General features: G+C 37.7%; 16 protein-coding genes across 22 annotated transcripts in view; 8 read left to right on the top strand and 8 right to left on the bottom strand.

Annotated features, from left to right (window-relative positions):
• The window catches only part of adka (adenosine kinase a), a 9,566-nt gene extending 8,440 nt beyond the window's left edge, over positions 1-1,126 (top strand). For both annotated transcript variants that reach the window (XM_062431063.1, XM_062431064.1), the window contains exon 11: positions 1-1,126. This exon is cut by the window's left edge and continues 790 nt beyond it. The gene's annotated coding sequence lies outside the window, so the exon portion shown is untranslated.
• Positions 1,127-2,362: 1,236 nt separating this feature from the next.
• Positions 2,363-13,644, bottom strand: LOC133992298 (uncharacterized). The gene is made up of 6 exons (XM_062431017.1): positions 13,469-13,644; positions 13,156-13,379; positions 12,090-12,312; positions 3,014-3,196; positions 2,699-2,922; positions 2,363-2,586 (listed from the first exon to the last, which is right to left on the bottom strand). Exons 1-6 carry the CDS (start codon positions 13,642-13,644, stop codon positions 2,363-2,365), a joined length of 1,254 nt encoding a protein of 417 aa, XP_062287001.1.
• A 32-nt stretch (positions 13,645-13,676) lies between these two features.
• Positions 13,677-14,653, bottom strand: LOC133992337 (dual specificity protein phosphatase 13B-like). Its single transcript, XM_062431062.1, has 4 exons — positions 14,594-14,653; positions 14,355-14,480; positions 13,973-14,208; positions 13,677-13,897 (listed from the first exon to the last, which is right to left on the bottom strand). Exons 2-4 carry the CDS (start codon positions 14,477-14,479, stop codon positions 13,677-13,679), a joined length of 582 nt encoding a protein of 193 aa, XP_062287046.1. The 5' UTR covers position 14,480; positions 14,594-14,653.
• Positions 14,654-16,443: 1,790 nt separating this feature from the next.
• Positions 16,444-17,233, bottom strand: zgc:153981 (dual specificity protein phosphatase family protein). The gene is made up of 3 exons (XM_062430724.1): positions 17,109-17,233; positions 16,746-16,963; positions 16,444-16,655 (listed from the first exon to the last, which is right to left on the bottom strand). Exons 1-3 carry the CDS (start codon positions 17,231-17,233, stop codon positions 16,444-16,446), a joined length of 555 nt encoding a protein of 184 aa, XP_062286708.1.
• A 939-nt stretch (positions 17,234-18,172) lies between these two features.
• LOC133992297 (dual specificity protein phosphatase 13A-like) lies at positions 18,173-19,419 on the bottom strand. The gene is made up of 3 exons (XM_062431015.1): positions 19,193-19,419; positions 18,491-18,705; positions 18,173-18,381 (listed from the first exon to the last, which is right to left on the bottom strand). The coding sequence occupies exons 1-3, from the start codon at positions 19,417-19,419 to the stop codon at positions 18,173-18,175; spliced, it is 651 nt and encodes a 216-aa protein (XP_062286999.1).
• Positions 19,420-20,140: 721 nt separating this feature from the next.
• LOC133992235 (sphingomyelin synthase-related protein 1-like) lies at positions 20,141-28,239 on the top strand. Of its 2 annotated transcripts, none has more exons than XM_062430952.1 (6): positions 20,141-20,216; positions 23,423-24,031; positions 24,936-25,031; positions 25,157-25,274; positions 25,405-25,555; positions 26,211-28,239. In XM_062430952.1, exons 2-6 carry the CDS (start codon positions 23,427-23,429, stop codon positions 26,513-26,515), a joined length of 1,275 nt encoding a protein of 424 aa, XP_062286936.1. In that variant the 5' UTR covers positions 20,141-20,216; positions 23,423-23,426; the 3' UTR covers positions 26,516-28,239. The 2 variants fall into 2 exon arrangements, with proteins under 2 accessions (XP_062286936.1, XP_062286937.1); XM_062430953.1 differs by lacking the exon at positions 20,141-20,216 and adding an exon at positions 20,683-20,703.
• On the top strand, positions 28,057-30,436 carry si:ch73-288o11.4 (beta-microseminoprotein). The gene is made up of 4 exons (XM_062431014.1): positions 28,057-28,062; positions 29,651-29,756; positions 30,072-30,174; positions 30,316-30,436. The coding sequence occupies exons 1-4, from the start codon at positions 28,057-28,059 to the stop codon at positions 30,434-30,436; spliced, it is 336 nt and encodes a 111-aa protein (XP_062286998.1).
• Positions 30,437-33,704: 3,268 nt separating this feature from the next.
• Positions 33,705-35,042, top strand: LOC133992020 (neuropeptide Y receptor type 4-like). Its single transcript, XM_062430667.1, has one exon. It carries the CDS (start codon positions 33,708-33,710, stop codon positions 35,040-35,042), a length of 1,335 nt encoding a protein of 444 aa, XP_062286651.1. The 5' UTR covers positions 33,705-33,707.
• Positions 35,043-37,298: 2,256 nt separating this feature from the next.
• mcph1 (microcephalin 1) lies at positions 37,299-71,454 on the top strand. Its single transcript, XM_062429855.1, has 15 exons — positions 37,299-37,362; positions 39,309-39,370; positions 39,456-39,547; positions 39,665-39,783; positions 39,911-39,995; positions 40,789-40,900; positions 40,988-41,119; positions 41,219-41,299; positions 42,908-44,023; positions 45,082-45,205; positions 48,067-48,096; positions 48,204-48,366; positions 48,460-48,537; positions 70,529-70,766; positions 70,858-71,454. The coding sequence occupies exons 2-15, from the start codon at positions 39,337-39,339 to the stop codon at positions 70,908-70,910; spliced, it is 2,457 nt and encodes an 818-aa protein (XP_062285839.1). The 5' UTR covers positions 37,299-37,362; positions 39,309-39,336; the 3' UTR covers positions 70,911-71,454.
• On the bottom strand, positions 51,214-64,695 carry angpt2a (angiopoietin 2a). Of its 3 annotated transcripts, none has more exons than XM_062429852.1 (9): positions 64,177-64,695; positions 59,474-59,629; positions 58,297-58,418; positions 57,808-58,057; positions 57,167-57,271; positions 56,584-56,685; positions 55,549-55,715; positions 54,111-54,241; positions 51,214-51,494 (listed from the first exon to the last, which is right to left on the bottom strand). In XM_062429852.1, the coding sequence occupies exons 1-9, from the start codon at positions 64,456-64,458 to the stop codon at positions 51,328-51,330; spliced, it is 1,482 nt and encodes a 493-aa protein (XP_062285836.1). In that variant the 5' UTR covers positions 64,459-64,695; the 3' UTR covers positions 51,214-51,327. The 3 variants fall into 3 exon arrangements, with proteins under 3 accessions (XP_062285836.1, XP_062285835.1, XP_062285838.1); XM_062429851.1 differs by having other exon boundaries at positions 57,167-57,294; positions 57,819-58,057; XM_062429854.1 differs by lacking the exon at positions 59,474-59,629 and having other exon boundaries at positions 57,167-57,294; positions 57,819-58,057.
• A 2,003-nt stretch (positions 71,455-73,457) lies between the features above and the next one.
• On the top strand, positions 73,458-86,650 carry agpat5 (1-acylglycerol-3-phosphate O-acyltransferase 5 (lysophosphatidic acid acyltransferase, epsilon)). Its single transcript, XM_062429850.1, has 8 exons — positions 73,458-74,195; positions 75,245-75,314; positions 75,410-75,525; positions 75,647-75,736; positions 77,439-77,529; positions 78,767-78,928; positions 82,865-82,988; positions 83,798-86,650. Exons 1-8 carry the CDS (start codon positions 73,977-73,979, stop codon positions 84,021-84,023), a joined length of 1,098 nt encoding a protein of 365 aa, XP_062285834.1. The 5' UTR covers positions 73,458-73,976; the 3' UTR covers positions 84,024-86,650.
• A 1,255-nt stretch (positions 86,651-87,905) lies between these two features.
• Positions 87,906-91,810, top strand: tmem14a (transmembrane protein 14A). Its single transcript, XM_062430271.1, has 5 exons — positions 87,906-87,981; positions 90,448-90,530; positions 90,621-90,722; positions 90,834-90,921; positions 91,026-91,810. The coding sequence occupies exons 2-5, from the start codon at positions 90,455-90,457 to the stop codon at positions 91,066-91,068; spliced, it is 309 nt and encodes a 102-aa protein (XP_062286255.1). The 5' UTR covers positions 87,906-87,981; positions 90,448-90,454; the 3' UTR covers positions 91,069-91,810.
• A 165-nt stretch (positions 91,811-91,975) lies between these two features.
• gsta.1 (glutathione S-transferase, alpha tandem duplicate 1) lies at positions 91,976-93,663 on the bottom strand. Its single transcript, XM_062430219.1, has 6 exons — positions 93,369-93,663; positions 93,194-93,245; positions 92,856-92,988; positions 92,644-92,779; positions 92,420-92,545; positions 91,976-92,305 (listed from the first exon to the last, which is right to left on the bottom strand). Exons 1-6 carry the CDS (start codon positions 93,453-93,455, stop codon positions 92,168-92,170), a joined length of 672 nt encoding a protein of 223 aa, XP_062286203.1. The 5' UTR covers positions 93,456-93,663; the 3' UTR covers positions 91,976-92,167.
• Positions 93,664-97,234: 3,571 nt separating this feature from the next.
• Positions 97,235-107,453, bottom strand: LOC133991674 (serine/threonine-protein kinase ICK-like). Of its 2 annotated transcripts, none has more exons than XM_062430165.1 (14): positions 107,289-107,453; positions 105,209-105,473; positions 104,897-104,951; positions 103,282-103,403; positions 103,116-103,195; positions 102,860-102,992; positions 102,605-102,776; positions 101,533-101,700; positions 101,060-101,455; positions 100,754-100,962; positions 99,399-99,541; positions 99,025-99,141; positions 98,820-98,927; positions 97,235-98,721 (listed from the first exon to the last, which is right to left on the bottom strand). In XM_062430165.1, exons 2-14 carry the CDS (start codon positions 105,307-105,309, stop codon positions 98,570-98,572), a joined length of 1,956 nt encoding a protein of 651 aa, XP_062286149.1. In that variant the 5' UTR covers positions 105,310-105,473; positions 107,289-107,453; the 3' UTR covers positions 97,235-98,569. The 2 variants fall into 2 exon arrangements, with proteins under 2 accessions (XP_062286149.1, XP_062286150.1); XM_062430166.1 differs by having other exon boundaries at positions 100,754-100,959.
• A 1,498-nt stretch (positions 107,454-108,951) lies between these two features.
• On the top strand, positions 108,952-116,670 carry fbxo9 (F-box protein 9). The gene is made up of 13 exons (XM_062430168.1): positions 108,952-109,135; positions 111,646-111,717; positions 112,171-112,302; positions 112,387-112,444; positions 112,716-112,812; positions 113,362-113,492; positions 113,579-113,693; positions 113,784-113,902; positions 114,403-114,493; positions 114,572-114,667; positions 114,789-114,882; positions 115,997-116,151; positions 116,234-116,670. Exons 1-13 carry the CDS (start codon positions 109,133-109,135, stop codon positions 116,340-116,342), a joined length of 1,272 nt encoding a protein of 423 aa, XP_062286152.1. The 5' UTR covers positions 108,952-109,132; the 3' UTR covers positions 116,343-116,670.
• A 2,374-nt stretch (positions 116,671-119,044) lies between these two features.
• elovl5 (ELOVL fatty acid elongase 5) lies at positions 119,045-137,405 on the bottom strand. Of its 2 annotated transcripts, none has more exons than XM_062430169.1 (8): positions 137,275-137,405; positions 130,666-130,730; positions 130,151-130,338; positions 127,250-127,327; positions 126,475-126,646; positions 125,748-125,872; positions 125,252-125,386; positions 119,045-123,291 (listed from the first exon to the last, which is right to left on the bottom strand). In XM_062430169.1, exons 2-8 carry the CDS (start codon positions 130,721-130,723, stop codon positions 123,163-123,165), a joined length of 885 nt encoding a protein of 294 aa, XP_062286153.1. In that variant the 5' UTR covers positions 130,724-130,730; positions 137,275-137,405; the 3' UTR covers positions 119,045-123,162. The 2 variants fall into 2 exon arrangements, with proteins under 2 accessions (XP_062286153.1, XP_062286154.1); XM_062430170.1 differs by lacking the exon at positions 137,275-137,405 and adding an exon at positions 137,044-137,190.
• Between the last annotated feature and the right edge of the window lie 3,360 nt (positions 137,406-140,765).

Genomic DNA, 140,765 nt, shown 5'->3' with positions numbered 1-140,765 from the left:
TTTATTTGAAACCTTATTTTTAATCTGTTCTGATTTGAGTTGTATGTTTTAATTTAACAGGCCAGTTACACAACTATGTTTTTCCGTTAAGCGCACACTTTATGGCTGGAACGCCAGTCTTATAACCATGAAAGTCTGTTACCGAGTCACTAACTGAGTGATGACGTTAGGTTATGAAGTGATGAAGCCACACCATTGGTCAGCCATCAGTAGTGGAGCTTCATCAGTCGCCTCAGCCGGGTGTCGCCACATGTCAGCACTTCCTGTATCTTTTTTCACATTTTAAGCCTGATAGCGTTACAGCCATACACTGGGTTTTGACTTAGTCTTGTTAAATGTCTCCAGGCCTCTGCCCATCAAGTCCTGTGATCACCATTAACTGTCAACTTCACCATGTCGACGACAGTGTCTGACATCCAACAGTGTGTTTGAGCTGCTTGAAGTAATGAGTGCCTTTTTTCTTTCTCTGTAAATGTTACAAATTTTGAAGACTTGATGAGCAGTGGCCTGTCGGCTTTATGAACCTGTGTTTATCTGTCCTGGGACACTTCCAGAGCTAGACTACTGATGCGTCACTGCCACACATTTCTAAAATGCAGGTACAGTAACTGGTATTGATGGAAATGTGTGATTATATTTTAATGTTCTCTGTCAGAGGATTACAGCAAGGATTATTGCTGACCTTTTCTCTGTTTTGTTCGTACCCCAACACCAGGAATGTCAGCTGTGATATAAATGGACCATGTTGGTTTATGTTACATTAATTTTATTTAAACAATTTCCCCAAATCAGATTTCAAATTATTTTGTGTTAAATCGCGGTCTGCACGTCACTCAATACTTGAATATCACTGTCCTGAATATGGAAATATCCTTCTAATGTCACAATAATGGGCAAGAATTACAGTTTTCCTGAGTTTTACAAGAGCTGTTTTGAGACTTGCAAATCTACCATGATTTGTATTGTCCCTCCATTAAATGGCCTGTTTTTTTTTTGTTTTTTTTTATGATCTGATACACCAAAAAGCCTTACAAGACCTTTTCTTCCTCATCCCAGGATCACTGAAGTTGCCCATCTCTGTGCTAGACCGTGATGTCTAACACTGACAAATAAAACTTAAGAGGTTGATCTCTGTGGTCTCAAGTTATTGATTTTTCTTTTATTCTTCACACCTCAGCGACAGCCTTGGTTGGTGGAATTATTTTTCAGGTTGTCTGTATATCTGTACCATTTTGTCTCAGGATCACCTGGAAGGAATTTCTTCAAAGTAGGTGCAAACACCGACTTGGATTCAATAATGAACTGATTAGAATTCGCAGGTCAGAGGTCACTGTGTTCTCTCTAAACATGTTTTTGACTGAAGATTTCATACGCTTATTGACAAGTTTTATCACAAATGTCTACTGAGACAAAGTGATGACATTTTGTATCTCAAAGGATAGCTTCACTGTGGCATCACTATGTTGTACAAAAACATTTTTCTGGCCATTATTCAGCACCATAACTCAGATTTGAGTTCCAAAGTTGAAGATGTGTGTGAAGCGTCCATGTTTTAGTATTTGTAGCAACATCCATCGCTGAAGCATCGTCTACTGTCATGGTCACAACATGATGTATCAGAATCAGCTTTATTGGCCAAACTTTCAAACACACCATGAAATACACTTCATACCTTTAATTAAGTTCCATCAAAGTCTTGACAACAAAAATGATTAGTCTGGACACTGAATTGTGTATACTGACATATACCTTTTAAAACAGACGTGGGATGATTAACAGTGTGTCATATGTTTGTGTAATCATACCTTGGCAGGTATAGAAACAAAAGTATCATTTTTAAAATTTCATACAAATCCACTGTACAGCTTTCATGTATAATCAGCATGTAAAGAAGAGTAATATCCTGGTGGTCTGAAATTACTGTTTGGTTTTTAGATATAAGACAATGGAGGTTTGGAAATATCAGTGTGTTAAACTGCAGGTTGGTCGATATCACCATTTTTTTCCCCCTACTAATGAATCAGACACAACTTTGCTGCTGGAAACCGAAGCAAAGCTGAGACATTGCTTCATCCGGTCTAGATATGATCAGTTAATTCAGGTCAGTGCCACATTTGAACTGGCTTACTCTCATTCCCTGATCCAGATCTTTTAAAACACACTACTGCACAACACAGAGAAGCAGTACAATGCCAGAGATCACATCCTTCAGTGTCAGATATGGCACATACATGAAAAACATTATAAACATAAATTATACAATAGTTACAAAGAACATTTTTAATAACGCTAACGATACCTGAGATGAATTCAGAGAAAAAAGTAACCTAGTAAGTTATCTAGTCTTCTCTATCTATCTACATTATTGGTCTTGTTTTTGTCTTTTTTGTTGCAGCTTCTCCTCTTGCAGGCTGATGTCCAGAGCTCTGAGCTGTTTGAGGAAGCCGTGATTGGGTAGGACGCAACGGTGCTGTCGTACGTGCTCAATAGCATCCACCACAGTCAAATTGTGCGTCATCATCAGGTATGCCAGGACCAGGGTCGCTGACCTACTCCGACCCATCACACAGTGAACCAGCACCTTATCTAGAGCAAAATGATATAAATTCAGTGGAGACATACAACATTAAAGCATGTAAGAGAGAATGGTTTTGAGTTTTGAGTGTCACACATGCCCCTCCTCTCCTCCAGGACTCACTTTGTTGGTGACTGAGAGCCTCATGGATAAACTTGGCTGCAGGACAGAAGTACTGGGACATGTTGAAGGTGGGTTTGTCATCAGCCTCTACACCGTAGTACTGGATGTTTATGTCAGTGTAGTAATCAGCACCAGTCAGCACATTGTTCCACTTCCCCTCTGCTGCATTCAGAACGTGTGTAATACCCAAATCACTCAGGCCAGGCCGCTCTAGAGCCGTCTTCCTGTTTCACACACACAATATGAAGCTGTCATCATGGATTTTGACACAGCTGGCCGGTTTAAAGGGTGAGTGCCGTGCATGCATCTACTCACTCATCCCCGATGAAGACACCAGGCCAAACTTGGTTGACGTGTGCATATTGAGCCCCAGTGCCAGTCCAGAACAGCTGCTCCAGGTCTAATGTTCCTGGTGTGATGTAATCACTGTCTGGGTCTACCTGAACAGCCGTGTACGGGTTTTTACCTCTGGACTTCACCACACAGGAGGACATGGTTCACGTCTGCTGACCAGGAACCAAAACACACTCAGTGTTATACTTTATAAAGAGACGATGAACATGTTTATCTGATCCAAAGCTGCATAGATTGATGTACAAAGCACCTACACACAAGTGATATAACAAGTGTTACATGCTACCTGCACTGTAACGAATTACTGTGTATTTACGGTGGATTTTCAACAGTATCCTACTGTATTTTATAATAATTGTAAAATACTGTTAAATATTCATCCCTCACATGTAAATTAACAGTTAAATCGGTCAATTAAAAATAACAGTAGATAATTGTATTTGAACAGCATTAAACAGTATTTATAATGAATTGCTGTAAATTTACGGTGGATTACAACAGTATTTTACTGTATTTTATAATAATTGTAAATTACTGTTAAATATTCGTGTTTACATGTAAATTAACAGTTAATGTTCAGTTAACAATAAGAAACTGTCATTTAACAGCATTAAACAGTATTTTCTGTCAAGCAGTGGATACATGTGCTATCATCCCTTCTCAAGTCCAGTCACTATCCATCATCATCTAACTGATGATTGCGGTCTTATGCCTCCATTTTGTTGATAGTGCTTTTTTATTGCTCAAAGTCCTTAAACTATTCATTTTTGAGTGACAAGAACTTGACTTTGGAGAGCACAGCTTTGTCATCATACCAGCCAGAGAAGTCCAAGTGGAGTTCAACAGAGCAGGTAAAGTAAAGTTATGCTTGGTAGTGTCCAGTGTTGTTTTGTCTGCATGATTATTGAACTGTTGACATTTCAGATGTTTTGTTAGGACTGTTTCATTAATTCAGGTTGCTACATATGACTAAAAGAAGCAAGCTCTCTTGCTAGCTTGAACTCACTTAGCTATAGCTTTTGCTGACCTTTATAAAGTTATTTTATATTCAAGTTTGTGTCATTATCCTATCATTTATTAATTTAACTTCATTTAAAAATTCATACAAATACAGGCCAGTCTATTAACAGCACACTAGTTGTCCAGCCTTTCAGTAAATAGTTTTGTTAATAAGATAGGACATCATTTGACTCATTTGAAATGACCAAAAAGGCAGTAAAGGCAGTAATCTCTTAAGATCTCAGTTTGATTCTCTGTGGCGGCTGTCGGCTGTGTGACGTCACGCAGACGACGTTACTTGAAAAAACAGTAGGCGACACGCCAAACGGCTTCACCTGGAGCGAGCTACCTTCAGGTAGCTAGGTCTGCAGCAGATTAGCTAATATACTCTCTTTGGCGGACCAACCGCTGCTGGGTGAGGTAAAACACGTCACCAACTGTGCGCTGTCTTTGAAAAAGTCCCGGGAAAGTCACCACTGATCATACAGTTAGTAATTATACTCGTCGTATTGCTGCAAATTCAAGGGCTCTCACTATTGTGTTACTCCATGCGGCGATAGTGGCTTAACAGGCATTTATTTAAATGAACATCTTAGAGAATACTACATAATTAAAGTTAATCGCTAATTACAATGTTAAGATATAACTAACTTGTGTTAACTTGTGACATTATAGAACTGGCTGTGCAACCACAAACGGGAAGGAACGGGAGGATTGAGGAACTGCGGTCAAGTGAGCCGGCGTTCGTCTTTTCGTGGTCAAGCCAGCCGCACCAAAATTTCAAGTGCGCTCGTATTCTATAATGTATGGCAAATGCACGTAGTTCACTGATACGGAGCGAGTTTTCAAAATAAAACGTCAGTTATTCCAAGGCAGTAAAAACAGACATGCCAATGTGATAGGCCACATTGTCTAGAAGCTATTGATCTAAAATGCTAATTATTTTATTATGAAAAGGCTTGATGCTTTCATACCAATTTTTGACATTTTGCACCTCAAGAGTACGTTTACTCTCACTGACTTAGTATCAAACATGTATCATTTGAGAGAAAGTCAGCTTCAAAGGTCCTTCTTTTGCATTGAAAAACGGCATTATGCTCTATATTTATTCTACTGTAAAATCCCTTTGACTCATAATTTCTGACAAAGGTTCATACACGTGATCTCAGGATCACCCTGACTGTTCACTCACTCAGTATCAAGCATATTTACTGTATCATTTTTGAGAAATTCAGCTTCAAAGTTACTTCTTTTGCATTGAAAAAAGGCCTTATGCTCTATATTTACGCTACTGTAAAATCCCTTTGATCCATAATTTCTGACAAAGGTTAATACACCTGACCCCAGGACCATCCTAACTGTTCACTCACTCAGTATCAAGCATATTTACTGTATCATTTTTGAGAAATTCAGCCTCAAAGTTACTTCTTTTGCATTGGAAAACGGCACTATGAGCAATATTTACTCTACTGTAAAATCCCTTTGATCCATAATTTCTGACAAAGGTTAATACAATTGATCTCAGGACCATCCTGACTGTTCACTCACTCAGTTTCAAATATATTTACTGTATCATTTTTGAGAAATTCTGCCTCAAAAGTCCTTCTTTTGCATTGAAAAAAGGCACTATGTGCAATCATGCCTCATGCTCTATATTTATTCTACTTTAAAATCCATTTGATCCATAATTTCTGACAAAGGTTAATACTATTGACCCAAGGACCATCCTGACTGTTCACTCACTCAGTATCAAGCATATTTACTGTATCATTTTTGAGAAATTCAGCTTCAAAGTTACTTCTTTTGCATTGAAAAAAGGCCTTATGCTCTATATTTACGCTACTGTAAAATCCCTTTGATCCATAATTTCTGAAAAAGGTTAATACTATTGACCCCAGGGCCATCCTAACTGTTCACTCAGTCAGTATCAAGCATATTTACTGTATCATTTTTGAGAAATTCAGCCTCAAAGTTACTTCTTTTGCATTGGAAAAGGGCACTATGTGCAATATTTACTCTACTGTAAAATCCCTTTGATCCATAATTTCTGACAAAGGTTAATACAATTGATCTCAGGACCATCCTGACTGTTCACTCACTCCGTTTCAAATATATTTACTGTATCATTTTTGAGAAATTCTGCCTCAAAGGCCCTTCTTTTGCATTGAAAAAAGGCACTATGTGCAATCATGCCTCATGCTCTATATTTGTTCTACTGTAAAATCCCTTTGATCCATAATTTCTGAAAAAGGTTAATACACTTGACCCCAGGACTATCCTAACTGTTCACTCACTCAGTATCAAGCATATTTACTGTATCATTTTTGAGAAATTCAGCTTCAAAGTTCTTTCTTTTGCATTGGAAAAAGGCCCTATGTGCAATATTTACTCTACTGTAAAATCCCTTTGATCCATAATTTCTGAAAAAGGTTAATACAATTGATCTCAGGACCATCCTGACTGTTCACTCACTCAGTTTCAAATATATTTACTGTATCACTTTTGAGAAATTCACCCTCAAAGTTCCTTTTTTTGCATTGAAAAAGGCACTATGTGAAATATTTACTCTACTGTAAAATCCATTTGATCAAAAATTTCTGACAAAGGTTTATACACTTGACCTAACCCTCACTCCTTTAACCCATATATCACTTACAGTACATGCAATATTGTGTGTATTTCTTTTGATCATTTTGAGTAAATAAAAATCCCCATTTCCCCTGCTAATTTCCGTGTGTTCTCTCTATGCCCTTGTCAGATTGCAAACGTCAGCCAGGTATGCAAGAACTGATTCCATATCAAACACTGTCACTGTAGCTTTGACAATGCTCTTGATGCTTCTAAAATAATTGTGTTCTATTTTTCAAGAATGCCAAATTAAAAGTCAAAACAGAAATTTTGACTGATTGACTAGCTTAGTGAATTTATTTATAGTTACTGTAGATTAAAATTAGTTTTAATTCCCTTCATTTATTTAATGTTTATATTTAATTATGCATTTTTATTATTTCCTGAGTTGGTAACTTTCCACTGTATAAGCGCATGCACGGTGTTATAACAAGAGATTTGCCTTTCCAACGGCCGTCAAACGTGGAGGAATGGCGCTCAAACGAGGGTAAGTTGCCTTCTTTCCTAAGCCTACACTGTAACAAATTACTGTAAAAATACAGTGAATTTCATACAGTAATGTACCGTTTTTCATGAATACAGTTAAATACTGTTAATGGTGATGCCTTTAGGCAATAAAAATACAAACAGTAAGCTACTGACTATCTTGAATATGTTTTTTGTTTAAGTCCGTCCACAACTCATATGAGCAACATGTTGCATCAGGTCCCACCACCTCATTTAGCACAGTCAGCACAGAAAATCATACAATGGGCAAAAACACATCACAAAAATGATACAGTAAATATGCTTGATACTGAGTGAGTGAACAGTCAGGATGGTCCTGAGATCATGTGTATTAACCTTTGTCAGAAATTATGGATCAAATTGATTTTACAGTAGAATAAATATAGAGCATGAGGCATGATTGCACATAGTGCCTTTTTTCAATGCAAAGAAAGGAAATTTGAAGCTGAATTTCTCAAAAATGATACAGTAAATATGCTTGATACTGAGTGAGTGAACAGTCAGGATGGTCCTGAGATCATGTGTATTAACCTTTGTCAGAAATTATGGATCAAATGGATTTTTACAGTAGAATAAATATAGAGCATGAGGCATGATTGCACATAGTGCCTTTTTTCAATGCAAAAGAAGGACTATTGAGGCAGAATTTCTCAAAAATGATACAGTAAATATGCTTGATACTGAGTGAGTGAACAGTCAGGATGGTCCTGAGATCAATTGTATTAACCTTTGTCAGAAATTATGGATCAACGGGATTTTACAGTAGAGTAAATATTGCACATAGTGCCTTTTTCCAATGCAAAAGAAGTAACTTTGAGGCTGAATTTTTCAAAAATGATACAGTAAATATGCTTGATACTGAGTGAGTGAACAGTTAGGATGGCCCTGGGGTCAATAGTATTAACCTTTTTCAGAAATTATGGATCAAAGGGATTTTACAGTAGAGTAAATATTGCACATAGTGCCTTTTTTCAATGCAAAGAAAGGAACTTTGAAGCTGAATTTCTCAAAAATGATACAGTAAATATGCTTGATACTGAGTGAGTGAACAGTTAGGATGGTCCTGGGGCCAGGTGTATTAACCTTTGTCAGAAATTATGGATCAAAGGGATTTTACAGTAGAATAAATATAGAGCATGAGGCCTTTTTTCAATGCAAAAGAAAGAACTTTGAGGCAGAATTTCTCAAAAATGATACAGTAAATATGCTTGATACTGAGTGAGTGAACAGTCAGGATGGTCCTGGGGTCAAGTGTATTAACCTTTGTCAGAAATTATGGATCATTGGGATTTTACAGTAAAGTAAATATTGCACATAGTGCCGTTTTCCAATGCAAAAGAAGGAACTTTGAGGATGAATTCCTCTCAAATGATACATGTTTGATACTAAGTCAGTGAGAGTAAGCGTACTCTTGAGAAAATGTCATCCATTGTCAAAAATTGGTATGAAAGCATCAAGCCTTTTCATAATAAAATAATTAGCATTTTAGATCAATAAATTCTAGACTATGTGGCCTATCACATTGGCATGTCTGTTTTTTATGCCTTGGAATAACCGACGTCTTATTTTGAAAACTCGCTCCGTATCAGCGAACTATGTGCATTTGCCATACATTATGGAATACGAGCGCACTTGAAATGTTGGTGAGGCTGGTTTGACCACGAAAAGACGAACGCCGGCTCACTTGACCGCAGTATTGAGGACCTGCAATCGTCTCTCACCAGATGGAGAAGTAAGGTGTGCCAGTGCCAGTGTGCCAGTGTGTTCCTCCCAGGAGTAACATTAAAATCATACCAAACACATTTTATTAAGTAGTCCATGTAGTAACCTAACCCTCCCTCCAGTAGATTTTTATAGTACGAGTATGTTGTGTTGCTCATTTTTTGTTTTTTTGTTTTACAGGCTCTCGTCATTGGTGACTGAGGATACCAGCCAAACGCTGCAGTCAAGTAGTCTCACTGTTCACTTCCTCTTTCTCCCTCTCTTCTCTTTCTTCGCGTTCACTTTTATTGTTCGCATGCAAAAGCTGGACTGTTCTGTTACACTGTTGTCGATGTTATTTAAATGCAGTATTACACTGTTCTTGACACTATTTTGCCCATGAGTTCAGTAAAGCCTGTCATTAATGATTTTATTGGAGGCAAATGTGGTAATGCAATATAGGCTACCTTGTCATTTTTATAATACAAATGTTCTAAATGTTGTTTTATCTTACAAAGTGCTGTACAAATTAGAACTTAAATAAATTACAGCAGTGTTATGGAATGTATAATCTTTTGTGTTCTTTATCAAGGGATCTCAAACTTATTACTTTAAGTCTCAAGGTCAGAGTTCAGGAATGATTGGCAATAACAAAATGAAATGTAATCAATTCAGTTATGATAATGTCTCTTTATTGAGCCAGCATGCATAGAAACCATATGCCAGACACATCTCAGACAGTTTGGTAACTTTATTTTGCTTCGTCACCATGACTATGAGGTAGCTTGCGGGCTGGGAATTTGATACTACTTATACTTTTTTAAATTGGTATGGTTTTATACGAATTAAATACAAAAATAGCAGATTTTATAGCACACTGGCATATACTGTAAAATTACCATAGCCCACAGTTATCCTACTGTCATGTACTGTAATCCAAAAAACGGTAATATACTGTTAATTAAATCACGGTAGATGCGCTGTAAAATTACCATAACCCAGTTATCCTACCGTCATGTACTGTAATCCAAAAAACGGTATTATACTGTTAAATGAATGACGGTAGATGCGCTGTAAAATAACCGCAACACCCACCGTTATCCTACAGTAATATACTGTAATCCAAAATACAGTAATATACTGTTAAAGTAAATTACAGTTTATGGACTGTAAAATAACAGTAAATTACTGGTGTCCCTGCTGCCAGTAATTTACTGTTATTTTACAGTGAAATTTGTTACAGTGTGTTTATGGAGGATTTATTAACTAATATTAAATACATTAGCTCCTCTACACTCACACATTTATAAGGGTTTTAAGTACAAAAATGAAACAATTTGTACACTATTACCATCAATTACAATCAAATGATTCTTATATACATATTTTAAAGGGGCTTTAAAGGGCAAATTAACATAATTCACAATCAATTAAGAAATACTGTTTTTAGAAGGAAATAGATTTTGATGAAGTAGTTGGTGTAACGTGCATTTCGCCATGCATGTTCTTGCTCTGGGACTTTATTGTTTTGTTGCTGATCAGCTGTGAGATGTAACGACAGCTTTTCTTGGTAAGGAGATGTCACTTCTTTAAAAGCTAAGTTCAGGCAGTAGAGAGAGTTATGGTTAAATGATGCCGTGACATATCGGTACAGTTTTAAACTCCATGTAAATGATAACAGAAGTGGCAAATGAAATAGAAAGTGTGGAATTTATGACACAACAAACTGAGAAAGAGTCTCCATTTATTTCCTCTTTGAAAAGCTATGTAAATATATTTTTCTTCTTATGAAATGTATTGACATATTGATTGACAAATGGCATAATACCAAAACAAGATATGAATTAATCTATTGCAATGTAGTTATGCGTTCATCAATGTTTTTATTGTTATATTTATAAATCTTCACTACATTTCTAATTTGAAGCTATTTATCAATGAAATTACTAATTTATTCATAAAGTATTTGAGTATTCATTCCATTTATTGCTCATTTACCGTATATTTTACACACTTTATACTATACATTATACTTATATAAACACATTTATTAACTAAGGTTTTTATACAGTTTCACTCTTTATTCCTGCTGTATCTGCTGCACCTTCATGGTCATTTTCACGTCAAAGTGCACATCATTCTCAGACTGAGCAGTTTTGAGTAAAACAGTGTTGTAATGTCACATGAGGATGTGCTACAGGTGGACATGAGTGTTCAGGTGTGTCTGATCTGCTCATGATTGTTTGTCTTACAGAATAACAGTTAGGCAAAAACAAATGCTGATTGCTTCCTAAATGTTAATCTGATTTACATTATTGTTCATAATTATAATAAAGTACTATGGTAGAAAAAATAACCTACCTCTTTCTTTTAACTGTTTGGAGTCTGGGATCCGTCACTGAGCCGTACTGCAGACCACAGCTCAGTCTCTCCTCAGCGGACATGTGTGTGCGTGTCTGTGTGTGTGTGTGTGTGTGTGTGTGTGTGTGTGTGTGTGTGTGTGTGTGTGTGTGTGTGTGTGTGTGTGTGTGTGTGTGTGTGTGTGTGTGTGTGTGTGTGTATCATCAGAGACCTACCTCCACAGTGGGCATGAAGGCTATACTACAGATAAGGAACGGTAACTGCTCCCTCAAGCTCTGTTTAAGATGATATTTTTAGGCAGCTGGCACCTGACCTCAACAACGTGACGCACCCACACGCATGCACACACACACACACACACACACAAGCACACACACACACACAAGCACACAGTTGCCTTCCCACAGCCCCTTTAATGTGATCTCAGACCACTAATGCGACAAAGATTACTTTCCTCCAGCTTATATGGTAAAGAAACACACTGAATCATGTGACACAATGCTAATAAAAAAGTAAAGAGAGTTTATTAAGAGTTGAGTTTTGCACCATTGTCATTATAAGAATCTCACTTATGTGCAGACAGGTGTGGGACCAGTTTGCATTTGTCACTGCAGAGTTATTTCTGGAAACTTGAAGCATTCAGTTGTTAGACTTAACTGATTGTTGCTTGACCAGAGATACTCTTACAACTTGAAACCACCTTTAATTAATTTAATTCAGTAATGGATGACTCACTACGAACATTCCTACTTGTAAGATTTAATTATTTTAGATTCAACAGTCTCTTAAACATTGTGTATGTCTAACAAGGGTGAAAAGGCAAGTTCATAGACATCAGGACGTATTGTTGTGGTCATCCTCTGTGATCTCTCCGCTCTTTGGATTCAGACTCAGGTCCAGTTGTCTGAGCTGCTCCAGAAATCCAGAGTTGGGGCAAATGTCTCGGGTCAGACGCACAGCGAGGATGGCCTCCACCAATGACAGGCCCTGGCAGATCATTAAATATGCTAAAACCAGTGCTCCAGAGCGACTGACGCCCATTACACAGTGGACAAACACCTTCCCTGGAAGACAAATCAGTGGCACAGTTCAATATATGCTGTATTTTATCCAGTGATGCAATGAAACACTAGTTTGCTCTTCAGAATCTGGCTAACCTTAACTGGCTAAAAACTCACCGAATTAAGCAAACACTGTGAGTGTTACGGAGGTTTTTGTATGCTAAGTATGTGTGCCTGTGTAACTGTTTATACTGAACTGATAAATGATCATCCTGAGTGCTCTCACATCAGCTTCCACTCAAACTTCTCAAAAATGTAATCCAGGTTTACAGACCGTTTAAATTAAGTGCTAGAATAACGCTCAATTCAGGACAGTGCAAAATCAGTAGAGATTACTTTGTTTGATTCTTAATGCTTTGCATGCACTCTCAGATTATTTGGTACTTATATCTGACATTTCATGAAAACAAAGTTAGCTTTCATTTGAAATAGTTATTTATCTGTTTGTTTTCATTTTTACCCAAAGATATGACAAGTTCAAGTTAACAAACCAAATATTTGACAGATGATGAAAAAAAAATATTAAAAGAGTGCATGAGGTAGCACATAGTGTAATAAGGAAACCGTTTATGTCTTAGAATAAATATGAATGGGGTAACTGAGGAAAAGAATGGAGGATTAAATTGCAAATTAATTGGGCAGCTCTAAATAGATAACATTCAAAAAAGAGAACAAGGCATTTTTGTTATACCATTGTAACTCTGAAACGTGTTTTCAGCTTCTCTCCTGGACATGGCTGTATCACATCAGGCAGCAGCTATGCTAAAAATAACCTGCAATTCAGGTGTTTCAAAAAGTGCATCTATGTTGCTGTTTAAAGTCTGAATCAGTTTGTTGTATTTGCACACTGACCATTTTTCTTCAGAGCACTGTCTATGAACTGAGCAGCAGTGCTGAAGAAAGGTCGAAGGTCAAACTCGGGATGGTCTGCGGCTTCAACACCATGGTACTCCACTTCAAGGTCACTGTAGAACTGCTGACCCGTGTTAATGCGGTGTCGACCTGCTGCGGCATTCACTATGTGAGTTACACCCAGAGACGAGAGCGCGGCTTTGTCTCGTGCCACAGACCTGCAGTAACACCACATATTGCACAAACTGATCTACTGTTATATCCTGTTACATCATTTCAAGCTTCTGGTTGTTTTTTTTCTACTCACTCATCTCCAATGTACAGATTTGGCCAGACTTGATTGACAAGTGCCACTGGCTTCCTGTTGCTCCAGAGAATTTGCCTCAACTCTGTCAGCGACGGTGTCTTCTTCTCCTGGGCTAAGTGATCTCTGCAGCAATAGAAATGTGTGTGTCTGTGTGTATATGTGAGTGTACACTGCATGTTTATGACTTTGTGTGTGTCTGTGTGTGTCTTTACAGCATCTGGGCCTGCAGTCGTCTCCTCCTCTCCCTCTCCAGGCTTTTGTCGAGGCCACGGAGCTGCTGCAGGAAGCCTGGGTTGGGACAGATGTCTCGGTGTGGCCTGACGGCAGCCACAGCCTCCTGCAGCCGCAGACCCTCAACAATCATCAGGAAAGCCAGCACTAACGTCGCAGAGCGGCTCACACCCATCAGGCAGTGGACGAACAGTCGTCCTGGGACAGAAATTTTCAGTTAACTTCTGTACATGATATGCAGCATTAGACACAGTACTGCTATGACTGACTTGCCTCCCATGGCCAGCGCTGCTCTGATATATCGTGCCGTTGGGTAGAAAAAAGGACTAAGGATGAACTCTATTGCATCATCAGCCTCCACCCCATAATAATCCACTGACATGTCTCTGTAGAAGCGTGGGCCGGTGTTGACATAGGGTCCCGTGCCGGGGTTTGGGGGACCGTGAGCAGCATTTACAATGTGAGTGATACCCAGACTGTGGAGAGAGGCCTTGTCACGAGCCGCAACCCTGAAACACAAACGCTCACTTACCACTGAATGAGAGAAGATGCTCATATACTGTAGATGTGTGTGTGTGTGTGTGTGTGTGTGTGTGTGTGTGTGTGTGTGTGTGTGTGTGTGTGTGTGTGTGTGTGTGTGTGCGCATGAACCTACTCGTTGCCTATGTAAAGGTTAGGCCAGACTTGATTGATGTGCCCAGTAGGTCGTCTGTCGGTCAGAAGGAACTCCTGCAGCTCTGACACAGTGGGAGGTTCATATGGTGGGTCCCTAAGAGACATACTGACGCACACATGCACAAATAATAAACCTTTAGCAGGCGTTCACTGTGTATAAAATATGATCCGTAGATTTTGTCACACAAAAAAGACAGAAATTACAGTGAGGAAACTGACCTGAAATGAACCTGTTTTCACTGAATCATATGAACTTATGTCACTTCAAGGCAGTGAAACCTCTTCTCCCTCTGTTTCTCCCACTAGTTTTCCATTACAAACTCTCACATACAAACTGCAGCTTGTTTCCTTTTAATAACTGTAATCATACACTCATTACTGTAAAAACACATTTGATCAATTTTGTCCTCATGCCTTGACTCATTTACCGTATTATGGAAAACCCAACAGCATAATCCTTAACATTAACTCTCTCGCTTACTCTCCATGACGGCAGGCTGTTATGTAACATACCACTGACTGTGTGTGTCTCTGTGCTGCCACCCATGAGTGGACTAGTGCCTGCTGCTGAAATATGATCAAGTGACATGTTTGCTTTAACTGCATTCATCATCTTGAGAAACTCACACTGAATTATTTACTGTAAATAAAATATCTAGGTTACGCTCATTGCATTGCTTGCACTATTTTTCAAGTCTCATTTCTCTATTTTTAATTTGTAATTTATTTTAAACTTTTAAACATTTTTAAAAGTGAATTTACTTATTTTTCATAGTGATCTGGCATAAAAATAGGAGGTGAAATATTGTTTTTATCATCAACTTTAAATATTGTCAAATAAACACTTACAGTATTTATATGTCCCTCGGTTGTCTATGTGGGTATCCATTTAGAAAGCGGACATGATTTCCCTGATCAAACATTTCCTGCTTTGTGCTCATTCATTTTAATGAGAAAGTATGTCCAAACATTTGACTGTTATTTTAAGTTTTTTGAAGAAAAACAAAGCACTTTGTGATAAAAAACTATTCAAAGAAATGTATTGTAAAGTGTAATGTGCATAGTGTATGCACATAAGTATAGAAAATATTATCTGTGAATTATTTTTAATTTCTACGCAACAAAAACATTTCACTGATATTTCATAAAAAGGTATTTAATGGATATTTCAACAAGTCATAAAGTTGTATTTACAAAGACTGGGACATGCCCGACAACGCTGAATCTTTTAATCTACAGACGGAGGACAAATTTAGGAAAAAACAATATAAAGTGTCTTAGGATCGTGTTGAGCCACGACGTGCTGCCAGAACAACTTCAATGCATCTTTGCATTGATTCTACAGTCTCTGAACTCTTCTGGAGGGATGAACACCATTCTTCCAAAAGATATTGCCTCATTTGGTGTTTTGATGATGGTGGTAGAGAGCGCTGTATAACACATCAGTCATCAAAATCTCTCATAGGTGTTAGTTGGTTTGAGAACTGATGTCTGTGCGTATGATTCACATCATTTTCATACTCATCAAACCATTCAGTGACCTCTCGTGCCCTATAAGTGGAGGCATTGTCATCCTGGAAGAAACCATCTTTCATCATAGGATAAAAGTGATCACTCAGAACAACTTTCCATTCATTTGCAGTGACGCTTCCCTCTAAGGGGACAAGTCAACCCAAATCATGACAGCAAAATGCCCCCCACAGCATAATAGAGCCTCTAGATCCCCTCACTGTAGGAGTCAAGCATTCAGACCTGTACTAGTTTTTTTCTTTAATTTGTCACCCGTCTGTAGTTTGAACCTTAAAACAAATCTTAAAGAACTGTATTTCATAATAAATTATCCTTACTGATGTACCCATAAGGTAAAATTGTACATTAAAGGCTGTGAAAGACAACCTTAGAAAAAATATGGAATTAAAATGTCGCCATCAAACTCACACCTGTTTCTACATTGTACACATTCTGATGGCAAACAGTTATATACCAATACTGTGTATACACAGTAGAGTGGGGAGATGAAGAGGTCTGAAGTGACCTCGGCTAATGTAATGAAGGAGCAGAGAGTGATGTCAGAGGAGAGGACACAACCTCCGTTTAAATGTCAGCTGTTCATCAAGCTTGTGGAGGAGTGACAGGAAGTTCCGGTTAGGGTAAATGGCTCTTTTTTGGGCGACATGCCTCAGAGCGTCAGCGAGAGAGAAATGCTGTCGCAACATCAAATATGCCAGCACCAAAGTGGACGATCGACTGACGCCCATGATGCAGTGCACCAGCACTTTACCTGCACAGTAGAAAGGAAACAGTGAAGGAAGTTAAAGTAAAGTTAGACAGCCGATTAAAAAATGTAAAGGTGTGATGTGATATACGTTACCGTCTTTTCTCTTTAAGGCTTTATGTATGAAGTCAGCTGCAGGTTTAAAGTGCTGACTGAGGTCAAAGTGGTCTGAATCTTCTGCTGGTATGCCGCAGTAAACACAGGTGTCCCCATAAAAACTCTGCTCACCGATGCTACCCTGTTTGGAGTGAGCTGCATTCAGGACATGAGTGATGCCAAGCTTACATAATGTCTTTTTATTTTGTGCTACAGCTCTGCAAAACACACAGAAAAAGACAGACATAGGAGAATTGAGAATCATGGAGTCTTATCACGATGCAGGTTCTGTACTTATCAATTTCTCTCTTGTTGAGCTCATAAAGCTGTCGTTCCTCCATGCATCAAACATGAGATACTCACACGTTTCCTATGTACAGGTTGGGCCAGACTTCATTCACTGGTGTGAGCTCCAGTGTGCAGGAATCCAAGATGAGCTCCAGTTTTTTAATGAGCACCAGGTCCTGTCGCTGGTTGCTCCCTGACATTCTCCCTGGACTGCTCCTCCAACAGACCACAACACTGCTACTGCTGTCTGTGTGTCCACTGTCCCCTCATTGCCAGAGCCAGCTCAGTGAGAGACATGAGCAGGTGGTTGTTTGAACGCTCCAAAATTAGCTCTCTCTGTGTTCAGTGTGTTCTCTCTGACTCCATGTAGTTATTTACCATTGCTGATGCATTGATTGTTCTGGTCAGTGATGCAAAAGGTCCTCGGGGAGAAAGACTCTCTCTGTCACAACTGAGGTCACACAGGGAGCAACAAGGGAGGGGAGTTGTTCACTGTATGCCAAAGAGTAAATGGTGCAAATGGTGACAGTCTTGCCTGGTGTAAATGAAGATATTAACCCCTTCATGCATGAATTATGATAACCTCAGTCAGGATTTTTTTCCTAATTTTTTTCATTTCTCTTTAGGCATGAAAAAAAATCTTTCAACTTATTTTTTTCTTTCACCAAATGATATAACATTACATTATAATAACATATTTAAACTGATTTAAAACAAAAAAAAGTGATTGCAGATGAAGTGGCAGTGTATGGGATGACGCACTAGTGTGTGCAACTATGCCATCAAAGTCTATTCATATATAAGACAACAGATTTGGAATAGCTGTCCACTGTAGTGAGCACAATGCATAAAAGGGTTAAAGGAGAGCTTCACAATGTTTCAAGTGTGTCTTAACACACAAGTTAGGTGCTCAAATAAACATTAAAACAAATGTTTCTTGCCATAATCATTCCTCCTGTTTATAATGACCATTACAAGTTGTTTCATAATATACATATAATGTACAGGAGTCCAAAATCCACAGTCCTCCTTCCACACAAAAATGTATTTAAAAGTTAATCAGAAGCTAATATGTGTTCCACTACCACAGGGACTATTCTTCTATGTATTCACTATGTGGGATTGTTCTTTGCTTTATTTTATTTTGGCTCAGTCAACCCTTCGCTCTGCAGTTTTCTGTCTAGACTAATAAGCTGTCGCTGGAAGCCTCTGTTGGGGAAAACCCAGCGTTTCTGTTGCACACAGCGTACAGAGGACAGAAGACTGAGGTGATGATGAATCATCAGGTAGGCTAGGACCAGAGCGGCAGAGCGACTCACGCCCACAGCGCAGTGCACCAACACCTTTCCTGGAGATTATAACACAACAAGACACATACAAGCAGAACAGTTTTTACAATGGAAGTTTGTGGGTAATGAGGCGTCACCTCCTAAAACCTGTTTGGCTGTTTACTGTACCTCCTGATGTCAGAGCCTGGTGAATGAATTCAGCAGCAGGGTAAAAGAAAGGTGAAAGGTCAAATGTCGGCAGGTCATTGGCTGGCACTCCGTAGTATTTCACTGTGGTTCCATAGAAATCATCGTTGCCTTTACAGCAGAGTTTACCGTGTGATGCATTCAACACATGAGTGATGCCCAGCTGCCAGAGCCCAAGCTTGTCATGAGACATAAACCTGGCTCATAAAAAGCAAAAGTAATGAATTAATAACAGCACACACAAATAGTGACATCTGGTTAAGTTGGGCACTTTTGGATCATTTACTGTGTGAGTTTTGATGGCCAATCACTGCAACTATGTTACTGTTGAATGTCTGTTGAAAGTAAACAGTGATTTTGATTGGTTCAATGTCACTATTGTGGGCGTGGTGCCTGACCGAGCTGTGTCTCATGGAAAAATTTATGACAAATTAAATGCTCTGTTGATTGTCATGCAACAATCAAAATAAAATGTATTAAAACTCAATTATTTAATGAATAGTTTTTCATGATACAAAGTGTATACACTTATTAATATTTATAGACATGAAATAGCAGTGGTACTTCATCCTATTTACATGGATTACCTTGCAGCTGGACTTGACACATTAATATAGTCTAAAGCAGGATTTGCCAAAAACTGTCCCACTTCACCTGACCTCATATATAGCACATCATACTCACATGTCTCCCAGGTACAAGTTTGGCCACACCTCATCTCCATGGCGACAGGAGCTTGGAGCTGAGTATAAAAGCTCCTCCAGCTCCTGGAGAGATGGAGTGTCGCTCATACTCCTCGCCCTGTCTGTGCTCTCTGCTGAACATGTTCCCTCTTCTTCCTCTTTTAGGCCGCTGACATTTCTCTGCTCGGAGTCTTGTGTCTCACATTTCACATCTGTCACAGAGCTCATTTTTTAATAAGTTAAAGGTATTTAAACTCTCCTTTTTTACCCCCAAACTAAATGTTCTCTCTCTGTGTTGCCTTTGCTTTGCTGTCTAAAGATGGCTGCAGTATTGTAATGCTCTCACTTCTCTCAGTCTCTGACTGTCAAAAACAGGTGGTGAAATTTGGCAAAGACTCTCAGTCAAACATGCAAATCATGCAAATGTGTTTATGATTACATCGCTGCAAAAGAAAAACAAAACAAAACAAAACAAAAAAAAACTGCCTGTGCTTGTTCTGTCAAATTAAAGCCAAGCAGTTAAAACCAAATATATTTAACATATTTTAGGCTCTAGAGAAATATAACCTGTAAATAAATCCTAGTTTTTCTATATTTGGCCAGCAGATGCCAGTGTGCTTTAGGTAGCAACCCTGCATCAGACCCCCAGCTCTTCTTCACTGGTGTTATTTATTATTGTCTCTTCCTGTTTGTGATCATTTTTTTCCTACCTAGGACGTCTAAATTATGACCCTCCCTACTCTGCCTCTGATTGGCTAAACCTGATATTCTTCACTAACTCTAACCAATCACACTCCTTGTCCTTAAACCTAACCAATCAACCAACGAAGGTAACGAGTACTAGCCAATCAGAGGCAGAGGAGGGTGGGTCATTAACTCGTCATTCTAGGGGGGGAAAAGTAGCTTCCTGTTTGGTGTTGCCTGGTTGTCAGAAGCATGTTGGCGATGAAACACTATTGCGTTTTGAGAGCAAACAGACAGCTCATCTACACCCTCTGACAGCGCACTGATAGCGGGTTTTTTGGGTAAGAGAGGCAATTACTGTTCAGTGTTTATCTTCTTAAAGCAGTTTAAAAAGACTGACTATTCTTCCTATGATCTCTATAGGACTTGTAGTCTAATACAGTGTGTTTATGTAAAGGAAAAATGTGTTAAATGTTAAACTGCCGTCATAAACATTTACAATTCAATGCCACATGATTTATAACTCAGAGCTTATCTCATGCTGAAATGTAGCAGTGTGGACTTACATTGAAGCCCAGTAGTGAACAAACTATGAGTCCTTTGTCAAACTGTTTCTGTCACATACACTGAAGGGCTGTCTCCCTCACAGCTGTGTGTCACTGCTCTGTGTGACTCACTGTAAGCCAGCCAAACAGGCTGACATAGCACTTATGAATCCCCAAGTAAAGCCTCATGCCAGAGAGGCTGCACGATGTTGCCAGTAAAATCTAAAGGGTGGATAAAAATAAGTGATTTCTCTCTGTGTAGGGACTGACAGCAGCCAGCCAGGTGAGTTCATTTAGGTTTTTAGGACACTCAGGACATGTAGGTATTCAGTACTGATCAGCTGGTTTGCTGAATTTGATTTTTTTTTTTTACCATATTTTGTTATTCAGAATGAATCTTATAGTGGCAGCCAGCTACTTTGTGATTCAGAGCTGCAACGATTAGTCAGTCATCACCTATTAAATTAACCAGCATTTTGGTAATCAATTAATTATATTGAGTAATTGTTTAAAGAAGAAAAATATCTTCCAAATGATCTGATTTCTGTGCTGCAAATTTTAATATTTTCTGGTTTCTTTACTCTTGTATGATAGTAAACTGATTACTTTGAGTATGAGTAAGTGCTTGCTGATAGAGGAGTAAGTGCTTGCTGATAGAGGAATGTTTATTCTCTGTTAATTAAATTAAAAAGTGCTTTGAGATTACTTTTGTTGTGCTTTGGCTCTATATACATAAAGATTGATTGAGTGAGTAAGTTGCAGACAGAACAAGACATTTGAGGACTAAATAACTAAGTGATTAATTGAGAAAATAATCGGCAGATTAGTTGATGAAGAAAATAATTGTTAGTTGGAGCCCTGGTGTGTTCTGTATTATTGATGCAGTAAGTCTGAACATTGGGAATCAAAGCTGATATTTCTGAGTCACTATGTTTGTGTCTAATACGAGAACATATAAAGTGAGACTGTTAATCTAAGGCTGGTGCTGTTTATAAGAAAAATTATACGCAATGTGGAAATAAAAAGAGATTATTTAATTTAAGAAAGTTAATAAAAGTATTTGACTAATGCAACCTGTTAAACCATAACAGGACATCTAATCTGTGTGAAGATTATATGATTAAAAGTCCAGTTGAGGTATTGTCTTGTATCACTCAGCAGATTGAATGAATCAGCAGATTCATTCATGATGATAATCATCATTTGCAGCCTTAATTATAAAGTATGTCCCAGAGTCAGCGTATCTCAAGTTTCTGTTGAATCTAATATAATAAATACCTAAAAAAACCCAGCGACATCTCATGCATTACTGGTAGCTGAAACTTGCTTACTGACGTTATTAAACATCTGTATCTTCTGTCCAATCTGTCCAATCAGCTGAACCTAATCAAAGTGTTGATTAGGTTCAGCTGTGAGCAGTAGTACAGTCATGTTGTCTGAGTCTTGCAGACCTTTGGAGCAGCAGTGTAGAACAGTGGTGAGATTATCAGCGGGTCAAAGGGTAGCGACAGAGAAAGAGAAGACAGCAGTGTGTTTCATCAGTATCTGACTCCGTCTGTGGGAGAGGAAGAACCCCGGATGGTGACTCTTCTGTTTTTTTATTATGAAATCTAGTCTATGACACAGAGAGGATAGTTACACTCAGTTTGGTTGGATCCTGTTAGTCTGCTTGGGTTTGGCACACAAACTGCAGGTCTACTTTATGTGGATCAGGGTGTCAGTGTATACTTACACGTAAGCCACTGCTCTACTGTACAGTCACTGACCTGAACTCAGATGATGATGTAATAGCACTAAGTAGCCAGCAGTGTGTAGCGCGAGGTCACATTGAATAAGAGCTCAAAGAAGCTGCCCTTCAGCAAGGGATGGGAGGAAATGAGATTTTATCGGGATAAAAACACTCAAGACAATTTTATCATGGTGTATTTCCATTTTCTGGATAATCATATCCTCATGTGAGTGATTTGAAAAAGCTGTCTAGCTCACTGACATACAGTCCTATTGATTTTCTAATTTATTTTGAATTGCCGTTTACCACGAGGGGGAGCCAGCATCTTTCCAGTCATCCATCATCATGGCTGAAGGCTCTGAATGCTTGGTTATGAGGTTGATGGGTACATTAATTATATTAAGGCATTAATGTATAATTATTTGTATCATGTAGTGTTATTTTAAAACTTTTAAGCATTTTTTGATGATTATCGGGATAATATTGTAAATCACAATTTGGCGAGGATAATCCTTACATAATATTTTCACATCAGGCCTACCTTCAACAGATTGCCTCTAAATTGACCGGTGTCAGTGATTGATTATTTATCATATGATTAGTCATAGTGTAACTTTTCGGCCACATTATGTGTCAGGGACTGTGCTATAGTGCTGAAAAAATAATTAGTCTAAAAATGGATTAATAAATCTTTTTTTTTTTTTTTTTGCCATTGTTTCCCGTGAGTTCTGGAAAACAATGGCAGACAATTTTGCCTATTTTTTGTCAAATTATTGATTAAATGATTCATTGAATGATTGAAAAGATTAAATAAAATCATCATTAGTTGCAGCCAACTGAAGAAATTACACCCGTCCCTTGCAGATGTTTGCTGGAGTGGTTTGTTAAATGGTATACTAGTATACAGTGAGCTAACGGATGAGAGAGAAAGAGTGGGTCTGAGTAGGGACAATATACACAAAACAAATGACAGTGGAGCTCATTTATACAATACAGTACACAGTAAGTGGTTGTGATCAGTAGCCAGCAAAATAAACAGTAGTTTGAGGGCAGTTTTGCATTCCAACAATAGGACCAACGATGACAAAGACAGTAATGAGGGAGGGAGCTCCTTCATAACACTCAATCATCTGTTGTTAAAGAGATTTTACTCAAGGCTTTGGTCACATTCAATAACATCACCTTGTCTCTGGTTGCATCCCCAATTGTGCGCTTGACCATCTATGAAGCCATGCTGTCTGTGACTTAACACAGTATATGTCTGTATCTGCAGTGGCATGGCATCGTCAGAGGACGGTGTGAGCACCTGGAGCTGTAAGAAGGTGGCCCAGTGGCTGCAGGAAGAAGGTTTCGGGGAGTATGTGGAGCTACTGTGCACCCAGCACCGCCTGGACGGCCCCAGCCTGCTGGCTCTGACTGAGGCCGACCTGCGTGGGCCTCCGCTGGGCCTCACTGTGCTGGGTGACATCAAGAGGCTGACCTTAGCCCTACGCCGGCTCCAAAGACAAAATCAGACCCAGCTGGAGGAGTTCGGTCTCCGGCCTGCAGATAGCCTCACTGCTGCAAGGGTGGAGTGGAGCTGTGATGGAGCTGACCGGAGGTATAACGGAGGAGATCGCTTGTGTAATGGGACTGAACTGCGTCTGAGGAATGGGGATAGACCTGGATACGGTTCAGGAGCAGCGTTGTGTCATATGCACTCCAACGGGAGGTGTAGGCAGCACCTGGCTGGGAGATTGGACCCAGAGGTCTGGAAGACGGTCATCAGTTCCATTTATGTGTTGTTTGTGTTTGGATTCACATCTTTCATCATGGTCATCGTACATGAGCGTGTCCCAGACATGAGGACATATCCACCACTGCCTGACATATTTCTGGACAGGTATAAGCTGCATATGTTTGTACGTGAGTGTAGATTTGGGTATGGACGATGGCGACATGCCAACTTTTTCCATACCCATTTTTTCCAATCTGAAACTATCTATCTGCTTTAACTCTACTTAACTCTACTTAATGTTAACAGTAAGAACTCTGCCAGGTTTGTTTGATTTTTTGCAAAAATGCACTATTATGATAAAGAGTATAAGAGCAGGATATGGAGGACACTCTATCTGATGACTCTTGTCAGCAGCAGCACAGAGTCACACAGACAGGTGAGCTGCAGCCTTTCAGATGAGGTCTGACATCATAATGAAAGATCTAGCCATAAGCTCAGGAGTTGAAAGAACAATAATATAAATTGAAGTTTTTGAGATGATTTAACGTTCAAGCATCGCCGCGGCTCTATCATGAAACTCTGAGTTTTGTCGCCAGCATCCAGAAAGGGAAAGAAGAACAAAACCTCAGATTACCTACAGACTTCTTTATATTTATTTTTTTAAAGATTTATTATGACAGTCTATGATATGTTATTTATAAATATCAATTTTGTCCTCAGATTTATTGATAAGTAGTCTATGAATATAGAGAAAGGTCAGGCTCTGTGTTTGTATGTGTGTGAACACATGTGCCTATAAAGGAGAGCAGATAGAGAACAAGAGTGATAGAGAACAAGCACACATACAGTTATTTTGACCATCCCACAGAAAATGTCCCTTTCAAATATAAACTAAACATACACCCTTGGTTCTGGATTGGATCCTAGGAATGTTTTACAGTGACAAACCCCAGTAAACATGTGCTTTAAGATCTCATGTTGAGAAACTATCCAGACTCCATAGTTCATGTACACATTCTCCTTGTATCTAATCTACACTCTGATACAGATGTTTTTATACTCTTTACAGTGTTCCCAGAATCCCTTGGGCTTTTGCAATGGCTGAAGCCTGTGGCCTAATCCTGTGTTACATGTTGCTGTTGATCCTGCTGCTTCACAAACACAGGTAGCCCACAGTTTCAGCTAAAGTTACAAATGATTTTTTATTACTTTGTGAAGCTCCTGGAAAAAAAGTTGTGAATATTTTGTGTACATATTTTCCAGATAAAGCCTCTTTTGTCTTTATTTTAGGTCCATTCTCTTCAGGCGGCTGTGTTCTTTGATTGGAACTGTATTTTTGCTGCGATGTTGCACTATGTTTGTCACCTCGCTCTCTGTGCCAGGGCAGCACCTGAAGTGTGCCAGTAAGGTGGGACGCATTTTTTTTGGTCTGCATTGGTTAATTCTTGCTGTTATTGGCACCTTACAGTTTCTTATTGTTGACTCAGCATTACTGCATGATTTATAGCATGACTGATAACTAGTCGCTTGTTCCCTAGACATATGGTGATACCTTGGAAAAGATACAGAGGGCTTTAGCGATCTGGAGTGGATTTGGGATGACTCTGACTGGCGTCCAAACGTGTGGAGATTACATGTTCAGTGGACACACAGTTGTCATCACAATGCTTAACTTTTTTGTGACTGAATGTGAGTATTCTGCATTTTTATACAGTATGCATATGTGTGAACTTTATGAAAGGATAAGATTGTTCTATATTGTTTGAATTTTTAACAAATCATATGGAAACACCAAAACAAACAGTGTGCTAGTCTTTTTTTCTTCCCTACCTTTCCTGTTCTACTCAATCCAAAGTCCATTTGCTCCCACTGACGGCATTAATATTCAATAACTTGTCATAAATATATATTTTAATTTTTAATGAAGTCTCAGTTTTCACCTTAAACAGCTTAGCACTAGTCTTAAACAAATGTTTCTCAAATAGGAGTAAGTAGTGCATCTTTTGATGACTATTTTCAGCTGTGGATTAATTCAGATTTGGTGCATTAGTGAGTATTTACAGTACAGCAGTAGCAGTGTGTGTGTATATGGGATTGATTTAAAATAAACTACAGTGCCCACATCTGTTGTAATGTGTGAGTGCAACAATGTGTCATTTTGATGTTTTTAATGGTTTTGGAACACCACTGGAGGTAGTTAAAACAGAGGAATTAGCCATGAGACTTTGGATCGACAGATAAAACTTACTTAGTTGGATTGATTTGTTGGTTTTGGTCTTTTTGTGGGATGTATTCATACATTCCTCCTTCAGCTTCAACCTTAAATTATCCATTTTTATTGTAGACACTCCACGAACCTGGCATCTGATTCACACCATCTCCTGGGTGTTGAACCTGTTTGGGATTTTCTTCATCCTGGCGGCTCATGAGCACTACTCCATCGATGTGTTCATCGCCTTCTACATCACTACCCGCCTCTTCCTCTACTACCACACTTTAGCCAACACTCGAGCCTACCAGCATAGCCGCAGGGCGCGCATTTGGTTCCCTATGTTCTCCTTCTTTGAGTGCAATGTGAACGGACCTGTCCCCAATCAGTACAACTGGCCGTTCGATAAACCTGCCTTCATGAAAACTCTGATTGGGTAGAGAGTGTTTTCCAAAGACAACCGCTTCAATGTGCATGGACTGGAATATTGAAGCCTAAAAAAGAAACTTTTTACTTGAGATGCTGCCTTCTATCTCTGAACGGGTGTAAGTTTATTATCTGGGAGTTTTTTTCTCGTTTCAAGAAGTTTTTTTGGCCACTAATCTTGACACCCTGGAAAATATGTTTATTTGCCTTCTTGCTGAGTAAGATGAGAAAATTGATACCTCTCATATCTGTTGATTGATTGATTATGAAGCTACAGTCAGGGGACCTTTTGTGTAGCTTACCATGAAGATCTGAAACAGGGGGAAACTGCTAGCCTGGCTCTAACCAAAGGTAACACAATCCACCCACCAGCACCTCTGAAGCTCACTAATAAACAAGTTATAGCTTATAATCTGGCAGTGTAATGGATCAGGGTGTCGGTCAAAACTCATTTTATGACTGCAGGCAGTCTTTGTTCCTGGGCAAGAAAGAGTCTGGCACATAACTCAGAAACTGTTGTTTTTACACTTCGATTTGTATTTGTCATTATTAAGCTTTAGAGTTTCTAATTGGTGGATTTGTAGTGCTAAGCTAAGGTAACAGGCTACATCACCTTCATGTGTGAAGCACATACATGAGAGTGGTATCAATCTTCTCAAGTAAGAAAAGTGTTCAAAATGTTGAACTATTCTTTTAAATGTATTTACACACTGTCACCTCAAAAAAGTGTGGTTTAATTGAGGACTAAAAGCTGCAGGTACTAATCATTTCCTGGACAGAGGGCTTAAGGAGTTCAGACATGTTTTTGCCTTAAAGTGATCACTTTAATAATTAATGCTTCACTTTGTTGATGGGGAGTTTGGGTTGTCAGTCTCATTCAACATTTATAATAATAAACTATGTAGGCTTCACGCAGCTATGATATAGTTGTCACCTTTTGGGAGTCGTTCATGGTGGCGGGTAAAATGTTGTATTGCTGCAAAAGATTTCACACCTGTTTGGTAACAACTACCAAAAGAGTTTCTTTTGATGTGCAACAGGAAAAATGTTTTTCATTTTCACTTTATGAGCTGAACTCTACAGTTATGTTGTATTTTATAATGTCACAGTTGGGATAGTTTATTTTTTCTACCTGTTAAAAGTTTGGATACACTTTCCTGTTCACCTGAATGAGAAAGTGTGTCCACACTTTTGACTGGAACTGTGCATTCATCACTAAACTCAACCAAATATCTGAAAGTTTATTGTAATGTTCAGTTTTGCCAATCAGCCCATAATGTAAAGTATAATGATTCCTTTGTTCTAATTTGTTGTTTTCTTTTTTACAGGTTAATTATGTCATGAGTACAGAGTGAGTTTTCCTCTGTTGCACAGTACAAAGACTGACTTTTGAATTATCACAGCTGTTGAGAAACAGTTGAATAGCAAAGCTTCAAAAGTTTAAATTGTTTACTATGTCATAGTTGATCCAAACTATAGATTTTTAAAATAATTGTTTACAGTTTATCGCTTTATTTGCAATGCAAGTGATCTATCTCTGCCTTTTGGCTCAACAATGAAGGTTTACAGAGGAGGAAAACAGTTTTTATATTTCTAACTGACTTTTTCCTTGGCTGCTTTTTCACTAACGTATTTCCTTTTTGCATTTGTAAAATAAAGTTGATTTTGAATATAATTTTGAAAAATCAAGCTTCCTTGTGAGTTTGTTAATTTGAGGAACAATATATAGCTTCTATCATGGGTGAAAATGATTCAGAGAGGTGTGACTTGATAAGCTATACCAACATGACCTCCACCTTTTAAGCAAATATCATATAATAGCCACATCCTTGACATAAATTCTGTAAAGAAATGTGGGTGTGCACACCTTAATAAAAAGGCATGATTTAGAGTTCACACACATCAGCCTTCTGGATCAGTCACCTCACATCTCAGGATGGTAAGTATTTCACAGACTTAGATTCATATTCACTGGACTTTTTTAAGATACAAAATGTAATCTAAATGTATATGGATGTAGTCTATATTATACCTTAAACATGTCATTGCTGTTATATTTTTGCCAGTGTGAACATTTGAGTCCATAGTATAGTTTTTTGACATGCTTCAAATTACTGTAAGATTACGTTTTAGGCTGATTTGATACCATTCATCAAATCAATGTTCATAGTAGTTGTAGTAACAACATTGAAATTGAACTTTTAAATGAATGGTTGAAATTAGCCAAAGTAAACCAAAGGCATAAAAGTACTACATTAGTAAATAAGGTCAACGATGAGTCTTCAACATAGTGATTGATATAACACAAATTTAAATACAGCAGATAATGTGACTTTTATGTGGCGTTAAAGACTAATTTTGGCCAATCTTGCTTAATGTAAACTGTATGTAACAAATCTGCTTTCTGCAAATTAAATTAAATAAATCTTATTTTTACATGTGCTGCAGGCAATTTTGTGAATTATACAGATTTTAGTAGTGTTACTATAGTATTGCTTCATTTCAGATGATGACAAATTACGCAAAGATACTGCAATAAAATAGCTGCAATTGTAAAACCTACTGATAATGACGACAGGTTGTTCTTTCTCCATTGGTTTCTGTCTATTTTTACATTATTTAATTTAATTATTTATTCAACGTTTATTTAACCAGGACAATGAGATTGAGAATCTCTTTTTCAAGCAAAGCCTGGCAAAGAAGAAAAACCCACATATTTACAGACAGAAAACACACAAAGGATACAAATTTTAAAAACACAATGAAAAACAAGCATAAGGAAACTCACATTTCCAGGAATCAATACTAGGAAGATTAAACACATTTATATCCTTTGGAATCTGCCTCTAATTCTTTGTTTTTGGTTTGAAATGTGTTTAATGAGATTAATTTGTTGTGTTTCAAGTCGTTCTGCATCATATATATTCAGGGGGACATAAGAGGGTTGGCTGAGGTTTGCTAAGACTTGCTGTTGTTGTCAACAGTATCAGACAACCAAAGCATGAATAAAACCTACCCACTCTCTTTCAATGTTCAATACATTTTAAAAGGATGTGGTGATGAAGTTAGTTTAGAAAAAGTGCTTACAGACAGTATGGCCACTAAGACTATACAACATTCACACAGATGTCTTTTATTCCGTCTTTCAGGCTTCCCTCCGTGTGTTTGTCTATCTACTTGGGGTGGTTGTCCTGTGTGACTCTTCCTGCTTCTTCGAGCAGTTAGAGATCAAAGATCTGAACAACCCTCCAAAAGGTGAGTCGACACAACCACAGCTGGCTGGAGTGTGATACAATAGTAATAGATTCGGTGGGATGGAGACTTTCCTCTGTTGTTTGACAGAAAGTGGACAAATGAGATGTCCTTATCTGTCCAACTGTTCCAGCTGAATGTATCATCCAGATGTTGTGTGTTTACTTAACACAAGCCAGCTGACTTAAAACATATCAAAACCAGACCTATGCACACATCGATACACACACACACAATTAGTAACTGCCACATATTTATCAGAGCGTGATGAGTTGGTCACCAGCCCGTCTGAACTGTGTGTCTATTTCTTTACATTAGGGTGTACGGATAGAGATGGAAAGCAGCATGATTTTGGCTCTGAATGGACGAGAGACTGCGTGGAGTGCTCTTGTACGAAGGACGGATTGAGCTGCTGCACCATGTAAGATTTTAAACATGGTTCGATTTATGATCGTTACAATATTTTTGCTAACTATCCTCCATTCTCAGGGCTTCTAATCTTCATTTTTAAGAAGGCTTTTCCTTACATCTGATGATAATTATCTTTCTTTGTGTCTGTCAGGCTCCCTGATGCAGACACCGTAGACATTCCTGAGGAGTGTGAGCTGGTTGTGAATAAGGAGGCTTGTTCTGCCAAAGTAGTGCAGAAGTCAGACAACACAAAAGAGTGCAACCCTTTGTAGTAGTGCAGAGTGACCCCGACACTCTTACTGAACTTGGAAATAATTCTGCTTTATGTTTCAAGTTTCAGTCTCTGGCACACAGTAAAATCATGTATAATCATTTGTGATGAATCAGTTGTATGTCTTACTTTTAACTTGCAACAATGACAATAAAGGGCAAACATGAAACCCACTCCCCTTCTGATTCTACTTCTTGCCTGCTCTCTGTCTCTTTAACACCACTTATACAGCAGGTGTCATTTTCAGGATGTAATTGAATAAATCCACCACTGTGTGACAGCAGAGCTCGGTACACAGAGGGGCTCTGGCACCCAAAGGGCTCTAACAGCCAAATAATAGTCGTGTTCTCCTCATCGCTGCATCTCACAGACACGTTCTAGTTGTCATGATGCTCAGCTCCTTCTCCAACTCTCATCTCTGTGGATTCACACCTGTTCAGAGAACTATATCTTCTCTCATCTAGGCTTCAATTCATCACGTGAGTGATTTGTGTTTTTGTTTCTGTATTTACACATAATAATGAACCTATTATACACAATAATGATCTTTGCTAAGGAAAGTCAGAATATGATTTCAATTCAGCAGTAATGAGATTAATACTGTGTTGATTATGTTTATTGCTTGTAGTGTATATAGATATGCATGTGTACTGTATGATAATTCCTTTGCAAATGTTTTGGATTTTACCTTCAAACAATAAGTAGCAGACTACAAAAGGCTTTTCTGAGAATACAAATCCAATTTCAGCAGGAGGACTGTGAAAAACAGGAAAAACATGTAATTGGTTTGCATCAAGTTTCAAATACTGTGTAAAATTGAGACAACAACCCATCTCGTGACAATATTTTGTGTAGTAATGACTTGGAAGGTAGCAACCAAGAGCTCTGAAACCCCCAGCACAGAATAATGAGGCTTATTATCCTGTTCCACCACACACAGGAGGCAGAAGGAAAGAGGAATTGTTTCTCAATAGAACCACTGACTAAACATGTATGTGAAAATACTGCTTTGGTGCCTTGGATATGTGTGCATATGAATTCACATTGAGTGATCTGGTGCAAAAGTACAATAAGAGAAAAGAATCAATGTAGTATTAATAAGCATCTTGAAATGTACAATTTATAGAAACAGATATGAACCGGTGACTGCATAAAGGAGGGTAGAGAGGTTTGTCTTCCTATTTGTTTCTCTGTTAAGCACAAATGTGCAATAATTTATATATTTATTGTCTAGTTCATCTAAAAAATAATCAGACAAACAAATATGGATGCAGCCTACTATTCAACTCCACCTGTGAACCTGAAAAAGGATTGTTCAGACCCAAAGAACAGAAATTAAATACTAGTCAAAGTGTTTCAAAACTGGAAAACGTGTAAAGATGAATCAAAAAGATGTGTATGAAATGTAAAATGACTTGATACTGGTTCCAAGAATCTTTGGCAGACTACGAAACGTGAACGTGAAATTGTCGTCCAGTGTGAAAAAAAATGTTTGATCCAAAGGCAATATTTGAGAGAATCATTTGGGACGACGTAGGTTAAAATGTAGTTAAATAAAATATACTGCTGCATGGTACAATTGCTCTGACAATAAATAAAAAAGAGAGAATCAGGGATGATCTGGTCCAAGGAAAATCACATTCAGTCATTTTTTCATTTTCCGTCAGAGAGAAGGACTCTTTGCAGAGATAGAAGAGAAGAATATGATGGACAGAGCGGTGCCAGGTCGCAGTGTTCCTTATGCTGCAGAGATTTTCCTCTGGAGGGGGTGATCAAAATGACATAACTATATGCTGGATGTGCAACGTACGGTGCTACATCACTGTAATATGATGGGTTAAAATTTGCCTATAAGTGGGCCTTTTTTTCGTTTTGTGTTTATTGCGTCTCTGCTCTGTTACAGTTGTTTGTTAGAAAAGGCAAGTGTAACATCACTGGTTACTGGTGACGTTACACTTGCCTTTCCTCCTTAAACACAGGGTGATCAATGCTGTGCGACCCTGCCTGCAGCTCACTCAACACACTGACAGAGTAGGTTAGAAATGATGCATTGTGAAGTGACTGATAGCTAAGTGTGTGTGTGCCGTTAATGGAAAATGACAGGCTCGTTTTCTTTGCGATGCAGGTTTTCACAGCACATGGAAGAGGTTTCAGGGGAGAGAGCTGCAATCCATTTTTAGGATTCTGACAATGTCATGTCCTCTCACTTCGACATACTACATCATTTATTGTGTCCTAAACAGATAGAAGTCAAATCTGTAATTTTACTGTCACTAAGCTATTATTTAGTCTTCAAACCTGAGTTGTGGGAGGAAAACTGACAAGTCTGAAATCTTAACACAGGTCAATTAAAAGAGAAACAGAGTGAATGTCAGACCAAGAAATGAAAGTACTGTGCAACTGCAGTACTGCCTCCAAATGCTGAAACAATAGCAAAGAAACCCTACTGTAACTTATAATCACATTTGGTAACTTATATTCATATCAGTGTTAGCTGTGTAAGAAGTGTAAAGTGTTTCTGATAATCTTCCACAGTATGGAGTTTAGTTAAGGGATCAAAAAAGTCACCAAGTAGATGGTGAGATATTTCACAGCATACATGAAAATCTTGACTTACGGTCGCATTAGAAAGAATGTCGAGAGATCACCAAAGTCTTTAGGATTCATCCTCTGGGCACCATAATATCTGTACCAAATTTCGTGGCAAACCATCAAATAGTTGTTGAGCTATTTGAGTCAGGATCAAAGAGGCGGACAGACCGACATCACCATCCCTGGACCTCCACTGCTGATGTGAAAAAAATGCTTTGTACATTTTAAATGACCTTTTGTATATTATATAATTTTTCCCCATCAATATAAGAAGTGACAGAATACAGTATGTCATTGTCTCGTTGTGATGTATAACATTCATTTTTAATTAAGTGTGTGTTCTGTGGACAATCAAAACAACAATTCTCACATCCCAAGGTGAGACACGTGAATAGAAAAAAATAAAAATACATATTGCATCTTTTCTAGACTTATATAATTTAACTCATTATCAACAGGCCTCCTCCTTCATTGTGTGCTCCTCTTAGACCAACAGTATCACTTCTACACGAACAGCTCCTTTGACCTATACGAGCAACTGCTTTGCAAGTGAATGGTGTTTTCTTCTCTCTCCCTCTGTGCTCCCTCTCTCTTTGTCCCTCTGTCTCAGATGTATGTTTTCAAAGGGCTGGGATGGACAGTTTCATCCTGGGGGTTGGTGACACTCAAGTTCTGGAGAAATGTCCTTGAGTGGCAACACGAGCCAGTCTTCTCCGTCAACAACAGCTCTGCCTCTTTCCTTCAACAGCACCACCTCTCCACCATCCCTGCCGTGGGAGGAGGGACGAAGCAGTCATGAGTCTTTGCAAGAGTTGCCAGGCAATCAGAATCAGCTCCTCTCAGACCTCTCTGTGCTCGGGCATGATGAGCAGTGCCATATGTCACCTGTCCTCACAGCGTTTCTGGTAGTGTGGTACAGTATTACAATGGTGCTGGGGCTGGTGGGGAACATCGGCCTAATCTCCATCATCGCACGTCGCAAAGAAAAAGCCAATGTCACCAGTATTTTCATTTGTAACCTGTCATTCTCTGACATTCTGGTGTGTGTCTTCTGTCTGCCCTTCACTGTCATATACACCCTCATGGACCATTGGGTGTTTGGCTCACTGTTATGTCGGCTGGTGCCGTTCATCCAGTGTGTGTCTGTCACCGTGTCAGTGCTGTCTCTGGTGTTCATCGCTCTGGAAAGACATCAGCTCATCGTAAACCCCTCTGGGTGGAAACCCAGCATTCCTCAAGCCTATGTGGCGGTCGTTGTCATCTGGATTCTGGCGTGCTTCACTTCCTCGCCATTCTTGGCCTTTCAGTCACTCACAAGCGAGCCCTACACCAATGTTCTCCTGTCACAGTCTCCTCTCTATCACCAAGCCTCTCCTCAGGATTATCTCAACACATCTCCATCACAACCTGCCTCCCACACATACAAAAACTCATCTGTGCCTCTATTTTCCTATGTCCCCACCCCTCCCCTTATGGAGGCATGTCTGGAGCACTGGCCATCCCAGCAGCAGAGGCTTGCATATACTACATGGCTCCTGCTGTTCCAGTACTGTGGGCCTCTAACACTTGTTCTGCTCTGTTATGTTAGAGTGTTTGTCCGCCTGCGCCATCGTAAAGAAATGCTGGACCGTGCCAGAACCCCAGAGAGCCAGCACATGACCCACAGCCGCCGAATCAACATCATGCTGGTTGCCCTGATAACAGCATTTGCTCTCTGCTGGCTGCCGCTCACCATATTCAATGTGGTGTCAGACTGGAACCAGGATGCTCTGCCTATCTGCCACCACAACCTGCTGTTCTCCCTATGCCACCTGCTGGCCATGTCCTCCACCTGCATCAACCCCATCATCTATGGCTTCCTCAACTACAATTTCCGGCAGGAGGTCAGAGAGGTTCTCCTGCACTGCCGCTGCCACCCTCTTGAAGAAGAGTGTGAGCGTTTCCCCATGTCTACTGTGCACATGGAAGTGTCCCGCTCCTCAGTGCCTCTCAACTGCAGGAGCAACTCTGTTTGACTGTGATGCTGCATCCCATTGGATACTGGTGTAGTAAAGTGTAGGATGTCACACACAATGTGAAGTTGAAGGACCAACTTCAGCTCTTTTTCTACCTTTAATTCCAGTACAAAAGTTTTGACAGTGGTTGACAGTGAAACATTTTTGTCAGTTTTTTAAATTAAAGTGTGCAGTACAGTGTTGGTTTATCTTACTCTGCAATAACTCCTAATTATATGAAGAGTGTGTTCATGTTAAAATGATAGCCTTTGAAAAGAATGTCTAATTTTAAACTAATATATGTCTATGTTTGGCACCATACAACTATGTTACACATCATCACAAAATATTATTACAAAATATGTTGGAACTATACTTACAATGCAAGCTGTATGTAGTGTTATGAATATAAAAATGGGTGAGAAATTAAAACATTTATCGGAAAAAAACCTTGATAAATGAAAAGAAAGACATAAATGCAGGTGCATGGGGGTGTGACCCAATTGTTTAAAAATATATGAAAATGATGTGAATCATATGGCATGGCCTTCACAGTCACTAGATCTCAACTCCAATAAATGAGAGATTTTGAGGCGACATGTTAGACATTATTTCCAACACCAACATCGAAACAGCAACAGATGGGATATTTTTCAGAAGAATGCCCTTCATCCCTCTTGTAGTTCTGCAAGGATTTTTTCCAATCTCTGCCACGGAGCACTGAAGCTGTTTTTAAAACCTTGTGGTGGACAAACTGTATTACACATCTGTATTTTGTGCAAAGGGTGACACAGATGCATTTTGTGATAAACTAGATTGATGATAAAAATTATGTTCTTCATGAGTAGACTGCTTCTAATGTAAATCTTACATTAACTACTTTTGTATTGATTTGTGTTGTGAAATTGGTGTGTGACTTTCTAAAGTGAAGAAGAAAAACAAGGTGCATTTTGTTTTGTGATTAATGTGACTTGTAGATGAAGCTTGTTATATAAGGGTTTAATAAATTAATGAATAATGTCAATTGTGTTCATGCAAAATGTTTTATGGACATTAAAGTGTGCAAGTCCAGTCTCTTTGCTGCATGGTATACTGATCTCTCTCTCTCCCCTTGTTTCCTGTCTGCCTCTTCGCTGCTCACTGCCCAATAAAGGTAAAAATACTGACAAAAACAAATCCTTAAAAAAGTGTGCTGCCAATCAACAATTTTTGTACAAGATAGTAGTTTTATGTGTTGCTGAAGTTGCCACCAGCTTAGTGTTAAAAGACAAGTTCACAATTTTTCAATTCTGTCTTAAAACACCGGTCAGGTGGCCACATGAACATTGAAAGAAGTTTATCCAGCTGTAATCATTCCTCCTCTTCAAAGGGGTATGGGTAGAAATCCACAGTGTGTCTAAACAGCGATTTTGTGCAAAAATGTATTTAAAACATTTATCTGAAGCGTATATGAGGCTTCAGTTGTCATATCATGTGGACACAAATAGGCCTACAAGTAAAGTTAAAAGACATCTATTTGATTGGACTAATTTGGATGGCTGAAGCTTCATATTATCTTCAGAAAAACATTTAAATACATGTTGACACAGAAAGAGGCTTGTAGATTTTGTCCACATCACTCAGATTTTAAGTGCATTATGAATCTAAGGGCCAGGATGAACAGCTTAGTGTCGAAGGACTGGTTCTCTTTTTTATTTTTTTCCCCAACAGTCAGGTGGCCATATGAACATTGAAAGAGGTTTACCTGACAGTAATCATTCTACATTTAGCAAAAATGTATTTAAAAGTTTATCTGAAGCCTATATGAGACTTCAGCTGTCTAAATTAGTCATATCATGTGGATATCTGCCACATTTACAAGTAAGGTAGGAAGAGATCTGCTTGATTTCACTAATTTGGATATCTGAAGATTCATATTATCTTCAGATAAACTTTTAAGTGCATAATGAATCAATCTTCTAATGGCCAGTATGAACAGGAGAGATGGTTGCAGCAGGAACAACTTATTCCAGTGTGCGTTTGGGCACCCAACCATTGTTTTAATAATTTTGAAGTTTTGTTAGTTTTTAGATATCGTTAATGACACATGGCCTACAGATTACACACCATTATCTCTCTCCGTAACACGCAGAGAGACAGAAAGGTCACTGTTGACTACTTAGGGCTCTTCTTAGGGACCCTACGTTGCTCCCTTTCCCATTGCATCCTGACTAGAAGTGACGTTTGTTATCAATCAGCCAGTGGTTGCCTTCCGTCCCAGAATGCATTGCGTCACAAACTACACGCGCGAACCATGAACAGTGCGCAATTTAAAATCGTTTAAGTTAAACCGCCGTTTAATGTAAGTACACATCTGTCTCCCAAAAGTAATGTCAGATAGCTGTCGTCGTGTTTTGTACAGCTAGTTGTAAAAAAACCCAAAAAACATGTAAAATGCCTGTGTCAGCATATCGGAAGTGGTAACCTTAGACGTAGGCACAACACAAGTTTGTTAGCTTGCTAATTTAGCAGCAAAGAGTAGCTTTACCTAACAGTAAAACAGCAACATCAGCGTCTCTAGCAGCGCAATAGACGATTTTGATTAACATATTCTCAAGTCACTTTAACTTTGTACGTAACACTGTAACCAACGTGGTCTATCAAAGGTTACATAACTGGATTTTTGGTTTGTTAAACTTACTCGGTTCATAATAAATGCTAAACTTAAAGATAAACGCTTTCTGTAATTGGATGTCTAACAAAATACTACACTAAGGTAATGTTAATGTGTTTTGAAAAAGCAGAAGTGACTTAGGCACTGATTTTTTGTTTACTGGTAGATATTCAGCCATTATTTCATTATTTTCTAGTTTGGTTTTAAATTTAATTTGTTTGTCTTTAAGTACAGTGTTATTAAGTCTCAGGTCAGGTTTTTATTGAGGCTGTCAGCTTTCAGATCTGTAGCACATGATGAAACATGTATCTGGTACAGTTTAGATCAGACGTCTGTGTCTCTACTGCTGCTTTAATGATTAGTTGTCGATAAGTGATTAGTTGATTGACATTGGCATTATATTAATCATCCTCAAGCCAAATAGCTTTACAAATGTCGTGTTGATTAAATTATGAATGGTAATAGAAATATCACTATTTTTGGCTGGTCAGGCAATGCCATTTTAAGACATCACTTTGGACTGTGGTAACTTGTGATTGAAATTTGCCATTCTTTTTGACAGTTTTTCAATTCTTAAAATAATAGTCAAGTGCTCAAATTAACATTGAAATAGATTTTTCACACTGTAATTATTCCACATGTTCATACTGACCATTAGAAGATATCCTCATAATGCAGGGAATCTACAAACTTCCCTAAATGCAAAAATGTATTATAGGTTTATCTGAAGCTAATATGAAGCCCCAGTCATCCATATTAGTCAAATCAAGCATAAGTTTTTCTTTTTGATACTGTTCTGCCACAGGGTTCAACAGAAAACACAAAGAGTGAATTGTATTCTTAAAAGACTGTAATGTGGCAAAAATCCACTTGATATGGTTAATTCAGACTGCTGAAGCCTCACATAAGCTTCACACTAGGGCTGGGCAATTAATTAAAAAATAATCAAAACCGACATTTAGAAACTTAAATGGACTTAAACTTGCTCATGTCAATTAATCGTGGTGTTCACTGTTGCCATGACAGTAAAGGTTGCATATCTTTAAGGAATTTGAAAACTTGTCTCCAGTGATCATTTTAACCCAAACCATGATCTTTTCATAGTTATAATCAAGTGGGTTTTGTGCCTAAACTAGACATTAACCACAGCGTCAAACCTTAAAACAATCATTATTTTCACTCCCTAAAGATACTCATGTGCGAAAATATCACAAAATATCGTGTGAGGGCAGTGTAAAATATAAAAACAAAACAAACTGTGAAAATACATAATTGTTCATCAAGGGTGGAGATAATCGTTCATTAATCGTAATCGAGGTTAAAAGTTCAATTAATCGTTTGATTTTTGCCATAATCGCCCAGCCCTACTTCACACCAACTTATAAATGTATTTGTGCACAAAATAACTGTGGACACACTGTGGATTTTGGCCCCCATCTGAAGGAGATCTTCTAAAAGTCAGTATGAGCAGGAGGAATGATTACAGGGAGGAAAACCTCTTTCAGTGTTCATATGGTCACCTGGACTAGGGAGTGATGTCATATCTTATTTATTAAGAAGGGGCCCCAGCATGTGAAATTCCTGTAAAATGTGAATCTTTCATCTCAAGAAGTATCTTCATTGGTTTTGTGTAGGTGAATCTTGGAGCAAAGGAGGCCAGTAATGACCGCAAGCAATGATGGATCAGTTCTTAAAGGTAATGTACAACAGCAGTACAGTTAAGACATCATTTTTAAGGCTTACTGTTTACACCTTGAGTCAATGTTTCAATGTCCTTGCAGATGTCGTTGCCTATGTTGATGTCTGGTCATCTGACAAATCAGCAAATTATTCAAAAGCATTCATTCAGCAGCTACAGGAAATGGGAGCTCAGGTAAAGCCACAGGGCAACTAAACATACATCTTGCATTATACCTTTTACAGCACTGACAGACAGCAAATACTGTAAGTACTGTTTGTACTTAATACAAACTAAATTGTTTTTTTACAGATATCAAAAACATTCAATAAACAAGTCACACATGTCATCTATAACAATGGTCATCAAGCTACATGGAGGAAAGCCAAGAAAAGTAATGTGAAGCTTGTCTCTGTTCTTTGGGTGGGCAGGTAAGAATAAAACTATGTGGTAGCTATGTGCTTTTTTTCACTTAATTTTCTTAAACTTGCTTGTATTGTGTTACTTGACTTAATGTGGCTGTTTTCTTTTCTTTTTTTTTTGTGAAATGATACCCAGATGTTATGATGACAGAGTGCATGTGGATGAGGAGTTGTATCCAGCGTCGAATGATGAAACCAATCCTGTGCTGAAGAACAAAAAAGTGAGTACAATGGGATTTACATGTGATGCTGACGTTGCTGTAACAGTCAACGCTTTCACTATCAAACAAGTCAGTGTCAGACTTCTGTTTGTCAAGCCATGCAGTGTGCTGGTTTTGGGTTGCTGACTGGTCTTAAAGACATAATATGTAACTTTTCTACATTAAAAAGTCTAAAAACGACTAAACCTATGTCATATATTTTGTTGAGTTGTGTACTTACATTATCCCAATGTTCAAACCCAGAGAAATCTGTAATTTTAATTAAGGTAAAAGTACATTTTATTTGGTCATTTGTCAATGTATCGCTCATTTGTGAGGAAACACGATTATTCATGGCTGTTTGATGTACGTTCTGTCATCGATGCTGTCCCCGTAAAGCACAAATGTACGGGTGAATTAAATGACCTGAAAAGATTATTCATTATTATTCATTAGAATGAAATGACATAACATGAATATAACTTTAATGACATGATTTTGCCTTTCTTCTTTTCTTCTTCTGTCTGAGTCATGTCAGATTAATTTACATTGGGGGTGGTGGTATAACAATGAAGACAACTCCCATGATCCCACACTACTTTACAATGTCTTCAATATCTGTCTTTTGTTATAGTTTTGTTTGAGATACATACCATCCGTTTATCCTCCTCCTATTGTAATCTGTAAATGAGGTGTTGGATTGTGTTAATGTCTTTCAACATAATCATTTCTGTAGCAGTTCACTCAGACACGTAACCAAATACTCACCTCTGTTCTATTATTATTTTTCTTCTTTTGTGTTTCATTCATGTAGCATCGTTGCATGCTGCCTAAAGATTATCCAGAGAGGACTCCTGAAAATGACAGGCGCATGAAGAAGAAGCTGGATAAGATGATGAAAGACCTAGCTCCAAAACCACCTCTAGGTAAAATATTGCATACCTTCTGTAAATCTTTTACTTAAAACCCCAGAAAATATTTTGGCATGTTATAAATCATTTTTCTCCCCACAGTCACAGATGTGTCGCCAATCATTATTGATGAAGAGAATGGAATAGTCTACAGCCCCGGGTTGAAGAGGTCGGATTATATGGCACAGCGGTTGAAATACATGAAAAAGAAACGGGAGAACCCCTCACCCACAGGTATGTGTAGCAGGTGGAAAGATGGATGAACTCACAAGGTACTCAAAACATTTCAGTGGTGAAACATCAGCAATTCCTATGTATGTAATTTTCTTTCAGCCTCACAAATGGTGGAGTCCTGCTCACCCCTGGGGCTGAAGCCTTCCCTTGGGATCACACCGACTGTCCTCAAACAATTGTGTAAGAAAATTGCTTATGATCTTCTTGTTATTGATTAATGTGGAAATTGTAGTGTAGTTTAAAAAAAAATCTGTTCAAGCCGCCAAGATCAATTTGTAGTCAAGAGATAAATAAATGAGAAGAGAGCCAGTGTTTGTCAGTGTTTGCTTTATGTTTCTGAATCATTAGAAAATACATTATAAGCATGTTTCCAGAGTCAGTTGAACCCACGGACTGGTTTACATGCACCTGTACAAAACTAACAGCTACATTTTGATTATGGGTTCATTATGAAAGTACAACTGCTGAATACAAATCTAAATTACACGAAAAGTTGTGTATATTTTTTGGGGTGTCTTGGACTCCTGTGACCATTTTGAGTGTTTTACAGGCACCCTACTGTTTAGTGTTTCCCAGAGAATTTTGAGAGAATATGGTGGTGAGATCTCAGTCTGACCCGCTAAGGGGGTCCGAGGGTTATAGTTGATTGATTATACAGATGGAAATAAAGAAGATCTCATATTAAGACTTTGCTTTTTTAATCGTAATCAACCAAAGCAGCATAATGCTGCTGCTGCTGTGTTTGAAACAGCACGCAGGTGTGTCAGATTCAAAAATTTGAGGAGGAGCTGCAGGGTTGGGTGGAGGTGTGTGGGGAAGTTTATTAGTGCTTTTGAACGTAAACACTGAAACAATCAGAAAATAACGTTTTATTGATCTGATTCACCGGCTTTCTTACTGTCACTGCTCCCTCACTTCATTCACTCTTTTCCTCACTCGACCACAAATGCTAATAACAGTGTCCTAGCCACTTACTGACGGAGCAACTCTGTCCCCCATTCAGTGTCCGGACCTTTTATACAGAACAGCGAGGCAGAATAAAGAAGTAATATTCAGAACATACGTCATAAACAGACTCTCTGAGAGCAGAGGAGAGCGACAACAAGAAGTGACAGCAAACAGCAGCAGAGGCTAACATTAGCTGCTCCACTTCTCTGTCTCAGCAGGGTGGAGCCGAGCCTCCGTGCAGCAGACAGACGGCAGAGATAGTGGAAAGTTGTCACAACTTCATTCAGTAATTCAACAAAAAGCTGCTCAAAAGAAGATGACGTCTCGTCCTATATCTCGTTTGCTCAATATACCACTCAGCCCTAAAACAACGTAACGTTTTGGAGTGTACAGATATGTTCAGCTCACTATGAGACTGGCGGCACACATTATACTATGGTGGGCCGCCACAGTCTATATAATTAATGGGAAACATTGGTGTTTTAAAGCTGCCTTGAAAGAATCTGATTACCGGAGAGATACTTGGCTAACATTGCACACTGTTTACTGACTGTGTGTTATTTACTCGTTTTGTAGCCCTCATTTACTCTGAGAGTTCTTTTGAAAAATACTCTGCTTTCTTTGGCTTGCTTTGTGAACATCCTTCTTCATCAGTCTCATTTATTTCGGCTCCCCACAAATTCAGAGTGTGGGTGGCGTAAAGACTGAGATTTGCGAGCAAATGCCTGCCGTTACAATCCAGCTAAACACACTCGGAAACCCAAAACAATGAACAGGAAGTTGAACATTTTTTTTTGTGACTATAGAGCTGCTGATTGTTATCATTTTTCTCCATTGCAGATGACCAGTCGGATGACGATTCTAGTGCTTCTGTTGCTGATCTTGGTTACTCACCAGATAAAGAAGGGAGAACACAACTTCACGTTAAAGACCCCGACCATCTTGAACAGCCCCTTGGAAAGGACTTTGAAAAACCCTGGCTGTCACCCTGCCGTGAAGTGTCACAACAGATATCTCTAAGTCCTTTGAAATGTCCTGACTTCGAGGATACACCGGAAGAGGGGAGTAGACAACAAAAGTCAAGGAGGACCTCAATAAGAATCAAGTCAATAGACAAACACAAAGCTGTAGGTTTATCAGAAAGTCCTCGCCAGGGGAGGAGATCTGATGACGGCAAGGACATTTGCAAAGAAAAAAGGCGATCACAGATAAAATCTTTGAGTCCTGCTGCTAAAAAAAACGAACAGTTGCCTAACAAATCTGAAAAGGGAAAGCGAAGAACTAAATCTGCAAAATCCTTTACAGAGACTAAGACCACTGATTGTCCCGATACTGTGAACTCTTCTGGTCGCCTCTCATCAACAGCCACGTTAGCTGCTGCTGCTGAATTATCAAAAGAAACTACTTCTTCATTACAGAAAGTGGACCAGAAAACAACCAAACGAGCCAGACCATCATTTTCTGCCCTGGTACAATCTCTCACGTTGCCCACTGAATCTCAAAATGTCGCTTCAGTTTCCACTGATACAGATGATAATGTGTTTGAGGACTATTTCTCTCCAGCTAACCACCACAAGAAATCACAAAGGCCTCTTTTGCGTAATCTATCTTTGGAGAGCGACTTTCAGGTTCCTTTTGAGTTGGACTCTGTCCCAAAGAAAAGAAAACAAAGAAGAAGTGAAAGCACTGGATTAGAAACTATGAAAAAGAGGAAACTAGAGGAAAGTCAAAGTGACACTGAGCCTAAAAGTCATCCCCAACAGGATGATAAAAAATCTCTGATCAAAGGCAGAAGACAAAGTTTATTACCGTTTAGAAGCACCAGTGAAACAACTACTGAGCAACAAAAACAGAGAAAATCATCCTCTGTGCAACAAGCAAAGATAACAGAGGATAACACGGCACTGAAGCTGCAGACAAACTCTGATGTTGATGACCTTTCTCACACGTTGGAAAGTGAGTAGTAAGGGAACCAAAGCTTAATAAGGATGAGCCAGATTGTCAGATTTTATATAACGTCCTCTTAATTATGAACTGAACAACTGAGCAAAATGCAGTATTACTAAATGTTTTTAAACTCTCAAACTATATCTGTAATCCCTGGGTCATGTATGTGATTTCAAAAGGTTTTTTTCTTCAGGTGAATTTTTGGATGTCGTACTTTAAAGGGAAGAATAAAGAAATGGTACTAACATAAAAGAATAAGGAGTTTTTTTATATGAATATTCTTATAATATACCATATGTGTATTTGTTTCTCTTTTAAAGACATAATTTGTACCATACCTCAGGTGTATTCACATATTTTGCATCATTTCAGAGTTAGAGATGTGTTCTCTCCGAGTCTTTTTGGGTTTCTTTTGGTTTTCTCTTGTGATTCAAAGACACACAAGTAAAGTAAACTGGGAGCTCTGTATTTGTTTGTCTGTCAATATGTGGTCGACTCCAGCAACCACCCAACACACACTCAACCCAAAGACCCTGAACAGGAGAAGTACTGCAATTTGGAATATTGATTAATGTAAATATAGACAGAAAATCAGCATTTAATGTATTAACAGGTCATAATGTAAAATCAAAACCTGTCTCAGTTCTGTTAAGAAACATTTACTAGCTGAAACACATCTTGATCTATCAGAAAACATTAATAACTTAGGTTTAGTGTAAGACCTCATTTTCCTTTGAAGCCATTTAGATTATTGCATTTCATGACATTTAAATAATGTATCTTTAACATTAATAGAAAGGGTGCTCGAACGAATATTTGAATATACGTCTACATCTTAGTTAAAAGAATTACTCTTGTTAGTCATCTAGTCGTTAGGTGGTATGTCAAGCACTTTAAAAATGGGAGTTTAATATTGCAGTTTGATGCAGGGATGAATGAAACCGAAATATACAAACATGAATGCACACAACAAAAACAGTGCCTGCTGTGTGATTGCTTGACTGACACAACCCCCCCTCCTCCTCCTGTACACTGTTATCAGTTGTTTTCCTTTTTTGCAAATGTAGGTAGAGGAAATGAACGTACAGATGCAGCTGGTTTAGCAGAGATCCCCTCTGAAGACGAGGAGAATCACAATAAGCAAGTCGGCTTGGATCTTCAAAAAATGATCAACAAGACAAAGGTAACAAGGCAGCATGATTTGTTTCTGTACAATTATTCCACTCTACTGTGATTTGGGATTTCACTGTGAGTGTTAATGATGATTGAATTTTTTGATTGCTTCGTATTTTCTGTACAACAAATTAGAAAAACTATTCCTAAAAGTGCACGTTGATGGTAGATGTAGTACAATGTTACTAAGGAAAAACCTGTAAAAACCCTCCACTGGGAATCTTACTCATTAATGAAAGATAAAGCTCTGTTATGAAATGTCATGTTCATTGCTGTATTTTGACTAAAATGCATGTACTTAACTTTAACAGTGTTTTACTTTTCTCTTTTCTACTACAAAAATCCAGAAAACCTATTAGATTGTAAAAACAAAACAAAAGTGTTAAGTTTGATTCCTTTCTGTGTGTCCTTTAAACCTTCTTCCGTTTTTCTATGGCAGCTGCATTGAAGATATGACAAAATCCTTTCACCGCCCCCTCCACTTTTTTTTTCTCTTTATGATAAAGGAGGGTTAGGAAGTAAACTAACCATCAGTAGCACATTGCTGCTGGTGTGAGTAATTCCTTTTTCAGTATTTCCTCTGTAAGGTCATACACCTCCATGTCTGTAGGCGTTTGACGCATCCAGCCAAGAGGCTCTGTCTGGTCCTGAGGGTTTCCTGTGTTTTGCCTCTGTGATGGTAGCATATAACTTCCTCGCCTGTGAAATGCACCTGGACTCTGTTTTCGTTACGCTGGTAACCTCAATAAGCCGTAGCTGAAAAAAGCCAAACATTACGTCATATCCCCCGGAGAACTGTTTAAAGTTGACTTTATTGTAACCTGATTACAGGAAGGTTGCAGTTATTGCTCTGGGTTCTGTGAAGATCATGATAACAGATGAATGTTCAAATCAATTTTAGGGAGTATTGATAAACAGTCATCCATGATAATGACTGGGATGTCACACCTGCAGGGATCACCCATCTTTGAAAGTGCAGATTGATATAAAAATGATAAGTTTCATGTTACTCCAGCTGTGATATAAACAGTGCCAAACAAATTGCGATTGTGTAAGAAAGTTAAGGACTGTTAGATTTAAATGAAAAGTAATCCTGAAATGTGATCAGAATACACAATAATTATAAGTATTAATTGCATTATTATTCATACAATTTTGTTTGTTTTAAGTGTGTTACAAAAAGCTCAATGATGAATCTAGAGGAGCCTCCTGGTTGCCCAGTTTGTCTGAGATGTGTGTATAAACCAAAGAACATTGCTGCATTTCAGCGTTGTCACATCATCCATCTATTTCTCTCATGGCTCCTCTTTTTTTTTTTTTTTTTTTTTTACTATTGACTGAAAGTAAATGTCTTTTAAAAATCTTTTAATCTACATTTAATCTCTTCTGTCCACTGCATTATGATTTCTTTAACATTAAAACTTTTGAAAATGTTCACAAATTCACTTTCGATGTAAGATTATTTGAAAAGTTAAAGTCAGACCTTTCTGTGGCCGTGTTCACAAAGCCTTTTGTCTGATATTCAAGTTGCTGTTTATGTAAACCGCTCTTCAGTCGTGAGAAGCGCTTCAATCTATTATTTCTATGGTCCATGCTCCCTTTTACAATTGGCTCTCACAAAGTCAATTGACCTCAATTTATGCAGAGACCCATCTGGCCTCTCTTTGATTTTCTGAATAGCGTCATTTTCAGTGTGTGCAGAGTAGCAGCCATTAAGGAGACCCAGCCATCAAGGAGACCCAGTCACATGATAAAGAATTTCTTTCATTCCCAGGGAGTAATTCTGTTCATAGGCAGTGCTGCAGTTCATGCCGGCTTTTTGTGTTATGTGTATCACGTTCTTCAAGGCCTGCTTTCATTTGCTTTCACCTGAACATATTCCCTGCATAAGATAAGACTCCACTGAGGAATCTTCAGAGTAACTACTCATACTTGGAGTTGTTTGACTAATTTTAAACAGACAGCTATACTTGTCACCTGTAGTGTTAACAGATTATCCTCCCGTGGATCATTAGCAAACTGGAATATGTAGAATAATCATTTTTTCTCAGAGAAACATTTATCAGGATATGTGGAGCAACAGTTATGGGGTAACAGTAACTAACTCATTGGCATCCCTACTTCCTTATCAGGAATGATATGATGTTTGAGTGGTGTGAGCGGGGTCAGTGTACTGTTTTGGCACCGCTGTGTTCAGCAGGCCTTAACCCCTGACTTCCAGCTGCGGGGCCAGATATCAGAGTCTGGCAGGAAAGGGCCCAGTGGTCCTGTTTGGTCCTGCTGCTCAGGTGTTTGTGTTGATGACGGCAAGTTTTACTGGGGACAAAGTACATAGCAGGATGGCCCACAGTCGCCAGGCTTGTCCAGTTAGAGCGGTTCTGATTTTTTTTTTTCCCTACTCTTGGCCTTGATGTTTGATTTCCTTTTTGTTCTCTGTGCAACTATTTATCCGACAGGGTTATCGAAAGTGCACGGTCTGTCTGACTGTTGAATAATGATCCTTTTACTTGTTCAGTGCTGTATCATTAAACAAACATATTACACATAATATTTCCAGGGTTTTTTGACATTTCTACTTATAAGTGATATTAAGAGGAAGGAAGCCAAATCTAATCTGTAGCTGCCTCACTGATATTTAATTCCACTATTTAAATCCACTGTGGGTTTCCTTGGGTGGTGACACATTGTGAGGCATAGAAGCACACCCTAAATATAAACCTGGTGTGAAAGCATTAAACACTGAACTATCCAAATGCATCTTCAACAACATGTTGCTTAATGGTGTCAAATATTTCTTCATCTCTTGCAATTTGTTTGTTCAACTTTAGCTTAGTTTTAATTAGTGTCTCAAGTTCTTCTTAATCTTTGTTTCAGATGAGAACATTAGTCATGACGAGCATGCCCACTGAGTAAGTACCTTAAACATTTAAAATGACATTTGACTTTGGCATTTGTGACAAGTTCTGTTTAATCATTTGTGTTGGATGCTTTCTTCTCTATTATGCACCTCTCATAGGAAGCAGAGCACAGTGATGCAGGTGGTGAAGACACTGGGTGGATTCTCTATCGTTGACCGAGTGTGTGAGAGCACAACTCACGTGGTGTCTGGGGGTCCCAGGCGGACTCTCAATATTCTGTTGGGCATAGCTCGTGGCTGTTGGATCCTCTCTTTTGAATGGGTAAGCAGTTTCTTGATGTTTCGAAGCCTTCACATGACATTGTTTTTAACTGATGATAAAGTATTGTACAACGTTTTGATTTTTCCTAAGTAGATCCTGTGGTGTTTGGAGCAGAGGCAGTGGATTCCAGAGGAGCCATATGAACTCTCAGACCAGTTTCCTGCAGCACAAGTGAGTACCAGTGCTAGTGTAACAGTACTAGTAAAGGCCCCTTTATTTACGCTGGGATTTTGGACTGTTTGAGTCGAAAGTTGACAGTTATTAGAGAAATGTGGTAAAATCCACTCCAAAACAGTGGTCTTAGATCTCACTGTCAGACACGTCCACTGTAAAAAAAAAAAGTTGCTGTAACTTTGCCCTGATTTCAAAACATATGGTGCTTCTCGTTTTTCTATCTACTGCACATCGTAGGGCTGTGATTCAACAACCCAGGGCACACAATCTGACATGCCTAAAACTGATATTGTGCAGTCTGACACAGATTGTGACCAAGATCTTATCATCTTATCATCTCACACAATGTGACTTGCACAGTCGCTTTTGTCACAAAGTCTAAATACATCTAAAGAGTGTCGACACAAATACTGCCGGCATTAATCTTCACTATAAACCCTATCATTTTGAGTCATATTTATCAATACATGGAACTCATTAATATATTTTACAATAAAAAGATCTTTATATTTTCGATATAGACAAAAACATTTTGTGAACCATGACATTGATGGTTTAAATGTTTCAGTGTTATGATAAATCTGGTCCCTAATTTTCTCTATACAAATCATCTTTGCTGCGTCCCATTTTGACCCCCAAACTAATAAAGGCTCGTAAAACCAAAGCAGGGGAAGTCGGTCGGAAACCTGCTAATTTTTATTGCCAGTCATCCATTTTCAGTCGACTTGTTTTTTCTGAAGCATCCTGTGTGAAATGTGGATGTTGCCTCTTCCTGAACTCGTCATTCATGAATGACTGTCCTCTCCTGCCACTGCGAGGGAATACATGAGGTCTTGATGCAGACAAATGTCAACACATTTCCTCTTGATATTGAATGATGGCTTTTGTTGTGACAGACAAAATATTTTTATGTCCCTGCGGTCTTTTATCATTATTTTTTACTCTTTTGGATGTATCCAGCGTTTGGCAAACCACGTTTCCCTCGTATATTCGGTTTCTATGCTGTGTACTGCGTGATATTGCCTTTAGCAGTTGTCAATATTAATGGAAGAAACAGATTTCAAAAGCAGGTGTTCATTCATTTAACTGATTTCCAAAAAATGGTAAAATAGCACAACATCAATATCGCAATATATAAATGACATAAGCCTTGAAGAGGATTTTATCCATACTGACCACTGTGAGCTATACTTATATCACTCTTCTGAAGATATGGAAATTACAATTTGAATGTGTAGTTAAACTGTGGTTGGTGACCTTAAAAGCAACAACAAACAATGCAAGTTTGGGGCATGTTTAATTTATTATTTATTTTGGACTAGATGCATGAAAAGATGAAAAATACATTGCTGAAAAGATTGTAGTGATCTGGTCATTGTGCGTTGACTAGGCTGTTAATTGTGGTAGTTTAGAAAAAGACTTCTGAGTTAAAGTTTATATCTTTAGCAGTTTGCTTTGTGGTTGTGTTAAATATTCATCTTCATCATGTATATAATGAAAGGCAGGGCAAACCTAAAGTCTGTGTTTAATGTGAGAAAGTCATCTTAATTTTCTCATAAAATCTGTTTGTTGTAGATTCAAACAAAACATTACATAAATAAAATACATAGCAAAAAGATACGTCAAAAACTATTATATTAAAAAATTCCTCTTGGTTTATGTGCAATGTAAATGCTAACTAGCTAGGAACTAGCATTCAGGAAGAATTAATTGGATCTCTATCATTTACAATAATATTAAATATCATCGTCTGAATCTACACATAAATTAAACAGCAAATGTACATACATTCTCTGTGAGAAAATCTTAACTCAAACATTTTATGTGATATTTGTATTCAACAGAAACTTTTCCAGAGTAAATAACAATAAGGAGCCAATTGTTTTACCACCCATTTGTATGTTGTACCATCCTCTTTTTTACAATGACATATGCAGCTATGAGTTAAACTAATGCTTAGTTATATCAAAATCTTTCAAGAAATCTTCTCTCCTGTGTGGTTAGCTAGCTGTTACTCAGTGTAATTACAAATGCCTATAGTTGTCTACACATCCCCCAGTCTGAATAAATATTAATATATACACTAGGGCTGTCAAAGTTAACGCAAATTCGTTTTGTGTCTGTGTGTTTGTTTGTGTGAGTGAGTGTGTGTGTGAGCGAGGAAGAGAGAGACAGATTGTGTGTGAACGGGTGAGTGAATGTAACTAGTTCCTAACTGATATCATAACTGGCAGCAGATTTTTGGTGCATGCAGTATTTCATTGTTCTGGATTGTTTCAATAATAATAAACAGTTGCATAAAGCAAGCATATGTATCCACTCCCATGTTAATAAGAGTATAAAAAACTTAACAAATATTCATTTAAGGTACATTTAGAAAAAAAGAAAAAAATGTGCGGCTTCAGGGACAGGAGGGGAGGAATGGGGGCAGAATGAGACAAGTTAGTTAAGGAAACTATGGTTGCTTTATGGTTCATGTTTAAATTATTCTTTATAAAGTCTAATTTAAGATTTAATCTTTGCCGGTTATCTCATGACAATCATGCGATTAATCGAGATTAAATATTTTAATCGATTGACAGCCCTAATATACACATTTTTCATTGTCACTTTGACAGTCAATGTTTCACAATTTTGCCATAGCAACCCATTTTGTTCAAATCATTAAACACAGACATGTACAAAATGTGCCTTTGTAGAAATTACATCATGAGGTGCTTTGGATCCCTTGAGTATCTTTACGTTTTGGTTGTAGTGTAAGTCGCAGAGTTTTCCTTCCCACTGTGATTAATCTGAGAAGTCCACCGGTCTGATCATCATCATGGTGGTCTTCAGTGAGTAGCCCGAGCCTTTCCAATAGTACCATTTGATTCCATTGAAGCGATTTGAGTTTTGGCCTTGTTGGTAATACATCCCATTTAAATTGGATGGACCACAAGCATCAAACCACCAACCTAGAACATAAGAACTTATATCATCAATTTAAATGAAATTTTAGAGATAATGAATTTGAGTCTGTATAGAACAAGGATGGTGATGTCTTGTATGTTGTATGATGTTAACCTGTTTTAGGAATGGGCTAGTGTGGTGAACTTCAAACAGTATTTATCTCTAGCTCTCTTTAAAGTGTATAAAGTTGGGATCTTAAAGAGCAAATGAACATTAAATGCCATATTTCACAATACAAACACAGTTATATGCTTCTGTTGAGTATATTTAATGTACTTTTCAACTGTGTTCCACTTGTAGCATCAGCTTACAGTATCAATCTCAAGGCTTTATGTGAGCAGCTAGCTGAAGTACATTCCTCTCTTCATGTCATGATGTCAAGGCAGGCATTTCAGTAACAGCTACAGCAAAACTACTACTGCCTATTGGAGAGAGAGATCATTATTTGTAATGGACACTTTTTGTTTTAAGTCCCCACGGAACTTTTTTCATTTTCATCAGTGTTCGGTGGGCACACACTGGCAGATAACTTTATACACCGTCTAAGGCAGAAATAACTGATTTGTCATACCTACGAACTGTACATTTGAACTGTCTTCATTATTTAAGTATAAGAAATGTTGATTTTTCCAGTTCAAAAAAATAAATTATGATAAGGAGCTCATATGGTTTGTAAAACTATGGTCTCCCATTTTAGGAACCTCGCTAAAGCTGCCATCTAAAGTATACATTGAGTTACGTAAAGGTGAATACCCGATAAGTTGTATGTTCCATGATTATAATGGGTGAGGCAGCAGCTAAGATCCACTCCCTGTTACGATTTTTAGGATTGTTGCCGCTCCAAAATCCATTGCAATTACAGAATGCACAACTTGGAGGGTATTATCCTCCTTAAACCATGGCCACTTGCCAACAAAATCAGATTCTCAGCCCACAAGAATAGAGATTAGTGCTGCATCCTGCTCCACAATATTATAAAACTGTCTTTCCAGCTCAGATAACCAAGTAGGCTCATACACACACTCTCTCTCTTTCAGGCACTTAGAGGTTGCCCCCACCCATCTCAAAGACACTGCTGTCTCTTTCCCTCTCTCACCTGTACCTGCAACTCTCCTTTATGTCCGTGCTGTTGTGGTCATAATTCGTCCCTCCTTTCTCCCCCAGCTGTCCCTCAGATCTGCAGTGTTTAGCTTCACTGTAGCTAATGTAGCTCATTTCAGAAGCACTCTGTCATTATCCTGCTGTTGATTTGGATTTCCAGATTCATGCAGATATAAAAAAAATTGCTCTCTCTAAGAAGCAGTTTACCTGTTTTATTTTATTGTTTACACAAATACCCAAGCTGGTTATACTGTCCTGGACTTCTGTTGCCTCACTTGATAATCAAAGTACCGGGTTATAAAGTCTTTCTTCAATTCTTAGTAACTACTTGCTAGTTTCCAACCAGTGATTTACTAAATTAAGTTTTAATGGTGCAGCCACCATTAAAACTTAAGAAATGTCTCATCCAGTAGTAATGAACAATTTGCAGATGGTGCTAGGAAACATCTGTACTGCCATTTAATAAGAAGCAACCATCTGTGTATCATCACAAACTGTAACATTACTTCCAAAAGATATAATAACTTAGTTTGTGCAGCCAGTTTTAACTTAGAGATGCACAAGTCTCCTCTTGGTAAACACTTACAGATACATTTTAATTTATGAACAGTTGGTGCAACAAGCCCCTGTTACTAAAATGAAAATGTTCAGTGGCCATGGGGTAAAGCTACTACACATCTGTGCTGTCTGCTGCTGTCAGTGTACATGTCCCCTTGGTAGTATATTTGGGGCTTAACAGTTTAGATCAGTTCAAATTTATTTATGTATTTATTAGATACACCTGCAAAGTTTAATACAATTCAATACAATAACCCTGCCATAATGCTCTCTGTGTGAAACTTATTTTTGACACAGTATGAGAGAGGAGTTGATTCAACTCTGTTGTAATTAATGTTATTAGTTGGTGCTCTGTACTTCAAGATGTTTCTAATAATTTTTCATCTACATACAGATGAATTCAATCTTCTGTTCGTTCATGATGGGCAGCTTCATATTTGTAAAAGCAGACTCTGCATTACTCTTTTTATTGGATCTCTGCCACTCTGTCATGGTTGTGCCTCATATGAATATGGAGAGACCCCTGTGAAAGACCCCTCATGGGAAAAGGGGATAGGGTTAGGGTTTTCATGCTTTCATGCTCCCTTGGCAGACCTCGATACAGAGAGAGACAAAATTCTGGCAGCTGAGTCACGTTCAAAGGAATGGAGGAGGACCTCTAAGCTATGAGAGGAGAAAGGGAAAAGCTCTGTTCCCAGGCTATTAATGTCAGCCATTGTAGAGGCTGAATTCCCTAATGAGTTGATCAGTGATTAACTCTGAGTTAATTGTGCTCTTTGACCAGAAATGTACGGGAGCCCTTAAAATGCCCTTGAAAATTTCTGGAGGAAGTGCCAAGAAATATTTGGGTGGCTGGGAATTTGTTCCGCAAAATGTGCACATTAAAAATTGATGCCATCATTGTACTTTGCTGATAAGCACAATTGCAAAAAGCACAAGTTATTTACAAAAGAGTTTCTTACCCCCTGTTGTCAGTTGTGAACATTTGCAAACACATTTGTCGTTGTCTGCATCCTTTGTACTGAAATCACTTCCTGGCTGCCCAATGCTGCTTATTTTGCCTGCTGTTCCACTGAAGCCTTTAAGGTGTATCCTGTAGAATGGAAAAGGAAAAATGAAGGAAGGAGGAGGAGGAACTCTGTAATTGCTGTTCCTCAAAAGGCAACTGACTAATGCTGTTTGTATCTTTAGGTACACTGCTACTGGATACTATGGCATAGATTTTATATATATTGCAATTGTATACTTTTTTTTGGCTACATTTTTTTTTTTGACAAAGCATTCGTAGTATAATTTGTGCTATTTCTTATTATTTGGAATTATTGAGTCAACCAACTAAAGACCACACTGGCCATAGTCAAGTAGGCCTGGGGCCTGAATAGAAGTGTGATGAACTGGAGCATTTCAAGGTCTGTTTGTCAAAGAAAGTCATTCCATACTTGAAATCAGCTTTTGTATGGAAAGGAAAATACTACTGAAGGTCGTGTTGTTGCCAAGAGGTGCAGACTGAATGTTAGAGATCCAAGACATATTATGTATTTCCTATTTTTCAAATGCTGGCAAGTTTTATTACATTTTCTTTGGCCTAACGCCAGTACATCATTCTCAGGAAGTAAATACTATGAAGCAACATCATCATTCAGAGGTATTTATATAGCATGTTTTCCGTAAGACTGTGATTGTGGACTAGTCTTTTCAATTGTAGTTACTAGGTCTGTGTATGACAGATACAAATGTAGAGTTAATCTGTCTCACATATTAGTGGTAAGAATAAAAAAAACAGGCCACATTCATTGGAAAATCACCACAAATACTGTCAGTATGTCCATTAAAACACACTTATCTTTACTGTCAATGAACGAATTGTAGATAATTGGTTTAATAATCACTGAATTTCAGATTGAATCATTAAACTTCATTATTAATTTTATTACTTTCACTCTGTGGACCCAAGTTAGTCGAGAATGTTTTACTATAAAACCAAATATCTTGTGCTTTTAGCTTTGAGAAGATGTTCATGCATGAAATTAGGTGTTATACCCCTACATTACAGTAGCATTATTCCAAAGATGATGCTTCAGAGTTGCTTTTTGTTTGTTTGGGAATGCACCTTGTTTTAAATTAACATAGTTGTTAATTTATTCATAATGATTTGCTTTTGAGGCTGTGCTTTAATTATGCTTCTTGATTGAGCTGTTGGTATGTTGTCAGGATAGCAGACTTCAAAAATACGAGACATTTTGTTATTCGCTGGCGGGCTTCTTTGTCCTCAATAGCCTGAGTTCCATGAGACGTGGGATTTTGGCTCTAAGCAGAAACTAGAAAAGCATAATTGTCAACTAATATCTGACACATTCATTACTAAGGGGAAAAGCTTTTGACATTGTTAACACAACCAACCTGTAATTCTGTGCCTCGCCATCAAGAGAAAACTGGTCATATTGGGAGAATCCAGAGTTTCCTTCCCAGTCGCCCAGCTGGATCCTTAGTTTGTAAGATTGTTGAGTTGTCAATCTGGAGACAAATTCATTTCCCAACCAAAATTCACCCGAAGCTTCTCCAAACCCCTGCAAAGACACACAGGAACATTTAAAGGGGATCTATTATGCTGATTTCCATCTCTATATTTTTATTCTGGGACTCCACTAGAGTAGATTTGTATGATTCACAGTTCAGAAAAGTCCTTATTTATCTAATACTGGCGCTTTATGTAGCCCCTCAGGTCAGGTACCTTCTCTTTAAGGCCCCCCTCCGGATGAACCCACTCTGTTCTGTTTGGCCAGTTTGCTATACGTTTACCTCATTATTTGACCACATGTAATATGAACATCTGAAATTGTAACTTAAATTAAATATATGACTGAAAATAAGGAAAAGCAGAATAAGTCCCCTGTAATTAAACCTGCAGTAAAGGCGTGTAGATTTTCTACTAACAAAACAGCAAATAGACAAATCGAGGTACACTATGTTCTTTACACAGCTTTGCTACATTGAAAGGTGTTTTGTGTTGTAATCATTGCTCTGTTGGGACTTTTTTGGCATCTCCTACTTGGTGTAGACAGAGCAGGTCACTATTTTTGGAAATCATCTAGATGCTTTTATGATTGTGGTTATTAAGCAATGTCATGTGAATTTACAAAAATACTCAATATGCTTTGATCAGATCTGCTACTTGAAAAATGGCAAATAGCTAAAATATTTTACTGTCTTGAAATGTTGGAGGACTTTGCTGGCAATATTTTCATGAATAGCAGACGGTTATCATGCAGAAGTATTTCTATTTAGCCTTTTCTTCTTTGCAGTCACGAGACCCTGAAAACTCTTCCAGTCGATAGTCAAAACCAAATCTGTCTACAGCATTGTGCATTTGGCATTAAAACCGTAGCCTAGGTTATATTTTCTCAAGGAAAGGACTCCTCCTTGATAGCTTTTTACCTTTTTAAACTCTTGCCACGTACGGTGAAAGTCAACACGGCCGTCAAAGCGTTTTTGTAGCACTGTCCAGCCTCCTCCCTCCGTCTCCATGTCACAGAAAGCCTTCAGACAAAAGGAAGAAGAGGGCACCCAATTAATAATTCACAATCAATGTTCTGTAAAGAATTCATGCTCATTTATAATTTGACAAAGGCATCTTATATCAATTTAGCTTAAACAAACGATAGCTGCAGTGAAGAGATGCAGGATTGAGGTCTGAGTCTTACTGGCTGAAAAGTATCTAAGGAGATCACAGTTTTAGCTCAGGCATGCACGTCATTAATAGAGGTCTGAGAACATTTTAATTGAACTACCCCGCCCTCAAACACAATACTGTTTGAACACTTCATCCTGGGATCTGCAGTGTTTATGCATTTAAAGGTTGTGTAAGTGCGTGTATGTTTGCATTATGTAACCGCATTATGTGTGCATGTTCACACGTACATGCAGAGTGATCCTCTTCTGTAGTACCGGGTAATTAAACTAACAATTTTTTAAAATCCAGTCATAGCCGGCTTGAAATTGGTGAACAGAGTTACTTTACCTTAACCTCCAGAGTCGTGTTGGGTAACGTGAGGGTGTAGACGCCACTCTGGGTGTTTCCGGACTTGAAGACAGCAGCACAGTCCATGTATGTGGTGGGAGTATCCTGCATCATGGCGGTTGAGGTCTCTGCAGAAGAAATAAGTTTTGGTAATTCGACAGCACAACTTTGTTTAGCATTCCTGTTCTCTTGTGATGAGGTCACATTTTCTGACTAAAAAGGTCACATACACTGTCTCTTTTCACAGCAGACATGTTGGCTTGTCACAGTGCAGGTGTTACTAATAACATTAAAAATGGCTTTTTTTTCTATTCAAGTGTCTCAGTAAACCGTGACAGTGAGCCACAGTACCAGGACTCTGAAATTGAAGCAGCTAAATAGCCTTCAGCCTTCATTAATTTTATTTATTTACACTTGTGATTTACTGACTATGACATTTGAAAAGCCCTACTTCAGTGTGACGGCTTTGAAAGTGAGGCTTGTGTTCTGTCCAATACAACAGCACTATCATACCTTGCAGCCTCAAAAACACGCACAAAACCTTGGCATACAGGTCAAGGTGTTTTCACTGTTTGAATATGATACTTAAGGGTGACTTTCATGTGTCATTATATTGTAAAGGAGTCCTCATGGCCTTGTACTGGTGACCCACCTTGAGCTGTGCCCATAGAGAAGGTGTGAATGAGGTTGTTGACGGTGTCGAGCAGCTCCTGTTGCTGATGCTGCAGGACGGAGTTGTTAGAGGAGACTTTGAACAGCTGCTGCTCCAGCTGGCCTATGATGGCTGTCTGCTTCTGTATTAGAGTCTGAAGCTGCTCCTTTTCTTCTCGAAGCGTCTTCAGCTCCACCTGCCTCTGTTCCTCCATCCCGTCCACCTTCTTCTCCAGAAAGCTGAGGAGAAGCAGGAGACAAGTTCAGATTTTGCCTTTGCCTTTGCTTTCTGCATAAGCCTACACAGCTGTTCTGTTAGTGACCCTTAAAATTAGTTTTCAGATTTTTAAAAGAGCACATATGAAGGATTTCAAAAAAATATTTTCCAGGTTGAAAATCACAGTGTTTTAAGAAATGTATTTTTTGGCTATTAACCTTTTATTAATGCACTTTGTAGCCATGTGATTGAGAGCCCTCACCTGTTTTTGTCACTCAGCTTGCTTATTTCGTTTGTTTGGATAATTAGTTGTTTTTCCAGTTTGTTGGTTGATATGGAATTCTCAAGAAGTTGGCGCTCAAGTCGAGTTGTATGAGTAATTACCTAGAAATACAAGAACAAGGTAAAACAGTTCAATCAGGCTGTGTCCCGTAGGTACCCTTAAAATGTGTCAAACGTTTGTGTCATTAATTCACAACTTGAAACAGGATATGTTCTTATGTTACACCAGAGACAGCTAAATATTTAAGAACTATTTCATGCCATTGCATCTGACATTTCTCAATTTTGATGTTCAATATTGTATCTGGACAGGATATGATTTGGAGAAATGTAGGAAAATGAAGTAAAAAGGCAGCCAAGAAGATATAAAAGTACAAATAGATAGAAAAGAACAATAAACATCTAAGTATTAAAAACAATATAACACTCCTAACATATTTTTCATAATAATTAGGATATTTATTTCTATATTCCATTCATGGATCAGGTTCAACACCAGCTCAGTTTACACCTCTAGAGGGAACAAACAGCAGTTTGCAAAGTGGAAAAATGTGACAGGAAAGAACAACCCAACTTCCAATAGAGCAGACATACCTGAACTAGGGAAACAAGAATCCATGTAGTCTCACAGACAGACGTATTGAACTAAATTCTGGGGTTGGGGACCTTGCCTCTAGTTTCCCAGTTCGGAGGAACTGAACTCAGCAAAAAGCAGGTTGTTTACATGGATCATAGCAATGTGTCTCCAATGGAGCTGTTGATGTCTTTGAACAGACGGATGTCAGATTGTGACAAACTGATAGACCCTTTCTGTGGGAATACAAGTGTGCTAATAACAGGAAATGCTGTACAGTTGGCTCACATAAGGTCATTGACGTGTAGTCACAATAATAAACTGACGCAGTCATGCCTGTTTTTCCCTATTTTTTAACACCCTGAAGCTACACCATTTAATGCAGCGTATCTTAGAGCTCACTCCGGCTTTCATGTGGAACGGAAAGGGATATTAAACATACAAATACATCCAAGTCACTGTAAAAACAACTGATGAACTTACACATTTTCACTAGTGTGTTATTTTGGTCAGACGTCAGTCATGTGTATACAGTATGTGTTTTGCCTTCTGTGTTTAAAGAAAACAGGCGGAGCAGCCTCACCTGTGCTTCCACGTTGGTCAGTTTCCTTGTCTGCTCTGCAGTTTGACTCAGCAGGTTCGTCCCAATTTCGATCATCGTGGCCGTGTGGTTGTGCACAGCGGTCTGCTGGATTTGTACCATGTCCTGCTTCATGCTGTCCTGTATGTAGTTCTCAAGCTGCAGCACAGGATAAAGGCAGTTATCAGTAAAAGTAGCTGCTACACTTGCAGTGGTTTTATAGTGCCTGCACAGACCTGCTTTACATTCATACAGTATTTTACAGATTGACAGCTCGGAGCTGCTCTCCACAATCTGCTACTGTGATGTTGAACACAGAGCAGCTCTGTTTCTTTCTGAGGTTTTAAAGGCCTTTCTCAAGACAAGTTTGAGAAGTCACTTGTTCTCTTTTCTGTTCAGATTTGCCCTGTTGGTTCAGGGACTGACATCAATTTGAATATTCATTGTACACTGACTGGAATGTACTTACACCATTGTCATAGAGAGCGAGGATTCAAGGGAACACTTACATAATTTTACATTAACCGACACACTATTATTATTATCGGGTGTGTAGTCATGCTTTACAGGAAAGTCATTTAAGAGAAAAAAGTCACAGTGTATTATGTTCAAACTCAGGAACCTCTGTGGACATGACATAGAATAAATTATGTATATTTCAGGGTTATGCTACTTTTACACAATAGCTGGAATAGGTAATTATCAGTTTCAGAAGTGTGTATTCCCATCATATTTAGTGTATTGTATTCTAAAATTGCATGAGAATATGTATGTACATATTATGTATTTATTTGGAAATCAAGTTGTCCTGTGACGAGTCATTTTTAATCCTCTGTATTACATCCTGGAAAATATTTTATAAGCATCCTAAATTTGAGACATAAATCATTTAGGTGCCTTGAAGATCAAAATATGTCATGTGCTCCTAGAAAGATAATGAAATAATAAATTAATAAACCGACTCAAGATGATATAAAACATTTAGAGCTATGATGTAACCTCAAACTTTCCGGCCAAAGGAATTTTACAGTGGCTTGTAGTGAAGATGCCTTCGCGGTGGGAAAAGGGCGATGTTTCATCTTTACCACATTTGTTCTTATGTACCTTACGGTATTGCCAGATTTAGACCGGGACCAATCATTAAGTTATTTCCTGCATGGTGTTCCTGATGGGCAATCAGGTCACACGACTCGTAAACAGGATGGAAGTGTTGAGTGAGGAGTTACATCCTTCATGACAGTATGACTTCTGTATAGCTGGAAACCGGCGTCAGTTGAATATCTTTGTCTTTTACGGTAAGTTTGCATAATCACGTTTGGTTATTTACTCGTCAGTTAGTAATGCGACCCTAAACAGCCTATTTTTATTATTATTTTTTCCCTGTGGTAAATACAACTAACAGCTGCAATTAGCGCTGATTTTGTTTGTCTTCCTTTCTTGTTCTTGGATACAAACACACACAGAGGCATGAATGGTAGGTTTACATTTGAAATCTTGGCAGGACGTCCCATTGACAGTCAATGATCTAATCAGTTGTTTACTCCGTCTGCCTCAAAGTCGTCAGTGAAGAATGACTGTGTTCCGCCTTCACACAAAAGCCTGACAACAGATTGTTTTCAGCAGCAAGTGCAGCGTAGATTCTTCAGTAACTAAGTGAAGATACTGTCTGATAATTTGATGGTTGTCTACTGTAAACTGTGATCTATTTTGAACTTGTTGATCATAAGTAGGCTGCTTTCTAGACACATAAAAATATTAATGTGACAGCACTGTGGAGTTATTAAGCTTTCAAGTGACAGTCTGATTCCTCTAAATTAGATGCTTTCTCAAGTTATTTAGGTGTGAGTTCTGCAATCTATTCACTAGTGTAAAACATTTATATGTATCAAGTCATCATTTCATCCCTTTTTTTTTAACCTACATACCCCTATTCACGGAAGCTGGGAGCTGAAACCTGTCACAACATTGAGTGGGTACATTTCACCTGATTCATCTTTCGAACTTAAGTAGAATTTCTTCATTTCTACACTCCCCATTTTTTCTTTGGGGCGACATTTATACCTTTTATTAGATGAAGAGGCAGATATGAAACATGGGAAGAGAGAGATGTGTAAGACATGCAACAAGGATCCATGCCTGGGATCGAACTAGGTGTCATGTGCAGTAACCATTCAGCCGACGGGGCGACGGGGCGCTCTCTCCATCACATAATTTTAGACCAACCTTTTTTTTTTTTTTTAAACTGTTAAACTGTGTGAGAAATGCAGCTTCTTCTGTGAAAACCTTCTCATTTTCACACCTCCATATTTCAGCACCTCATTTCTTTACCACATTAAAAATCTTGCCAGGCTCAACGATAAAGGATCGGTATATGTGTTTGGTAAGAACTAGTTTGAACAACGTTTTGTCCGACCGTCGCAGAAAGAAGTGTTTGTAGTTGTTTTGAATGGCTACACTTAAAGGCTGGGTGAAAAGAATGATATCATTAAAATGCGGGGATAGCAGCATACATTTTCAGACAGTCTCTCCTACCAGATGTTCACAGTGTTTCACTCTGTTGACATGAATAGTGTCAAGAATGAAAAAAAGAGACAAGAAAGAGAAGTTCATACCCCTGGCTTCTTTCTCACCTCTCGTCACAGCTGACAAATCGCTGTGTGAATTTGGTGTGAAATTATGTTCGATTGTTGTTTTTAGAAAGTTACAGAAACGGCCCTGCACAGCCCCCATAGCCTCTGACATCAGACAGGTAGGGAAAGGACAGAGTGTGGTGTCTGTTAAATAATATTTTTTGTGTAATTTTGCTGGGTTGCTAAATGTATTAATGGGAAATAACATACTTGCCTACTGATAAAGACCTTTATAGAGTCTAAGTCTAGCTTCCCCTTTTTGTCTCAGAGCCATATTTAATAGTGAGAAACCTGTATTATACTTGGGCGTTATCAGACATCATCTGTATAGTTAAAATACAGCTACAAATCACCTCTGTTCTTTATGGCAAAGCATCAAGTTCATTTTTGGAAGCAACATTTGCTTCGTGAAGCGTAACCATCTGTCTTCACACCTCAGCTGTGATATCGCCTCCTATATTCATCGTCTCCAGTGTAAAGTACAAACCAGAAATCACTAATGTGCCGTATATGTGCATCTAAATGTTAGATAAACTGTCAGTAATGCATCTTTGCAGGTGAGAGAGAGAAAGTATGAATGGACTTTGTTCACTTGCTTTGTAAGATTTCTAAAGAGACACTTGAGTGTGTCTGTGTATGTGTGCGTAGTTACTGAGTAGCAGCGTCCTGTTCATGAAGAACATCAAAGAAGAGTGCCCTCTGAGCTCTCCTGTGGAACAGATCAGAGCTTGTTTTTTGTTACGAGACGGGAATCGTGTGATCAAGCTGTGCAAAGTTCTCGTCTTGTCTGGCTCGTCTTGTATAGTTCTCATCGTTATTCACACTCTGAAGAGGGAGAGCAGAGGGAGTTGGAAAAGAGGCTGTTCAGTTCTTTCAAGTGCACAAGTAATGGCTCAGCAGACTGAAAAGAGAAGTATGCGTCCCTCGTGTGGACACCTGTGTTGAGTCTTTGTCAGTCGTCAAACTCATTATGTTCCTCTTCAGAGAAGGAAAGTGTCTCACAGGCACTCTGTGAACTTTTTGTGTTTTGTTGTGTTGTGTGAAAATATATCCTGGAGCTGCAACATGTCAATCCCTCACTTAGCCAACTAATATGATAATTGATTAATTGTTAGTTAGAGTTACTTTTCATAGCGCTGAAAGCTCTCAGACAGCGTGTCTGATGTCAGGCCGAGAAACTGTTTTAAGTTAATTTAATATTAAATCAATTTCGTTCCTGGAAACGTTAAAGGCTCACAAATCTTTTCTTGCTGTAATTCCTGTTTTCAAGTAAAAATCCCAAATAATTGACAGTTTTAGGTTCTCAAATATGAGAATTTCTTGCCTTTCCTTGTTTTACATTATAGCACATTTATTGGGTTTTGGACTGTTAAACATAAAACAGATGATCACTTCCCTTTAGGCTTTAAGAAACTGTGATGGGCATTTTTTCAGTGTTCTCTGGTGTTTCATAGACCGATTGATTTATCAATAATGAAAATAAATTTTCGTTTTACTCCTTAATATATTCCCAACTGTCATTCCCAATCAGTTGGTCGAGGTATGTGAAAATAAAACATGCTGTTAAAATTGTTCCTGGTTGTGTTTCAGCTTATTTATAATTTTGGACAGAATAATTATTATTAACACCAACCTTTACTAACCTGTAATCAGTTTACATTTTTGCAAACACTTACACATATATCTCTATCTGTTCTTGCGGTGTTAGTCAAGCTTTAATCGTGTTAATGCGGTCATTTGCAGAGAGCTTGCAGTTTAAAAATGAGTTTATCACATGAAAAGAAAATAACTGCAGCTATCCTTGAATCTTTTAGAGTCAGAAAAAACAACAGCTTGTCATGTTGGTTATTTGATTTTTCTTAATAACAGCTCCTGTTTTGCTCTGAATATTTAAAAGTAAGTGAAAATGTCTCCTGTGGCACCTGTGTAGGAGCTTTCTCAGCTTTTCAGAACATTTTCTTTCAAATACATAGTAGTAGACTTTGTTCTCTTTAACGCTGAAACTTTTACTCTCAAGACGCTGTATTAAAGTCTGTTATATCACAGGCGTGACATGATGGGCGGACACAACTTTACCTTAAGTAGCCACTGTGTGTTGTTCTCCATGATGTTCTCCAGCTGCTCCAACCTATGAGCTGACTCGTCACTGTCTGCGGGTCCATCCTTTTGAACTGGATTGTAGTTGCTGCTCTGAGTTTGGCAGTTTTCCTGCTCTGGCAGCAGAAAGGTGTAACTACACGGGCCGTTTTGGATCTGATATTGTCTCTTGCCAACAGTAGAGTCGGAGCTCGTCCTATATCCCGTCCCCAGACCAAGGCAGACACTTAAAACCAGCAAATCCACATTCAACATCTTCATAGTGAAAGTATAGTAAAGTGAATGCAAAGATTTTTGAGTTTTCCTTAATCTTCTCTCAGGGGTTTGAGCTACAGCAGCAACAGTCCTCTTGAAGTTCTGCGGATTCCTTTTATCACCTCTTAGTAGCAAAGAAGAGAAAATGCCATCAGGAATTAGAGGTAGTGTGTGATTCCCGTAGGTTACCGGTGCCAGACTGGATGTGTTCGCTTTTCATCAAGCCCCCAGCCACTTGTTTGAGCTGCCTGTGGCCCCCTCTGATTAGTTAACTGTGCGTTGAAGCCACTCCCCTTCCCTGTGGCCGGTGACTGTGAAGAGCTGTGGAGACCCCTTTCAATAAACACTAACATCACAGAGAGGCCGTAGCACAAACTACACGTCTTCTCACTATATCCTCTTCGCTACCCACGTGTTTTTTTCCCTCTCCCCGAGTCCGAACAGCTACTCACAGGATGCAGCTGTCCACCTTCAGCACGCGCACTGTGATAGCGTGTCCATCCCATCCATTGAAAAATCTGTTGGACCTTCGATAAACACCAGCATCTGTTAATGAGAGATTAAGAGTTTCCCTAGATGACATTATTAGCACTTTTTGGAGTTTTCTGATTTTCATTTATAAGTTGACAAATCTGTATTAAAGACAAAATATACAGATACTAAAAATGTACTTTTTATTCCCATGATTTTCCCCATTTCCTGTGACTTCTTCTTTCTTTTATTTATTTATTTACACCAAATGGGATCCAAATGCTCATAAAATTATAAAAAATATAATTCCCAGACCTTTTTGTCTCATGGTCTAGAAGGTCTCACTATGTTGCCATTTGTTGACCTTTGGCCACTTTTCATTTGTATGTACTGCAGGGTAGATTTATGCAATTTAATACTAAATACATTTGGCAGATGCCTGGAATGAAGCATTATTTGCTCAAACCCTTTCAGTGACGGCCTGTTTTTTTGCCCACATTATCCTGGACCAAAATGTGTGAACTTCACTAGCTAATTTAACTTAAATTAGCATATCATAGTCAAATTTAAGTGTGACACTGTTGTGAAAGTGATCATCAATACAGATGGTTAAAAAAAGACTGAAGTTTTCCAGTCTTTAAAATATTTAGGCTTGCCAGATTAAGTGAACCTTTGTGAACAACATGTCTTCAATGATAGTGCTACTGACATATTTTTCTGTGGTTAAGAGAACGTTTCAGTCTGACACATTTTTGAAAATAATCACCTTTTGGTTATAATTGCTAGAAAATAAGGAGTTTGGCTCCACATGATTTATAATGATGCACCAACATACAACTTTTAGCTGTTATAATGACTACCCTCTGAGACACAGATGGAAACTCTAATTGCCACATTGACCGAGCTTAAGACAGTTTTTTTTTCACAGGGTAAAGTCTGTCTGAGGGCTCTCGTGTCACCGTGGTTAACAGAGGGCAGGTGTGCGGTGCAGGAAGGGCACTGACACAGGAGGATGTTTTGTCCTATAATGCAGGAATGTGCCCCCATCACAGACGCTGGGCTGCTGCTTCACTCTTTACTCCCTATAACAATCAAGTCTATTAAAAAACAGACTGACTTTGGTCCATCTGTAACAGTCTGCTGAACTGTTGGAGGCAGATTGAGCTTTATATTCAAAACAAAAGAGCTGTTTTACCCAAATTACAGTGTCAACTGGACCATATTTCATTTCTTGACAGGAAAGCCTTCGATTTGCCCTCTGCAGTTGTATAGAAATACCAAAACAGAATTGTAGGAAGTACGTTACTGTATAAGGGAAATGCAACATATTTAAGGCCTATTACAACACAGGAAGGACTTGTCGTCATTCCAAAAACATTGACCTCTCAGGTGTTCAGGCTGAATCACTCACAGTAGATTCATCGGCACCAGTTTTTGTATTCCAGTTTATTTATGGTTATTGGAGGGAGGGAACATGAGCATAGATTTAAATAGATGTCTCTTCCAGGTGCCATTCATTCATCCATTCATTTAATTACTGTGCCACCTACATTCACTAAACGAGTTGGTTCATGCTGTAAGAAAGCGATGTGACTGCTGTTTGACTCACTGTATTCTGTTACACAGGGGTTACAAGATGAATTTATTAATTAATTTGTATGTACCACTATAAATACTGAGCTGTTTAGCAGCTGAAGAGATATTGATAGAGCTGTCAGAGTGAAGAAGTGAGATTTCCCATGAAAATAATAACAATTGAAGCTTCTCATCCAAGTCTAATCTGTTTGAGTGGTTATCAGAGAGAGCTGACAGTGACTGAGCCTGATAATCAAACTCAATTACTGGTTCATTTCGCTTCATTAATCCACTTTTTGAATCACTGAAAAAAGTCAGAAAGGTGTGCAGTGATTCAAAGTTCAGGCTGACTGGAGCTGACATCCATTATCCAAGAATGGATAAGAAACCATGACAAACAGGCTTCAACTTGTAGCTGGTATACAGACAAATACTCAGCAGTTCAGTTGTTTCTAGCATACTGCCTCCTTAAAATACAGACAGAGATATGTGCCTTACATCTGCAGCAGTATGCAACATATGACATCCAATTTACATAAATCAAAACTGCTATTAATTGCACAGAAAGTAAATGTCCAATGTGACTGTGGGTTTAATGAAACTTAATACCAGGTGGCGGACCCTTGTTCATGCCTGCACAGTCAAATACCCTCAGTGTAGACGGACTGTCTGACCACAGACAACATTGTGTACTTCATTTGAACTATTTCAGGCTACGTTTCCAGAGGCAATAAGTAATAATGTATTCTTAGTAGTACAATGCTATGTTTTTCAAGTTTTTTAATCAGAATTTTGTTTTGTTCTAGTTTGTGTTTCCTCTGAGTTGGACTGTTGTTCCTTGCTTTCAAAGCCTGTTTTCTCACATAATAGAGCTTACATATAGTCTTCAATCATTGTCCTTAACATGCACAATGTGGGTTAATGTTAACCTGACCCCGTCACTGAACCCTCTGACCAATCCCTGATTACTTGACGTAAAGTGAAACCTGTGTGAACATTTACAAAAGACTAAAAGCCTTAAAGCTTGTTTCCTGGCATTCAACTTAGAATAGAGCAGATTGTCCCCTTCAGTTTAGCAACTGACCCCTGCTGGATACAGAGCAGGCCTGTAGTGAGAGCATAGGGCTTGACTCAACAAACCCAAAAAGAAACAGTGCGTCAAAGAACTTCATATGCTTACATTCAGTCAGACAGAATGGGCAATACTCAATAAACAGTGTGGGCTGCAGAACTGAAACCAAGCACATAAAATGGCATTGTAGCTCCTCTTTGTATCACTCAGGGATAGGTAAGTTTGAAGTGCTTTAGTAAATGTTTCAGGAATCTATTAAAATACGACTTAAATAGTACTGAACGGTTTGTTTAAGTCATTCTACAGTAAAATGTAAGCTTGAGGTTACATATTAGCTTTTCTCCTGTTACATTTAGTCTTTCGGTGGTAGGGGAGTTCTGTTTTTCCTATGTAATTGAGCTAAATTGCCACTGCCTGGCCGGTTAAATGATCAAATCAGATTCAACATTTATGGCTGTGATGAATTACAAAGAACAATCCTTGGGGGTTAAAATAAAAACTAATCTCCGTTATGGTTAGCATTATTCTCGTTTTTAGCATTGAAAATACCTGTGACTTGCCTGAGGTACAGTATATGCATATAACATACATGTTTTCCTTTATTTATTAAATTAAGCTATGCTTCTTAGCATGATTTGTATTTCAGGATACATTGGGCTTGATGAGTTTAGTGAATAATCAGCAGCACATTTATTCAACTTGTGATTTAATAATAATTATAAATTTTAGTTATACAACACTTTTCATGCAAGAGATGTAGCTCAAAACTCTTTACAATTAAATGAAAAATGCAACACATAAAAAAAAGGACTAATCAACAATAAAAATCAGACAAAGGCAAATCATTGTCAGGCTTGAGTGAAAATTACAGCTGCTCGTCATCCACTTAATTATGAAAATTAAGTTTGTATTACCAGATGATATTAAGGGAGCATATACAGTGCTGCTTGAAAGTTTGTGAACCCTTTAGAATTTGCTCTATTTCTGCATAAATATGACCTAAAATGTGATCAGATTATCATCCAATCCTAAAACTAGATTAAGAGACATTAATCAAACAAATGACTCAAAAATCCTACACTTGTTTGTAACATGATTCAATGTTACATTATTTGTGTTAGGCAAAAGTATGTGAATTTGTGAATATGTGGATTATCAGTTAATTTCAGGGAAAATTAGACTCAATCAATAGTATGACAATCAAGTGTGAGTCTGGGAGGCCTCGTTTTATTTAAAGAAGATGAATCTGGTTCTTGATTGTCAAAATCTGAGCTTCACAACACAAGTCTGTGGAAGTGTGTCATGGTTTGAACAAAGGAGATTTCTGAGGACCTCAGAAGAAGAGTTGCAGATACTCAGCAGTCTCAAAAGGGTTGCAAACATTTTTTGGTGGTGGTAGTATTATGGTTTGGGCCTGCTTTGCTGCATCTGGACTATGACAGCCTGCAATCACTGATAGAGCTTTGCGTTCTGAGTTGTACCAGCAAATTCTACAGGAAAAAGTCAAGGTGTCCATCCATGACCTGGAGCTCAACAGAAAGTGGGTCATGAAAAAAGACAATGACAACAAACACAAAAGTTGCTCTACCGAAGGAAGGTTAGAGCAAAAGTAAGTTAATGTTTTGGAATAGCTGAGGCAAAGCCCTGACCTTAATTCTACAGAAATACTGCAGGACCTGAAGCAGGCATTTCCTGCCAAGAAGCCCAACAACATCTGTTCTGTGAGGAGGAACGGGATAAAATCCTTCCAAACTGATGTGCGGGGATGACGGTTACCAGAAATGTTTCGTTGAAGTCATTGTTGTGAAAGATGATCACGCCAGTTAATGAAAACAAGGGTTCATATACTTTTGCCTCACACAAATAGGAAAGATAGAAGAAGATGTAGTAATTTTCCTCAATAAATAAATGAATATATTTAATGTTTTTGTCTTGTTTGTTTAATTGGGTTCCCATTACCTAGTTTTAGGACTTAAAAATCTAATCACGTTTCAGGTTGCATTTATGGAGAAATAGAGAAAATTGTAAAGTGTTCACAAACTTTCAAGCAGGTGTATAGTGAAAAATGGGTTGACCAAGACAGCTTCCCCGAGTTACACCGAGGAGCATCAATCATGTTTTCCTGATGCGTGATCTCCAATAGTGACAAAAAATGTTCATAACCAGGTTAAAACTGTTTCAGAGAGCACAACCCAGTTCTCAAGGCAATCTATGAGGATATAATCATCAGTTGTGTCGAATGTACCACTTAAATTCAAAAGAAACACAACAGAGACCTCATTGGCATCAGTGCTAATTATATGAGGTCACTGACAACTTTAATAAGTGCCGTCTGTGCTGTGGTTGAAACATTTCAACAACATTGTGTTCATCCAACATTTTCAAGTACCTTGCTTAAAAAAGAAAGAAATTATATAGGTCTTAAAACTTCACTGTCAAGGGATGTCCTTTTTCATGATGACTTTTTAAATTCATGATTATCCATTTTTATACTATTTTAAAATGTTGCAACTAGGAATGTTGGAACTGACAAAGATATGACATATCAACTACATTATTGATAATAAGATAATTATTGAATATAAAATGAGATTATTTCACTTTGCCCGTGGCATTATCTCTGTGAAATAACATGTTTAAGTTAGAAATTGTTTAATTTAACTTCAACTTTATTATCCCAGAGAGGTAAATTTGTTATGCAGCCAGGTAAAACACTGAACCTGCTTCACGAGCAGTGTCCACATACATTTAACATTAGTGTTAATATTTTTGGAAACTGGCAATAGTGTTGAAAATTCTGAGAAGTAGTTTTTCAGGTGATTTTTAAAGGTGCCTTTTGAACTGCTGTCTGTTCTCCTGGTGGTTTTCTTTATCTCAGAGACTGAACTGGTCTGGCTTGTGCTTTGTTGTGTCCTGGTTGTGCGTTTCTAAAAAATGATTAATTTCTGTCTTTAACAGATCTGCCGTCTCCAGAGGCACCTGTCTGCTGGGGAGCACCAGCAGGACCTGTTCCAGGACCAGCCAGCCATGTTTGTGTCCCAACACTCTCAGCCGCCCACTCAGAGTCTGGTGGAGCTGATCCAGCTCTGTGGAGGAACGATCTGTAAAACTGTGCGGCAGGCAGGTATCTGCATCGGGAAGTACAGCGGCAGGAGACCAAAGGGAAGCCAGATCCTGTCTGAGCAGTGGGTTCTCGGTAAGATGTGTTCTGCTAATCTCTGTTGTATGTTATGTTCCTTCATCGTGCCACTAACTGTTTCTCTCTTTTTTGTGTGATTTTATTTCAGACAGCATCACACACCTGAAGCGGCTGTCATATGATAACTATGACTTGGAGTAAAAAGCGGCATAATATTTTTTGAGCTTAGTTTTATACATTTTGTGCTGGACTCCGTCTAGTCACATCCCCTCCGTTTCTACTATGCAGTGTTCCTGTTGAGCAGGTTTATCATCTTTCTTTGAACATGTGTTCACGGGTTCACAGGTACATAAATGTTCTTTTTTTTAAAGACTTTTAGCCTCTGGTTACCATGGAAACCTATAACTCCACAGGAATGTCAACCGTTAACTGATGTGAACACTTACTTTGAAACATGAAATTGAATTGACTTTGAATGCATACCGTATGTTTATCCTTTATTCTTTGTTTTTTCCTAAAATAGAAACCACTACTGCGTAACCGATGTGTGTTTTTTGTGTCTTTGGCAACAAGATGTGAGATCAAGCCTTTTAACTTGCAATGTGACTTTTAAAATACCATGAGCCATTTTAACACACTTTGTCTTTTAATGTTTTGTGATGTCATTGTTAATAAAGACTTTTTTTAAATTGTTGATTTTATGATTTGCTTTTGTATTTCATGTTAAATAAAGACTGGTTTAAGAATCAAAAGGATCACTTATCATAATGAAACAATTCAGCCAAAATTTCTGGCAGTTTCAGTTTTACTATCAGGAAATATGATTCATCAGCTGTTAACAACAGTATACTGTACATGCTGCCTTCTGGACCAAAAGGTCAGTACATTTATCGTGTGATGTACTGAAATGATGAGATTACTTAACACATTGAACACTGATTAAACATAACAGAAATTTTGCACAATCATTGGGTAATGAATAAACAGTGTAGCAACCTCTTGAGTTTGATAAGCACAGAACATAAAGGTTAGATCCATCAATCTGTCCGACATGTTGTCAGAATCCACTCTGCAGTGTTTGAGATATCACCGCATGACAGATGACAAATGAACAAACTGGTACAGCACAGCTTGTACTCACAATTGTCAGTCATGCTTAAATATCAGACATGGAACATATCAAATACTACTTCAAAGGAAACTAAATATGTGCTAAAATTTACTTTAAATGTTCATTTGTGTCATATGAGAAGCTGTTTGCTTTTTCTGAACAATTTAATACATGCAAGATATAATGAATGATAAATTCATAAAGTATAACGCACTGTTACAGTAAAATAAGGAACCGTACAGGGATTTACCTAATAACCATATTTATTTTTATTAGATTTTAGTTGTAACCTTTAACTGTCGTCTCCTTTTGTTTGTACCCTACTTTTAGAGTCATTTCATCAGGCCAAGCCCAGTAAAATAAAGATTTGTATCACGTTTTTACTCTGTCAGCACAATATGACTGATAGCATGCAGGACTACACCCTCTGTTATCTTATCACCCACAGTATTAACATAACTATATATATATTTATACACATATATGTGTGTGTGTGTGTGTGTCCACTTGAATTCTTTTGTATAAAATGTCAAATAATAGTGTGTAATATGAATCATACTGTGGCTTTAATGACCTATATTTGTGTTCTTGCATGTTTATGATGTATATAAAATGCTATACTATACTAATAATGTGTCTGATGTGTTTTCTTCTCACAAAAAAAGTTTAAATTATCTTATCTTGTTAGAATCTAATGAATATATTGTTCATTTCAGGAATTTAACTGTTGGACACAAGATGTCTCCTATTTCACTGTAAAGTCCATTCTCAGTGTTTGTGCACTGGAGGCTGAAGTTTCAATATCATACTTGTGTAAGCTTAATATTGGACCAGAATTAGCTTCCAAACTAGTTATGATTGCACAGATCCTGCTGATAGGCCCGCCCCTTAAAATCAGATTTTCATTGAGTACAGAGAAGCTTTCCACTTTCAGCAGAGTAATGTGAAAACAGCCTTCGAGTGTCAAACTCTGCACATACATCACTCTGTATTGTGAAGCTCAAACATCCGAATGACAGAACAAGAGGAAAAACATACTTTTGAGTAGAGGGTGACTTTAAAATAATTTATTCTGATGTACTGACAGCTCACCATTTTCCAAAGCATGTGACATTTAAATATTTGCAAATTTGTTTTTTAATGAAACTAAACATAGAATAACCAATAGCTTCATAGAAATAAGGGAAAATACACCCCAGTATGTAAAAGGAAACAACACTGTAACAGATATGCAAAAAAGGCCAAAATCGGGATTTAAGAAATACTCAGGTATGGATTACCCCCTCATTAGCAACCCAGTAGAAAATATTCAGATTATTTGTTGTTATTTTGTTCATTAAACTGTTAATTTCTGTACATTTTACTAATCTAAATGTTCAACTACATGCTTTTTCAGATAAAAACATACTAAATACTCTCTTTTAGTGTTAAATAATGTATTTTTTGTGTTTTAAGATGTAAAAAATGACAGTATATAATATTTTATATAATAATTTACGGTACGGTCCTTTAATCAAATAACTAATGCTGATAGGTTGTCCTCTATTACGTCACTCGGCCAATCGGCTTCGTCGATATTACTGCGCGTCATGACGTAGGAAGGCGTGTGTGACATTTGCTGCAAGAAGCTAGTTTGTGAGCAGCTAGCTGGATAAAGAGGAACAACTAGGAAAGGATACTCAACATATTTTGCCTTATAAAACCTCAGCTAGTGTTTAGCCTAGATTGATAATTCACCTACAATAGAGGAGGGGTGTCTTTATTCAAATGTAGCGTTTTATTTTAGACTTTCTTTCCGGTTTAATAGTAGGCTAGCGCTTTCTCTAAACTTGAGGTCGTGTGCTAGTTTGCTGTACCAGGATATTATCAGATAGCTGCAGTTAATTTCGCTTTTTTGTGTGGTTGTATGAATGCATGCTAGAGCTTAAGTCGAATCGGCTGGCTGCGTTTTGCACACAAGGTTAAAATTAGCTTTAGCCAACTAGCTCCTCACTCTCCTCCTGCAGCTGTCTTACTTTCTTATGCTGACTTGTGAGTGCAGGTGTGCTTTAAATAGGCCAGGTGTGCTGTGGGATAGATAAGAGGGCAGTTCTGTGCAGTCCAGCTGTCCACCTCAGGGATTTGTGCCACTTTAAGAGAGGTCAGAGGTGGTAAAAATGCTGCTCTCTCTGGTCGTGCACACTTACTCGCTGCGGTACTGGTTTCCAGCTACCATCATGCTGGGGACAGCTCCAGCTTACCTGCTGTCATGGGGGGTCTGGCGCTTATTCTCAACTGTCCTACCTACCAAAGTGTATCACAAGCTGGACGACCGGCTGTACTGCATCTACCAGAGCATGGTCCTCTTCTTCTTCGAGAACTACACAGGAGTGGAGGTGAGAGATCCTCCACAGCATGTCTGATCTGTTGATGGAGAGGTCACCGTCTGTGAGACTGCTTATTTTTAACTCACCAATATCTTGTCTAATAATAGAAATAAATGACATGTATAAGTGACCCTGTGTCAGTGGCTTTCAGGCTATGAACATTTAAAATGACAGGCACAACCCATGCAGGCAGGTCAGTGCATTTTTACAGGTTTTGATTTGTTAAAAATCTTAAAAGATGGGTTCACAATGTTTTAAGTCCGTCTTAAAACCATAGTCAGGTGCCAAAATGAACATGAACGTTTTTCTTGCTGTAATCATTCCTCCTGTTCATACTGAACGTAAGAATATCCCTTCGTAACGTTCTTACAATGTAAGTATGTGGGCCAAAATCCACAAGCCTCTTTTTGTGCAAAAATGTGTTTAATAGTTTATCTGACCCTAATACGAGGCTTTGACTTATGACTAACTCAGTCTGCTGAAGTCTCATATAAGCATCAGATCAACTTTTTGCACAAAGTTTGTGGACGCACTTTTGATTTTGGCCTCCATCACTTACACTGAACATTTAAAGGGGATCTTTTGATAGTCAGTATGAACAGGAGGAATGATTACAGTGAGGAAAACCTCTTTAGTGTTCATATGGGCACCTGCCTGTTGTTTAGAAACAGACTTGTCCTTTAGCCAAACACTGAGACTGATTAACAAGATCTTGATGAACCAGATGCTTGGTGGGAAAGTCTGCATTCTTTTACACATATGTTGACACACCTGTTGTACATTAGGGTGGCTAACCCTAGTGTGTGATATTATGTGGCAAAAAACACATCATTAGATTAGAAAGGACCTTTTTTCAATAAATCCTCTTGGGTTTATTGAAAAGCTGCAGTTTGCAGGTTTATGTTGTGTAAATGTGGGCAGAATCAGTCTGAACTGAACTGAATACAAACTTTGTGGTTTCATTGTAGAATTATTCTGCAAATTAATGACAGTCCAGTCCATCTAATGTCTTACTGGGATCTGTAATGCCTTTTAATCTGCTCTTGTTCCTCCTGTAGATTATTATACATGGAGATATACCAAAGAACAAAGAGAATGTGATCTACCTGTCCAACCATCAATGTACAGGTATTACTTTTGCATTTGCCTCCTTATTAAATGTAGTCTTGTCTGGAGCACAGTTTAAAGTAAAAATCTAATCTCTACTGATGATGTTCACATAGCTGACTGGATAATTGCTGACATGCTGGCCATCAGGCAGAGCGCACTTGGTCACGTCAGATATGTCCTTAAAGATGGACTGAAGTGGCTCCCGCTTTACGGATGGTATTTTTCTCAGGTAATGCAGCTGTGTGAGTATTTGGATGTCATTCTGTAAATTACAGATGTAAAGATGTGACTTTCACTGAAATCCCATTCCTTACCACTATTCTTATTAGATGATTTTTTTTTTCTTTTAGCATGGAGGAATCTACGTGAAACGAAGTGCAAAGTTTAATGAAAAGAGCATGAAGAAGAAGCTCTGTTCTCAAACTCGGGCAGGAGCACCAGTAAGTCTGCTTTATTAATGTTTTATGTGAGCCACTTCGCTACATTCATATTTTCTCTGTCATATCTTTACCCACAGTAATATTTGAAATGAATACATAAGACAAGAAGGATTTAAATTAAAACCATGATATTTTTAACCTCAACTGTAGTTTCATTATGAAGCTTGCGCTAAACATTACTTCTGCTTTATCTTAACCTACCTCACAGGAAGTGTGACTTCAGTCACACAAAAGAGCAGCAGTAATATCGAATAGTTGAACCCAAACAAGGATGAAAAAACTATTTTTTGACCACTTTACTGTCAAAGTATACTGTTGCATATATCCTTAAATAGCTGCCATCAAACAGTGCAAACAATTTAGGCTGAAACAGTCCACTTGATAGGTATAAGCATCGCTAACAGCCTTATTTGTTTCTAGTATCTTGAGTCATACATATCTTATATCTTATATATCCACATTTATAAATACAAATAATTGTGTCTTTCTGAATTAAAAATCATCACTTTCCCAGTTTGTGTAAATGTGGTTGGTTCCATTAATATGAATCATTAGATTAGATTTTTTTGTTATGCTGAGGTCTGCCAACATCTGCCCTCAAAAAATTACTTGGTAACTTATTGTAATTAGTATGTTAATATAAATGGTTTCTCACATGGAATATTTTGCATTAACCGAATATCTGATGATGGGAGCACCAAAGACATGAAATAGATAATCTGACATTGGATCAGGAAGGTCCCGTTGCAGTGTGTGGTATTGTGTGGAAGGGCTTGTTTTAATCACTTTTTTGGATTAAACTGTAGGAGATTAGTGTTGTTCGCAGTGCATTTGCGTGCATGTGCACACATGTGCCTGTGTATTAGACAGAAGTGGCCCTGGAGACCTGAAACTACACTAGGAAAGCTCTGCAGTAATATTGGATCAAATGTATAATAAAAAAGGAGTCTCTCGAAATGATAAACCCAAGAAAATGTTCATCTGACTCTACAGTTCCCAATGGCTTTTACAGAGCTTTACATCATCTTTCAGGTTATTGTTTTTCTTTTTGGTTAACTCTCTGCTCTCATATTGTAAAAGGACAAAAAGCTCAATTATTCTTGTTTTTGGTCACAGAAATCAGGTGTTTTCATGGAAAATTCATATCAACTCTAAAATAGTTAAAATAAAACTCACGTAAATGCTGTAATTCAAAGTCTATGATCTGTTGTGTTGTTTTATCATTTGTAAATGTGCGGAGTTCCTTATCAGAGTAATTGAAAAAAGCTTTTATGCATTAAATATTTTGCACAATATGAAAATAATGACTCCAAAATACATGCTACCACAATACATGTGCTGCAGTACATTTTCAGAAGGGTACAACCTCCTTAGATAATCATAGACCATCATAATATAGAACAACATGGTGACAATCATTTTTGACTAATATGGCATCATAAATTGGGGGCAGGGGGGACGAGATCCAACCCAAGACCTGAGGAGCAGGTTAGGTCTATGTCATTACAGAGTTTTCAATTCAGCTGCAAGTCAAACTGATTTAAAAGAACGAGGTGATGAAATCGCTCTGAGCGCAACATGATGTTTGATTTCCACGTTTCTTGCCCAACAAATCCTGTAAATGTTAGAAATTGTACTTTGGCCCATGCAATAAGAACCAAAAGTTAAAAGGTTTTCATTTCATATGTTTTTCTTCCCACAGATGTACCTTGTCATCTTCCCAGAAGGAACTCGGTATAATCCAGAGCTCAAGAATGTTATCGCTGACAGTCAGGCTTTTGCCACTAAAGAAGGTACCGGCATGACAGCAGCCATTTACTGCTGTACTGCTGCATACTAATTCACACACACACACACACACACACATACACACACAGACATCCCGCTCAGTCAATAAAACAAAAACAGCTGACTAAGTTTTGATGTGTGACTTGTGATCGCTCATCTGAGTCTCTGTTTGACCAATGAGCACACTGCAAGAATGTGTTCCATTAGTGTTAATTTGTTAGTAATTAATTAGTGTTTGCAAAGTGAAGTTTCTAGTTTAAATCCTGCATTATTGGATTAATTATTTATAAAGTTCATTACTATATATACGTATAATGAGTGCAAATTGTATTAAATGAAAGGCTTTTTTTTTTTTTTTTCAAGGATGCATGAAAGTAAACATTTTTGGCACCGCAGTTATAACATTTGGACATTTTTGTTTATATCTTTTGTTGAAGTATTAATTAGTGGAGCTTTAAAACCATAAAATCTGCCACAGTAGTTTCTGTCATCTTTGGATTACTGGTGCGGTGCCAAGAACTGGCCGGCTTCCATTTAAAACTGGTTATTCAATATTCCATCTGGTGTAGCTCAAAATTTTGAGGAATAAATTAATTTGGTGTTTCCTTTTTATAAGAGAGAATTCAGTTCTCGACAGCCATAATTATTTTGAAACAATCTCTTTGTGTATTTTATTCTGCTTAATTGAAATAAACACATTTACTCAGTGCTTGTATTTAATTGCAATGCTTTTCGATACGGCCATGAGATTTTACAGCTAACTACCTTTGTTGCATCAACATGGTTATTGTGATGCTATTGTGTGTTGTGACGTTCAGGTCGGCTAGAGATTAAGCCTATCTCTGAACCGCAGCACCGAATATTACCTTCCCCCATTAATCCAAATAAATCGCTGTGGAGAGCTGACATGTGCACATGACATTATCTGCTATTAGTGAGGTATTAGTGAGCAGAGGAGGGTGCCACAGCGACACAAACACACCCACTGTGCAGTAACTAACCCAAACACAAGCATTCACATAGAATACCTGACATTTTTAATCATGTATCATTGGTTTATATAAAGTATTTTTGAGGCAATAATACTTTTAAGTTAAATAAATAGTAAGTGTGAGTACATGGCCAGCATTAGGCCACCATGACGGCCCAATATAGCTTAAAACACATCTATTGCTTCGGCTAATATGACAAATTTCAGTCACTATTAATAAATGCACTTCTTTTGTTACATCCTCTCTATAGGGCTGGCTATTCTGAAGCACACCCTGACACCCAGAATGAAAGCCTCTCATATAGCCATCGAGTCCATGAGAGACCACCTGAATGCTGTGTATGACGTCACAGTAGCCTATGAGGGAACGCTGACTGCCAAGGGCCAAAGAAGACCAGCGCCATCGATGCCAGGTTAGCAGGGTTAGACAGGAATATCTTTGCATGTTTTACAGTTGAATATTTATCTTATAGTGGTTCTTTATGCAGCCAATCAGTTCAGCCTCTTTCTGAAAAAGGACGTTTTTAGCTTGTATGTCTTCTATGCCCCCATTTTGATTGGCCAGCTCTTAGTAGCTGTCCCTCAGCCAACTTCCAGTGATTAAAGATAGTATTTCACTGCTTTTTCTCATTCTTTACTCAAAATGTCAACTTCACAAATACATCCATACATATTTGAGTCGAAATATGTATGTGGACAATGCAAAAAACACATGAAAAACGTTACCAGCAGCCTTAGCAACTGAGGCTACGGAACAGACAACCATTTATGGGTATGTCCAACAAGACGAGTTCGGTTTGATTGTAACGGAACACTTTTTTTGCAAACGAAGCCTTCAGGGCAGGCTGAAGTCCTGGCTTTTGACTTACAGGGAGCATTTCTACATAAGTTAACCTCAAGTTTTGGAACTTGACCATGTTACCCTAACCCTAACCCTGTCATAACAGTATATAAATGACAGAAAATCAGAATGACTCCATTACACCTGGTCTTGCAGTTTACGTGTCTCTGGTTAACTTATCTGAGTGGGTAAAAAACATCAATATTTATGTTGCTAAAATTCATTTGGAGTTAGACAGCATCTACAGGAATCAGCTAGGTGAAAAAATTAAACTTGATTAGAGTGAATGAATGAAATGAAAACTTGTTCACAGAGATAGAAATAGAATATTAACACCAGCTATAAATGCAGTTGTTGTCAGCTGATAGCGACCACAGTCCACCTCTGTTAATCAGCATGTCCACACCGCTCTTGTATTATCAATTCTGCAACATTGTGTACACTCCCTCAGTGAGTAATCACATAGCAAACATTACCTTTACTTCCTGTAAACAGCGTGACTCCTTGTTTTGGTGTTTTTCATTCATCTGTGTTCCCAGTTGTTGGATGAGTGCTGTTTGAATGTTTTAAAAAAACATCCCGTTTCTGTCAGGAATAAACATCGATGTGATTTGAGCAAACACAACGGGGAGAATAGAAAAGCATTCCTCTCATCACGCACTTCCTGGTTTCATGGGGTGAAGGTGACTCTAGTAATTTCACAAGGAGATGGAAATGACTCGTGGCTTTGTTCACACTGCAGCTACATTTTTTTATTTGTTCATTATTGATGTTCTTTCCGTTTCCCATCTGGCAAATTTTATATCGGTACGCACAGTGAAATCATTTCAACTTATTATACTGTGATGTGTGTTACAGTATTTGTATTGTAGCACGTATCACATGACCTCATGTTTGGCACTTACATGTATTTAAACACTCAAATTAGCATTTATGTCAGTTTGCAGGGATAAAAAAGTGTGTTTTTATATTCATCATTTAATTATGTATACATAATAGGAAATATGGATGCAAGTTCCTTCCATTATTCAAGATTTGCACTGTCCGTAATCATGTCAGAGTTCAAGGTATTTGAGCAAGACATTTCAAATTCCAATAAATATTGTTATATTTATATAAATTTGTCACTTTTTTAACAGAATATTAGAGTGTTAAAAGAAGGTGCAACCTTCTAAAAAAGGTTACAGTGCAGGTGCCTCAGAGATTGTTTTGATAAATGGTTTAGTTTATGAAGCTTTTGTTAAAATAGTGAAAAAACTGCACAAAAAATTTCTCAGAGGTCAAAGTGAAGTCTTCAGTTTGCTTGCTTAGTCTTGTTTAACGGTCCAAAACCCTATTCACTGTCATATATGACAAAAACAGACAGCAAAGTGTCACATTTGGGGAATTTTTGCTTGAAAAATGATTGATTATAAAAATTGTTACTAAATAATCTGTTGATCAACTAATAGATTAATAAATTAACTGTTCTAAAGCACCATGTCTTCCACATGATCTGTTCCTATATATATATATATATATATATATATATATATATATATATGATAAATTACATTATTGATAGGAATGAACCAATAATCAATCTTTCTTAATAGGGACTGCCACTCAGTTTAAAAACTAACAGCTGTAACTTCTGAGTAGATGCCTGCAGCTCAACTTTAAACATGTTTGATTTTTTTCACATCCAAGGCAGGTGTTTGAAAATCCAGATTCAGTATTGTAATGTCATTCACACAACCTCGAGCTACGTGTATAATTAAAATCCGCTCTGTGATTCAACTCTGCAGGGTTAACTGTTTTTTTTTTTTTTTTTTTTAAACAAAATTGTACAGGTATGTGTAATAAACCAGGGCAAAGCGTTATACCTTTTTAAAAATAAAATGTTCTCACATTATCCAAAAACATGAATGTGTGACCTGTGACCTTCTCTTGATGGAAAGTAATCATGTTAAACATTGATGCCAGTTTAAGCCTACAAAACTGGAAAATTGGGGGGAAACACAACTCTGTTTTATTAAAGAAAAGTGTCTGGTCTGGAAATCAATTCTAAACATAATGAAACCATCTGCATTCAGCTTAAATGGCCTTGGTATAATATGTAATTTGGTATAAATTATCTGATTTACACCATTTTCTCAGAATGTGGATGTCCTCGTATTATTTAAATTTAAATATCTGCACAAAGTTTCACTTTTATTCAAGACATGAGGGTGGAAATATGCTCAATTAGAGTTTCTTTAACCATGATACATATTTCTGTGTCAGTGTAAAACAGACTTTATCACTGATTCATTACATAAAAAAAAAAAAACTAAATAAATTGAAGGCTTAATTAAAAGGCATACTTGTGTTGAGAATTAAATACTTCAGATCACAAGTTGGTTACTATCAAATAACTGTCTGAATTCCTTCTCTCAGATGCTTTTCTGCAGTTTATTGCAGGCATTTAGATCAGGTTTTTGTTTTTTTTGCTTGATCTCTTCCCGGGTGTTGTGGGGGTTATTGTTCTGCTCTAAAACACATGACCTGCTGTGGAGGCTCAGCTTTCCTTCAGGAAGTTCAGCTTTGATTTATGAAATGCTTTAAGGATCTTATGGTTCCAGGGTGCTCAACAACCTAAAAACAAGCCTTTAACTCCTTCATGGGTGAGGAAGGAAGGTAGTTTTCTTTCCTCTAAGAACGGCTGTTTTTCAGATGTGATCTGGCAAAAATAAATCCTGTTTGTGTCTCTCCTCTCATTAACCTTTCTTCATTGAGTTATAAGTGTTTATTAAAGTGGCACACATTGTGTTGAAGGTCAGTTTAAATGTGTGCGGCAGCTGATGGAGGTGCAGTGAAGCAGTCTTTCGCTGCTCAATTCGATCAAGTTTCCTCTTTTGGCCACAGCACCAGGTTTCCTGATAATATTGCATGTTGTGGAAACAGGAACTGAAGGTCTCTGGGGATACACGTGTAGCCTTGAGCGTTCACACTTGATTACAATTTTACATCTGACCTTCTAAGACACTTTGGTTTCTGTCTTGGCTCCATGCTCTGACACTTTCACTTGGCTTGAGACTCGACTCTGGAAACATTTTACCTGATTTAATTTAAGAAAATGTATTTGATGCTGTAGAAACTGATTTGGTTTTTCATCTCATTAGAAAAATGGAAAATATTCAAGTGAAAATTCAAATATAAGTTAGGGGATTTTTTATATTAAATTGGGCTCCAACTTAACTTGGTTTTGACCCAATTTCATTTTCAGTTTTGCTTTAATCCCATTCTGTGTTTGCCCCAGTTTGAGACTCAGTTATGTAACTGTGGTGCTCCATTGTAGCCAACAAGCTGCTGAGCCTTCCTGGTCTGTGCTTTATTGAATCAAGGGGCCTTGGCATCGCAGCGTCACAGCAGCCCCACTCTATCAATATCACCCCATGTTGATTTTAATTGCTTACTCTACGTGCGGTTTTGCTGAAAGGCTCTTCCTGTTTTTGTTTAGTCTCTTTATTTTTTTTGTGTTTGACAGAATTCCTGTGCAAAGAATGTCCCCGAATCCACATACACTTCGAACGTGTGGACATAAAGGAAATTCCTCCAGAGCCAGTGTTTTTCCGAAGGTGGTTGCACGAGCGGTTTGAAATCAAGGACCGGTAAGTGTGTGTGTGGATGAAACTATTAATCATCATTGAAGTGGCGTGTTTCAATCAATAGGTAAAGTGCAGTGAGGTTTTTGATGTTTTACCTCCACACGGCACCAGTTTATGAACGATTTATGTTGAAACACATCATATAAATAACAAGAGAGAAGAAAAGTACATAAGTCAAAAGCAAAAAAAAGATGAAGTCTGTTTAACTTTTCAGTCAGTGGTACAAACTGTGACTTGCAGACATGTTAAAAGCTGCAACGATTAGTCAATTAATCAATGATTCCATCATCAGAATATTAATCAGCAAACATTTTGATAATCAATTAATAGTTTCTGTCATTTATCAAGTAAAAACTGCCAAACATTTGATGGTTGTAGCTTCTCAAATGTGAAGATTTGATGTTTTTCCTTTTCATACATGACAGTTGATTGAATATCTTAACATGTTAGTATTGTTAGTACTGTTTGTCTTGAAATTGAAATGTTTTCATTATTATTTAACATTACATAAACCAAACAATTAATTGTCTAATCTAGGAAATAATTGGCAGATTAGTCCACAATGAAAATAATTGTTAGTTGCAGCCTTAGACATTTTTTAAAGTGAAATAAAATATCTTCAGAATAGAGATCAGCAATCTATTTAGCCCGGTGTTAACGAGGCTCACTAAGCCACAGAAAGCCTTGATGTGGTTTGTGTGCAGTTTTTGTAAATTGTTTTCTAATGTTTCGTTTGACTTGCAGTTTCTTTCTTAGTCCTTGTGCATTTGCAAATGCAGCACAATCCCTAAGAGCTATCTGTCTTTTCAAAGGCTGCTGACGGATTTCTACGATTCGGACGATGCAGACAAACTATGCAGTTTCCCCGGGGAGGCCAGACATTCTCCACTGCCCCTCTCAAAAACCCTCCCGTCAGTGATGATCTTGGGGGGACTGACACTGCCATTACTGTTGACGGAGACTGGCAGAAAACTGTATGTGAGAACCTGGGTGTACGGGACACTTCTGGGATGGCTGTGGGTGAATTTTTCCTCTTAACGAACAGGGTGGAGGCTGCCACGACGAGACGCATAGAAGACAAAACATGGAGAGATGTTGCCATTTTTCTGCTTCGTATCACAAGCTGTGTTCCAGATGCAGAACAGTATCAGAGATTTTTCCCACATGTCTGGCTCACTGTTGACCTTGAGCTGAAAACAGAACAGCGATACAGAGAAATGTTAAGTTTTTGTGCTAATTGTTCCCTCGCGTTATTTGCAACTGCAGCCCTGAAATGATGAAAAAAGAGTGGATTTGTTGAAAAGTATTAGATTCCTCAGAAATATCCCTTCATCTCTACCATAAGATAAAAATAGCTACAAACCCCGCCCCCCTGCTCATCTGCCAAATTTGTATTTTTGCATGCTCACTTTTCCATCAAACATTGGCCAGATTTAAAGCTGTTATACAACATTTATATTTTAGCATAGGAGTGTGCGGAGAAATCTGAAAACAAGATTACAACAAGATGCACGATACAAGCCTGTTTATTGTGGGTCGTTAATTATGAAGTGCACTGACTCATTGGTGTTGGTTGTAATGTTGTCTGCTGTTTATGCCAAGTAAGTCCCAAATCAGAAGGATTATGCACTTTGCTTATTTAAAGGCGCTGCGCACACACACACAAACAAATACACCTGTGTTGTAATTTATTATGCCTCATTGGACCTCCTCTCAGGACTGTGCGGGTGTGTACAAACTGTGCTTGATTGACATCTCCCTTGCTTTCCTGCTAACTTTGCTACACCTGTCACTTCTCAATCATTCTTGTCGGTACATCCGGGTGTAATTTCTCAGCGTAGTCCCGCCCACAAGTAACCTGAGAAGACGTCTGATGAGCCAGAATACCCAGAAACACTTGTATGTGTGTGCAGAGCCTTTTAAAGTGATGTTTTACATTAGTAGAACATAACTGATAGCATCCGTCTCCTGTAGGGGTTCATAAACACGACACCAGCTGTACTGTTTACCATGAATATTAAGACATGACTTTGTTTTATATAGATAATGAATGTAGCCATAAAAGAAAATGTATTTTATGCCTATAAAATGTTTTATTTTTATTTTTGGAAGACCCAACTGCTAGCATTTAAATACTGGTAACACTTTATTTTACACTTTATTAGTTTCATAATTAGTAAGCAATCAGCAGGTATTTAACAGTTTATTTTAGGACATTTAGGACAACAGTTTCACAGCAGCTACTTTTAGGAGTGTGCTGTTTTTTGTATTAAACTATATATATTTCCTGAAAGTAATTTGGCAGTATACAGTAGGCTAAAAGTGCTTATTGTTTAATATAGCTTATTGTTCTCTAATTGTTTAACACACTAAAATACATTTTGCAATGTATGAACCCAAATATAATTTATAATATAATGGTCACTTATCAACTTAACACTTTTTTCTGTTTAAAAAAAAAAGAAAGTACCACAGTGCACCACCATCTCTATAAAATGCCTTAAATATGAACTGTTAATTACCTGCAAATCAATCAGAAAATTTCCAGGAAATTGGTATAAAATTAAAGGACTATTAAAGTGTTACCTAAATATCCTTAAAAAGTACTGTGTATATATACGATTGTCTTTGTCATTGAACTCTGAGGCTCATATGGACGAGTGCATGTGAAAGAATTTGAAAATGTGAAATATGGCTTTAACCTTTAAATTGTCAATCATTGCCAAAACATGGTGTGTTTGCCCCGATACAGTAAGTGTGAAGTTGAGCAATACTTTTCTAACATGCCCAATGACAGTCCCGATGACAGCAAAAACTCTTCATGTATTTTCTGTTGTAGTTGTTTATTTTGTTATTGGTGTTTTTTTTTCTTTTCCTTCTTCTTTTTGGCTTAAATACATTATAAATTGATTTTTATAATTGTATCAGTGTTTGGAGATCTTCACAGTTCCAGAAACTTTTTATATGCATTTGTTACTTTGAATACCATGTTACAGACCACATTAAAGTATCTACCTAGAAAAAGCCATGATAACAGTATATAGCAGGTTCCTGTGCACTCAAAGCCATTTGTATATACGTCACTGTGTTGTGAAATGCACTGTATGTTTGTCGTCGTTGTTTACTGTATTGAAAACCATTGCATTTTCCACCAGTCACTTTACATATTTGCCATCTCGTCCTCCTGTAGAGTTAGTCTGAGATATATTTTCCTCATGTGGATGTTAGAGTAAATCTCATGGTTTTTACATGTCGCTCCAATACCTCACTTGAATATTCCTTCCTTGTTCTTAAATGACACCTTGTCAGCTATTTTATAGTCATTTTTATCCTGACAAGATCAGACTGTAACTCATCAGGAAACTCTCTGTAGACAGTATTTCAATGCCAACTGTTTCTGGAAATGTGTGCCTTCTCTTTGGAGGAGTTGGTCCTCGGTCCTCAGCCCACAACCAGAGGACCACAGTGGCTCATTCCACCCGTTGACCGCATGGAGGCGCTCTGCTCTCTGCCGCATGTGGTCACATTGTCTACAGTTCATAGTGGCTTATTTTGCTCTGAGAATGCATTGATTTACACTTTTTGAGGACTATTAATAAATGATAATAATGTGTAAAATTATGGAAATGGGGATTAAAGTGAAATAAAGTGGTTTTCTTTGGGGAGAGTCAAATTTTTTTCTCTTTGTTGTCTTACCTTACTGAACACACAAAGCCCTTTGAAATCTTGCATATACATTTTAAAGTGTCACGTTCACAAAGTGAAACATTCACACCACAGCTTCAGTATTTGTATTTTTTTCCATTCAATCTTATTAAAGAAAATTGAAAATCAAGTAGATGTAGATGCCTTAGGCATAATTTCACATGTTTCCTTGTAGTTTATATTGAATTCATATTTTATGTTTGTAAAATTCTTCATCTGGCCTGCAATTTAAAAGTAGCTGCAATTTGAAGTAGTGCTGAGACAATTTTAGTTGATTTGCTGCTTTTGTTTCATATTTTAAATCGAATATCAGGGTTTGTTGACAAGTCAAAGCAAGCAATTTAAATGTTTCTTCCTGGGCTGTGGGAAATTGTGATATTTTCTAATCATGACAGTTCTGTCTCAAAAATGAATTGTTCCAAGTCAATCAATAATGGAAATAATTGTTTACTGCAGCCATAAATACAATCTTTTGGGTCTGAAGATTTGAGCTGCAAGAGAGACAGGCTCAGTTTAATATCTTAAAATGAACCGAAACTGAAATTGTTTAAGTTTAATACTGGAAATTGGTTCCAGGGGTTAATACAAAAATAAAAGGGAAATAAACTCAATCTCCTACAGAGAAAGATGATCTTTTTATCTTCTGAGCACAAGATAATTTACTACAAATTTACATCTGTGAACCATTTAACCCTTTATTTGTGAGAGTTTTTATCTGCAGGACTGATAACTTATCAGTGACTGTGAATATTGAACAATTATTTACTATTCACTACACCCAAGAACGTATTACTAAATCTTCTTTTGGGTGAAGCCAGAAATCAAAAAGGCAAAATAGCACATTGATCTTTGGGTGGGATCATGTATAACGTGTTATAGTACTGGTCTATTATAACCACAGTTACAATTATAAGGAGTTTTTTTCATTCTTTTGAATTGGCTGTGAAATGCTGACACTGCATTTACACTGGGTAGGCCTTGTGTTTGCCCTTGAACAATCCACCAAGTAGACCATCAGGCTGCATCTTTACAGAGGGAACTTATAAAAATGAATTTCCGTGATAGCATATATGTAAATTTTTATCATGAATTTCTTTCACAACTGAAATAACACCTCAAATTTATACAACTATTCATTTTAATGGTCTGAATTATTATTTTCCTACTTTATCGAGGGTCTGCGAACACCACATCAGCTACATGGCGCATGCGTATCACAGTTTGTGGGCAGAAAACAGGGAAGTGCAGATTGGTGCTGTTCGCTATCCTCTTGTACTTGTTTTGATTGAAGGTATGTAAGAATAATAACTAGATAATAACTCGTACTACACCTGAAGTAAATCCTTATCGTTAATATGTGTGTTTTGATCTCTTTTTCTTCACATTTTAATCATTAAAGGGCTCACAGCGACATCTAGCGGCTCTTCAGTAAACATGATGTGTTTTCTTTGCTAGTTGAAAGGAGACAGACTAAATTTACACTTTTTGATTTATTCATAAACAACTCATAACTTAAATAATCATAAATCAGCTCTTTCATTTGTTATTTTATTAATGTAAATATTAAATGTGTCTTAAGCTCTGTTCTGAGTCAAAAAACGACTTCAAGGCGAGTGAACACAATCAAGATGACAGTGCTACCACGTTTTTTGTATTTATTTCAGATGATCCCGATTCTGCTAACTAAGACATGGTTTAAACAATTGAACAGTCACATTACTAGCTTTATCTGGGGTAACTCCTGGGTTTGCCCAACTTCCTATTTTATTACTGGGCAGCTAATATCTTTAAATTAAATGATTGGATCTCAGTGTATGAAAGCAAGCAGGGACCAGTGCGGGCTGCTATGGAACTCACATCTAATTCGTTACTTTCGCCGATTTCTATCCAAAGTAGCCCCCTGCCCATTAATGTTAGTCTCCACAACTTGTGACCAGTCATTAAAAACTCCCTCAAAATATGGTTGCAATTCAGGAAGCATTTTCACCTCAAACAGGCAATCACTCTTCTCCCCCTGGTAGGAAACCACCTGTTTCCCCCATGATCCCAAATTGATACTGCTTTTGAAATGTGGCGTAGTATTCTTCAACGACCTATTTGTAGATGGCAAATTCACTTTATTTGACTTACTGCAGAAAGATCATAATATTTCTTGGAGCCATTTCTTCAGATACCTGCAGGTACACAGTTTTGCCAAAAAATACTTCCCATTTCCCCGCTTACCAGCTGAGAATATGTTGAACACTATAATGGAGTTAGATCCTAGTGGTAAGAGGAGAGTATCTAAGATTTACCAACCGTTGTAAGACATCAATCCACCGTCATGGGAAAGTACTAGGTTGGCTTGGGTGGAGGATTTAGGTGTTGCACTCTCACATACTACATCACTCTGTATAAGGTCACGCACCGATTACACTATTCAAAAGAGAAATTGGCCAGAATATACCCTGGCATTAGTCCTGAATGCCCGAGATGCTGCCATAACCCAGCTACAGTGGGTCAAATGTTTTAGTCGTGCAAGTCTCTGAATAGTTTTAAGGTAAACATTTTTGAAGCTGTATCACAAATTCGTGGGGTTTATGTGGGCCCTGATCCTGTAATTGCTATCTTTGGGACAACACCCTCAGAAGAGCAATTCACTACTTTACAATGGAATGCCATAGTGTTTGTAACACTGATGGCACGGAGGCTCATTCTTATGCAGTGGAAATCAGCAAAACGTCCCTCATTTAAACACTGGGTTAAGGAAGTGCTTTCTATGATCCTGAAAAATATTACAAATAAAGTGCTTAAAAAAACTACAACAATATGTGTCTCCACTTGCTGGCTGTAGGAGGGGCTCACAATTTTCAAGGCTGTTTAAAACAGGCGCCAAAGTAAACGGTGAAACAGGTTTTTACTTATGATAATCGTCCCTCGTGTTCATACAGGCCATTAGACAATCACTTCATTACTTCTACTTTACTATTACTTCTTTTTCATCCTTGTGAGAAAGGTTAGATGATCATTTCTGACATTTAAAGGGCATTGACATGGCCTTGTCTAAACTGCAGGAATATTAAACATGATTGAGTTTAAAGCAAATAATCATGACAGCAAATCTCAAGATAGATTACTTTTAAATGTTCCCTGTGCCAACTCTGAACTGGGGAACAGGAGGGTGGGAAAAAGTTCTCAGATATTTTAGTTAAAGCAGAATTACCTCAACATAAAAAATAATCCATTACAAGTAAAATCCCTGCATTCAAACTCAAACTTAAGCAAAAGTACAAATGTATTATCAGCAAAATCTACTTAATGTCCCCAGTAGAGCTCGTTTAACTACTTCATAGTTTCAGTTTAATTTAACACATCGTATTTTTAGGATTTAGAATGATTATTCTCATTATCAATGAATCTGCTGATGATTATCCACTTAACTGATTATAAAATGTTGGAAAATGGTGAAAAATGTTGATCACTGTTTCCCAGAACCTAAAATGGCATCTTCAAATCTGTTTTCCAGACAAAAAGAAACCAGAATATATTGTGTATATGAATTATATTGTTAATATATTTGAGGAGGATTTTTAGTCACTATAAATGTCAAATAAATGTTGCAGAGTATAAAGGGTTACGGTTAGGGTTAGGGTTAGCCTAAAATGGAAGTATTTAAGTAAAGAAAAAGTACCTCAAAACTGTGTTTTGTGATCTTGAATGCACATTATGTTGTTTGTTCTCTGGTGTCTCTTGATCTGTGCTGTGTTTCTGCTTTCAGCTCTGTGATGGCAGTGGACTGGATTGGGTTCTGCTATGCGGCAGCACTTGCCCTCGGAGGATTTATGGGATACAAGAGAAAAGGTAGAAGTTTCCCCCTTAGTCGCTTGAATAATTTGTCAGCAAACTATTCATCCTGATCATCATCATCTTTATGTGTCCGACTTTTTCTAGGTAGTGTGATGTCTCTGATGGCTGGTTTAGTTTTTGGTGGGTTATCTGCTTACGGTGCCTTCAACGTCTCTCGTGACCCGAGTGACATCAAGGTCTCATTGCGTGAGTATGACTCATCTTGTTCTGAGCAGCATTTGATAATTAATGTCAGTACAAACCTGTAAAACCTGTATAAACCTGTTAAAACATGTGGTGCTGTTTTTTTTTCTTCAGTTGCCTCTGGAGTCCTTTCAGTCGTGATGGGAATGAGATACAAGAAATCTGGAAAATTAATGCCGGCTGGCATTATGTCGGGCCTCAGGTCAGAATATAATTCAGAGATTTGCAAACCTGTGAAATGATTAAACATGCAATGATACATTTATTGGTTTAATGAACGTTTTATGATTTACTGTCTCCTCACAGTTTGTTGATGGTGTTCCGACTTTTACTCCTGACCGTGATGTGACCGAAGAAGCAGAGAGGACGTCCTGTCTCTCAAACAACCTGCCATTCTCCAGTTAGCTTGCTAACTCAAGTCTGCTGCTTTGTCAGCTACAGATTTAAGATGAACTGGTAAAAGCTTTGCAGTAAATCATTTTCTTTTTGTTTATGACCTTGTGCATAAATGTAAATCTCATGATTTGAGATCAATTTTTGTATTGTGTTATTACAACAAATGTCTTCACTTGTATTAATGACTGACAGCACAGCAGCAGATAAGTGGGGGCCGCAGCTAACTATTATTTTACATTATTGATAAATCGTTTTGTCAATAAAATATTAGCTAATTGTAAAAAAAATGCCTTTTCAGAGCCAAAGGAGACTCGACATATAACTTGTCAAAGAACAAAACTCAAAGATATTAAATTTACAGTCATGTATGACAAGTCATATCTGAGAAGCTGGGAACAGTAGATTTTTGTTTAAAAAAGACTAAAAAAATGATTCCATTATCAAAATAGTTGACGATCAATACTCTGTCAATTAACTAATCGTTGCAGCTCTACTATTGTTTTTCTCGGTAGTGGGCTTATAACTGTAAAAACTACAACATCAGTTTTGCTGCTAAAACATCAAGATTACAAAATTGAAATGTTCAGTGTTGTAAAAAGGGAACAAGTTTAAAGAATGAAATAATGTCAAGATGTCTTTGAGGGAAAAGTCTTATTGATTTTTGTAATAATAAAACTAAATAAATGGATGTGATTCTAAAAATAATGCTCATATTTTTTGCTTACAAGTTGTGATAATAATCCAAATCCTACACCGTGTACTGAAGCATCAATGCTAGCACTGTGATCAAAAAATGAAAAATATGCATGCCAACACCCCAAAAGTCAAACATTTATTCATGAAATCGTCACCTTAAAACATTCATGTACTGTAATTTTATGTCATGGTTATTAGGCTTTCTTTATATCCCTGTGTGAAGGATAGTACATCATTCCTCTTACAGTAAAATCACAATTATAAATGGTATATGTCCATATGTCAAACATGTTGTGCTAGCATAATGGATTATTTACACTGTGTGTGTGAGGAATAAATCTGATGTTTCACAGCATTCATGGGAACACTAAGTTAACATTGAACACTTCCCTGACAGTTTTAACATAGACTTCATCTGACGGAGGCTTCCTCTGGCTGCCTGGCTGCAGGAAACGGATGACAGCTGGCAATTGGGTCATCCTGTCCTGGAAGCCCTAAATGGAAGGTATGTGTAAGTCAATAAACTGAGAAAATGAAACATTTTGCTGGACAGAACTAATCAGTTGCTTTTTGTGCTTTTGTAAATCTTATCACTTTTACATGCTTACCTTGATGTTGGGAAACTCAGAGAGGATTTCAGGAAGATTCTCCTGTAATGTCAGTGTGCATTCAAGCAGCAGCACATCTGCACAGCTTAGTTTACCACCCACCAGGTACATGTGTCCAGACAGACCCTGTGCAGGTTGGTAAGAGACACACATTTCAGTTATCATGTACATAAATGTACATAAACACCAAACACTGTCCTGACCAAGAGAGCACGTAACGGTACCTTTTCATACACAGGAAGGTAACGCTCTTTTGCTTTAGTCTGAATGTTGTCCAGTTTTGCTGTCTTATTGATAGTGAAGGGCAGACTCATGAGCATTTTCATGAGATCGATCAGTCCATCCGAGAACATGTTGATCCTGAGGAAAAGCATGCACTGTAAGTTACAAAATAAACCAAATGTTCCCAACATGGTTTTACAAAAATGCGCCATACATGACTCGCTCTTTGAGATCTTTCCCATGAAGGTTGTACTTCTCTGAGATGTAGTTCATGATTGCCTTTGATTGAACAAGCTTCATGCCGTCAATTTCCACCAAGGGAAGCTGTTGAAACATGAGGGCTCTGTCTGCAGAGACAAACACAAAAGGCAAATTAAGCATGGCACTCCCAAATTGCAAAGCATATCTGTCAGCTCCCTGTAGACTACCCCTGGTTGTAAAATGAATATGTTGAACACTGAACTGAACACGTGTGCATTTTCGTCTGCATGTGAAAACAAATGTGAAACTACTTTTTTGTTTAAAACAACAACAACAAAAAACACAACTCACCACTCAGAAGTTTTTCATACTGCTGACGGGTTGTAATGTACACTTCTTCAAACTATAAACAGGAAAAGATTGTGCAATAGTTTCCCCCCATATTTAAGTTACTTACTGGAGGATTTTGAGTTCAAAAAGCTTAATTTTTATCACCACCACCACCACCACCACACCCTTTCCTTACCTCAACTTCTGCTACTGCCAGAAGCCAGCGGATTGACTCCATTCTCCCTCTCCCATCGAAGTAGTGCAGCACAACCTTTTCAGCCATAGCACATGTAGTATTTTATAAATGTCTGTAAAGCTGACAAGAAAACATACTATTACACTTAATACAGTACCATTAACACGTTTGGACACATCTACTCATTCCCCAAACCTTTGACTTGCAGGCTTTTGTGCATTAATGAATAAAAACCAAGGTCCTTAGAGAGGTTTGGTACCTGCTTGCCTCCGTCTCTGCAGAGTGACACCACAGTGAATTGGGGAAAAAAATCCAGTCTTCATTATATAAGAGTATTGTGAAATAAAAAAAAGGAAAAGGAAAAAAAAGAAAATCAAAAGAACGGATTGTGATTGGTTGGTTCTGACCAATAGAAACACGACTAATTAACATTTGCAGCTAAGCATCATGGATGAGGACTGGAGCTGGACTATTGTATTATTGTAACATCGTATCTGAATAACACTGTTAAATTATGTGACTATTTTTTGATATTAGTGTAGAAGATGATCTAATGAAGATGATTGACTATAATACAGAGTCCCCAAAGTCCCGAAAGACTATTTATTTTTTTTGCATGAGCCTACACACACACACACACACACACACACACACACACACACACACACACACACACACACACACACACACACACACACACACACACACACACACACACACACACACAGGATGGAGAACAGTGAGTTATGAAGTACAGTATAAGCAATTTGGAGATGATAAAAATGTTTTTATCTGTTTGTTACAAATGGCTCATAAACTATGCATGACTGAATGTGAAGAAATCATAAAATGTATGACACTTATATGCTGCCTTTTGTCCCTGCTTTTTACTTACAGTTATCAATTGTGCTTTGACTACTCTATGCAAGTGGCAACATGTGTCTCATCATTAACATTCACACAATGAACCAGACCATCTGCACACATACAGGAAACAGCTTATTTATAAGACCTCACATTCAAAATTCTTCTGTGAGCTGCTGAAACTAGAAAGCAAAGAGGCTAAATAAAGCCTAACATACAAAAAGGATTTACAACAACTCAATTGTAGAATAATAAAAACAAGCATATCTAATGCAGTAGTTCAAACATTCAGAATGTTGTGTACCTGAAGATCCATATTATAAATTTGAAATTAAGTGATTTTAGTGGGGTTTTTTCAAGATTAATTGGCACTGGCCTTAAAAAAAAGTCATGTGGTGCGACCATGATTCATCTGTACATAAAGTACAAATGGCTACATAATAATAATAATAATAATAATAATGATAATAATAATGATGACAGCAGCAGCAACAATAATAATAATGATAATAAGTTTATTTAAATATAGCAGCTTTCATACATAAAATGCAGTTCAAAGTGCTTTACATTTAAAGCAATAAAACAAGAGCAAACAACTACAGTAACCTAAAATAAACACCTTAGGTTAAAATCCAACCAAACAAACATTAAAAAATAAGAAGAGAACAGTATAGTTCAAATAGATTTAAAAGCTAACAAAAAAAACAAGTCTAAAATACAAGAGAAAACACATGAACTAAGGTAAAGGTATGTGTTTAAATGTCCACAGAGGTTTCCCCTTTGATAGCAAACTTTCCCTTACTGTAGACATCATGACTTGAATTGTCAGTAAGGACGCTGCAGGGCATTTTGTGCACATTTGTGACATTTGAAAACAGGACAAAACGTCGCTTTTCTTTCTTAAATTCAACTCGACTTTCAGCTGCACTTGTGTGTATCTGAACCATAGATCTGAACACGGATTGGTTCACTCAGACCAATAGAAACGAGGCTCCTTAACATGTTGCCGCTAAACATCATGGGAAAATGACAAAGCTGATCGATTCCACTGTTTTAATGAATGTCTGTGTCAATGAAATATCAGTATCATGTACACTTTAAAACATACCGGCGGACTGTTGACAGAATGACGATCGTGTCCCGGTTGAACACCGTGACAGTGAACGACAGTCATATGAGGCGGTTTATATTCATAGCTGCTTCCTTTTTCTTACCGGATGTGAGGGCGATCTGGCTGCGACATCTGTCACCCCATTGATCGCTAGGGTTGATTCGGCTGATCTGGCTGGCTAGGCGGGTGTCCCCTTCCTCCCTCACCGCTCCATGTGTGTCCCTCCCGAAGCTCTGCGCTCGGTGGAAGAGGACGATGTCCCCCCGGCGGACGACCATCCATCGGTATACCAGTAGCTGTGCTCCCCTGCTAGAACCTCCAAACAAGCTCAAGGCCCATTTGTAGGAGAAACGTAGGGAAGTCAAGCTCCATGCTTCAGACACATCCAAATGCGGCGCTGCACGGGGCAGTCTGCCTTCCTTTTTCAGTATACCACATCTGGTTTTTCTCATTACAACATTATGATACTTGCAGCAAAGTTGCAGTGAGTGAGCCCCAATGAGGTCAAAACAAGAGGGGGGAAAAAGGAGTGTAAAAAGAAGTATTCAGATCTTTTACTTAAGGGAAAGTATTATACCACAGTGTAGAACTACTTTACAAGTTACAAGTCCTTTATTCACAATTTTAAGTAAAAGTATGTTTTGCTATTGTTATGTATCATCAAATTATACTTCATGTGACAACACTGCTCAAAGTATATTTTTCAAAATGCCTAATATTAATATATATTACTGGAGTGTAATTTTTGATGCAATAATATGAAAGCATCATACATTTGAACTACTTTATGTACTGTTGGGTTGCAAAAAACAGTTAGCTGTGAAATAAATGCAGTGAAATAAAATGTAGAATATTTCCCTTTGTTTGTGTGGCTGTATGTGGCTGTCTGCCTTCATTGTTTTAAATTTTAATATCTATATTTTTATTTTTATTAATTATAATTATAACTATAATTATAATGAATTATAACGCTCAATGTAATAGTGTCTAGTTTGATGCATTAATATGTGAGCGTTACACATTTTTAACTACTTTATATACTGCTTAAATATATATAAAAATACAAAATACATTATTAGTTGGTTATTTCTGTTTTAATAATCTAAGTGTGCAAAGAAATCAGTAACTTACTGTGGAGTATAATGTACAATATATCCCTCTGAAATGTCGATGAGTAAAAACTACAAAGAAGCATTAAATGGCAAATTACCAAAACTGAAGTACAAATAAATCAAAATTGTACTAAGTACTGTAGATAAGTAAAAGTACTTTACTTTCCACCACTGTGAACTGCTACAGATTACATAATGTGCAACCACATCTCATTCATCAGATTTGTTTTTAACCGTAAGTTATTATTAAGGTGGCGCTATTAGGATTGTCACTTATGTGATTGTCACTTCACACATCGATGTCTGTTTCCTGTCTTTATTTCTGCTTTTCCTTTTATTTTATTCCAATACAATGCCCTAGTCCTCCTGATGGAGGCGCTCTACTGCAGACATCCAGACTGAAATGAAAAATGAACAGTAACATAAGTGTGCCACAAATGTTTCTTTAAGAAACATAAACACACCAAAATGATTTTATTAGCCTGACACACAGCAGCTGTATTTCTGCTTACATATATAATTCATATTGTTATAAATTGCTTTTGCGTGAGGATTAATTTACAACACGTTTACTTTGAATCACATTAAATTATCATGCAGGCAAAATGCTTTTCATCACATTGTGCCCACTCAAGTTGATGAATTTAATTTTAATCAGAATGTCAGATATATGCATAAACAGGGTCTTTTATTAATTTTTGAGATTATTATTAGCCATTTTTGCCTTTTATTTGACAATTGAGATACAGACAGGAAACAGGGAGATAGAGAGGAGTATGACATGCAATAATTGGGACATTGGGGTTACTAGGCTACGAGGACACCAGGTATTGAGTTTTTACTGGCTGGATTAATCTCTAGTGAAGTAATCAATCAGTAATCAAACCAGCATCATGAACAGAGGATAAAACACGGACTTATGGGTTGCTTTATGAGTTTTAACTTTTTTTAAAGGCCTTATTAAGTTGCTCAATCACTTAAAAGTATTTTGTGAAAAATGACACATGTTGAACATATCAGCACTCAAAGGTTTAATTACAGTCAATAACTGGCAATTCAACAATCACACATAACTAATTGAGAATGTGCTGGGTGGCATTTTACTGCCTAATACTGAAACTAATACGCACAGAAGGTGGCAACCATTTGCACTGTGTCAACTTAAAGGGAAACTCCACCGATTTTACACATCTAGCCTCATGTCGGTTTACTGGTCCTTGGGGAAAAAACTAGTGCAGATGAAGCTAAAGACTACAAGTTTGAGAAAGAAAACAATTTGGGGGTGTGGAGTTAGAAAAAAGTGAGCTTATCAGACCTCTTCAGCCCGCTCATTATCTCTGTTTGAGGCTGGCGGTTCAAGGCTACACTAGCCACTACTAGCATATAATGCCTGAATCCATGCAGTTAAGTAAATTGGGTCAAGGTGCATTGTGTGTGATGTAGGCACCAGGTCTTCACAAGGAAGAAAAATGCATGTTTTTAAAAAGCTATATCTGGTTCTGCTGCAAACATTATGATCCTGGTGGTGATGTTTTAGAAGTCTAAATCGGTGGAGTACTCTCAACTGAAATTAAAGCACTGCCCCAAATGTCTTTGAAAACATATAATGCACAAATAATAACCTGATTGGCAAGGCTAGCATCATGAAAACAAAAACACCAGGAATATATATGTAAAAAAAGAGATATTATACAGAGGCAAAGTAATTAGTTAGCCAAAAACAAGTCACAGTGAAGTTTTCATAAAGTTATAATATGCATATCATGTATACAGGCTGGCAAACCATTCAATGATAATTCTTATACAAAACTGAGTGTACAGGTGTAACCTCAGCAGGACAGTAGTTATGTTACAGATATACAAAAACAAAACACAGAGGAGCAAATCTGGGCTCAAATTTTGGCTGGTTGCATTTAGCTTTACACATATACAGTAAGATATTTTACAACTCACAACATCTATAGTACACATAATGAAACTAAATTTATTGCTGTGTAAGATGTATGTACAGATTTCGTTTATAAAACAACTAGGCCTACTCTTTGGAGGTGAAAAGAGTTTTTAGGAGCGTGGATCTCTCTTCCAGGGCACAGATCGGAGCCCTGGGGAGGCCACTAGCGGTGTCCATATTTGGCAGACCAGTCTGTTCTCCCGTGGATGGCCTGTACTGGCGGGCGTGGCAGCAGACCAGGGGTGCTCTTGTTGGCCAATGGCATGTTGACAGAAGTGCTCATGTGACTCCGGCCAGACCGCCATGTTGCATAATCTTTAAAAAAAAGCAGGCAGGAAAAGTGATTATCACACAGCATAAGTTCATTTGGTGTTTAAATCTAGATTGCAGAAATCTCTAAAATGAATCCTTACTTGATGCTGTTGATTCCACTGAAGGACCCTGATGCCCTCTATGACCACCAGAGCCCAGGTCCTTTTCGTAAAAGGATGGCATGTATCCACCAGGGATTGTGTTTGTACCTTATGTTTAAAACAAACAAAAAAACATCCACCAGTCAGAATCTAGTTAACATCGGAGTGAGCTTCAGAGATTACAGTAAACATCTCAGGAGATTACCGTGAGCGCCTCGGCTGGGTAGAGTCCCTCCAAACGGGATACTACTGTTGCCCCAAAGATGGCTCCCACTGAAGTCTTTACTTGCATTGATGGCAACGTTCTTCTTTGTGCTGATGCCTGAAGGAGACAGTGATTATAAGACACATTGTCCTCTGAAAACATTGTTAAGCTGAGGTTGGACTGAAGTCACATAAAGATTTTCAACCCAAAAACAGGTTGACATTGCAAAAAATGTAAAGGAATAATTATCACCAAAAAGAAAAATGTCAGGTCTTATCAGAAAAATGAATAAACAACAGTAAATGGATTGCAATGATTTATTTGATTTGATACCCCTGGTTATACTAAGGAGAGTTAAGTATTTAGCACATTACCAGGTAAATATCTTGACTGCCTCAAATAATGTTGTTTGGCAGAGGCGGTCCTTGATGGCTCCTGGTAGGCTGAAGACTTGTTTAGGTTTAAAGGTGCGTCTTCCTTTGGGTTAGGACGACTGAAATCCAGAACATTTCCATATCTGAAAGACAAGTCAATATATATACGACTGTATATAAAGATGGATGTAGCGAGGTGTGACGTCACCCATTGGTTGACTGTGTACTTTGAGCAGGATTTTACTGATCCATTGTTAACATCAGTCAACCAAAGAAAAAGTAACGATAAACTTTACCAGACCAAGACCTCACAAGTCGAACTGCAACAATTAATTGATTCATCGATTACTTGCCAACTACTAAAGTAATCCCCAGCTATTGTGATAATATCTTAATGTGTTTGAGTCATTTTTTGAAAGAAAAAAAATCTAAATTCTCTGAACCCAGATTCTTAAATGACAATATGATTTTTAGTCTTCTATGGGACAAAACTGAATATCTTTGGGTTTTGGACTGTTCTGGAAAAACAAGATATTTGAAGACGTCACCTTGGGCTCTGGGTGAACAGTGCCCAACATTTTTTACTATTTTCTGACATTTTATGAGCAAAACAACTAATCGATTGAGAAAATAATGGGCAGATTAATCGATTGAGAAAATAATGGGCAGATTAATCGATAATAAAAATAATAGTTTTTTGCAGCCCTACTTACGAGTATTTTCACTTTGCTTGTTGCAGACCACAGGCAGTTGCTTTCCTGCTGTAAAAGCAGCTTCATCCAGATTCCATATGATGGAGGAGGGGAGATCATTTCTAATGCACCTCCAGCTGTAATATTAATCCTGTCCTAACAGGGCTCAATGTGGTATGAATTACTTGCTTATAGTGAAATTGATGTATGGACGTTGGCCTGTGTTTTTCTTTTTTACAACACTATATTTATTGAAATTTTTTCAAAATAAGTAAGCTTACATCACATACATACACACCATATCAACATATACAAACTGAACCAACGTAACAAAGAACATCTTCTCAGACAAGTACGATTATAGATACAGTATGAAGGACAATTAGGTTTTTTTTTTCCTTTCTCAATTTCAGCACAAATTTAGCTTACGTATTTATCACGTACACCAGTTTTATTCACTCTCTACATCCTCTGTTAGATCTAACCGTTTTATAAATACAATAAAAGATCCCCATATTTTTTCAAACAAACCTTGTCTCCCTTTTTGTATGCATGTTATTTTTTCAAGAGGGTGTTTTCTTTATTTAGTTTTCACATCGACACAGTGCTGATTTCTCCGAATCTGTCATGGAGAAAAGCTACGATGACAGTGTAAAGCCTCACCTGCTCAGTGCGTCCTCTCCCTGCCTCGACTTCTCTGTGGAGAAGTTACTTTTTCCAAGAATACTTATTGACGTCAGATCAGTTTCTTCATAGTCGTCCCAGTCTTCACCCTTAAGGTGTCCTGTGCCATGACCCCAACGCCGACGCCCTCCCTTTGGTTTCATCTGATAGCTCAGTAGGTTTGCATTCTCTGACTCCTGCCTTGTCTGCTAAAAGAAATAATCAATCAGGATCAGCGATAACATAGAGCAGATATAATATAGAGTAAATGTATAAACACGGTTTCCAAAGCATGTCCAGCCTCACCTTGCTTTGGAGGCTCTTGTCAACAATATAAGGAAGATGGCTCTGTGGCATTCCTTCACTCTGTTCCTGCTTCAGGATGTGCTTTGGCTGCTGCTCTCGCATCAGCTCTGTGTGCCGCTGGTACGCTGCCGCCTGGGCTGCTGCTGTTATAGGAGAGGGCTGGATCTGCTGCAGAGGCCTTGAGGGGGAGCAGTGTTGATTGGGAGGTGGAGGCTGGGAGGGGGGTATGGGCTTAAGCAGCAGGGGTTGCGGTTGCGGTTGCTGCTGCTGCAGTGTCTGTTGTGACTGTAGTGGTGCCTGCAGTGGCACAAGACCAGGCTGAGGTCTGCCCTGCTCCAGGATCTGCTGAGGAGTGCCCAAAGCCTGGCCCACGTGGAAGTAAGAGTACCTGAGAGCCTGAAGAAGAAAATATGAACAACATCAGTTTACATTCTGTATAGTCAGCTGTGAGGGCGGTGTAAGTGATACACTACCTGGGCAGAAGCTGGTCTCTTCTTGGGATCCCACTGGAGCAGGTCTGTCATCAGATGGATGGCTTCAGGGCTGGCGTTCGGGATCAGTGTCTTCAGATTACTGGGAACACACTGAGGCCAGCGGAAGTTCATCGCACTGGCCAGCTGGTATCCCTCTGGCCAATCATTCTGCAGGAAGAACAGAATCCAAATTTACCATCAAATCATATTGATAATGAAAGTCTGTTTTTATTATTGATAGCAACAGATCGCTGTCCGATAAAAAACCAAAAGTGTCCCAAGTTTGTGCATTTTTATAAGTTGGTTAATTGTTTGAAATAATTCTCCTACTTCTTAAGATAAACAAACCAAAGAGTCCAAAACTCCAAAACAACTTCATCATCTAACTCTCAGTAAAAAAGTGTAATCAGTACAGTTCCCAAAATGTCAAATTATTAATGATAAATTTAACAATAATTTTAAGCTTGCAAGATGGCAGTTATGGCTTTTTCTCACACAATCACAGCTGTGCAATGTTTTAAGATTTTTCGAAACTTGAACAATTTTGTTAAGACTTGTTTGCCCCAGAGAAATAATTTGTCTACACCAGCTATGCCACAAAAGCAGCATGTCAACAGCAATCTCAGTCAGTGTCAACACTGGATCTGTTCAACCACAGGACTGCTGTGAACTCAGGAGCCTTTGACAAATTTCATATTTCAGTACACAATAATAAGTCTGTGAAATAACAGCCTTGAAGTTTAAAAAGATGCTTTGAGCCTCAGTTGGATGCATGAAGGGCAGATGAAACATGACACAGTGAGTGTAGACAGCTGAACTTTTTAAAAAGAAGATATCTGTTCTGTCAGATGATTCAAAAACACAGCTGAAGCACATCTAGCAGATTGTGTGTGCTAAGGAACGACATTCAGTATACAGTGCTCTTCTGTGTGTGTACAGTATATGGTGCGTTTCTGTGCCCTCATACATTTAAACTATTCCTGAATACTTGTTCACTTGTCTCACTTTGACTTTGAAGAACAATTTTTCTGTATTTTTCTCTTAAATGTGTTCCACTAGTGAAAACGGTTACCTTCTTTGGTGTCCCCAAGACTTGGCAAATCTTGAATATGGTGTCCACTTCACTAGAGCCTGGGAACAGAGGCCTGAGGGTGTAAAGCTCCGCCATGATGCAGCCAACTGCCCACTGGTCTATGGGTGAACTGTAGGATGTGGATCTGAGCAGCACCTCGGGGGCTCTGTACCTGATGCACAAAGAGAGACGATACTAGGAACCTACAGGCTTTCATTTAGGCTTTGTGAAAACTAAACGTTGAAAGAAGCTGACCATCTAGTCGAGACGTAGTCTGTGTACGGTGGTCGAGATCTGATCTCACGGGCGAGCCCAAAGTCAGCGATTTTCACCAGCTCGGGGCCCATGCACAGAAGATTCTCAGGTTTCATATCTCTATGGAAAAACCCTAACAGAGAAACATAAAATGTATATCACGACATACACAACTATGCAATTTTGTAGTATTTCAGTTATTTTTCAGTCGTGCCACATCTGTATCAGCAGAGCCTAGAGTTGTGAACAGACATACCATGTTTATGAATGAATGCCATCCCCTGCAGGATCTGAAACATTATATTTCTTACAGCAGATTCAGGAAACAACCGAGTCCTGCAGAAAGACACAAAAACATCAGAAACCCAGTCACTTCTGAAAACTGCAAACATTTACCAAATATACTGAAATTGTGCACGCACCTGTCTTTCATTAGCTGATACAAATTTTCCTTCATGTACTCAAATATGAAGTACAAGTGGTCATTTTCTCGAATGACCTCCTTAAGTTTGATCACGTTAGCATGGTTGAGTTTCTTTAAGGACTGAAAGAATAAAGACAGATTATGTAAGAATAGGTGGAAGGAACAGAAAAAAGAACAGTAAATCTCACCATGCTGGACAATATAAACACACACACACACACACACACAGTCGTCCCTGCAGCACATTCAGAAGCAACGTTGCAACTATAAAACAAACTCTTGTTGTTAAAAATGGCTACTGTAGTTAATGTAGTTTTTGAGGTAAATGCTGCAAAGGTGGGATTTATGCTTAAACTCAAGAGTAAGCAGGATGGAGAAATGTACACTTTTCCCATGCGCTGGGATGATACAGGTTTAACCATGCTAAATTTTAGTAAGGGGGAAGCCATAGTGGGATTTTGAGATTCTATGAATTAACATGCTGTATTCATAATCTAGGACTCGGAGGACTAGCGTGGTCTTAAGATGTTTTGTTGCGGTAAGGTCAAGCTCTAGGGAAAAAGGGGTGTGTAAGCTAGGGGTGGGAACCAGAGCTCAAGACCAACAGCACACAAGAATCACCTTCCACTCTTAAGAGCTGCTGTGTGACTTTGCGCTGAGAGCAAAGTTTAGAGAGTAACGTTCTGAATTGGTGCAAAAAGAAACGAAAAAAAAGCTTTGAGTGTTTGACAACTGGACTCAAATGTACAGCATGTGAATCATATTAACATCAATACTTCAATAAAACATCTGTATTACACAACAATAAAAAATCAACCCAAATAACAACACAGAGATGCTTTGTACCGGGTTACAGCGGCAGTCCAGCTGACAGTGTGTACAACAAACAGTTTGATGTTCATTGATCCGCTCATTTTCTATACATGCTTACATTGTTCAGTCTGCCATTGTGTCTTTTTGACATTTAATGCAATTGAAATTGCATTAAGCTAACTATTTCTAGGTGTGAAAGAAATCATAATTGTCGATTACATCAGTCAGTTGTGCAGTTGGACCATCTTGGATAAGAAAAACGTGATGTGGTTATGAAACAGAGGTATCCTGGCTCGTATCAATACCAATAAATGCTCTCCTTTTCATTATTTTACTGTACTTGCAGTCTATCGATGCATACAACTACTTCAGTCAGTCACTTGACCTTCACTGTGTTATAATACAGCAGTGACTACCTTTCGATGTTGTAGAGATTCTTTGAATTCCTTGAATTCTTTGAAATTCTATAATATACATTTCAAAATTAGCTGGTAGTACAATATATTGCAGTAATATCTGAAGTTGGTTTTAAGATACTGTATAAAAATAAATAAATACCAACACGATACTTATCTACCAACATCTATACACCGATACTAGTATATTTGCAATAAGCTACTATAATGTATGGGAACATGTCCATTTCAGCATTGTATTTAAATTGTATGTTACAGTGAGGCATTCCCTTTAAGTTGATTTTGAGTTGATTTTTCTACAACATTTCTCTGCTATAAAATTTTCTCCAATAAAATTTGTCCTTGTCACTTTGTCTAAAAAAAAGGAAGAAAAGATAGTCAAACCTTGACTTCACGGAGATTCATGCATTCTTCCCAGGAGTAAAACTTTCTTTTCATTCTGAAAAATATTGTTCCTGTTATATTATTTGTTGAACAAACATCAAACAGCATTCATCTCTTTTTCAGCTGCTGTTTCATTTAATTATTGTTAAAAAAAAAAACTACCATAAAGAGTCCTCACTACATGATACGGTCGTAGATACAGAGTATTGTATAGTAAATGTTGTAGATTATTGGTTCTACAGTTGAGGAGAGAGAAAAAAAATCTATAGCAAGTTGGGATAATAAAACAAAACACAACATCCAGATACTCACTTCTTTATGGCAACTAGTTCCCCTGATTCCAGACTGCGGCCAAGGATGACGGAGCCGTAGGTGCCATCCCCGAGCTGTCTGATCGTAGTGTATCTATTCATTATGCTTGTCCTTCCATAACATCATCCGGGGGCAGATAATAATTGGTTGGAAAGCAGAGATGTGTTCGCCTCCTGCTGCTGAATGCAACCAGATTTTCCTGTGACAACAGCAGAAGACCGCAGGCAGAGCTGGAGGACTCATGGTGTCATGGGCTTGCCACCGACTAGTTTCAAGGATGTGGAATAAACGACAAAAAAACTCGCTAATTAAGTAGCTGAATTACAAAGTACACTCAGTTTAGTAAATACATCTTGCTAAATCGGATGCAGTCCGATATCAGTTAATCCCATGTTCATGTCAGGTTTTTGTTGAAACTGATTTTAGAAGAGCCTCAGTGATATTAAACTGAATGTTTTTGAATTGTGGAGTTTTGGTCAGGACAAAACAAGACACTTGAGGATGTCATCTTAGTTTCGGGAAACAGTGATGGATAGTTTTTACCTTTTTCTGACATTTTCATGGACAAAACAGATTATAAACAATTATAAAAATGAATGGTTAGTTGCAAATTTGTATTGGGGAGGCTGGCTACATTCATCCTCAAAATCCTACTACTGATAAAGTATCTTCCCTAAAGGACAGCTTCGCAATTTTTCAAGTCTGTCTGAAAACAACAGTCAGGCACCCAAATGAACCCTAATCAAACCTCCTGTTCATATTGATCATTAGAAAATTCCTCTTGTGAGATTTGTATGCGTTGTTCCTTCATTGTACAAAATAATGAATTTTTGATGTGACAGCACAGTGGTTAACGACTGGTTATATTTAGGCACAATAAACACTAAGTAGGGGTTAGGGAAAGATCATGGTTTAGGTTCAAATGATCATTCTCGCAAGATTTTTACGTAATTTAATTACAAAATAAACGTAACTTTAATCCATTAGTTATTTATGAAAATGTTAATGATTACAAAGATCAAATACAAATAAAAATCTTAGGTTACATGTTGAATAATATTAATTTTGTGGCTTTGCATGTTTTTAATTGGTTCTCTTGGTTTGAATTTGTTGTCTGCTAATTAAATTAATCCACATTACCACTCAAAGCTAAACAACCCATCTGAGAACATGTTACTGAATACATATATTTCTGTTTTTTATTCTTTGAAAACAATATATTTTTATATTTTGTAAATAAATCATGATGTGTCACAGTACCAATTAAGCTCATGCCAGAACTTTGAGTTTTCTTCATAAAATATCTTTATTTTATATTCCAAAGTCTACATGAACTTATGAATATATTTTCAAATGAGAGATAAATCTTACTTTGATCTCCCTTATAAATCATGTCAGTATCCATGCAAAACACCTGAACTTAGATTTTGGTGCTTAATGGGTGAACTCAGTTGAAAACATTCATTAGAAAATTTGAAAAGTAATCAAATGTAATAAGTTACATTACTTTGATGAAGTAATTGAAATAGTAACATTACTTTAAATAGAGTAACTAGTTATCTGTAACCTCTTACATTTCCAAAGTAACCTTCCCAACCCTGCCAACAATAACGGTAACTGCTACAGGAAACATTATCTGTGATGACTTTAATGAGCTAAATAAATATCAGGTTAAAAAGAGCTTTTCATCAGTATATTACCAGACCATTTTCACGTTTTCCCCTTTTATCTCCATAACGTTACGCAGCTTTTAACGTTAGCTGCTGTATTTCTGTTTAGCTAGTTGTACAGAAAACATTAATTTAGTACCAAACCGACTGTTTTTATGAAAGACTTACAGTAACTGAGATTAGTTCAAGTTGTGTTTGCTTTTGGTACTATAACTCGGCCTTTTCGTTGCAGTTAATTATCTGTCGGGTGTTTTGTGCTGTTAAGTGCAGAAAATGTGGTGCAATTAACGCTAATTGTGTTGTATGGTGGCGTTGTATGGTGTTGGCCCAGCTGCTGATAAATGAGAGAAAACACTGCACTCAATGGTCTCATAACTCAACTTAAAAATAAACCAGGCAACAACACTCACCCTCCTCACGTCCACGCCACAGCACCTCATAGCCGAGCAACGATGTTCAACTAATGGTTTACCGGGATAATCATCTGTCGGGCACCATTATAAGACTGGTAACCATCACACAACATATAAATATCATTTCAACTAGGCCCCTCCGCCATAATCTCGCGTTGCTGTAAAAACAGTTTGCAGTCTTTCCACATCAAATCTCAGCTATGCAAAGATACACAACGGGAAGAGATATGTCCCTTCAACGCCGTCAAGCGCCGCTTTAATCTCCTTTTTACTTACATAAAATACATGCTCCCTGTTTTATGGACTTTATCTTCATTTGGTCCCCGTTTTGGTTCGTAATAACACTAACTCATACCACAGAAACGATGTAAAGGAACGATATTCAAAAATTACTACAAAAAAGGAGAACGGTTTAGTAGAAATAAAACAAAGCCGGAAGTGAGCGAACATGAATCATCTTGATTCGCATTCTTCTTCTTTGGTCAAATACCCTACACTGAAAAAAAACGTCCTTAAGTGTTTTAGGGGCACTACACCAAATGTTTACTGTTATTTGGCTTCGAAAATACACAGCACATCTGTGGTGGAAGAAGTATTCACATGCTTGACTACAAACAGTACAAAACTGTGCATAATATATATATATATATCCCGTTAGCAAATCTGTCTCACGATTTATAAGGAACATATCAACATTACAAGAGTGAAATATCTATCTATAGGAAAATAAACTCAACAAATAAAATGAAATAAAAAATCTCACTACAAGAATATAAGAAAAAACCCTATACACAGTAAATATAATACAATACAAAACATAAACAAGACAATACACATCAGGCTAGTGGTTTTCAGACTTTTTCACTTCAAGGTTCCCTAAACTTACACAAATTAGACCACAGACCCCAATCTGATATGGTTTTTGCTTTTAGCTGTTTTATAACAGTGTATGAAACCCATTAGCAAAATAGTCATATATTCTCCCATCATGTTACATGATAATACATGATTCCCCTTTTTGCTGGGGACCCCCTGAGACCTCCCTCAAGAACCCCCCTTCAGTCCCCCAAACCCCCCATTGAAAGCAATTGTTGAAGTTTTGAAAGTGTAATGAATTGTGTAGTGAATTTGCGTGTAAAGATATGCACATTCACCACGAGCAAATGTATTCAAAAATTAGTTTTTTTAAATTAAAATTATTGTAGATTGTAGTTATATAATAATACTATGTTGTTATTATTATTATTCCAGTATGTGATGGTTTGCCAGGGGTAAGAAAAAGTAGTGAAATTTCAACATTATTATGTCTCAGTTTCTTTCAGATTATTTTGCACAGAAGCTGCTGATTGATGTTTAATATATGAATGTTTTAAATATGACCACAATATGTATTATTTAGAACTGTATTCTGTTCAGGGTGAGCCTCTGGAGCAGCAGAAAAATAGGAATTACTTTTCTGCAATGTTCATACTTTACAAAGCTATCCCGTGGACCGGATTGGACACCTTTGGCAGGCCGGTTCTGGTCCACTGGCCGTATGTTTGGCACCCCTGTTTTAGGCTGGCAGGTAAAGTTGAAGCTCTCCAGGGCAGACAGGGGCCTCTATCATGTGTCTGCAGCTTAAGAGCACATGGATGATTGTGTATCTCTGAGCTCACATGGATGTGGATCTTGGACTTCCTGTCCCTGCAGCTCCGGGTTGCTGCTCAGCGACAACATGGCTGCATTCCTGCGAGCTCGGAAATATGTCTGCTGTGTTGTCCGCTTCTCCGACCGTGAACTGTAAACGCTAGTATTGACTGCTTGTGAGGATATAAAGACGACTTTCTGGCCACACTGTCATGGTGGGTGACCGTGGGTTTTAAATGTTAATTTAGACAGAAAACGTGTTAGCCTGCTAGCTCGCTGTAGCTAACTCTGCTAACTTACCTGCCTTCCTGTCACCTGCTCGACGTGTCTTTAGGCCACTAACCTGCTTAGTTACCAAACCCAAAATATGTGCCTTAAATATTGAGATACGTCCTTATCAATACAAACATGCGTGCATGAGATAGTAACTGATTATTTATCTATTTAGTATTTAAGGTAATGTTAGCATTAGTGTTGTTTTCGTGATATTAAAGTAACGTCAGCGACTTTCTGAGTTTGCTGCAGTAAAAATACTCCATTACAAGTAAATGTCCTGCAGGAAGTCATTACTAGTTAAATTATTGCAGTAAAAATAGTGGTTTGGTCAGTCTGATTGATATATTATTATATATGATATGGTTATATTATTAATACTGAAGCATCAGTATGTAAACAACCTGTTATTGCTGTCGCTGCTGGAGGTGGAGCGAGTTTACTTTATATACAATTTGATAGATTAGTCCAATGGTTCTCAACCTAGGGGTCGGGCCCCTCCTGGGTCACCAGAATAATCTGAGGGGTCGTGAGAAAAGTGATTGGTGAAGCTGTTAACATCTCATAGACAACTGAAATGTGAACCCGACTACACACTGCTTTTTGTAAGACGTCCAAAGCCAAAAGGTTGGAATTTGCATTTTATAAGATTGTTATATTATCCATTGTGTCAAACAAATGTAAGTAAGAAAGAAAGGAAAGTACAATATTAACCTCTGAAATGTATTTGTAAAGTTAGGAATTTATGGTTGGTTGATTCTTTGTGTGAATGTTGACCATAGTTAAGGTAGTGTTTATTCCTATCTACTTATCTACCTTCAGGATAGGAGCCACATCTGATTTGAAAGAATTGAAAGAATTTATGACATGGGATGGTCTTTGAGGTAGGTAATAACAGGACTGAGAAAAGAGCGCCCAGAGTGGACAGGTTAAAGCTGTTGTTCCAGATGTTGGTCAGAAGAGTATTTAAACCCTGTTGTCATGTGTATTTAGTGAGAAACAGCTTATGTAGGCTTTTCTCCTCAGCTGATTATTATTAAAGCAGCCTAACCGAAGCTCGACTTGTGGTCTGTGTGTGCGTCTAGCACCTCGTCTCTCAGTCAAGGAATCTCTCCTGTCAGTATTGGAGTGAAAGAATAAAGTAGCATCATATGGAAATACTCATGTAAAGTACAAGTTCCTCAAAGTTTAACTTGAACACTACTTGGGTAAATGTACTTAGTTACTTTCCACCACTGGTTTTGGGTATTTTCACCTTCGGCTGCATTTAATAGATTATAATCCAAACACTTGTGCTTTTGCCTTGTTCCCTGCGACTAACATCACTTTTTATAGACGTGATGACAATGGGTTTTTTTAACAGCTTGAAAACAAAAACTATAAAAAGATTCAAGGATCTTTTGTGCACCACAACATGAAATGTGAAATGTAAAGACTGCGCAAAATATCTGGGCTGCAACTAATGCTTATTTTCATCATTGCTTGATCTATTATTTTCTTAATTAATCAGTAATTTGATCATGAAATGTCAGAAAATGTTTTTGTTATGGTTTCTTAAAGCCTAAGATGATGGTCTCAAATGTCAATTTTTTGTCAACCAAAGAAAATTGAGAAACTGGCATTACAGAATTTAGATTTTTTTTTTCTTTAAAAATGACTCAAAATGATTAATCAATTAGAAAATAGTTGATGATTAGTTGGCAAATAATCAGTTAATCGACTGCATCTCTACAAAATACACCAAAAGCAATGTGCAATAAATATATTAAAAAAACATTGTTCTAATGCAGCAAAGACTGCTTAGTTGCCAACTGTCAAATTAATCACCAACTACTTTGATGATCAATTATTCATTTGGAATCCTTTTTTGTTTTTGTTTTTTTGTTTCTTTCTTTCTCTTAAATGTGAATATTTTCTGGTTTCTGTGACAGTGAACTGAATATCTTTGCATTCTGGACTGTCATTAGGGACAAAACAAGATATTTAAGGATGCCGCCTTGACTTTTGGGAAACAGTGATCAACATTTTTGACTTTTTGTAGACTAAACAACTAATCGATTCATCGAGAAAATAATTTTTGTTTAAAGATCAATAATGAAAATAATCATTAGTAGCCGCTGTACACTGTGCAATATAACGATTACATAAACAAAGTGTGATATTTAGAAAAATACCAATTTTCTATTATTCCACAAAAGAAACGGTAATAATCTATACATTTATAAATAGAATTCAGTTCTATGCCAGCTTAAGTTTAAAACTCAACAAAAGCAGCTAATGCCTAATAACTAATACAGAATTAAAATAAAATATCCCGATGTATGTTGTAAATTGAGGTCATAGAGAAAATTAATATTTGCAAGAAAACAGTCAATTAAACATTTTTAAAAATCTGACCTCAGTCATAATTGATGTTTAGAATGAAGTAATTTATCACTTTTCTCTTTAACAGGCTGAAGAAAATGCAGATAATGGAGGCATGATTGAGGAGGAGGATGAGGGTTCAGATGACCCAAACCCTCAGGTGAGATACCCTCAGTGGACATAAACCATGATTACATTTCTCTAGTGTACCAAGTGTACCATCAGCATATGAGACCAGTATTATTATACTCACGAGGACACAAGTTTCTTCTACAGTCCAGTCCAGGTTATTTAAAGTTGTCCTCAGTTTTCACTTTTCGGGTTTGAGAGTTTTTTCCTGTTCTAGTTTTATTTGACCTTCTCTTGAAGGGTGTAAGCAGTTTTTCAGCTGAGGTGTGATTTAGAAAAGTGTTGTCTAACCAGCCTCTTAACGTTTTTGAAAGTTTCCAGCAAAAGATAATGTAAAAAAGATGAAAAATATAAATGTCTTCTACCCTGCTGTTTTTCACATTCCCAGCTCTGAAACCGATCTTGATACCAAAGCCTGCTGTTTTATAGCGTTTGAAACCCACAGTTTCATTTAGCGCTGAGTAACTTTTTAATTCAACTGCAGCTGGAGCTCAGCGCGTTCAGAGCTCAGTGGATGTCCGAACTCAAACCGAGCTCTGAAGCAGGCAGTGCGAGTAACCAGCTGCTGCGAGGGAAGGGTCGGCAGAGTACGCAGGAAATCGCTCGTCAGGAAAAAGTAAGTTGTGAAAAGATTTCTGCAGGTGAACGTGTACTGCCGAGTACTGTCACTGAATGATTGCCGTGGTTCTTCTTGCTTCAGGCCACAGAGCTGTTCTTCAGAGCTGTTCATGAAGAGCAGAATGGAGCTGGATATGAAGGTATGTTTTCCAGGATCTACAGTGATGAAAAATTATTCATGAAAGGAGGAAATTATGAATTATTTTACTCCAAGTTAATTCACAGAATAATAGACATTTTGTACCTTCAATCAGTATTTAATTAAAGCATGTGAATGATTTCAAGAGATGTGATGCCATTGACAGTCATTTTTCTCATTTCTGGATAAGCAAAATAAATGATTGATTGCATTGTTTGAGGCCTTCTATTAAATGTTCTTGTTAATGTATAATATGACGTCTTCACTCACAGCTATCAAGTTCTACCGCATGGCTATGCAGCTTGTGCCTGACATCGAGTTTAAAGTCAACTACAGCCGTCCAGACGCGGATCAAGTTGAAGGAAACTAGTAAGCTGCTTTTTATCTTTGGATATCCTCCATCATTTGACTCAGTTGAAGTCTTCAGTGTTTCCGGAAGTGTATCTCAAACTTTTAACCCATGTGTATGAATATGTCACTAATTGATATGATTGTCATAGAAGTGGTTTGTTTAGGACAACGCTTTATCTTTAATTTTCTACTAACTTCCTGGAAATTTTCAGAGTAATGTTTAGGACATGGTACAAATTACAAGAAAAAGAAAAAAAGTGTTGTGATTGTAATTAATGTACAGATTCATTATATTTGGGATCATACATAGTTGTTGCTTTCCAACGATTCTTAATAATTAGATGCTTACCAATTCTTTAATGGATAGAAAATACTTAGTTCAAACTCAGAAGATTGCCAGGAAATGTTAAATTTTTATTCCACATGTCACAGGGCCTTTTACAATTTACTGTATATTCCTCGTTACAAATGTCTAAATAATATGGTATGAAATCTTTTTTCTAAGTGTGTGTATAAAAGAAAATGACAGTCACTTCTTAATTTGAGCATTGTGTGTTTGTTCTGCAGCAGGGAGGAGAATGATGTTGATGGTGAAATTGAGGATCTAGTTGTCTACTTTGAGCATCAGCTCACTCTGGAAAACTCCTTTCCAAAGATCTGCACTCCTGAGATGGAAAGGAGTCAGATGCACATTTCAGGTAAAATAACAACAACAAAAAGACACAGAAGTCTTAATCACATGTACTTTTATTCCTAATGGTTCCTTTTTTTTATGTGACTGCAGCCTTGCCACGGGAAATCCTGATGTACATATTTCGTTGGGTTGTGTCGAGTGATCTGGACATGCGAGCCCTGGAGCAGCTCTCTTTGGTTTGCCGTGGATTTTACATGTGTGCAAGGTCAGCCCTGCTGTCATATCAGATTTATGTCAATTGCTTTGTCAATTTATTGCTATTTTTAATTATTTTCCCCCTTTAATTTCTGTCCAGGGATCCTGAGATTTGGCGGTTAGCCTGTTTAAGAGTGTGGGGACGGAGCTGCACCAAACCTGTACCCTTCATATCCTGGAGAGAGATGTTTCTGCAGAGGCCTCGTGTCCGTTTTGATGGTAGATACACATTCAGCTGATTGAAAATTAGTCGTTCTTTGTCATACTTTGTGAGAACAATATTGGTATCTATTTCCTCTCACACATGAGCTCATAACAATGTAGCAGTCACTTCTGAGACTTACCTGCTTCTAACACGCAGCACCCTGTTGCCCCCTGCAGTGAGGGACGTCAATGGCAACTTTTTAGAGAAGACATCACTGTAAAAATCTGAAAAAATGCCAGCTTGTGAATTGTTAGACTACAGGGTTCAAGTTTATTGTTAGTACAAGGAAAGTAGTGGTGAAGTTGCTACTTTCAGTGTGCGGCCATGACAAGCTGATCAACTGTGCAGTTTACTGTTAAATGACTCCCTCCATACAAAGAGATATAATATATTCTATTTTTGATTAAAACTACTGTCTCAAAATGGCTTTTCCATAGTTAGCTACAGATTGGAATTGATTACGTTGCACTGATCGTGATGTTGTTTCTTAACTTTCCATACATTTTCTGAACAGGTGTCTATATCAGCAAGACATCATACATGCGTCAAGGAGAGGAATCCCTGGATGGATTTTACAGGGCTTGGCATCACGTTGAGTACTACAGGTAGTTATTTGAATCCTGCCATTACATTTGTTTTATGAGTTTGTGTAAAGATCACAGCTAAATGTTATCATATGACAGGTACCTCCGGTTCTTCCCTGATGGCAGCGTCATTATGCTGACCACCCCTGAGGACCCTCTGGCTGTCGTTCCTCGCTTGCGTACTAGGAACACCAGGTACACCGTCTGTCTTTACCTTCTCAGCTGAAAAGGACATTGGACTATAACAACTTTTAACTGAACTTTCAAACTTAATATAACACTTTTAACAATTGATTGAATTTGTCTCACTTCACAGAATGGATTCTGTCATGTTCGGTCATTTCCGTCTGTCACAAGAGACAGACAATCAAACCAAAGTTTTTGCTGTTGTCTGCAAGAAGAAGGAGGAGGTGAGTATATTTGAAGTTTACACACGTATATACACATATGCGTATTTGTGTGTGTGTGTGTGTATATATATATATATATATATATATATATATATATATATATATATATATATATATATATATTTCACTGAAGCACTACAGATTGATTTTTGTCTTTTTTTAATTATTGAAAAGCTGTGTAAAGTGACTCTTGTCCCAGCTCTAGGGGCAAAAGGTAGAAAATGATTTCGACTTACTGTCACGCATTGACTTAGTATCATAATTTTCACTTCAAAAGTAATTTTAAATATCTATAATTTAGATTTTAAAATAATCTTGATTTTAAAATGTTATATTTTGTACTTACTATTTTTAGATTTTATTTTGATTTTCATGTTGGAGAGCGTCCAAACTTAATCAACTGACAGTCGAAAGGAAGGAACAAAACACTAGAACCTGAGATTTGTTACACCTGTGTGTCAGGATTGTAAAAAAGTACCATTACATTACATTACATTACATTACACTACACTACACTACATACTCATTGCTATTCAAAGTACTGTACACTTGGATCTCAAATCCTCTCTGTACTTTTATGTAAATGATCAAGAATCCTAACATGTTAGTTTCCAACATTTTTGTCTGACTTTTGTATGTTTAGGTTGGAAGAAATACATGTATGTAATGTTTGTCAGTCAGTCAATAATTCTGATTGGTTGTGCAGCACAACATATAGATATAACAAAAACAAAAAAAAAGAAGAAGAAAAGCACAATATCAAAATCAAAGCAATTTATAACAAATGGTTTCAGTCTACATCCATATTTTTTTTTAAGGTTAGTAACATGAGCCAACTAACTTTGGGCGACAGACATCAAGGATAGGGTGGATTTATTTAATTACATATTTTCAAACATGTTTTACTAGATACAGGCTACAGGGTGAAAACAGGAATCAAATCTTTTACTCATTACACGTGCTGAAATTCAAACACAATTTTCTACACTGCTCATTAACTCACAGTGACGTGTTACTGAGTAACACACGGACGCTCATCCGCTCTGTTTATTAGTTTAAGACATTTACCAGCCAGTTTATGACGTAGCTTGTAAACTATGGTATACCTTCACAGAAAGCGGCCGAAATTCAAAGGAATCGGTTCTGCAGGCGGAACCCAGCTCCCGAGGCTGAGCACACCTTCCACGTGGGACTGAATCTCACCTCTGGGGGGCGTCAGAGTTTCACTAAGCTGGTGTGGAACCACCACTCCTGCCACATCACTTACAAGTAAGAAACTCAATATAAGTGAAAAGAAGACTTTGATTTCATTGTTTTGTTTTTAAAGTAAGATGTCAATTGTGTTTTGTAGGCTGTCTGGAGAAACAGTCATCACTACTTTTGACCTGGACAGGATGTACGCACCTTTCTTCTTTGCACGTGTGAAGAGTTACACGGCTTTCTCCGAGCAGCCACTCTAAACATCCTGGCGACCTGCACACACGATCCCTCCTAAGTCTGGAGATCACAGCAGAAGGATATTCATCACTTTAACAAAATGCATTCTCCTCTTATTTGTGCTGCAGCTGGATTATGATGTTAATCAACCAACCTTCACGTTTCCTACACACAAGCATGTTACGTTTCAGGTTTACATGATAGAATACTACTTATTTTTCTGATTTCAGAAACGATGATAATGCTGAAAGCTAAAATAATAACCGACCTGTCCCCCTCTATTCCCAGCAATCAATGTTCATACGGTTTTTGTTTCATGGTGCACTTTCTCCCTCAAATAAACAGTGGTGAACAAAATGTGTTCATATGGTTTATTTTATTTAAGTTGTCTGTTTAGATCAGTTTTAGACTAAAATACTGCATAGAAGTGTTAAGATAAAAAAGGTTTATGTTAAAAGGTGTGAAAACAGAACAGAAAAATGAACCTCAGTGTAGTGGTGTTTAATTGGGGAATTTATCTTTACTAGATTGCCCTCACAATTGTCCCTCAGTATGTAATGTTCACTCATAACTACAGGAACAATTATACATCAAAATTATAGAGATCATATTACACAACCTGAGTGAAAAGACATTTCAGACCTCTGCATCATTTGTCTTGCTGAGGACACATGGTATAATCCGTGTTATTACATTTTCTGGGAACCAAGCACGGACAGATCAAACAGGATTTGCAGAGGAAAAAAAATAATACATTTGAAATTGTATTGGATTAGGCTGCAATGATTTGTGGCCTGTTGACTTTCCTATAGCTGCTCATTGGAAATAGTCTAGGTTAACTATAGTCTTGCTTATCTTCTGTTGAGATTGTAAATAAAATAATGAATATATATGTTTCTGAGCAGCTGTTACTTTTCTAGATTAAAAAGGCTCCACAGAAAAGCCAGGTTTGAGAGTATTAATAAAGATTGGAGGAGAACAAAAAAAACATTTACAAACCAGTAATTTGGGTTAAAGTCTGAGTTGATTTTCACCTGCTATTACTTGTCTATGTCAAATTACTTTAAAATTCTTATAATTACATGTACATCCTCTCCTTCTCACTCATCGTAAATTCCAGATGTAATGAATGTGAATATATTGTTCATTTCGAACAGAAGCAGTCTCCTACCTGAATGAAAAGTCCATCCTCAGTGTACGTGTTTCCACATGTGGCTCCAGACTAGTTGTGATGTCAATAATTGTACTCATAGGTTCGCGCCTTTAACTCACATTTAAAGGGTATGCACAGAAAAAGTGTACCACTTCAGTAGATGAATGGGAAAACACACATCATTCTTCACTGGGTGAACTTTTTTGACTATGACTACTAACTTTTTGACATCAAGATGATGAATGATGTAATGATCATCAACATACTGAAGTAAAGAGAAGTCTGCTTTCGCTCATAATGGCTGCAGCATAAATTGTATAATTGCTTTTGTTTCCATAACAGGTGATCGGCTGGAGAATCTAAACACAGCGGAGCTCAGAGAGACAAACCAAACAGTGCTCATCATGTTGAGGTGACTCAGTCAGTACAGAAATGAGACATTTACAGTTGAAGACTATATTGAATACTTGTAGAGTGTAAGATTAGATATTAGATAACCTATCACAAGAATACCTCATACGGCCTAAAATGAAAACCTCGTACACTGAGACACAAACAGGAGAGGCCTGTTTGACACACTGTATCTCCACCTGCGGAAGAGGCACATCATTGTGACATAAATCAGTAAACTTGACACATTGCTAACCACACCACTGTTCTCAGGAAAAAACCTCTACACCATCAGCCCCGCCCTCTCTGTCTCCCTCAGGCCATGGCCTCTGAAAATCAGTGAGAGAGGCTTTGTTTGCACAGTGGCTGGCCAGCAGACACGCCACCAAAGCTCACAAACAGTTGCTCTGTCCTGCAAATGCATGCTGTGTGTCACACACAGAATTCCAGTGCATGAAGTCCGCGGACAAAACTGACAAGGAGGTCAGAGTGTTACCACTTAAGTAGAAAAGGACTTCCACCATTGACTGAATAGAGAGATCACTAATTACTAAACTCCCTCTCTCTAAGTAGCAGTCAGAAGAGGGATAGCTTTTTAGGAAAACCCATTTATGGAGATCCGTTTCTCGCTGTTTAGGGACAACATAAAAAGTACAACTAATTCCTACATGTGGCAAACCAATGCAAGGAGTGTAGGCAGTCTTTTAGTTTACAGTGAAGATTGGTCTGTTATTTTCAAAGATGCCAATTACTACTCAGCCTTATCAAAAAGCTCAACTTTTTGAGATTGAGAAAACAGACAGAAAGTTCATGTGTGAGTGAGAAAGTTGTGTAGGTTTTGACCTCTTTACTGTGGCCTCATCTCTTTTTGAAGCTGCTCGCAACATCCTTGCTGACTCCAGACTCAATCCACTAAGAACAACCTCTTACCAATAAACCAAGACAGGAATAAAGTTACACACACACAGGAGACAGGAACCATAGGTGCCTATATTGAGCTAGTTTTTGCCCCAATTTAAAGTCTGCTGTTATTTCTGTAACAATTCAAAGGTTTGCTGGATTTGAACCTCTGCTGTTATAGAAAAAAACATAGTACCAGTATTTTACCTGCTTTGAATTTTATTTGGCAGGAAAAGTGTTTCCACCACCAGTAGACAATGACACACAGTATGAACCACAGGGTTGAACATGTATTTTTATTTGCAACAGCAGTGCAGCAAAAGATGTGTTTTACAAGGACTGGTAGCAACACTGCATTAGGAGCAATGCATTAAAAGCATTTTGGGAAATTCATCATAAATTATCAGAATATAAATGAATTCAAAGTCTTGTATCCTTCAATATTTTCTTTTTTTCCTTCTTTTCACAACAAGAATGCCATACCATTCATTTTAATGTATTCAATTAATACTTGAAATTGGCTTAACTCCAGAACAACTGACTATCAATAAAACTTTACTCTCTGTACACACACTTACATAATTTATTTGAGATATTGCACAACATGAGAAAACAATTGCTGCAATCAGAAATGTAGAAATGTAGTCTTGCATAAATCCTGCTGGATGAAAAATTGAGAGGGTTCACTAATTGACAGCCAATCTATTTTATCGTTCACATACACTCATTTTACTTTATGTTAAATAGGTTAATATCCATAAAAAGTCAGAATTGCTAATGAGACATTTTACCATTTTAGTAAATCTTTCTCTTGTTTAATGAATTAAGTTTACATTAATTTACATTATTCAATTTACAATAAATTATGTTTATATGAGTAACATTTTTGCATCTTTTGTAGCAAAATATTCATACAAAAGGCTGCTCAAAATGACTGGATATTACATTTATAAAGCACAACTGAAATGTAAAAATAAACTTTTTACAAATCATTAAATATTTAACAATAGAAACAAAACCAAACCAAAATGACTGTAGGCTTTAGTTGTATTCTGTCACTTATTCATAGCAAAATTATTCCAAATACGTGGCTCAATAAACATTCTACTCTGTTGTTGCTCTAAATATTACATTATAAATATTTCCTTAAAGCAACATTATTTGAAACATCTACGTAATTTCCAATAAAGGAAAACAACAGTCTGAAGACAAGTAAGTTTACAATCCCAGTTTGTTTTTAATGTGTTACAGCGAGTAAAGCGTGAGTCACAACATGTTAACCCCAACTTACCCCAGATTTCAGAAAATATTTATATATATGTATATATATATATATATATATATATATATATATATATATATATATATATATATATATATATATTCTTTAATTTTAACACTTTATAAAATGCATGTAATATCTCATTACATACCTGTATGTGTCCTTGGCCTTTATCCAACAGGAATAATATAATGTAATGCTAATGCTAGCCTTAAATGTCAACCCTGTTATCTTCAACCTTGTAACAAGGATGACATGTGGCTAAAAAATTTAACAAATTTAACTATAATTCAATTTCTAGTTGATGTGGTATATGCATGTTAAACAGGTCTTGTGAACCAGATTCATCATGCAGAAAAAATGTGGCCTTTGTATATATTACTCAGATTTTAACAGTAATTCCTGATGCAGTGAACTTGAATGTAAATAAGTAGGTCACCTATACATTTCAGCAATGTGTCATGTTCATTCAGTGGTTAAGGCCGTACAGTAGCTCATTAAATTAAATCAGTGCAGCAGGGCTACACAGCGAGGGCGTTGTATTCACAACCTTCATTATTCAAAGCGCTTTGTTTTCTATACCAGCATTTATGGTGTAGGCCCCTTGCAATAGTTTTAGGTGAAAAGAAAATAATAATAAAATAACATAGAAACGGAGGAACAAAGAGGAAATCAGTACTGTAAATGGAATAAATAGCTATATCTCTACAACCTCCCTCTCATAAAACGTCATAAAAATGTGATGACTTTGATGCTTTTACTGTAAAAAGTAGCCAAGAAACTGAACAAGCACATTTCTCAAAATGTCAAGCTGTTCCTTTAATCTAAGATCAACATCACTGTTGTGTTTAGTGTGTGTCAATAGCAAAGTTCACATATGTTAGGAATGATAACTCAGGATACTGATCATTTCAAAAAAAGAAAAGAAAAACAGAAGAAAAATGAAGATTCAGGCACAGGATTTGAACACACATTAGTCTGAATTGGACCAACATGAATCTGGTGATAGCATGTTGAAAAGATGAAAATGCTACATTAGAAACCAAATCAACTGGTCCAGAAGGCACCATATTTAAGTAAAGACTCAAAAATATAAATAACAACCTCACCACAAGGTTCATTCATTCGTAGCGGTTCTGTCTGTGAATCATGTCACATAATCATCTTCAGCAGATGGGGTTGAGTCACAGAATTTTAGATATTTCATTTTCTGAGCATTTTAAGGGCTTTTTATTGACACCATGATCTTCATGTGTTATACAGAAGACCATGTGATACAATCAATAGCTCCAGAGCATCTACTAAATGGACATTATGGTGAGAATGTATTGTCGACTGCTGCTTGCAAGGTCTCTAATGAGCTTTCATTCATACAGTAAATATATAGTATGGTTTATCTGAATTTAACATATTTATCACTGAATTAGAGAGTATGATTAAATTCACTAAATGAATTTGACAGCTAGAGAATTATCAATGAGTTGCAGTTGCACTGCGGACCTACTGTAATGTGCATCGTCTTAATTAATCTCAGTGGATTCAAGTTCTAATTGCAGCTACTGGATAAAGCCACGGTAACTATAATGCAAAGGACAAAAACTGATTCTTCTAACATGGGATATGTTTAGGAAAGCTGAGTTTATACTGCGCTCAAGAACGTTTATTTTAAACTGTTTTCTATATGAATCCGAGCGTATGGGGTATACTAAGCTTTGGTTATGCTTTTGCTAGATGGCTAAATATTCCAATTTGGGGATCCTGCTCCGCAAATATACAGCAAAATGCATCTTCTGCCATTGCAGTCTGTCTATGAAATGCAGTACAGGACTTTACAGCGCAAATTTAAAGGATAAAGCTGGTGGGTTTTTCTATATTTTTCTTATTGCCAACAAATCTAATATCTAGAGTCAAACCAGCAATGAACTCATCCTACTTATAAGTATTTTTGTGTATCCAAAGTCTGATGTGCCTTATTCTTCTGTGCCGTAGACCTCCGTTGTCCAAAACTATTGAAAACCTGTCATTGAGCCACACTGGGTCACTAGGTGACATGTTCCTTTGCCAGGAAGATTACGGTCACGTTAATTTGTGTAGAAATGGGTTCCAAGACTATATTATATATATATTATTAATAACAGCAATCACATTTATAGTCTCTGGAGAGTAGTTCCTTGTATGGCATACATCATTGTGCATGCACGGTTCTGTTTACAAACCTTCACTAGCTCCTTGTGCTACGAATCACAACCTCTTGACTTTGTCCTGAAGTTCTTCAATAAATTCACCATGGAGCACAAAGTCAAGAAGTTGTGATACGTTCCACAACAAGTTGGTAAGGAACCAAAAACATGATCGTTGTTATTATTCTTTGGAGCCATTTTTAAACAAATAAACAAGCACATACTCTTCAAGGTTAAAGAACATTATTAGTTTATGGACAGCAGAGGTTTACAGCACTCAGGGCAACGATATATCAGGCTTTGCATGCACACACAATACATGTAGTTAATTATTTGGTTTGTTGACAGTAAGTAAATTAAAGAAAATCGCCAGCCATGCCCTTTAAGTATTATGCAACAGCACAGGCAGGAGTAGAATAAAGCCAGACACAAGATGCATGCTCTAGTTACACATTAAGGACAGTAGTAAGCACTGTTTTATTTTAACTGTCCCCTTGGTTGTTTGCACCGAGACGTCATTGAGTGTAATAAAATCTTCGGCTGCCAGCACACTCAATGGAGCTTTAATCTTTGGACCTTCTGTGTGTAAAGCATCTTTGTAGGAGTCAAAATGTTTGTTTGCTGGTAGCAAAATTCAGCAGCTGACTGAACTCAGAAAGAGATTTTTGCTTTGGAGTAAATTTCCTGTCTGGGTTTGGGGAGGCAATATTGTGCAATTTTAACCATACTACAATACTCTTCTCAATTTAACTATTTTAATTTAATTCAATGCATTATGTAGCATTGTGTGCAAAAACACTGGAAAGCCTGGATATATGTGGCTATGGCTTATTTCATCTCAAGTGAACGCTAGACTATTCTAGATAAGAAGATATACCTCCTAGCAGCATTAGCTAACACGCTACAGTGAGAATTGGTTGACGCCGGTTTCTCAAATGTCAATCCACCCGCAGTTTCTTATGTGCGGTGCTATCCAGAGATGGCGTACCATTTGCATGTCCATTTGTTGATACAGGAGAGCCATTCTTGTGGTCCTTCTTTAGAGAAACACTGTACTTGTTGTAAGTCTTGTGGAAGAGAAAGAGAGGCAGAAAAAAACATAAAAATATAGTGTTATTTTGAATATTTAACAGGTTAACAGAATCATGATTAAACATCATCAAAACATGATAGAACACAAATGGCTATATTCATAATGTATTTAGCAAAATGAAGCATACAGAAATGCTAAATCCACGAAGCCGACTCGTTAGCAGTGACAGAACCAGGTAACACAATTTAGCATTTTGTTTTTTTATCTAAAACAATTGTGGAAGAAAAAAATACATTTATAGTTTTCTCTGTAATATTAATATTACAACATGAGGCTGGCTTTATTTTATACTTTTTCATATTGTCAACAAATGCCCTCGAAGAGACCAAAACCAATCATTTACTTTCTTTTAGTGCCTATTCATGTTCCTACTGTGTCTCTAAAGAAGGTAGCTCCTGGTCTGAAAAGCGACACCAATGCAGAGGTTTCTTAAACCTGCATTTTCTCTAATGACCAGCAGGGGGTGACTTCACTGGTTGCAAAAAGAAGTCCAATCTATAGAAGTCTATGAAAAAATATGACCCTACATCTCACTTGATTTATTACCTCAGTAAACATTTTCCTAATGAGTTTATAGTCTCAATTGCTAGACTTCTTCAGTGTATTATGATGTTCATTTGGTAAATCATGGTCCCATTTAGAGTAAAAAAGATTTTTTTTTAAAGTAGACGACATTGATTACGCAAGTCGCCATGGCGGAAACCAGATTTGATTATAGGTGTAGCTGCTGCCATTTCACAGTGTGTTTTCAGTTCATGGAAGTAAATTGTAACATTTTAGTCATCTTGTTCAGCGCTTGGTTGAACTAAAGTACCCTGTGAGGTTTCTGGTAAGTACGTTTTGTTTTAATGGTTTTAAGCCAGCTAGCGAAAATTAGCATTAGCAAAAGGATTATCACAGTTAACCACAGACTGTAAATGCAACCACTGCTAACCAAGCTAGGTGTTAGTAGTAGGATCAGCTTCCCCCTTTCAACCAAATATAGTCACTTCGGGCTCCAAAAAATCCAAATCCAATTCAAAGCTTCAAAATGGCAGGACATAAACCAGTTGGTGACATCGCTGTGACAATGTCCACAATTTTTTACAGTCTATGATCTCTCTGTGGAGGCCCAAAGTCTTAAATGTTAAATAAATAAATACTTGGGAATCATAACAAATAATAATAAATACATGTATACCAGAATTACATAGGTAATCGTGAATAATACAGATACAATATATAGTATGACCATAAAGTTGTTAAAACAAAATGATCAAAATGGAATCAACAGCCAATCACATAACTGGATCTGTGATTGAATGAAGTGTCATTGTAAGATAAAAAATACTTTGGAAAACACAAAAGCTACTGGATTTAATTAAAATTGATTTAAAATAAACACTGTTATTGTGAAAATAAGCACAATTGTTTCATATATATATATATATTTTTTTTTAAAATAATGATAAAAATCTAATTCTTTATTTCATAATCTCTCACTGAACACTTTGTCCTCAGAACACTCAGGCCAAAGTCCATATGTACACACTGAAACTGGTCACAAATATTAGGTTTTCTTTTTTCGAAATCTGGGTGCTGCAGTTTTTTTGTAAAAACTACTCAAACAGGAGTACATGGTGCATTTGTGGAGTACTACTTTCAACTGCAGATTAAAACACATGGTGCACCAATTTGTATTTATGGCAGCAGGATGGTGTATGTGGGATTAAGTCAAAATAAACTGCAGTGCTCATGCTCACAGTGATGTAGAAGCATTAGTTCAGATGTGTGTTTCACTGCTGTGGTTTTAAGGTTTTTTTTGACAACAATTGAATATTTGTAAGTAAAATCATTGTTGATTTTAGTCTCTTGATTTGATTTGTTGACAATATCACTATCCTTATCCTTTCAACTTGTCAATACGCAATTAATCAAATGGAAAAACAACTGACCTGAATGTAGAAGTTTGAGAAAAGGATAATGAGTGTGACCATGTAACCTATTTGGAAGTACAGCCATCCCATGGGGAAGTTACATGGCCATATGACTGCACAAATTGTCTGCCACATGGTTAAAAAGAATTGGATCTGTGGAGGAAACCATGACACACACATACAGACACACACCAGAGTTAGATGGTAACGGAGGGTACATAGAAAGAGTTCATTGATCCAGAGCCTAAAATATCTTAAATGGATGTCGAAAATGTCACTTTGCTCCAGTCATCTGCATTGTATTGAAACTAAAGTTGCAGAAAATATCCCACTGAATGTGTAAACAGTTACCTACGCTCCACACTTTAGAATGAATAAAACCTTCAAACAAGAGGACAAAGACTGTGTTTTGTTGCTTAACTCATGAAAATGAACTTTGTTTTTTTTTTTACAAGTTTGCATTTTACAAAGGATAGCTGCTGAAATAAGAGGAGAAAGTACAGAATGAACGCACCAGCTGTAACTGTGTGATGTACTTCTTCCACCAAAGATACGGCCGCATGGCTGGGACAGCTGAGAGGCCATAGTAAGAATACATCACGACGTGGACGAAGCTGTTAAGGGAGGCACCGAAGTACGCTGACGAGACACAGAAAAGAGACATGGAAAGTGATTCATCTACAGGGAGCAGTTAACGTCAGTAAATGGCAAGTGGCTGGTGTTCAAAATGTAAATGATCAAACAGGGAATAAACCTTTCAATGGGCTGCTTTGTTTGGAACAATTACAACAAGTTTCATGTAAAATCAATAGAGGACCTTAACAGTAAAGTAATACAGAAATAATATAGTAAACATCTGATGAATAATAAAACGTGTTGATAGATCAAAAATGCCATGCTATATTTAAATCAATACTAAACTGTAGACTGTAGAGAAAGATTTTCAGTTTAAGAAAATTGACAACTTCATAAGACTGGTGTCCTGTTTTCTGTGCAACTTTAATAGTTTTATTAATAATGCATGTGTATTATAAAGATATTACACATGCAGCAGTGTTCAGGTCAATACGTGTCCTTTTGTGTCCTTTCAGGCTTTGTGGGGAATGCAGGCTGTTTGTCAGAGCTAATGGGTTTAACATTAGAGCACTTGAATTATTTAGCTTGTAGCGAGGCCAAACAGTAAACGGGGTTACTGGAATGATTTGAGTCACTGGAGGGCGAAGTTGTGTTAAAACACTCACAATGGCCGCAGGGTACCCAGTTCATAACGAACCACCAGATATTCAGCATGGTAGCGTGGTGGTAGATGTGAAGAAAGGTGATCTGGTGGTTGTTTTTTCGGAGAATGAAGAAAAAGGTGTCCATGAACTCAATGAGCTTGGAGAAATAGTACCACCACAGGACATTTATGATCTGAGAAGTGAAACAGCAGGACAAAAAAAGGTTAAAGATATAAATAAGATAATAATTAAAGATCCCTGAAGAAATGTTCTTTACTGAATCACATTTCAGGGTGCAAATCAGAAAAAAACAAAAGCAGACTTCCTTCCCAATGGCCTTGAAAGTTCAGGATGACTCATAAAACAATTTAACTGTCTGTAGCAGTGACACGCTGATAAAACTTTTTATTTAATCACAGCAGAACTGCAAAGCATTGCACATTTTACTGTGAGCCTTGTTTTCACCTCCACTGCAGAACTCAGTTAGGACACTGAAGAGAGTCATCATGATGACATGAGTCAGATTAAATTGACTCCCTGTCTCTACAGCTTATCTGCTGGGGTTTACAGGTACTGGCTCATAGAGATCAGAGCAGTAGATTTGACACACATTTTGCTTAATATTATAAATATATTCTGGTGTCCTATAGTAACTGGTGTTTATATCCTTGCTGTTCTGATTATAATATGAAGAAACAGAATGATAAATTGTGTACTTTGTAATAAAATGACATCAAAGATCTGATTAAAGAAAAAAATCACTGGTAATAAAGATAAGTGTTTCTGACTAACTCACCCTATTATCCACTTCCTGTGAACTGTGAGTGTCCTGGCAGTAGAAGTTGTAACCACCGTACCACACAGCCGTAACAAGCTGCAAAAAAACCCATTAAGAAGACTGATGAATGGGTTTTTCCCCCAGTTACTACAAACACAAGATAGACACACAGAGAAACACTGCAATGCACAAATAAAATGTAAGAGTGAAAAATGAAAGATACTTTCGTCTCCCTTCATGTAATACACACATGCACAGATGGCAAGTCAGATAACCTGATTTTGGTACCAGTACACCCCCCCCCCCCCCCCCACACACACACACACACACTATGACCTCAATAATAAAGTAGAATAATCATCTTTCTGACAGTGTCAACAAAAGCTGAAAATGTATAAGCTTTGTAGAAATAGAATTTATGGCAGAGTTGAATTGGATTGCATTAGACTGCACAGATATTCCTAATAAAGTGCCCAGTGAGTGTATGTCTCCCATATGTTTGCATATTCCAGTGGCAGTGACTCTATATGGTACTTCCATAAAGTTGTGAGAGACCAATTTAAAAAAGAATGGTCATAATTCAAGCATGAAATGTTGAGATATTCTGAGTTTTAGTCCCTACAATCAGTCTCTAAAACTCTAAAAATGCCGCACTTCCAATAAAGCAACTAAATTATTTATTTCCTTTATTTGTACAGGACCATGCACAATGTGCATGATGTATTGTACCAGATTAAATTTAAAGCTAAACAATCAGTAGAGAGTACATAATAAAAAAATATACACAAAAGTATAGAAGTGTATGTTGGACAGGTTAAACCTGCAGTGCAGAACCTTTGCATTAAATGAACGTCTGTTACAGTCAAGCCCTTGCCAAATGAGTCAACATAATGCAGACTGAGCCTATCACTTTTTTTAATCTGGTGTCGTGTTTGACGTTCCTGCGCTGGCTGGATAAATGCATGGATGTAGATTTCCGCTTAGTTCCCGTTAGCTCTGCGCTAATGAATGGGGATAAAATATATAAAAATTGTGAGGCTCTTCTAGACTTTACAAATACTATTGAAATAAATGGATCAAATATAAAGAATTTATCCACTTTTTTTACAGCCACAACAGTAGTGACGGAGTAGGCAATATTTTTGTAGTTACTCTCCCTGCCAGAAGGGGTTGATAAATTGCGCACTCCAGGTTTAAAAATAAGGATATTGATTAGGATTTCTAATGTCTCCATACCGAATCTGACATCATCAGGATTATTTTCTCATAATTGCAAGAAAAATACTTTTTCTACAGATTCTAAATGTAGACTGATTTCCATGTGTTAAATCAGTGGAGTGCCCCTTTAAAGAAGGAATATTCAAATGCGAGTAGATGCTTGAATGCTGAAGTGTAGCTTAATGCTGATTCACCAAATCAGTATAGATCCACTGTCTTTGATCTGCTGCTGTAAAAGGCTTCACTAACTAATTTGAGAGCCAAGAAACTGCCATTAGCTGTGAATCAGCAGCAGAATGAAGTAAATTCTGGTTTCTAAACCTTTATAAAGTATTTTATTATGTTTCTGAACGATACCTATAATTTCATACCTCCTAGCATTCAATCTATGAAGAAATACAAATGGATCACAATCATTATGTTGTTAACTGTTGTGCCCTGGAAAGTTGACAAGAACAAAACTGCCATGTACTTTGATTCATCTCATCAGGTGACATCGATTTTAGACTGCCAAAAGTTCACCCCATGGCTGGGGTATTGTCAAAGTCCTGGGTTTAATGAATTACACAGCCAACCTCTGAGGTCTTACGCAATGCAGACGGAAAGACAAGAAGCCAGCACTGTTGGCTGGATGGGGAAAAATGTATAGACTCCTTGAACTTACACATGCACAAAAACACTACACCTGATTCATAACATCCTGTTTCCAAGGTACATAAAGTAACAGATACTACCACTATGTTAACTGAGATTTTAAACAGCTAATACAGTGCAGAAATAAATTCCTTGTTTGTTTACATCAGCGCATCAATTTCAGTTATTTAGTCGGCTGTTTATAAAAAAGCAGTTTTCCAGCAAACAATAGGGGGCTGTGCTGACGTCTGCGAGGGCGTAAGAGGGATTTGATGGCTGAAACAATGAGCCTGTCAGCATCCAGCTGTGTCCCTCTCACTCCCTGATAGCATTGTCCCTCATGGTGGTTCCCAGCGAGGGAGGCCAGCAGCCACAGGCCTGCGTCTAATGTCAAAGAGTCAAATGTGTAAAAGGATAGTTTGACATTTTGGGAAATATGCTTATTTGCTTTTCTGCTAAGAGTAAGAAAAGAGGCTCAATACTACTCCAATGTTTGTCTGTTAATAGTGAAGCTCCTGGATTTAGCTTCATATTTGAAAGGAACAGCTGGACATGGGAAATATTTTTCACTTTCTTGCTAAGGGTTAGATTATTTGAAGATTGATACCATACATGTCTGTCTGGTAAATGTGTAGCTGGAGCCGCGTGTTAGCTTCGCTTACTATACTGACTGGAAACAAGGAGAGACAGCTACCTCTACATCTCTAATTAACAGGTTAAAAGTTTGTTTAGGTACAAAATCTGAAGTGAAAAATGAAGTTGTATGAGGGGTTATATGAAAGACTATTTCTTGGAGCAGAGTCTCCACTGGTTGCCAAGCAACTGTACCCTAGCTAAGTGATATTGCGACACATAACCCCATAACATAACCCCTCCATAAAACCACAGCTTGATGTTTTTGTATGGATTAAACAAACGAGATATACCTCACACACTGGAGGTTTAGTGAGTATGTTCCTCTGGTTCAGGTTGATTTCATCTTCCTTTATAATCTTTCTGCAGCGAGGCACTGCAGCGATTGCTCTGGCCCACTTTACCACATCTCGCAGCGCCTCACAGTCTGTTTACCTCATAGAACATGTAGAAGGACAAGAGCGTGAGGCCCAGATTGTAGACCACCAGGAGGCCTCTGCAGGAGCACGGCTGCCTGTGTTTCATGTACTTGGGCCCCATCCACACGATCAGAAGGTACATGACTGTGAGTGCAAATGTTGGTGGGTAGTTGTCCAGCAGCAGCCATCCCCGCACCCGCTGATCTGAAATGTGGAGAAAAATATGCCAGTTTTTAACCACTTGATCAAGAGGAGGCCGATAAGGTGGCCTCACTGGTCGCCACAGATGAACTTGAGAAATGAAAGGCACACAGAGGAATGTTTGCTCAACACACTGGCAGCGAGAAAGTGAAAAAGCTGAGCAGAATTCTTGCGTACAGTGTGTAATAAACTTGGGTCAAAGGTTTTTGGTAATGTTTACCTTCACTGTTCTGTTAACTGTTATGTTCTGCTGAAATTTTTGAGTACAGTATTTGCAACACCTGTAAGACCAGAGAAATGCATTTTTATAAACTTATGTACATGACTTACCTCTGGGACCCATCCATGATTCTAGGTAAGTGTTCAGCTTGTAATTGAAAGTCTCCATTTGTTACCTGAAAACAGAACACACAAACAATAATTCACATATGTTACATATTTTACATTTAAAAAATTATAATTAATTACTGGAAGCTAACCGAGTCTTGAAAAAGTTATAATTATGACAACAACTTAAAGCAGCAGTAATCCATTTTTTGTCCATGTGGAAGGCAGAACTCCACAAAGTGAAAACAAAACACATTTTAAAGTTGATAAGGCCTATTTACACATCCAGTAGACTGAGAGCAACATTAACTTGTGTTTTGTTTCTGGTGACCTGTTGAATGAAAAGTACCTTTCACGCTGGACAAACAATCCACTAACGTCTGACTTTTGTCTTCAGTGGGTATTGGTATTAGTATTGGTATTTCCAGAGCGATGCTGTGATGTTCGTTAAAGTTCTGGACATTGGCGCATAAATAGCCAAGAATATTATTTATTGCTATGAGACGGATTATCTGCAAAAGTAGTTGACTTTTGTGTAGCACCTAATTTTGTAGTTTGTGTGATCAACAAAAAGCCTCCCGAATGTACAAATGTCAGTACAAGATGAAGTGTTTTTTTTCTGGCCCTTTCTCTGTATGAAAGGAAGACTGAAGCACCTAGGGAGAGAGGATGGACCCGACGGACTGTGTGGGCTCATGAGATTTTGTAGGCGAGGAATCTCGACAAGTGCCATCTTTTGTTTAAGAGCTGAAGCTGGACGGACCCTGTAACTTGGGTAACATCCATTGTTGTCATTGTTCAGCACATGTAGGATGTGACTATTGGTCTTTGTGGTATGTGTGCCTTCCTTCCTCCACTGGGATTGGATGGTTGAGTGAAAAGTGACAGAGACAAGGGCGTTTTATCCAAAAAAATGTAACTCTTGGCATCCAGAAAAGAACCAAACCCTCAGAGCTCAGAGCAGAGTAGATGTTCAGCACCTTGTCACAATGCTCACATTTGTAAATACGCAGCGCTCCCATTGTAAACAATTCAAAATATATGCTGGCCTAAAAAAAAAAGACCAGATGCGAGCTGTAAAACAAAAACAACTACGAGAAAAACCTTTCACATTACACATTTGACCTTTTTGTTTCATAAAAGTAATGATTAGTGCATCTTAAAATATGATGAACCTAATTAATCTGCCTGAATTACAGTGTGATTAGTGAACATGATGACATGCTTGAGGAAATTATCATTAAATCTAAGTGGTGTTTTGATAACAGCAATAAGGTACTGACGTTTTTGATACATGATTATTATAACCACAGAAGACAACATCTAAATTACAATTCTTCTTTTCTGCCTACATCAGACCACTAACATTTATTAGTCATTTGTCTCTCTACCATTACTGTCTTTACAAATCTGTACTTGCTTACTGAGTCTGCTGCCTTGTTTTTATGTATTTATCTCTCTAATCCTTTAATGATAACTGATCCACATATCAAATGTGGATCTGGATCGCAAACCGGATACTAATTTCATAATCTTTCATGTGAGAACATGTTCATGACTGTAAACTTCCTTGAATCCAAGAAGACAATGGGCAGATCTGTAAAGAAGATAGCAGCATATTAATTGAGTTAAGACTTTACAATAACTCTCTGGCTCTCAGATTGTTGATGAGATTGTCAAAATGTGGATTTATTAACCCTAATGTCTCCAGACTCTAGTCTGGCTCAGGCAGTGCTGCTACATTTACTTTGACAAAAAATCCTTTGTGCATGTTCTTTGGCCAAAGCTGTCAAATTATGGCGGTGATGCCTTACTGCTTGCATCTGTTGATCACTCTGTTCTTTGTGAGTGTTTTAAACACAGGTTGGTATGTGCAGTGCCGATTTCAACAGCTGTGTAACTGTCAGAGAGAAAAGGCTTTTCGCTGTGCTTTACCCCAGGGGTCAATTAGAGTTCCAGCACTTTTTCCATAAACAGTATGTAATTTACATTATAATATTACATTCCACCACTATGCCCGTGACAGTAAGCACAACCTTGTGATATAAAGCAGAAAGCCATTCACATGACTGTATGAAAGTCTGGATGTTCACAGCAGGACTGTTTTTCTTATACAAATAGGTTTTAACTTATTGTCTCAGTCTTGACTCCCTAGTCATTTATCTTCAGGGCATATTTTGACTGAAATCTAAACCTGGAAAAACATCACAGTCGTTTTGAACAATGAACTTCCAGATTTCCCTCTCCTTTAAAGCAGTGGAACAATGACCAGACAGCATCAGGTCAACCACCACGTCTTCCTGTAAAACCGTTAAAACCTTAAAACCGTTAAAACTCTTATATAAAGTTATGACAAGATTATTCACACTGCCAAGTAAAAGTTAGTACAAATCCCTGCAGCTGATTCTCTGTCTGATAACCTGATAACACACTTTCTATTCATTATCACCCAGGAGGTATTTTCACAATCCTGCCGCTGTGTCACTTTAGGCTTTGTGCACAAAATGCGACCTTGAAGCCAAAAGAATCGCAGTTCTGAGCTATACATTCAACTCAGTCCAGTTATGTCATTGACTTCTGCACAACAGGACAGTCTGTACACCGGCACCTACAGTTGGAAACATAACATGAAGCAAAATACGAACTCTGCCTCCTTCAAACTGTGAGATATTGCAGTTTTCTCAAAAAGACAAACTCCAGGACATTTTTCATACTGAGAGAATATAGTAAATAAATCAGATTTCTGATTTTGACTGCAGACTGCTTACTTTGATTTGTGGAAGTCTGAGGTCAAAGTGAAATAAAGCTTTAAGGGTTAATAGAATAACCTTGGACTAACAGACGGAAATGTAAGCAGATCTATAAAGGTTCAAGATTCATAACGTTTATTGTCATATGCATGGTAAAAACGCGGAGGTTCAGACAATGCAATGGGATTCTTACTTTGCTGGTCTCCTTACACACAACAAGCATATGACAAAAAGATACATACAACAATAATATATTAACGTTTAAAAAAGGTAAAAAAGGCTAAAAAAAAATAAGATTAAGTAAGATCAAGAGAAGTGCCAAAAAAACATGAGTTAATGTAAAGTGACTCTGTGCTTTGTGCAAACAGAGTGTCAAATTTAGCTAAACCATGTCTTTCAATCTACATGTGGCTCCTACATACAGTCATGTGATATTAAAACAGAAATCTAATAGGGCACACCAGTGACTTTGTTGACTTTGTTTCTTTCGATCTGTGTGAAGAAGTATTCACTTGAATCCATTAAATATTAATATTTCAATAATCAGAGTTGCACAATAGGAAATGAGAAACAAACATGAGTAATGCAGTGGGAGTTTAAAAAAAATGTCCAAGTAGATATTGTGCAATGTGTTCCCTAGGTTACCAAATAGGCTGTGTTATGGTGGACGGCTTCCTTTGCACGAAATAGCATATCACTTATAGTTGCATTTGTCCACAGGAACAAAATAGGGCTTATTCTAATCAACCGCAGTACAGCACTATCCATGCTCTGATTATCAGAGGTGCATTAGGCTGAACCAAAACATGATAATCTGCAAGGCCTTAATCAGATCATGATGAGCCACAACAGCAGCAGTCAGTGTCAGTGTGTATTTGTTAGATAGTACTGTAAATGCAAAATGTGTCATTAACCACTGAAGAGCAAGGCTTCATCTTCCCGAAACACTGATGCATCATCTGGATTTATCACCAAATGCTGGACAAGAATACAATGTGGTTTTATGACTGCAGCTGATAACTATTCATAAACTGTCTATTATACTGTAAGAGTTAGAGGGTTGGAAGGATATAATACTGATATTATATCGATACTGTGACACCAGAATGGATACCATCTTACATATTGTGTTATGGCATAAATGTTGTCTTTTCCCTTAAAAACATTATCACCATCCAGAAAGACATTCAAACTCACAGCCAGTCCAAAGAGAGCAGCAAAATGAATATTCATAACACCTCACCAGAAACAACAATGAATAGACAACAATACTATAAATAGGGTCTAATAACTACATTCAGGAGCGGACTTTACCATCAGGCAATGTAGGCAACTGCTTGGGGCCCCAAACTAAAAGAGGCCAAAACAGCTACAGACTTATTACTAAGTTTAGATATGTAAAATATTGAATTATTTTACTATCTCATTGTACCCTGAAATAACTTAAAAACACTTAAAAAAATATGCAACTGTACTTACATCCTGAGTACTTCTACTTCAGAGGAAAACATTATGTTACTCCATTTACCTGACTGAATGATTTTACTCACAAAATATAACAAATAAAATATGAGGCATTATAATTGATTAAACCATCCAGCATTATACAAGAATTTAAAACTCCACTTTGAACACATTTCAAGTATATTTAAGTACATTGTGCTAGGGCTGCACGATTAATCAAGTTTTAATCATAATCTCAAATTTTGCTTCCCACAATCAAATTATCGTGATCAAGCGTTATTGAAAATGCGTCCTCTGTCCATAGCATAAAAGCATTTTTTTTCCACTGCAAAGCAAATCAAGCACTGTCTGAGCACGTGCCTGCGTGAACCAATCAGAGCTGTTCCTTGCACCGCGCAGCCTGAAGTTTCTTGGATGCAGTCTGAAAGAGTGATGGTTGAAAATTACATCAGATAGCAGTCAGTCAAAATAAAATCTCTCTTATCAAATGAAATGTCTGACACAACAGAGGGTGGGGCGCTTGTCCCTCAAAGTGGATCATCATCCGTTATTAGGAAATCCTTCTGTTTTATGGCAAGTGATGTCAAGTAAGAACAGATCATAGGCAAGGAGTGCTGTAGAGATGTGTCAGCTTCACTAAGCAACACAACTAACATATTCAACCACCTGAAAACACATCACAAACTGCAATATGATGAATGCATGGAGGCCAAGAAAAACGTTACAACAGTTGCTAACATGATTCGTCCAACATCAATTCAGACATAGGAGTGAGCCTGAACTGCGCATCACCATATCCATCCAGCTTACAAAGACACATCGAAATCACCAATGCAATCATATTTCATTTGGCCAAAGACATGTGTCCAATAAACACTGTGGATACTGAAGGCTTCAGGAAAATGGTAAAAACACTGGACAAAAGATATGTTATCCCCTTGCAATTGTTTTTCCAAAGTGGCATTGCCTGTAAATACTCTGGCAATAAGCACATTTATTTTTATTGATTGTATATTTTGGGTACATTTTTTGCCTTGTTGAAGTTTTGGTATATTTTTTACTTACATTTTTCTTTAAAGAGATGCACTAAATTTTGGTGAATAGTAGGACCGATTTATTTTGAAACAAAGATTTGCACATTAAGGAGCATAAGAAGCATTATGGATGTGAAAACAGTTACATTTATATGACAATAACTATATTTTTTGTCATTAATATCAATGAATAATCGTAATATTAATCATGATCTCAATATTGATCAAAATAATTGTGATTATCATTTTGGCCATAATCATGCAGCCCTACATTGTGCTAATATCTTCACTTTTAATGGAGCAGTGTATAATATTTAGTGGCATCTAGCAGTGTGGTTGCAGATTGTAACCAACTGAATACCCCTTCCCCTTCCAAACGTGTAGGAGAACGTATGGAAGCGAGACTCATGAAAAACACGAAAGACCCTCTCTAGAGCCAGTGTTTGGTTTGTCTATTCTGGGGTACTGTAGAAACATGGCGGTGCAACATGGCAACCTATGTTGCCAATAAGTAGTTTATAATCTGGAGATTATAAACTACTTATTGAATAAGAAATTAAATATTATACCACTTGTGCCAAGCCAGTTCTGCTAGATGCCACTCTAAATTCTACACACTGCACCTTTAAATAAAAAAATTGAATGCAGGACTTTTACATTTACTGTGCATATTAATAGTTTTACTTCCGGAAAAAAAGTTTTTTTGAGTACTTACTTTACCACTGCCAATAGTGCCAACACTAGTTAGAGAAAGGGTGAAAATAAAGCAGGACAGAGTTTGCCTGGGGCCCCCAAACCACTAAATCCGCCCCTGACTACAGTTACACAGCAGCACCGTTATGTCTTTAAATGTCACTTTATATATGATGGTCATAAATGTGAATATCACGCTATGTCTGCGTGCTGGCGTCCATGTAGACGACATGACAACACAATAGTAATTTTCCATCGGCGTGCGTCACACGTGTGTAATCTAAACTGCACTTTACGCGCTGAGCTGCCCGGTCTCTTGACAAAACTACAAGATGTGTGATGAAGGCGGTCGTCCGTCCCATTACATCATCCTTTCATTTCAGAGCCGAAACTTCCACAGAACAGCTGCTTTAAATAAAGAAAGAAACAAACAAACAAACCCATCGCATCCTGTCGATCGCATCCAGGCTGCAGTAACAGTAGAGGTCAAAGCTTCAGCATCATCACCACAACTCATCGCCTGCAGACGCCATGCGCCCTGCTGCGTTTTTAACTAAAACATCTCGGAAAGCCTCACCATAAAGTCACCCAGCCATCCATACGGGGTTAGACAGAGAGATAAATGTTGAGTGTGGATAAAGTGATGCAGCTGTTTATCGTGGACTGCCTACCTTTTGAGACGGGCGGAGAGCACGGCGGTGTAACCTTGGCTGGTTGGCCGGTCTGAGCACAATGTGTAGCCTTGTCGCTCAGTGGAAAATAGTGGGAGGAACACGCAGACTGGCCCATTGCCCTGCAGGAGGGTTACTGCCAGGAGGTGACCCGGTGTGTTGCAACCACACACACACACACACACATACACACACACACACACACACACACACACACACACACACACACACACACACACACACACACACACACACACACACACACACACACACACACACAGAGTCAAAAAAGATGACATCAAGGATATCTGCCGTGCGGTAATTGCAGTTAAATGTGCTGTAGTTCCTGTAAATTGTTAACTCGAAGCATGTGAGAACTGTATGAGTAGGAGAGCATCAGGCCAGTTGTAACTTGATTTTCTTTTTTTCTTTTTTCTTTTACATTCTTACTATTGAAAAATCAGGTTGAGAAAGCATTCACACCCTTAAAGTAAAGTAAAATGGCAATACCATAATGTAATACTCCATTACAAGTTATTGTCCTGTATGTATTACTGGCAAAAAGTAAAAGTACTCAATGCTAAAAAAAAAAAGGCCAGTTACATGTTGAAGTAGCATATAACTATGCAGTTAAGTAGGTTAATCTGCAAGGCGCCATAGTTGTAGTGACAATAAACCCATCATACCGTATTTAATAAATACATTTAATAAATTGTATATAAAATCTCAATCTGCAAAATACTTTGCAACTAAACTTGTCAAAAAGTTGTAGTGGAGTAAAAAGTACAATATTTCCCTCTGAAATGTAGTGGGATAGATATATAAAGTGAAATAATCAAGTTATGTTCTTCAGATTTGTACTAAACTACAGTACAAACGAGTGTAGTTTTTGGTGAAATAAGTATTTATACCATTGTTTCTGGTCTTCTTGTTTCACTTGAGCTTTTTTTTTTTTTTTTTTTTTACCACTTACAGACCCAAAATACGTGGACATGGAAGATATGTGGGTTCAAAGAAACAAAGAAATCTGAAAAACTCACCTCCGACCCAATTTTCTGACATTTAAATTAAACAGATTATTCAAAAAAGAAAAATATATCTGGAGATTAATTGGCAAAACTGTGCCGAGCTTCAGACATGCTTTAATGAGCTGCACCCAGGACTGCTCCTGACCTCCTGAGGGTCCTCAACAGGAATTTTATTTTGGGCTCTCTGCTTTTCTTTCTGATCTGATCAGCCTACCTAGATTATAATGTCAAGTTTAGAACATTAATTTTAATGTGCATCATCATTTTTAATGTGTGTCATATACGTCTTTGTAGTCTTGATTAGTGCAAGTGAGGACAGCATCGCACCATTTCGACTCTCTCCTCCTCTCTAAGGCAAAAGGAATGAAAAAGGAGGTTTGCTGGGTAGAATAAGTGTGATTGATGACTTCAGCAAAAAACAAAAATTGTCAGATGCAGCCCCTCTAACTCTGACACTGGAAAGAGGGTTTCAGACACTGTTCAGCATCTTGTTTTAAGCATACTGAAGACTTTCAAGTACTCAAAAGTGAGAGTAAAGAGCGTCTGATTACTGGAAATACTACTTGAAGTCCAGATGCATATATTTGTATTGACAGATTTTTCCCTAAACCTATTCACTTACGTATTCCTTGTACTCACTGGAATGAAAGGGCTTGGAAAATATTACTCACTGACAAATTCACTACAACCATAGATATAATGTAGGAAAAACCCACTATTTGCTGAAATAAGCAGTCACATTTATGCAAGATCATTAGATCAAATACACCTGTTAGTTTAGCAGATATTGATTGAGACCAGAGTTCACAGTGATGATGGCTGCAAGAACTATTATATAATAGATATAATAGTTCAACAAAAAGTTTGTCAGGCACCTGCTGATCTCGGGTACTCTATGTACCATGTAACAGAGAGCATGGGCTGTTAATATTACATCATAATTCTTGGTAGACAGACATTTATAATAATCTAATCATCAATTCCTATAATCATCGATGCACTTGCACATTAAAAAAAGTGTGCTAAGAAGAGAGGCCACTACAGGGACAAGAAAAAACAGTTTTATCTCATGCATCATTTTTTCTTTTTTATACAGCCAGAGTATGTGGCTTTACAAGGGTCATCTCAGACCATCTGATCTGTTTATATATTATTTTTATTTAGGAATGTCCAGGTCACATTTTGAGACTGAATTAGTCCAAGTAAGTTTTGCTTAAAGAAGTATTCTTCTTCTGATCATATTCACACAGTTGCACAGTTCCACATTTATATGTTACCCAGTACAGTCACAGTCTGATCTGTTGAACTCTGAACCTCAGAGATGGTGATGCAACAGGGATACTTTCCTCCTCTCCTCACTGACTTTCATCCGGCTGATCTGAGATTTGACCGGAAACCTTCTGGTCACCACCCTGCTTCTTTAAGGCAACTGTGGAGTAAAATCTCACACAGCCAACTCCAAATCACTGGACACCACTTAATTTACTGTCTCCAGAATGTTTGTATCCAATGCAAACCTCATTGAAAAAGCATCAAATTATCTCTTGAAGCACAGCCAGTAGAGTCTGCCAATAGAGTGCTATGATGATTTTAAAAACGGTTGTTCCTTTAAGAAGATATTGACGTTTGTGGAAGGCATGAGTCATTGATAGGTCCCTCCACCCTGTGCTCTCGACAGGGTGGGTCTGCACCCGCCATAATCATTATCTGGCCCAAGAGGTCAAATCAAGGCAATGTGTTATATAAAGCTGTGGTTCAATGCCACCATCTTGTGGATGAAACTGTTCATGGTTTGGCTGATGGATATTTGAGGTATTACAGACAACCTGAGGAAGTGAGTTGAAACCAAAGACACTGCAGTAGCCAGTTAATGGAGTATTTTAACCATGTAATGGATTTTAAGTATACAGTCTTGTCATCATTAATATCACATTCTAGTGACCTGCTTTTAAATCAATGTGTTATATGTGTATGTCTTTGTATATCTACATTTTGTTATACGTTTATTCTAATGAGGTGTGTGTGGTTGTGTGGGTATGAATAGTATATTGGCTTATTTGAGTGGTGTTCTCTGAGTGGTCCTTTACCTGCCCAGGGACTGCAGATGGTGCAGAGCATCTTTTCTCTATTTTCTTGAGATTGTTTTTTTTCTGTACATGGTCCCTGATATAAAAATGCATTAAATAACATTTTTTTTTTAAAATGTAGTAGTTTCATATTCATTACAAGTCTGTTAATAGAATTGAATGTCATGTTATGCCACAGCCAATCAATGGATTTTTTTCCCCTTCTTTGAAAGTACTTTCCCCTCTCTGTAAGCATATGTGGATATAGGGGGAAACCAGGTGCTCCTGTTACCTGGTTTTCTCTGTTACAGAACCTCTTCATGTGTGTGGTTATAGTAACTCTTTTTTTAAAAATGGAGTGGTGATCAGACTCTGGAGAAGCCCAGCTCAACCAGTT

The sequence above is a fragment of the Scomber scombrus genome, chromosome 12 (assembly GCF_963691925.1).
Source record: "Scomber scombrus chromosome 12, fScoSco1.1, whole genome shotgun sequence".
Taxonomy (NCBI): domain Eukaryota; kingdom Metazoa; phylum Chordata; class Actinopteri; order Scombriformes; family Scombridae; genus Scomber; species Scomber scombrus.
Note: the sequence above shows the minus strand (reverse complement) of the source record. Positions and strands in the feature narration are given on the sequence as shown.

Coding starts and splice junctions, on each gene's coding strand:
- LOC133992298 (XM_062431017.1), bottom strand. CDS start 13,644: ATGCAGTGTACACTCACATATACACACAGACACACACATTTCTATTGC. Junction 3,197..12,089: donor GAGGATGACCACAACAATAC/GTCCTGATGTCT, acceptor TCAGCAGACGTG/AACCATGTCCTCCTGTGTGG. Junction 2,587..2,698: donor GGCTCTCAGTCACCAACAAA/GTGAGTCCTGGA, acceptor ATTTTGCTCTAG/ATAAGGTGCTGGTTCACTGT.
- LOC133992337 (XM_062431062.1), bottom strand. CDS start 14,479: ATGTCTCTTAGGGACCCACCATATGAACCTCCCACTGTGTCAGAGCTG. Junction 14,209..14,354: donor AACCTTTACATAGGCAACGA/GTAGGTTCATGC, acceptor TTTGTGTTTCAG/GGTTGCGGCTCGTGACAAGG. Junction 13,898..13,972: donor AGCAGCGCTGGCCATGGGAG/GCAAGTCAGTCA, acceptor TTTCTGTCCCAG/GACGACTGTTCGTCCACTGC.
- zgc:153981 (XM_062430724.1), bottom strand. CDS start 17,233: ATGTCAGGGAGCAACCAGCGACAGGACCTGGTGCTCATTAAAAAACTG. Junction 16,964..17,108: donor AACCTGTACATAGGAAACGT/GTGAGTATCTCA, acceptor TGTGTTTTGCAG/AGCTGTAGCACAAAATAAAA. Junction 16,656..16,745: donor AGCCTTAAAGAGAAAAGACG/GTAACGTATATC, acceptor TCTACTGTGCAG/GTAAAGTGCTGGTGCACTGC.
- LOC133992297 (XM_062431015.1), bottom strand. CDS start 19,419: ATGAGCTCTGTGACAGATGTGAAATGTGAGACACAAGACTCCGAGCAG. Junction 18,706..19,192: donor AACTTGTACCTGGGAGACAT/GTGAGTATGATG, acceptor TTTATGAGCCAG/GTTTATGTCTCATGACAAGC. Junction 18,382..18,490: donor CCAGGCTCTGACATCAGGAG/GTACAGTAAACA, acceptor TATAATCTCCAG/GAAAGGTGTTGGTGCACTGC.
- LOC133992235 (XM_062430952.1), top strand. CDS start 23,427: ATGGCATCGTCAGAGGACGGTGTGAGCACCTGGAGCTGTAAGAAGGTG. Junction 24,032..24,935: donor CCTGACATATTTCTGGACAG/GTATAAGCTGCA, acceptor TACTCTTTACAG/TGTTCCCAGAATCCCTTGGG. Junction 25,275..25,404: donor ACCTGAAGTGTGCCAGTAAG/GTGGGACGCATT, acceptor CTTGTTCCCTAG/ACATATGGTGATACCTTGGA.
- si:ch73-288o11.4 (XM_062431014.1), top strand. Junction 29,757..30,071: donor TCTGAACAACCCTCCAAAAG/GTGAGTCGACAC, acceptor TCTTTACATTAG/GGTGTACGGATAGAGATGGA. Junction 30,175..30,315: donor GGATTGAGCTGCTGCACCAT/GTAAGATTTTAA, acceptor TGTGTCTGTCAG/GCTCCCTGATGCAGACACCG.
- LOC133992020 (XM_062430667.1), top strand. CDS start 33,708: ATGTCCTTGAGTGGCAACACGAGCCAGTCTTCTCCGTCAACAACAGCT.
- mcph1 (XM_062429855.1), top strand. CDS start 39,337: ATGACCGCAAGCAATGATGGATCAGTTCTTAAAG. Junction 39,548..39,664: donor TACAGGAAATGGGAGCTCAG/GTAAAGCCACAG, acceptor GTTTTTTTACAG/ATATCAAAAACATTCAATAA. Junction 48,097..48,203: donor ATGACGAGCATGCCCACTGA/GTAAGTACCTTA, acceptor CACCTCTCATAG/GAAGCAGAGCACAGTGATGC.
- angpt2a (XM_062429851.1), bottom strand. CDS start 64,458: ATGAAGATGTTGAATGTGGATTTGCTGGTTTTAAGTGTCTGCCTTGGT. Junction 59,630..64,176: donor ACACACAGTGGCTACTTAAG/GTAAAGTTGTGT, acceptor CCTGTGCTGCAG/CTTGAGAACTACATACAGGA. Junction 57,295..57,818: donor CTCTATGGGCACAGCTCAAG/GTGGGTCACCAG, acceptor TTTCTTCTGCAG/AGACCTCAACCGCCATGATG.
- agpat5 (XM_062429850.1), top strand. CDS start 73,977: ATGCTGCTCTCTCTGGTCGTGCACACTTACTCGCTGCGGTACTGGTTT. Junction 75,315..75,409: donor GTCCAACCATCAATGTACAG/GTATTACTTTTG, acceptor ATGTTCACATAG/CTGACTGGATAATTGCTGAC. Junction 75,737..77,438: donor AAACTCGGGCAGGAGCACCA/GTAAGTCTGCTT, acceptor TTCTTCCCACAG/ATGTACCTTGTCATCTTCCC.
- tmem14a (XM_062430271.1), top strand. CDS start 90,455: ATGGCAGTGGACTGGATTGGGTTCTGCTATGCGGCAGCACTTGCCCTC. Junction 90,531..90,620: donor TATGGGATACAAGAGAAAAG/GTAGAAGTTTCC, acceptor GACTTTTTCTAG/GTAGTGTGATGTCTCTGATG. Junction 90,723..90,833: donor TGACATCAAGGTCTCATTGC/GTGAGTATGACT, acceptor TTTTTTCTTCAG/TTGCCTCTGGAGTCCTTTCA.
- gsta.1 (XM_062430219.1), bottom strand. CDS start 93,455: ATGGCTGAAAAGGTTGTGCTGCACTACTTCGATGGGAGAGGGAGAATG. Junction 93,246..93,368: donor TGGCAGTAGCAGAAGTTGAG/GTAAGGAAAGGG, acceptor TCCTGTTTATAG/TTTGAAGAAGTGTACATTAC. Junction 92,306..92,419: donor CTGAGTTTCCCAACATCAAG/GTAAGCATGTAA, acceptor CCTTCCATTTAG/GGCTTCCAGGACAGGATGAC.
- LOC133991674 (XM_062430165.1), bottom strand. CDS start 105,309: ATGAATAGATACACTACGATCAGACAGCTCGGGGATGGCACCTACGGC. Junction 103,404..104,896: donor TGAATCTCCGTGAAGTCAAG/GTTTGACTATCT, acceptor TTATTCTTTCAG/TCCTTAAAGAAACTCAACCA. Junction 103,196..103,281: donor TATCAGCTAATGAAAGACAG/GTGCGTGCACAA, acceptor GTCTTTCTGCAG/GACTCGGTTGTTTCCTGAAT.
- fbxo9 (XM_062430168.1), top strand. Junction 111,718..112,170: donor CAGATGACCCAAACCCTCAG/GTGAGATACCCT, acceptor ATTCAACTGCAG/CTGGAGCTCAGCGCGTTCAG. Junction 116,152..116,233: donor TCCTGCCACATCACTTACAA/GTAAGAAACTCA, acceptor TGTGTTTTGTAG/GCTGTCTGGAGAAACAGTCA.
- elovl5 (XM_062430169.1), bottom strand. CDS start 130,723: ATGGAGACTTTCAATTACAAGCTGAACACTTACCTAGAATCATGGATG. Junction 126,647..127,249: donor CACAGGAAGTGGATAATAGG/GTGAGTTAGTCA, acceptor TTCACTTCTCAG/ATCATAAATGTCCTGTGGTG. Junction 125,387..125,747: donor ACATCACACAGTTACAGCTG/GTGCGTTCATTC, acceptor TTTCCTCCACAG/ATCCAATTCTTTTTAACCAT.